The sequence below is a fragment of the Ursus arctos genome, chromosome Y (assembly GCF_023065955.2).
Source record: "Ursus arctos isolate Adak ecotype North America chromosome Y, UrsArc2.0, whole genome shotgun sequence".
NCBI classification, from domain to species: Eukaryota; Metazoa; Chordata; class Mammalia; order Carnivora; family Ursidae; genus Ursus; species Ursus arctos.
Genome location: NC_079874.1, coordinates 14,763,115 through 14,907,293, shown reverse-complemented (window position 1 = coordinate 14,907,293; position 144,179 = coordinate 14,763,115).

The following is a 144,179-nucleotide window of genomic DNA, read 5'->3' as shown; positions in this document are numbered from 1 at the left end:
CACACTCACAACACAGCACTCTCACTGGGTCTCCAGCAGAGCCATCAACACTTGGAACTGCCCTAACATATTCACAAATGTGGTCCCGACACACACATACAGAAAAAACACACACAAACACCCATCGAATTTTTCTTATAGGCATACAGACTGGTTTCCTGCAAACACACACACAGACACGCACACACACTGTCACACTCACAACACACACTCACACTGGATATCCTGCAAACTCATGAAGACTTGGAACTGCCCTCACACACTCACAAATGTGGATCTGAAACACAATACGCAAGAACACACAAATACACCCATCGACTTTTTCATACAGGCATACACAATGGTTACCCGAAAACACACACACACACACACACACACTGTCACACTCGCAACACAGCACTCACACTGGTCCTCGGCAGAGCCATCAACACTTGGAACTGCCCTAACATACTCCCAAACGTTTTCCCGACACACACATACACAAGAAACGCACACAAACACCCATCGACTTTTTCTTACAGGCATACACAACGGTTTCCCTTGAACACACACACACACAGTCACACTTACAACACACCACTCACAATGGGTATCCAGCAGAACCATCAACACTTGGAACTGCCTTAAAATATTGACAAATGTGGTCGCGACACACACATACACATGAAACTCACACAAACATCCATCGACTTATTCTTACAGGCATACACAATGTTTTCCCGCCAACACAAACACACACAGAAACACACACTGCCACACTCACAACACAGCATTCACTCTGGCGCTTGGAACTGCCACAAAATACTCTCATACGTGGTCCCGACACACACATACACAAGAAACACACACAAACACCCATCGACTTTTTCTTAGAAGCATACACTGTGGGGTTCCCCCAAACACACACACACACACAGACACACACACACTGTCACACTCACAACACAGCACTCTCACTGGGTCTCCAGCAGAGCCATCAACACTTGGAACTGCCCTAACATATTCACAAATGTGGTCCCGACACACACATACAGAAGAAACACACACAAACACCCATCGAATTTTTCTTATAGGCATACAGACTGGTTTCCTGCAAACACACACACAGACACGCACACACACTGTCACACTCACAACACACACTCACACTGGATATCCAGCAAACTCATGAACACTTGGAACTGCCCTCACACACTCACAAATGTGGATCTGAAACACAATACGCAAGAACACACAAATACACCCATCGACTTTTTCATACAGGCATACACAATGGTAACCCGAAAACACACACACACACACACACACACACTGTCACACTCGCAACACAGCACTCACACTGGGCCTCGGCAGAGCCATCAACACTTGGAACTGCCCTAACATACTCACAAACGTTTTCCTGACACACGCATACACAAGAAACACACACAAACACCCATGGAATTTTTCTTACAGGCGTACACAGGGGGTTCGGAAACACACACAGACACACACACACTATCACACTCACAACACAGCACTCACACTGGGTCTCCAACACAGCCGTCAACACTTGGAACTGCTTTAACATAATCACAAACATGGTCCTGACACACACATATACAAATAACACACACAAACACCCACCGACTTTTTCTTGCAGGCATACACAATGGTTTCCTGCAAACACACACACACACACACACACACAAAAGGCACACTCACGACAGAGCACTCACATTGGATCTCCAGCAGAGCCATGAACACTTGGAATTACCTTAACATATTCACAAACGTGGTCCCGAAACACACATGCAGAAGAAACACACAAAAACACCCTACGACTTTTTCTTACAGACATACACAATGGTATCCAGCAAAACACACACACACACACAGACACTATCACACGCACAACACAGCACTCACACTGGGTCCCCGGCATAGCCATCAACAGTTGGAACTGCCCTAACATACTCACAAACGTGGTCCCGACACACACATACACAAGAAACACACACAAACTCCCATTGACTTTTACTTACAGTCATGCACAATGGTTTCCGCAAACACACACACACACACACTATCACACTCACAACACAGCATTCACACTGGCACTTGAATCTGCCCTAACATACAAACAAACGTGGTCCCGACACACACATACAGAAGAAACACACACAAACACCCATCAACATTTTGTTACAGGGAGACAGAGTGGGGTTTCCCCAAACACACACACACACACACACACACTGTCACACTAACAGCACAGTACGCACACTGGACCTCGGCAGAGCCATCAACACTTGGAACTGCCCTAACATACTCACAAACGTTTCACCGACACACACATACACAAGAATCACACACAAACACCCATCGACTTTTTCTTACAGGCATACACAACGGTTTCCCGTGAACACACACACACACAGTCACACTTACAACACAGCACTCACAATGGGTATCCAGCAGAACCATCAACACTTGGAACTGCCTTAAAATATTGACAAATGTGGTCGCGACACACACATACACATGAAACTCACACAAACATCCATCGACTTATTCTTACAGGCATACACAATGTTTTCCCGCCAACACAAACACACACAGAAACACACACTGCCACACTCACAACACAGCATTCACACTGGCGCTTGGAACTGCCACAACATACTCACATACGTGGTCTCGACACACACATACACAAGAAACACACACAAACACCCATCGACTTTTTCTTAGAAGCATACACTGTGGGGTTCCCCCAAACACACACACACACACACACAGACACACACACACTATCACACTCACAACACAGCACTCTCACTGGGTCTCCAGCAGAGTCATCAACACTTGGAACTGCCCTAACATATTCACAAATGTGGTCCCGACACACACATACAGAAAAAACACACACAAACACCCATCGAATTTTTCTTATAGGCATACAGACTGGTTTCCTGCAAACACACACACAGACACGCACACACACTGTCACACTCACAACACACACTCACACTGGATATCCTGCAAACTCATGAAGACTTGGAACTGCCCTCACACACTCACAAATGTGGATCTGAAACACAATACGCAAGAACACACAAATACACCCATCGACTTTTTCATACAGGCATACACAATGGTTACCCAAAAACACACACACACACACACACACACACACACTGTCACACTCGCAACACAGCACTCACACTGGTCCTCGGCAGAGCCATCAACACTTGGAACTGCCCTAACATACTCCCAAACGTTTTCCCGACACACACATACACAAGAAACGCACACAAACACCCATCGACTTTTTCTTACAGGCATACACAACGGTTTCCCTTGAACACACACACACACAGTCACACTTACAACACACCACTCACAATGGGTATCCAGCAGAACCATCAACACTTGGAACTGCCTTAAAATATTGACAAATGTGGTCGCGACACACACATACACATGAAACTCACACAAACATCCATCGACTTATTCTTACAGGCATACACAATGTTTTCCCGCCAACACAAACACACACAGAAACACACACTGCCACACTCACAACACAGCATTCACTCTGGCGCTTGGAACTGCCACAAAATACTCTCATACGTGGTCCCGACACACACATACACAAGAAACACACACAAACACCCATCGACTTTTTCTTAGAAGCATACACTCTGGGGTTCCCCCAAACACACACACACACACAGACACACACACACTGTCACACTCACAACACAGCACTCTCACTGGGTCTCCAGCAGAGCCATCAACACTTGGAACTGCCCTAACATATTCACAAATGTGGTCCCGACACACACATACAGAAGAAACACACACAAACACCCATCGAATTTTTCTTATAGGCATACAGACTGGTTTCCTGCAAACACACACACAGACACGCACACACACTGTCACACTCACAACACACACTCACACTGGATATCCAGCAAACTCATGAACACTTGGAACTGCCCTCACACACTCACAAATGTGGATCTGAAACACAATACGCAAGAACACACAAATACACCCATCAACTTTTTCATACAGGCATACACAATGGTAACCCGAAAACACACACACACACACACACACACACACACACTGTCACACTCGCAACACAGCACTCACACTGGGCCTCGGCAGAGCCATCAACACTTGGAACTGCCCTAACATACTCACAAACGTTTTCCTGACACACGCATACACAAGAAACACACACAAACACCCATGGAATTTTTCTTACAGGCGTACACAGGGGGTTCGGAAACACACACAGACACACACACACTATCACACTCACAACACAGCACTCACACTGGGTCTCCAACACAGCCGTCACCACTTGGAACTGCTTTAACATAATCACAAACATGGTCCTGACACACACATATACAAATAACACACACAAACACCCATCGACTTTTTCTTGCAGGCATACACAATGGTTTCCTGCAAACACACACACACACACACACACACACACAAAAGGCACACTCACGACAGAGCACTCACATTGGATCTCCAGCAGAGCCATGAACACTTGGAATTACCTTAACATATTCACAAACGTGGTCCCGAAACACACATGCAGAAGAAACACACAAAAACACCCTACGACTTTTTCTTACAGACATACACAATGGTATCCAGCAAAACACACACACACACACACAGACACTATCACACGCACAACACAGCACTCACACTGGGTCCCCGGCATAGCCATCAACAGTTGGAACTGCCCTAACATACTCACAAACGTGGTCCCGACACACACATACACAAGAAACACACACAAACTCCCATTGACTTTTACTTACAGTCATGCACAATGGTTTCCGCAAACACACACACTATCACACTCACAACACAGCATTCACACTGGCACTTGAATCTGCCCTAACATACAAACAAACGTGGTCCCGACACACACATACAGAAGAAACACACACAAACACCCATCAACATTTTGTTACAGGGAGACAGAGTGGGGTTTCCCCAAACACACACACACACACACACACACTGTCACACTAACAGCACAGTACGCACACTGGACCTCGGCAGAGCCATCAACACTTGGAACTGCCCTAACATACTCACAAACGTTTCACCGACACACACATACACAAGAATCACACACAAACACCCATCGACTTTTTCTTACAGGCATACACAACGGTTTCCCGTGAACACACACACACACAGTCACACTTACAACACAGCACTCACAATGGGTATCCAGCAGAACCATCAACACTTGGAACTGCCTTAAAATATTGACAAATGTGGTCGCGACACACACATACACATGAAACTCACACAAACATCCATCGACTTATTCTTACAGGCATACACAATGTTTTCCCGCCAACACAAACACACACAGAAACACACACTGCCACACTCACAACACAGCATTCACACTGGCACTTGGAACTGCCACAACATACTCACATACGTGGTCTCGACACACACATACACAAGAAACACACACAAACACCCATCGACTTTTTCTTAGAAGCATACACTGTGGGGTTCCCCCAAACACACACACACACACAGACACACACACACTATCACACTCACAACACAGCACTCTCACTGGGTCTCCAGCAGAGCCATCAACACTTGGAACTGCCCTAACATATTCACAAATGTGGTCCCGACACACACATACAGAAAAAACACACACAAACACCCATCGAATTTTTCTTATAGGCATACAGACTGGTTTCCTGCAAACACACACACAGACACGCACACACACTGTCACACTCACAACACACACTCACACTGGATATCCTGCAAACTCATGAAGACTTGGAACTGCCCTCACACACTCACAAATGTGGATCTGAAACACAATACGCAAGAACACACAAATACACCCATCGACTTTTTCATACAGGCATACACAATGGTTACCCGAAAACACACACACACACACACACACACTGTCACACTCGCAACACAGCACTCACACTGGTCCTCGGCAGAGCCATCAACACTTGGAACTGCCCTAACATACTCCCAAACGTTTTCCCGACACACACATACACAAGAAACGCACACAAACACCCATCGACTTTTTCTTACAGGCATACACAACGGTTTCCCTTGAACACACACACACACAGTCACACTTACAACACACCACTCACAATGGGTATCCAGCAGAACCATCAACACTTGGAACTGCCTTAAAATATTGACAAATGTGGTCGCGACACACACATACACATGAAACTCACACAAACATCCATCGACTTATTCTTACAGGCATACACAATGTTTTCCCGCCAACACAAACACACAGAGAAACACACACTGCCACACTCACAACACAGCATTCACTCTGGCGCTTGGAACTGCCACAAAATACTCTCATACGTGGTCCCGACACACACATGCACAAGAAACACACACAAACACCCATCGACTTTTTCTTAGAAGCATACACTGTGGGGTTCCCCCAAACACACACACACACACAGACACACACACACTGTCACACTCACAACACAGCACTCTCACTGGGTCTCCAGCAGAGCCATCAACACTTGGAACTGCCCTAACATATTCACAAATGTGGTCCCGACACACACATACAGAAGAAACACACACAAACACCCATCGAATTTTTCTTATAGGCATAGAGACTGGTTTCCTGCAAACACACACACAGACACGCACACACACTGTCACACTCACAACACACACTCACACTGGATATCCAGCAAACTCATGAACACTTGGAACTGCCCTCACACACTCACAAATGTGGATCTGAAACACAATACGCAAGAACACACAAATACACCCATCGACTTTTTCATACAGGCATACACAATGGTAACCCGAAAACACACACACACACACACACACACACTGTCACACTCGCAACACAGCACTCACACTGGGCCTCGGCAGAGCCATCAACACTTGGAACTGCCCTAACATACTCACAAACGTTTTCCTGACACACGCATACACAAGAAACACACACAAACACCCATGGAATTTTTCTTACAGGCGTACACAGGGGGTTCGGAAACACACACAGACACACACACACTATCACACTCACAACACAGCACTCACACTGGGTCTCCAACACAGCCGTCAACACTTGGAACTGCTTTAACATAATCACAAACATGGTCCTCACACACACATATACAAATAACACACACAAACACCGATCGACTTTTTCTTGCAGGCATACACAATGGTTTCCTGCAAACACACACACACACACAAAAGGCACACTCACGACAGAGCACTCACATTGGATCTCCAGCAGAGCCATGAACACTTGGAATTACCTTAACATATTCACAAACGTGGTCCCGAAACACACATGCAGAAGAAACACACAAAAACACCCTACGACTTTTTCTTACAGACATACACAATGGTATACAGCAAAACACACACACACACACACAGACACTATCACACGCACAACACAGCACTCACACTGGGTCCCCGGCATAGCCATCAACAGTTGGAACTGCCCTAACATACTCACAAACGTGGTCCCGACACACACATACACAAGAAACACACACAAACTCCCATTGACTTTTACTTACAGTCATGCACAATGGTTTCCGCAAACACACACACACACACACTATCACACTCACAACACAGCATTCACACTGGCACTTGAATCTGCCCTATCATACAAACAAACGTGGTCCCGACACACACATACAGAAGAAACACACACAAACACCCATCAACATTTTGTTACAGGGAGACAGAGTGGGGTTGTCCCAAACACACACACACACACACACACACTGTCACACTAACAGCACAGTACGCACACTGGACCTCGGCAGAGCCATCAACACTTGGAACTGCCCTAACATACTCACAAACGTTTCACCGACACACACATACACAAGAATCACACACAAACACCCATCGACTTTTTCTTACAGGCATACACAACGGTTTCCCTTGAACACACACACACACAGTCACACTTACAACACAGCACTCACAATGGGTATCCAGCAGAAACATCAACACTTGGAACTGCCTTAAAATATTGACAAATGTGGTCGCGACACACACATACACATGAAACTCACACAAACATCCATCGACTTATTCTTACAGGCATACACAATGTTTTCCCGCCAACACAAACACACACAGAAACACACACTGCCACACTCACAACACAGCATTCACACTGGCACTTGGAACTGCCACAACATACTCACATACGTGGTCTCGACACACACATACACAAGAAACACACACAAACACCCATCGACTTTTTCTTAGAAGCATACACTGTGGGGTTCCCCCAAACACACACACACACACAGACACACACACACTATCACACTCACAACACAGCACTCTCACTGGGTCTCCAGCAGAGCCATCAACACTTGGAACTGCCCTAACATATTCACAAATGTGGTCCCGACACACACATACAGAAAAAACACACACAAACACCCATCGAATTTTTCTTATAGGCATACAGACTGGTTTCCTGCAAACACACACACAGACACGCACACACACTGTCACACTCACAACACACACTCACACTGGATATCCTGCAAACTCATGAAGACTTCGAACTGCCCTCACACACTCACAAATGTGGATCTGAAACACAATACGCAAGAACACACAAATACACCCATCGACTTTTTCATACAGGCATACACAATGGTTACCCGAAAATACACACACACACACACACACTGTCACACTCGCAACACAGCACTCACACTGGTCCTCGGCAGAGCCATCAACACTTGGAACTGCCCTAACATACTCCCAAACGTTTTCCCGACACACACATACACAAGAAACGCACACAAACACCCATCGACTTTTTCTTACAGGCATACACAACGGTTTCCCTTGAACACACACACACACAGTCACACTTACAACACACCACTCACAATGGGTATCCAGCAGAACCATCAACACTTGGAACTGCCTTAAAATATTGACAAATGTGGTCGCGACACACACATACACATGAAACTCACACAAACATCCATCGACTTATTCTTACAGGCATACACAATGTTTTCCCGCCAACACAAACACACACAGAAACACACACTGCCACACTCACAACACAGCATTCACACTGGCGCTTGGAACTGCCACAACATACTCACATACGTGGTCTCGACACACACATACACAAGAAACACACACAAACACCCATCGACTTTTTCTTAGAAGCATACACTGTGGGGTTCCCCCAAACACACACACACACACAGACACACACACACTATCACACTCACAACACAGCACTCTCACTGGGTCTCCAGCAGAGCCATCAACACTTGGAACTGCCCTAACATATTCACAAATGTGGTCCCGACACACACATACAGAAAAAACACACACAAACACCCATCGAATTTTTCTTATAGGCATACAGACTGGTTTCCTGCAAACACACACACAGACACGCACACACACTGTCACACTCACAACACACACTCACACTGGATATCCTGCAAACTCATGAAGACTTGGAACTGCCCTCACACACTCACAAATGTGGATCTGAAACACAATACGCAAGAACACACAAATACACCCATCGACTTTTTCATACAGGCATACACAATGGTTACCCGAAAACACACACACACACACACACACTGTCACACTCGCAACACAGCACTCACACTGGTCCTCGGCAGAGCCATCAACACTTGGAACTGCCCTAACATACTCCCAAACGTTTTCCCGACACACACATACACAAGAAACGCACACAAACACCCATCGACTTTTTCTTACAGGCATACACAACGGTTTCCCTTGAACACACACACACACAGTCACACTTACAACACACCACTCACAATGGGTATCCAGCAGAACCATCAACACTTGGAACTGCCTTAAAATATTGACAAATGTGGTCGCGACACACACATACACATGAAACTCACACAAACATCCATCGACTTATTCTTACAGGCATACACAATGTTTTCCCGCCAACACAAACACACACAGAAACACACACTGCCACACTCACAACACAGCATTCACTCTGGCGCTTGGAACTGCCACAAAATACTCTCATACGTGGTCCCGACACACACATACACAAGAAACACACACAAACACCCATCGACTTTTTCTTAGAAGCATACACTCTGGGGTTCCCCCAAACACACACACACACACAGACACACACACACTGTCACACTCACAACACAGCACTCTCACTGGGTCTCCAGCAGAGCCATCAACACTTGGAACTGCCCTAACATATTCACAAATGTGGTCCCGACACACACATACAGAAGAAACACACACAAACACCCATCGAATTTTTCTTATAGGCATACAGACTGGTTTCCTGCAAACACACACACAGACACGCACACACACTGTCACACTCACAACACACACTCACACTGGATATCCAGCAAACTCATGAACACTTGGAACTGCCCTCACACACTCACAAATGTGGATCTGAAACACAATACGCAAGAACACACAAATACACCCATCGACTTTTTCATACAGGCATACACAATGGTAACCCGAAAACACACACACACACACACACACTGTCACACTCGCAACACAGCACTCACACTGGGCCTCGGCAGCGCCATCAACACTTGGAACTGCCCTAACATACTCACAAACGTTTTCCTGACACACGCATACACAAGAAACACACACAAACACCCATGGAATTTTTCTTACAGGCGTACACAGGGGGTTCGGAAACACACACAGACACACACACACTATCACACTCACAACACAGCACTCACACTGGGTCTCCAACACAGCCGTCACCACTTGGAACTGCTTTAACATAATCACAAACATGGTCCTGACACACACATATACAAATAACACACACAAACACCCATCGACTTTTTCTTGCAGGCATACACAATGGTTTCCTGCAAACACACACACACACACACACACACACACAAAAGGCACACTCACGACAGAGCACTCACATTGGATCTCCAGCAGAGCCATGAACACTTGGAATTACCTTAACATATTCACAAACGTGGTCCCGAAACACACATGCAGAAGAAACACACAAAAACACCCTACGACTTTTTCTTACAGACATACACAATGGTATCCAGCAAAACACACACACACACACACAGACACTATCACACGCACAACACAGCACTCACACTGGGTCCCCGGCATAGCCATCAACAGTTGGAACTGCCCTAACATACTCACAAACGTGGTCCCGACACACACATACACAAGAAACACACACAAACTCCCATTGACTTTTACTTACAGTCATGCACAATGGTTTCCGCAAACACACACACACACACACTATCACACTCACAACACAGCATTCACACTGGCACTTGAATCTGCCCTAGCATACAAACAAACGTGGTCCCGACACACACATACAGAAGAAACACACACAAACACCCATCAACATTTTGTTACAGGGAGACAGAGTGGGGTTTCCCCAAACACACACACACACACACACACACTGTCACACTAACAGCACAGTACGCACACTGGACCTCGGCAGAGCCATCAACACTTGGAACTGCCCTAACATACTCACAAACGTTTCACCGACACACACATACACAAGAATCACACACAAACACCCATCGACTTTTTCTTACAGGCATACACAACGGTTTCCCGTGAACACACACACACAGTCACACTTACAACACAGCACTCACAATGGGTATCCAGCAGAACCATCAACACTTGGAACTGCCTTAAAATATTGACAAATGTGGTCGCGACACACACATACACATGAAACTCACACAAACATCCATCGACTTATTCTTACAGGCATACACAATGTTTTCCCGCCAACACAAACACACACAGAAACACACACTGCCACACTCACAACACAGCATTCACACTGGCACTTGGAACTGCCACAACATACTCACATACGTGGTCTCGACACACACATACACAAGAAACACACACAAACACCCATCGACTTTTTCTTAGAAGCATACACTGTGGGGTTCCCCCAAACACACACACACACACACAGACACACACACACTATCACACTCACAACACAGCACTCTCACTGGGTCTCCAGCAGAGCCATCAACACTTGGAACTGCCCTAACATATTCACAAATGTGGTCCCGACACACACATACAGAAAAAACACACACAAACACCCATCGAATTTTTCTTATAGGCATACAGACTGGTTTCCTGCAAACACACACACAGACACGCACACACACTGTCACACTCACAACACACACTCACACTGGATATCCTGCAAACTCATGAAGACTTGGAACTGCCCTCACACACTCACAAATGTGGATCTGAAACACAATACGCAAGAACACACAAATACACCCATCGACTTTTTCATACAGGCATACACAATGGTTACCCGAAAACACACACACACACACACACACACTGTCACACTCGCAACACAGCACTCACACTGGTCCTCGGCAGAGCCATCAACACTTGGAACTGCCCTAACATACTCCCAAACGTTTTCCCGACACACACATACACAAGAAACGCACACAAACACCCATCGACTTTTTCTTACAGGCATACACAACGGTTTCCCTTGAACACACACACACACAGTCACACTTACAACACACCACTCACAATGGGTATCCAGCAGAACCATCAACACTTGGAACTGCCTTAAAATATTGACAAATGTGGTCGCGACACACACATACACATGAAACTCACACAAACATCCATCGACTTATTCTTACAGGCATACACAATGTTTTCCCGCCAACACAAACACACACAGAAACACACACTGCCACACTCACAACACAGCATTCACTCTGGCGCTTGGAACTGCCACAAAATACTCTCATACGTGGTCCCGACACACACATACACAAGAAACACACACAAACACCCATCGACTTTTTCTTAGAAGCATACACTGTGGGGTTCCCCCAAACACACACACACACACAGACACACACACACTGTCACACTCACAACACAGCACTCTCACTGGGTCTCCAGCAGAGCCATCAACACTTGGAACTGCCCTAACATATTCACAAATGTGGTCCCGACACACACATACAGAAGAAACACACACAAACACCCATCGAATTTTTCTTATAGGCATACAGACTGGTTTCCTGCAAACACACACACAGACACGCACACACACTGTCACACTCACAACACACACTCACACTGGATATCCAGCAAACTCATGAACACTTGGAACTGCCCTCACACACTCACAAATGTGGATCTGAAACACAATACGCAAGAACACACAAATACACCCATCGACTTTTTCATACAGGCATACACAATGGTAACCCGAAAACACACACACACACACACACACACTGTCACACTCGCAACACAGCACTCACACTGGGCCTCGGCAGCGCCATCAACACTTGGAACTGCCCTAACATACTCACAAACGTTTTCCTGACACACGCATACACAAGAAACACACACAAACACCCATGGAATTTTTCTTACAGGCGTACACAGGGGGTTCGGAAACACACACAGACACACACACACTATCACACTCACAACACAGCACTCACACTGGGTCTCCAACACAGCCGTCACCACTTGGAACTGCTTTAACATAATCACAAACATGGTCCTGACACACACATATACAAATAACACACACAAACACCCATCGACTTTTTCTTGCAGGCATACACAATGGTTTCCTGCAAACACACACACACACACACACAAAAGGCACACTCACGACAGAGCACTCACATTGGATCTCCAGCAGAGCCATGAACACTTGGAATTACCTTAACATATTCACAAACGTGGTCCCGAAACACACATGCAGAAGAAACACACAAAAACACCCTACGACTTTTTCTTACAGACATACACAATGGTATCCAGCAAAACACACACACACACACACAGACACTATCACACGCACAACACAGCACTCACACTGGGTCCCCGGCATAGCCATCAACAGTTGGAACTGCCCTAACATACTCACAAACGTGGTCCCGACACACACATACACAAGAAACACACACAAACTCCCATTGACTTTTACTTACAGTCATGCACAATGGTTTCCGCAAACACACACACACACACACTATCACACTCACAACACAGCATTCACACTGGCACTTGAATCTGCCCTAGCATACAAACAAACGTGGTCCCGACACACACATACAGAAGAAACACACACAAACACCCATCAACATTTTGTTACAGGGAGACAGAGTGGGGTTTCCCCAAACACACACACACACACACACACACTGTCACACTAACAGCACAGTACGCACACTGGACCTCGGCAGAGCCATCAACACTTGGAACTGCCCTAACATACTCACAAACGTTTCACCGACACACACATACACAAGAATCACACACAAACACCCATCGACTTTTTCTTACAGGCATACACAACGGTTTCCCGTGAACACACACACACAGTCACACTTACAACACAGCACTCACAATGGGTATCCAGCAGAACCATCAACACTTGGAACTGCCTTAAAATATTGACAAATGTGGTCGCGACACACACATACACATGAAACTCACACAAACATCCATCGACTTATTCTTACAGGCATACACAATGTTTTCCCGCCAACACAAACACACACAGAAACACACACTGCCACACTCACAACACAGCATTCACTCTGGCGCTTGGAACTGCCACAAAATACTCTCATACGTGGTCCCGACACACACATACACAAGAAACACACACAAACACCCATCGACTTTTTCTTAGAAGCATACACTGTGGGGTTCCCCCAAACACACACACACACACAGACACACACACACTGTCACACTCACAACACAGCACTCTCACTGGGTCTCCAGCAGAGCCATCAACACTTGGAACTGCCCTAACATATTCACAAATGTGGTCCCGACACACACATACAGAAGAAACACACACAAACACCCATCGAATTTTTCTTATAGGCATACAGACTGGTTTCCTGCAAACACACACACAGACACGCACACACACTGTCACACTCACAACACACACTCACACTGGATATCCAGCAAACTCATGAACACTTGGAACTGCCCTCACACACTCACAAATGTGGATCTGAAACACAATACGCAAGAACACACAAATACACCCATCGACTTTTTCATACAGGCATACACAATGGTAACCCGAAAACACACACACACACACACACACACTGTCACACTCGCAACACAGCACTCACACTGGGCCTCGGCAGCGCCATCAACACTTGGAACTGCCCTAACATACTCACAAACGTTTTCCTGACACACGCATACACAAGAAACACACACAAACACCCATGGAATTTTTCTTACAGGCGTACACGGGGGTTCGGAAACACACACAGACACACACACACTATCACACTCACAACACAGCACTCACACTGGGTCTCCAACACAGCCGTCACCACTTGGAACTGCTTTAACATAATCACAAACATGGTCCTGACACACACATATACAAATAACACACACAAACACCCATCGACTTTTTCTTGCAGGCATACACAATGGTTTCCTGCAAACACACACACACACACACACAAAAGGCACACTCACGACAGAGCACTCACATTGGATCTCCAGCAGAGCCATGAACACTTGGAATTACCTTAACATATTCACAAACGTGGTCCCGAAACACACATGCAGAAGAAACACACAAAAACACCCTACGACTTTTTCTTACAGACATACACAATGGTATCCAGCAAAACACACACACACACACACAGACACTATCACACGCACAACACAGCACTCACACTGGGTCCCCGGCATAGCCATCAACAGTTGGAACTGCCCTAACATACTCACAAACGTGGTCCCGACACACACATACACAAGAAACACACACAAACTCCCATTGACTTTTACTTACAGTCATGCACAATGGTTTCCGCAAACACACACACACACACACTATCACACTCACAACACAGCATTCACACTGGCACTTGAATCTGCCCTAGCATACAAACAAACGTGGTCCCGACACACACATACAGAAGAAACACACACAAACACCCATCAACATTTTGTTACAGGGAGACAGAGTGGGGTTTCCCCAAACACACACACACACACACACACTGTCACACTAACAGCACAGTACGCACACTGGACCTCGGCAGAGCCATCAACACTTGGAACTGCCCTAACATACTCACAAACGTTTCACCGACACACACATACACAAGAATCACACACAAACACCCATCGACTTTTTCTTACAGGCATACACAACGGTTTCCCGTGAACACACACACACAGTCACACTTACAACACAGCACTCACAATGGGTATCCAGCAGAACCATCAACACTTGGAACTGCCTTAAAATATTGACAAATGTGGTCGCGACACACACATACACATGAAACTCACACAAACATCCATCGACTTATTCTTACAGGCATACACAATGTTTTCCCGCCAACACAAACACACACAGAAACACACACTGCCACACTCACAACACAGCATTCACACTGGCGCTTGGAACTGCCACAACATACTCACATACGTGGTCTCGACACACACATACACAAGAAACACACACAAACACCCATCGACTTTTTCTTAGAAGCATACACTGTGGGGTTCCCCCAAACACACACACACACACAGACACACACACACTATCACACTCACAACACAGCACTCTCACTGGGTCTCCAGCAGAGCCATCAACACTTGGAACTGCCCTAACATATTCACAAATGTGGTCCCGACACACACATACAGAAAAAACACACACAAACACCCATCGAATTTTTCTTATAGGCATACAGACTGGTTTCCTGCAAACACACACACAGACACGCACACACACTGTCACACTCACAACACACACTCACACTGGATATCCAGCAAACTCATGAAGACTTGGAACTGCCCTCACACACTCACAAATGTGGATCTGAAACACAATACGCAAGAACACACAAATACACCCATCGACTTTTTCATACAGGCATACACAATGGTTACCCGAAAACACACACACACACACACACACACTGTCACACTCGCAACACAGCACTCACACTGGTCCTCGGCAGAGCCATCAACACTTGGAACTGCCCTAACATACTCCCAAACGTTTTCCCGACACACACATACACAAGAAACGCACACAAACACCCATCGACTTTTTCTTACAGGCATACACAACGGTTTCCCTTGAACACACACACACACAGTCACACTTACAACACACCACTCACAATGGGTATCCAGCAGAACCATCAACACTTGGAACTGCCTTAAAATATTGACAAATGTGGTCGCGACACACACATACACATGAAACTCACACAAACATCCATCGACTTATTCTTACAGGCATACACAATGTTTTCCCGCCAACACAAACACACACAGAAACACACACTGCCACACTCACAACACAGCATTCACTCTGGCGCTTGGAACTGCCACAAAATACTCTCATACGTGGTCCCGACACACACATACACAAGAAACACACACAAACACCCATCGACTTTTTCTTAGAAGCATACACTGTGGGGTTCCCCCAAACACACACACACACACAGACACACACACACTGTCACACTCACAACACAGCACTCTCACTGGGTCTCCAGCAGAGCCATCAACACTTGGAACTGCCCTAACATATTCACAAATGTGGTCCCGACACACACATACAGAAGAAACACACACAAACACCCATCGAATTTTTCTTATAGGCATACAGACTGGTTTCCTGCAAACACACACACAGACACGCACACACACTGTCACACTCACAACACACACTCACACTGGATATCCTGCAAACTCATGAAGACTTGGAACTGCCCTCACACACTCACAAATGTGGATCTGAAACACAATACGCAAGAACACACAAATACACCCATCGACTTTTTCATACAGGCATACACAATGGTTACCCGAAAACACACACACACACACACACACACACTGTCACACTCGCAACACAGCACTCACACTGGGCCTCGGCAGAGCCATCAACACTTGGAACTGCCCTAACATACTCACAAACGTTTTCCTGACACACGCATACACAAGAAACACACACAAACACCCATGGAATTTTTCTTACAGGCGTACACAGGGGGTTCGGAAACACACACAGACACACACACACTATCACACTCACAACACAGCACTCACACTGGGTCTCCAACACAGCCGTCAACACTTGGAACTGCTTTAACATAATCACAAACATGGTCCTGACACACACATATACAAATAACACACACAAACACCCATCGACTTTTTCTTGCAGGCATACACAATGGTTTCCTGCAAACACACACACACACACACACACACACAAAAGGCACACTCACGACAGAGCACTCACATTGGATCTCCAGCAGAGCCATGAACACTTGGAATTACCTTAACATATTCACAAACGTGGTCCCGAAACACACATGCAGAAGAAACACACAAAAACACCCTACGACTTTTTCTTACAGACATACACAATGGTATCCAGCAAAACACACACACACACACACAGACACTATCACACGCACAACACAGCACTCACACTGGGTCCCCGGCATAGCCATCAACAGTTGGAACTGCCCTAACATACTCACAAACGTGGTCCCGACACACACGTACACAAGAAACACACACAAACTCCCATTGACTTTTACTTACAGTCATGCACAATGGTTTCCGCAAACACACACACACACACACTATCACACTCACAACACAGCATTCACACTGGCACTTGAATCTGCCCTAACATACAAACAAACGTGGTCCCGACACACACATACAGAAGAAACACACACAAACACCCATCAACATTTTGTTACAGGGAGACAGAGTGGGGTTTCCCCAAACACACACACACACACACACACACACTGTCACACTAACAGCACAGTACGCACACTGGACCTCGGCAGAGCCATCAACACTTGGAACTGCCCTAACATACTCACAAACGTTTCACCGACACACACATACACAAGAATCACACACAAACACCCATCGACTTTTTCTTACAGGCATACACAACGGTTTCCCGTGAACACACACACACACAGTCACACTTACAACACAGCACTCACAATGGGTATCCAGCAGAACCATCAACACTTGGAACTGCCTTAAAATATTGACAAATGTGGTCGCGACACACACATACACATGAAACTCACACAAACATCCATCGACTTATTCTTACAGGCATACACAATGTTTTCCCGCCAACACAAACACACACAGAAACACACACTGCCACACTCACAACACAGCATTCACACTGGCGCTTGGAACTGCCACAACATACTCACATACGTGGTCCCGACACACACATACACAAGAAACACACACAAACACCCATCGACTTTTTCTTAGAAGCATACACTGTGGGGTTCCCCCAAACACACACACACACAGACACACACACACTGTCACACTCACAACACAGCACTCTCACTGGGTCTCCAGCAGAGCCATCAACACTTGGAACTGCCCTAACATATTCACAAATGTGGTCCCGACACACACATACAGAAAAAACACACACAAACACCCATCGAATTTTTCTTATAGGCATACAGACTGGTTTCCTGCAAACACACACACAGACACCCACACACACTGTCACACTCACAACACACACTCACACTGGATATCCAGCAAACTCATGAAGACTTGGAACTGCCCTCACACACTCACAAATGTGGATCTGAAACACAATACGCAAGAACACACAAATACACCCATCGACTTTTTCATACAGGCATACACAATGGTTACCCGAAAACACACACACACACACACACACACTGTCACACTCGCAACACAGCACTCACACTGGGCCTCGGCAGAGCCATCAACACTTGGAACTGCCCTAACATACTCCCAAACGTTTTCCCGACACACACATACACAAGAAACGCACACAAACACCCATCGACTTTTTCTTACAGGCATACACAACGGTTTCCCTTGAACACACACACACACAGTCACACTTACAACACACCACTCACAATGGGTATCCAGCAGAACCATCAACACTTGGAACTGCCTTAAAATATTGACAAATGTGGTCGCGACACACACATACACATGAAACTCACACAAACATCCATCGACTTATTCTTACAGGCATACACAATGTTTTCCCGCCAACACAAACACACACAGAAACACACACTGCCACACTCACAACACAGCATTCACTCTGGCGCTTGGAACTGCCACAAAATACTCTCATACGTGGTCCCGACACACACATACACAAGAAACACACACAAACACCCATCGACTTTTTCTTAGAAGCATACACTCTGGGGTTCCCCCAAACACACACACACACACAGACACACACACACTGTCACACTCACAACACAGCACTCTCACTGGGTCTCCAGCAGAGCCATCAACACTTGGAACTGCCCTAACATATTCACAAATGTGGTCCCGACACACACATACAGAAGAAACACACACAAACACCCATCGAATTTTTCTTATAGGCATACAGACTGGTTTCCTGCAAACACACACACAGACACGCACACACACTGTCACACTCACAACACACACTCACACTGGATATCCTGCAAACTCATGAACACTTGGAACTGCCCTCACACACTCACAAATGTGGATCTGAAACACAATACGCAAGAACACACAAATACACCCTTCGACTTTTTCATACAGGCATACACAATGGTTACCCGAAAACACACACACACACACACACACACACTGTCACACTCGCAACACAGCACTCACACTGGGCCTCGGCAGAGCCATCAACACTTGGAACTGCCCTAACATACTCACAAACGTTTTCCTGACACACGCATACACAAGAAACACACACAAACACCCATGGAATTTTTCTTACAGGCGTACACAGGGGGTTCGGAAACACACACAGACACACACACACTATCACACTCACAACACAGCACTCACACTGGGTCTCCAACACAGCCGTCAACACTTGGAACTGCTTTAACATAATCACAAACATGGTCCTGACACACACATATACAAATAACACACACAAACACCCATCGACTTTTTCTTGCAGGCATACACAATGGTTTCCTGCAAACACACACACACACACACACACACACACAAAAGGCACACTCACGACAGAGCACTCACATTGGATCTCCAGCAGAGCCATGAACACTTGGAATTACCTTAACATATTCACAAACGTGGTCCCGAAACACACATGCAGAAGAAACACACAAAAACACCCTACGACTTTTTCTTACAGACATACACAATGGTATCCAGCAAAACACACACACACACACACAGACACTATCACACGCACAACACAGCACTCACACTGGGTCCCCGGCATAGCCATCAACAGTTGGAACTGCCCTAACATACTCACAAACGTGGTCCCGACACACACGTACACAAGAAACACACACAAACTCCCATTGACTTTTACTTACAGTCATGCACAATGGTTTCCGCAAACACACACACACACACACTATCACACTCACAACACAGCATTCACACTGGCACTTGAATCTGCCCTAACATACAAACAAACGTGGTCCCGACACACACATACAGAAGAAACACACACAAACACCCATCAACATTTTGTTACAGGGAGACAGAGTGGGGTTTCCCCAAACACACACACACACACACACACACACTGTCACACTAACAGCACAGTACGCACACTGGACCTCGGCAGAGCCATCAACACTTGGAACTGCCCTAACATACTCACAAACGTTTCACCGACACACACATACACAAGAATCACACACAAACACCCATCGACTTTTTCTTACAGGCATACACAACGGTTTCCCGTGAACACACACACACACAGTCACACTTACAACACAGCACTCACAATGGGTATCCAGCAGAACCATCAACACTTGGAACTGCCTTAAAATATTGACAAATGTGGTCGCGACACACACATACACATGAAACTCACACAAACATCCATCGACTTATTCTTACAGGCATACACAATGTTTTCCCGCCAACACAAACACACACAGAAACACACACTGCCACACTCACAACACAGCATTCACACTGGCGCTTGGAACTGCCACAACATACTCACATACGTGGTCCCGACACACACATACACAAGAAACACACACAAACACCCATCGACTTTTTCTTAGAAGCATACACTGTGGGGTTCCCCCAAACACACACACACACACAGACACACACACACTGTCACACTCACAACACAGCACTCTCACTGGGTCTCCAGCAGAGCCATCAACACTTGGAACTGCCCTAACATATTCACAAATGTGGTCCCGACACACACATACAGAAAAAACACACACAAACACCCATCGAATTTTTCTTATAGGCATACAGACTGGTTTCCTGCAAACACACACACAGACACCCACACACACTGTCACACTCACAACACACACTCACACTGGATATCCAGCAAACTCATGAAGACTTGGAACTGCCCTCACACACTCACAAATGTGGATCTGAAACACAATACGCAAGAACACACAAATACACCCATCGACTTTTTCATACAGGCATACACAATGGTTACCCGAAAACACACACACACACACACACACACTGTCACACTCGCAACACAGCACTCACACTGGGCCTCGGCAGAGCCATCAACACTTGGAACTGCCCTAACATACTCCCAAACGTTTTCCCGACACACACATACACAAGAAACGCACACAAACACCCATCGACTTTTTCTTACAGGCATACACAACGGTTTCCCTTGAACACACACACACACAGTCACACTTACAACACACCACTCACAATGGGTATCCAGCAGAACCATCAACACTTGGAACTGCCTTAAAATATTGACAAATGTGGTCGCGACACACACATACACATGAAACTCACACAAACATCCATCGACTTATTCTTACAGGCATACACAATGTTTTCCCGCCAACACAAACACACACAGAAACACACACTGCCACACTCACAACACAGCATTCACTCTGGCGCTTGGAACTGCCACAAAATACTCTCATACGTGGTCCCGACACACACATACACAAGAAACACACACAAACACCCATCGACTTTTTCTTAGAAGCATACACTCTGGGGTTCCCCCAAACACACACACACACACAGACACACACACACTGTCACACTCACAACACAGCACTCTCACTGGGTCTCCAGCAGAGCCATCAACACTTGGAACTGCCCTAACATATTCACAAATGTGGTCCCGACACACACATACAGAAGAAACACACACAAACACCCATCGAATTTTTCTTATAGGCATACAGACTGGTTTCCTGCAAACACACACACAGACACGCACACACACACTGTCACACTCACAACACACACTCACACTGGATATCCAGCAAACTCATGAACACTTGGAACTGCCCTCACACACTCACAAATGTGGATCTGAAACACAATACGCAAGAACACACAAATACACCCATCGACTTTTTCATACAGGCATACACAATGGTAACCCGAAAACACACACACACACACACACACACACACTGTCACACTCGCAACACAGCACTCACACTGGGCCTCGGCAGAGCCATCAACACTTGGAACTGCCCTAACATACTCACAAACGTTTTCCTGACCCACGCATACACAAGAAACACACACAAACACCCATGGAATTTTTCTTACAGGCGTACACAGGGGGTTCGGAAACACACACGGACACACACACACTATCACACTCACAACACAGCACTCACACTGGGTCTCCAACACAGCCGTCAACACTTGGAACTGCTTTAACATAATCACAAACATGGTCCTGACACACACATATACAAATAACACACACAAACACCCATCGACTTTTTCTTGCAGGCATACACAATGGTTTCCTGCAAACACACACACACACACACACACACACACAAAAGGCACACTCACGACAGAGCACTCACATTGGATCTCCAGCAGAGCCATGAACACTTGGAATTACCTTAACATATTCACAAACGTGGTCCCGAAACACACATGCAGAAGAAACACACAAAAACACCCTACGACTTTTTCTTACAGACATACACAATGGTATCCAGCAAAACACACACACACACACACAGACACTATCACACGCACAACACAGCACTCACACTGGGTCCCCGGCATAGCCATCAACAGTTGGAACTGCCCTAACATACTCACAAACGTGGTCCCGACACACACATACACAAGAAAAACACACAAACTCCCATTGACTTTTACTTACAGTCATGCACAATGGTTTCCGCAAACACACACACACACACACACTATCACACTCACAACACAGCATTCACACTGGCACTTGAATCTGCCCTAACATACAAACAAACGTGGTCCCGACACACACATACAGAAGAAACACACACAAACACCCATCAACATTTTGTTACAGGGAGACAGAGTGGGGTTTCCCCAAACACACACACACACACACACACACACACAGTCACACTAACAGCACAGTACGCACACTGGACCTCGGCAGAGCCATCAACACTTGGAACTGCCCTAACATACTCACTAACGTTTCACCGACACACACATACACAAGAATCACATACAAACACCCATCGACTTTTTCTTACAGGCATACACAACGGTTTCCCGTGAACACACACACACACAGTCACACTTACAACACAGCACTCACAATGGGTATCCAGCAGAACCATCAACACTTGGAACTGCCTTAAAATATTGACAAATGTGGTCGCGACACACACATACACATGAAACTCACACAAACATCCATCGACTTATTCTTACAGGCATACACAATGTTTTCCCGCCAACACAAACACACACAGAAACACACACTGCCACACTCACAACACAGCATTCACACTGGCACTTGGAACTGCCACAACATACTCACATACGTGGTCTCGACACACACATACACAAGAAACACACACAAACACCCATCGACTTTTTCTTAGAAGCATACACTGTGGGGTTCCCCCAAACACACACACACACACAGACACACACACACTATCACACTCACAACACAGCACTCTCACTGGGTCTCCAGCAGAGCCATCAACACTTGGAACTGCCCTAACATATTCACAAATGTGGTCCCGACACACACATACAGAAAAAACACACACAAACACCCATCGAATTTTTCTTATAGGCATACAGACTGGTTTCCTGCAAACACACACACAGACACGCACACACACTGTCACACTCACAACACACACTCACACTGGATATCCTGCAAACTCATGAAGACTTGGAACTGCCCTCACACACTCACAAATGTGGATCTGAAACACAATACGCAAGAACACACAAATACACCCATCGACTTTTTCATACAGGCATACACAATGGTTACCCGAAAACACACACACACACACACACACTGTCACACTCGCAACACAGCACTCACACTGGTCCTCGGCAGAGCCATCAACACTTGGAACTGCCCTAACATACTCCCAAACGTTTTCCCGACACACACATACACAAGAAATGCACACAAACACCCATCGACTTTTTCTTACAGGCATACACAACGGTTTCCCTTGAACACACACACACACAGTCACACTTACAACACACCACTCACAATGGGTATCCAGCAGAACCATCAACACTTGGAACTGCCTTAAAATATTGACAAATGTGGTCGCGACATACACATACACATGAAACTCACACAAACATCCATCGACTTATTCTTACAGGCATACACAATGTTTTCCCGCCAACACAAACACACACAGAAACACACACTGCCACACTCACAACACAGCATTCACTCTGGCGCTTGGAACTGCCACAAAATACTCTCATACGTGGTCCCGACACACACATACACAAGAAACACACACAAACACCCATCGACTTTTTCTTAGAAGCATACACTGTGGGGTTCCCCCAAACACACACACACACACAGACACACACACACTGTCACACTCACAACACAGCACTCTCACTGGGTCTCCAGCAGAGCCATCAACACTTGGAACTGCCCTAACATATTCACAAATGTGGTCCCGACACACACATACAGAAGAAACACACACAAACACCCATCGAATTTTTCTTATAGGCATACAGACTGGTTTCCTGCAAACACACACACAGACACGCACACACACTGTCACACTCACAACACACACTCACACTGGATATCCAGCAAACTCATGAACACTTGGAACTGCCCTCACACCCTCACAAATGTGGATCTGAAACACAATACGCAAGAACACACAAATACACCCATCGACTTTTTCATACAGGCATACACAATGGTAACCCGAAAACACACACACACACACACACACACACACACTGTCACACTCGCAACACAGCACTCACACTGGGCCTCGGCAGAGCCATCAACACTTGGAACTGCCCTAACATACTCACAAACGTTTTCCTGACACACGCATACACAAGAAACACACACAAACACCCATGGAATTTTTCTTACAGGCGTACACAGGGGGTTCGGTAACACACACAGACACACACACACTATCACACTCACAACACAGCACTCACACTGGGTCTCCAACACAGCCGTCAACACTTGGAACTGCTTTAACATAATCACAAACATGGTCCTGACACACACATATACAAATAACACACACAAACACCCATCGACTTTTTCTTGCAGGCATACACAATGGTTTCCTGCAAACACACACACACACACACACACACACAAAAGGCACACTCACGACAGAGCACTCACATTGGATCTCCAGCAGAGCCATGAACACTTGGAATTACCTTAACATATTCACAAACGTGGTCCCGAAACACACATGCAGAAGAAACACACAAAAACACCCTACGACTTTTTCTTACAGACATACACAATGGTATCCAGCAAAACACACACACACACACACAGACACTATCACACGCACAACACAGCACTCACACTGGGTCCCCGGCATAGCCATCAACAGTTGGAACTGCCCTAACATACTCACAAACGTGGTCCCGACACACACATACACAAGAAACACACACAAACTCCCATTGACTTTTACTTACAGTCATGCACAATGGTTTCCGCAAACACACACACACACACACACTATCACACTCACAACACAGCATTCACACTGGCACTTGAATCTGCCCTAACATACAAACAAACGTGGTCCCGACACACACATACAGAAGAAACACACACAAACACCCATCAACATTTTGTTACAGGGAGACAGAGTGGGGTTTCCCCAAACACACACACACACACACACACACTGTCACACTAACAGCACAGTACGCACACTGGACCTCGGCAGAGCCATCAACACTTGGAACTGCCCTAACATACTCACAAACGTTTCACCGACACACACATACACAAGAATCACACACAAACACCCATCGACTTTTTCTTACAGGCATACACAACGGTTTCCCGTGAACACACACACACACAGTCACACTTACAACACAGCACTCACAATGGGTATCCAGCAGAACCATCAACACTTGGAACTGCCTTAAAATATTGACAAATGTGGTCGCGACACACACATACACATGAAACTCACACAAACATCCATCGACTTATTCTTACAGGCATACACAATGTTTTCCCGCCAACACAAACACACACAGAAACACACACTGCCACACTCACAACACAGCATTCACACTGGCACTTGGAACTGCCACAACATACTCACATACGTGGTCTCGACACACACATACACAAGAAACACACACAAACACCCATCGACTTTTTCTTAGAAGCATACACTGTGGGGTTCCCCCAAACACACACACACACACAGACACACACACACTATCACACTCACAACACAGCACTCTCACTGGGTCTCCAGCAGAGCCATCAACACTTGGAACTGCCCTAACATATTCACAAATGTGGTCCCGACACACACATACAGAAAAAACACACACAAACACCCATCGAATTTTTCTTATACGCATACAGACTGGTTTCCTGCAAACACACACACAGACACGCACACACACTGTCACACTCACAACACACACTCACACTGGATATCCTGCAAACTCATGAAGACTTGGAACTGCCCTCACACACTCACAAATGTGGATCTGAAACACAATACGCAAGAACACACAAATACACCCATCGACTTTTTCATACAGGCATACACAATGGTTACCCGAAAACACACACACACACACACACACACTGTCACACTCGCAACACAGCACTCACACTGGTCCTCGGCAGAGCCATCAACACTTGGAACTGCCCTAACATACTCCCAAACGTTTTCCCGACACACACATACACAAGAAACGCACACAAACACCCATCGACTTTTTCTTACAGACATACACAAAGGTTTCCCTTGAACACACACACACACAGTCACACTTACAACACACCACTCACAATGGGTATCCAGCAGAACCATCAACACTTGGAACTGCCTTAAAATATTGACAAATGTGGTCGCGACACACACATACACATGAAACTCACACAAACATCCATCGACTTATTCTTACAGGCATACACAATGTTTTCCCGCCAACACAAACACACACAGAAACACACACTGCCACACTCACAACACAGCATTCACTCTGGCGCTTGGAACTGCCACAAAATACTCTCATACGTGGTCCCGACACACACATACACAAGAAACACACACAAACACCCATCGACTTTTTCTTAGAAGCATACACTGTGGGGTTCCCCCAAACACACACACACACACAGACACACACACACTGTCACACTCACAACACAGCACTCTCACTGGGTCTCCAGCAGAGCCATCAACACTTGGAACTGCCCTAACATATTCACAAATGTGGTCCCGACACACACATACAGAAGAAACACACACAAACACCCATCGAATTTTTCTTATAGGCATACAGACTGGTTTCCTGCAAACACACACACAGACACGCACACACACTGTCACACTCACAACACACACTCACACTGGATATCCAGCAAACTCATGAACACTTGGAACTGCCCTCACACACTCACAAATGTGGATCTGAAACACAATACGCAAGAACACACAAATACACCCATCGACTTTTTCATACAGGCATACACAATGGTAACCCGAAAACACACACACACACACACACACACACACTGTCACACTCGCAACACAGCACTCACACTGGGCCTCGGCAGAGCCATCAACACTTGGAACTGCCCTAACATACTCACAAACGTTTTCCTGACACACGCATACACAAGAAACACACACAAACACCCATGGAATTTTTCTTACAGGCGTACACAGGGGGTTCGGAAACACACACAGACACACACACTATCACACTCACAACACAGCACTCACACTGGGTCTCCAACACAGCCGTCAACACTTGGAACTGCTTTAACATAATCACAAACATGGTCCTGACACACACATATACAAAAAACACACACAAACACCCATCGACTTTTTCTTGCAGGCATACACAATGGTTTCCTGCAAACACACACACACACACACACACACACAAAAGGCACACTCACGACAGAGCACTCACATTGGATCTCCAGCAGAGCCATGAACACTTGGAATTACCTTAACATATTCACAAACGTGGTCCCGAAACACACATGCAGAAGAAACACACAAAAACACCCTACGACTTTTTCTTACAGACATACACAATGGTATCCAGCAAAACACACACACACACACACAGACACTATCACATGCACAACACAGCACTCACACTGGGTCCCCGGCATAGCCATCAACAGTTGGAACTGCCCTAACATACTCACAAACGTGGTCCCGACACACACATACACAAGAAACACACACAAACTCCCATTGACTTTTACTTACAGTCATGCACAATGGTTTCCGCAAACACACACACACACACACTATCACACTCACAACACAGCATTCACACTGGCACTTGAATCTGCCCTAACATACAAACAAACGTGGTCCCGACACACACATACAGAAGAAACACACACAAACACCCATCAACATTTTGTTACAGGGAGACAGAGTGGGGTTTCCCCAAACACACACACACACACACACACACTGTCACACTAACAGCACAGTACGCACACTGGACCTCGGCAGAGCCATCAACACTTGGAACTGCCCTAACATACTCACAAACGTTTCACCGACACACACATACACAAGAATCACACACAAACACCCATCGACTTTTTCTTACAGGCATACACAACGGTTTCCCGTGAACACACACACACAGTCACACTTACAACACAGCACTCACAATGGGTATCCAGCAGAACCATCAACACTTGGAACTGCCTTAAAATATTGACAAATGTGGTCGCGACACACACATACACATGAAACTCACACAAACATCCATCGACTTATTCTTACAGGCATACACAATGTTTTCCCGCCAACACAAACACACACAGAAACACACACTGCCACACTCACAACACAGCATTCACACTGGCACTTGGAACTGCCACAACATACTCACATACGTGGTCCCGACACACACATACACAAGAAACACACACAAACACCCATCGACTTTTTCTTAGAAGCATACACTGTGGGGTTCCCCCAAACACACACACACACACAGACACACACACACTATCACACTCACAACACAGCACTCTCACTGGGTCTCCAGCAGAGCCATCAACACTTGGAACTGCCCTAACATATTCACAAATGTGGTCCCGACACACACATACAGAAAAAACACACACAAACACCCATCGAATTTTTCTTATAGGCATACAGACTGGTTTCCTGCAAACACACACACAGACACGCACACACACTGTCACACTCACAACACACACTCACACTGGATATCCAGCAAACTCATGAACACTTGGAACTGCCCTCACACACTCACAAATGTGGATCTGAAACACAATACGCAAGAACACACAAATACACCCATCGACTTTTTCATACAGGCATACACAATGGTTACCCGAAAACACACACACACACACACACACTGTCACACTCGCAACACAGCACTCACACTGGGCCTCGGCAGAGCCATCAACACTTGGAACTGCCCTAACATACTCCCAAACGTTTTCCCGACACACACATACACAAGAAACGCACACAAACACCCATCGACTTTTTCTTACAGGCATACACAACGGTTTCCCTTGAACACACACACACACAGTCACACTTACAACACACCACTCACAATGGGTATCCAGCAGAACCATCAACACTTGGAACTGCCTTAAAATATTGACAAATGTGGTCGCGACACACACATACACATGAAACTCACACAAACATCCATCGACTTATTCTTACAGGCATACACAATGTTTTCCCGCCAACACAAACACACACAGAAACACACACTGCCACACTCACAACACAGCATTCACTCTGGTGCTTGGAACTGCCACAAAATACTCTCATACGTGGTCCCGACACACACATACACAAGAAACACACACAAACACCCATCGACTTTTTCTTAGAAGCATACACTGTGGGGTTCCCCCAAACACACACACACACACAGACACACACACACTGTCACACTCACAACACAGCACTCTCACTGGGTCTCCAGCAGAGCCATCAACACTTGGAACTGCCCTAACATATTCACACATGTGGTCCCGACACACACATACAGAAGAAACACACACAAACACCCATCGAATTTTTCTTATAGGCATACAGACTGGTTTCCTGCAAACACACACACAGACACGCACACACACTGTCACACTCACAACACACACTCACACTGGATATCCAGCAAACTCATGAACACTTGGAACTGCCCTCACACACTCACAAATGTGGATCTGAAACACAATACGCAAGAACACACAAATACACCCATCGACTTTTTCATACAGGCATACACAATGGTAACCCGAAAACACACACACACACACACACACACTGTCACACTCGCAACACAGCACTCACACTGGGCCTCGGCAGAGCCATCAACACTTGGAACTGCCCTAACATACTCACAAACGTTTTCCTGACACACGCATACACAAGAAACACACACAAACACCCATGGAATTTTTCTTACAGGCGTACACAGGGGGTTCGGAAACACACACGGACACACACACACTATCACACTCACAACACAGCACTCACACTGGGTCTCCAACACAGCCGTCAACACTTGGAACTGCTTTAACATAATCACAAACATGGTCCTGACACACACATATACAAATAACACACACAAACACCCATCGACTTTTTCTTGCAGGCATACACAATGGTTTCCTGCAAACACACACACACACACACACACACACAAAAGGCACACTCACGACAGAGCACTCACATTGGATCTCCAGCAGAGCCATGAACACTTGGAATTACCTTAACATATTCACAAACGTGGTCCCGAAACACACATGCAGAAGAAACACACAAAAACACCCTACGACTTTTTCTTACAGACATACACAATGGTATCCAGCAAAACACACACACACACACACAGACACTATCACACGCACAACACAGCACTCACACTGGGTCCCCGGCATAGCCATCAACAGTTGGAACTGCCCTAACATACTCACAAACGTGGTCCCGACACACACATACACAAGAAACACACACAAACTCCCATTGACTTTTACTTACAGTCATGCACAATGGTTTCCGCAAACACACACACTATCACACTCACAACACAGCATTCACACTGGCACTTGAATCTGCCCTAACATACAAACAAACGTGGTCCCGACACACACATACAGAAGAAACACACACAAACACCCATCAACATTTTGTTACAGGGAGACAGAGTGGGGTTTCCCCAAACACACACACACACACACACACACACACTGTCACACTAACAGCACAGTACGCACACTGGACCTCGGCAGAGCCATCAACACTTGGAACTGCCCTAACATACTCACAAACGTTTCACCGACACACACATACACAAGAATCACACACAAACACCCATCGACTTTTTCTTACAGGCATACACAACGGTTTCCCGTGAACACACACACACACAGTCACACTTACAACACAGCACTCACAATGGGTATCCAGCAGAACCATCAACACTTGGAACTGCCTTAAAATATTGACAAATGTGGTCGCGACACACACATACACATGAAACTCACACAAACATCCATCGACTTATTCTTACAGGCATACACAATGTTTTCCCGCCAACACAAACACACACAGAAACACACACTGCCACACTCACAACACAGCATTCACACTGGCACTTGGAACTGCCACAACATACTCACATACGTGGTCTCGACACACACATACACAAGAAACACACACAAACACCCATCGACTTTTTCTTAGAAGCATACACTGTGGGGTTCCCCCAAACACACACACACACACACAGACACACACACACTATCACACTCACAACACAGCACTCTCACTGGGTCTCCAGCAGAGCCATCAACACTTGGAACTGCCCTAACATATTCACAAATGTGGTCCCGACACACACATACAGAAGAAACACACACAAACACCCATCGAATTTTTCTTATAGGCATACAGACTGGTTTCCTGCAAACACACACACAGACACGCACACACACTGTCACACTCACAACACACACTCACACTGGATATCCTGCAAACTCATGAAGACTTGGAACTGCCCTCACACACTCACAAATGTGGATCTGAAACACAATACGCAAGAACACACAAATACACCCATCGACTTTTTCATACAGGCATACACAATGGTTACCCGAAAACACACACACACACACACACACTGTCACACTCGCAACACAGCACTCACACTGGTCCTCGGCAGAGCCATCAACACTTGGAACTGCCCTAACATACTCCCAAATGTTTTCCCGACACACACATACACAAGAAACGCACACAAACACCCATCGACTTTTTCTTACAGGCATACACAACGGTTTCCCTTGAACACACACACACACAGTCACACTTACAACACACCACTCACAATGGGTATCCAGCAGAACCATCAACACTTGGAACTGCCTTAAAATATTGACAAATGTGGTCGCGACACACACATACACATGAAACTCACACAAACATCCATCGACTTATTCTTACAGGCATACACAATGTTTTCCCGCCAACACAAACACACACAGAAACACACACTGCCACACTCACAACACAGCATTCACTCTGGCGCTTGGAACTGCCACAAAATACTCTCATACGTGGTCCCGACACACACATACACAAGAAACACACACAAACACCCATCGACTTTTTCTTAGAAGCATACACTGTGGGGTTCCCCCAAACACACACACACACACAGACACACACACACTGTCACACTCACAACACAGCACTCTCACTGGGTCTCCAGCAGAGCCATCAACACTTGGAACTGCCCTAACATATTCACAAATGTGGTCCCGACACACACATACAGAAGAAACACACACAAACACCCATCGAATTTTTCTTATAGGCATACAGACTGGTTTCCTGCAAACACACACACAGACACGCACACACACTGTCACACTCACAACACACACTCACACTGGATATCCAGCAAACTCATGAACACTTGGAACTGCCCTCACACACTCACAAATGTGGATCTGAAACACAATACGCAAGAACACACAAATACACCCATCGACTTTTTCATACAGGCATACACAATGGTAACCCGAAAACACACACACACACACACACACACACACTGTCACACTCGCAACACAGCACTCACACTGGGCCTCGGCAGAGCCATCAACACTTGGAACTGCCCTAACATACTCACAAACGTTTTCCTGACACACGCATACACAAGAAACACACACAAACACCCATGGAATTTTTCTTACAGGCGTACACAGGGGGTTCGGAAACACACACAGACACACACACACTATCACACTCACAACACAGCACTCACACTGGGTCTCCAACACAGCCGTCAACACTTGGAACTGCTTTAACATAATCACAAACATGGTCCTGACACACACATATACAAATAACACACACAAACACCCATCGACTTTTTCTTGCAGGCATACACAATGGTTTCCTGCAAACACACACACACACACACACACACACACAAAAGGCACACTCACGACAGAGCACTCACATTGGATCTCCAGCAGAGCCATGAACACTTGGAATTACCTTAACATATTCACAAACGTGGTCCCGAAACACACATGCAGAAGAAACACACAAAAACACCCTACGACTTTTTCTTACAGACATACACAATGGTATCCAGCAAAACACACACACACACACACAGACACTATCACACGCACAACACAGCACTCACACTGGGTCCCCGGCATAGCCATCAACAGTTGGAACTGCCCTAACATACTCACAAACGTGGTCCCGACACACACATACACAAGAAACACACACAAACTCCCATTGACTTTTACTTACAGTCATGCACAATGGTTTCCGCAAACACACACACACACACACTATCACACTCACAACACAGCATTCACACTGGCACTTGAATCTGCCCTAACATACAAACAAACGTGGTCCCGACACACACATACAGAAGAAACACACACAAACACCCATCAACATTTTGTTACACGGAGACAGAGTGGGGTTTCCCCAAACACACACACACACACACACACACACTGTCACACTAACAGCACAGTACGCACACTGGACCTCGGCAGAGCCATCAACACTTGGAACTGCCCTAACATACTCACAAACGTTTCACCGACACACACATACACAAGAATCACACACAAACACCCATCGACTTTTTCTTACAGGCATACACAACGGTTTCCCGTGAACACACACACACACAGTCACACTTACAACACACCACTCACAATGGGTATCCAGCAGAACCATCAACACTTGGAACTGCCTTAAAATATTGACAAATGTGGTCGCGACACACACATACACATGAAACTCACACAAACATCCATCGACTTATTCTTACAGGCATACACAATGTTTTCCCGCCAACACAAACACACACAGAAACACACACTGCCACACTCACAACACAGCATTCACACTGGCACTTGGAACTGCCACAACATACTCACATACGTGGTCTCGACACACACATACACAAGAAACACACACAAACACCCATCGACTTTTTCTTAGAAGCATACACTGTGGGGTTCCCCCAAACACACACACACACAGAGACACACACACACTATCACACTCACAACACAGCACTCTCACTGGGTCTCCAGCAGAGCCATCAACACTTGGAACTGCCCTAACATATTCACAAATGTGGTCCCGACACACACATACAGAAGAAACACACACAAACACCCATCGAATTTTTCTTATACGCATACAGACTGATTTCCTGCAAACACACACACAGACACGCACACACACTGTCACACTCACAACACACACTCACACTGGATATCCAGCAAACTCATGAACACTTGGAACTGCCCTCACACACTCACAAATGTGGATCTGAAACACAATACGCTAGAACACACAAATACACCCATCGACTTTTTCATACAGGCATACACAATGGTAACCCGAAAACACACACACACACACACACACACACACTGTCACACTCGCAACACAGCACTCACACTGGGCCTCGGCAGAGCCATCAACACTTGGAACTGCCCTAACATGCTCACAAACGTTTTCCTGACACACGCATACACAAGAAACACACACAAACACCCATGGAATTTTTCTTACAGGCGTACACAGGGGGTTCGGAAACACACACAGACACACACACACTATCACACTCACAACACAGCACTCACACTGGGTCTCCAACATAGCCGTCAACACTTGGAACTGCTTTAACATAATCACAAACATGGTCCTGACACACACATATACAAATAACACACACAAACACCCATCGACTTTTTCTTGCAGGCATACACAATGGTTTCCTGCAAACACACACACACACACACACACACACAAAAGGCACACTCACGACAGAGCACTCACATTGGATCTCCAGCAGAGCCATGAACACTTGGAATTACCTTAACATATTCACAAACGTGGTCCCGAAACACACATGCAGAAGAAACACACAAAAACACCCTACGACTTTTTCTTACAGACATACACAATGGTATCCAGCAAAACACACACACACACACACAGACACTATCACACGCACAACACAGCACTCACACTGGGTCCCCGGCATAGCCATCAACAGTTGGAACTGCCCTAACATACTCACAAACGTGGTCCCGACACACACATACACAAGAAACACACACAAACTCCCATTGACTTTTACTTACAGTCATGCACAATGGTTTCCGCAAACACACACACACACACACTATCACACTCACAACACAGCATTCACACTGGCACTTGAATCTGCCCTAACATACAAACAAACGTGGTCCCGACACACACATACAGAAGAAACACACACAAACACCCATCAACATTTTGTTACAGGGAGACAGAGTGGGGTTTCCCCAAACACACACACACACACACACACACACACTGTCACACTAACAGCACAGTACGCACACTGGACCTCGGCAGAGCCATCAACACTTGGAACTGCCCTAACATACTCACAAACGTTTCACCGACACACACATACACAAGAATCACACACAAACACCCATCGACTTTTTCTTACAGGCATACACAACGGTTTCCCGTGAACACACACACACACAGTCACACTTACAACACAGCACTCACAATGGGTATCCAGCAGAACCATCAACACTTGGAACTGCCCTAAAATATTGACAAATGTGGTCGCGACACACACATACACATGAAACTCACACAAACATCCATCGACTTATTCTTACAGGCATACACAATGTTTTCCCGCCAACACAAACACACACAGAAACACACACTGCCACACTCACAACACAGCATTCACACTGGCACTTGGAACTGCCACAACATACTCACATACGTGGTCCCGACACACACATACACAAGAAACACACACAAACACCCATCGACTTTTTCTTAGAAGCATACACTGTGGGGTTCCCCCAAACACACACACACACACAGACACACACACACTATCACACTCACAACACAGCACTCTCACTGGGTCTCCAGCAGAGCCATCAACACTTGGAACTGCCCTAACATATTCACAAATGTGGTCCCGACACACACATACAGAAGAAACACACACAAACACCCATGGAATTTTTCTTATAGGCATACAGACTGGTTTCCTGCAAACACACACACAGACACGCACACACACTGTCACACTCACAACACACACTCACACTGGATATCCAGCAAACTCATGAACACTTGGAACTGCCCTCACACACTCACAAATGTGGATCTGAAACACAATACGCAAGAACACACAAATACACCCATCGACTTTTTCATACAGGCATACACAATGGTTACCCGAAAACACACACACACACACACACACTGTCACACTCGCAACACAGCACTCACACTGGTCCTCGGCAGAGCCATCAACACTTGGAACTGCCCTAACATACTCCCAAACGTTTTCCCGACACACACATACACAAGAAACGCACACAAACACCCATCGACTTTTTCTTACAGGCATACACAACGGTTTCCCTTGAACACACACACACACAGTCACACTTACAACACACCACTCACAATGGGTATCCAGCAGAACCATCAACACTTGGAACTGCCTTAAAATATTGACAAATGTGGTCGCGACACACACATACACATGAAACTCACACAAACATCCATCGACTTATTCTTACAGGCATACACAATGTTTTCCCGCCAACACAAACACACACAGAAACACACACTGCCACACTCACAACACAGCATTCACTCTGGCGCTTGGAACTGCCACAAAATACTCTCATACGTGGTCCCGACACACACATACACAAGAAACACACACAAACACCCATCGACTTTTTCTTAGAAGCATACACTGTGGGGTTCCCCCAAACACACACACACACACAGACACACACACACTGTCACACTCACAACACAGCACTCTCACTGGGTCTCCAGCAGAGCCATCAACACTTGGAACTGCCCTAACATATTCACAAATGTGGTCCCGACACACACATACAGAAGAAACACACACAAACACCCATCGAATTTTTCTTATAGGCATACAGACTGGTTTCCTGCAAACACACACACAGACACGCACACACACTGTCACACTCACAACACACACTCACACTGGATATCCAGCAAACTCATGAACACTTGGAACTGCCCTCACACACTCACAAATGTGGATCTGAAACACAATACGCAAGAACACACAAATACACCCATCGACTTTTTCATACAGGCATACACAATGGTAACCCGAAAACACACACACACACACACACACACACACACTGTCACACTCGCAACACAGCACTCACACTGGGCCTCGGCAGAGCCATCAACACTTGGAACTGCCCTAACATACTCACAAACGTTTTCCTGACACACGCATACACAAGAAACACACACAAACACCCATGGAATTTTTCTTACAGGCGTACACAGGGGGTTCGGAAACACACACAGACACACACACACTATCACACTCACAACACAGCACTCACACTGGGTCTCCAACATAGCCGTCAACACTTGGAACTGCTTTAACATAATCACAAACATGGTCCTGACACACACATATACAAATAACACACACAAACACCCATCGACTTTTTCTTGCAGGCATACACAATGGTTTCCTGCAAACACACACACACACACACACACACACAAAAGGCACACTCACGACAGAGCACTCACATTGGATCTCCAGCAGAGCCATGAACACTTGGAATTACCTTAACATATTCACAAACGTGGTCCCGAAACACACATGCAGAAGAAACACACAAAAACACCCTACGACTTTTTCTTACAGACATACACAATGGTATCCAGCAAAACACACACACACACACACAGACACTATCACACGCACAACACAGCACTCACACTGGGTCCCCGGCATAGCCATCAACAGTTGGAACTGCCCTAACATACTCACAAACGTGGTCCCGACACACACATACACAAGAAACACACACAAACTCCCATTGACTTTTACTTACAGTCATGCACAATGGTTTCCGCAAACACACACACACACACACTATCACACTCACAACACAGCATTCACACTGGCACTTGAATCTGCCCTAACATACAAACAAACGTGGTCCCGACACACACATACAGAAGAAACACACACAAACACCCATCAACATTTTGTTACAGGGAGACAGAGTGGGGTTTCCCCAAACACACACACACACACACACACACACACTGTCACACTAACAGCACAGTACGCACACTGGACCTCGGCAGAGCCATCAACACTTGGAACTGCCCTAACATACTCACAAACGTTTCACCGACACACACATACACAAGAATCACACACAAACACCCATCGACTTTTTCTTACAGGCATACACAACGGTTTCCCGTGAACACACACACACACAGTCACACTTACAACACAGCACTCACAATGGGTATCCAGCAGAACCATCAACACTTGGAACTGCCTTAAAATATTGACAAATGTGGTCGCGACACACACATACACATGAAACTCACACAAACATCCATCGACTTATTCTTACAGGCATACACAATGTTTTCCCGCCAACACAAACACACACAGAAACACACACTGCCACACTCACAACACAGCATTCACACTGGCACTTGGAACTGCCACAACATACTCACATACGTGGTCTCGACACACACATACACAAGAAACACACACAAACACCCATCGACTTTTTCTTAGAAGCATACACTGTGGGGTTCCCCCAAACACACACACACACACAGAGACACACACACACTATCACACTCACAACACAGCACTCTCACTGGGTCTCCAGCAGAGCCATCAACACTTGGAACTGCCCTAACATATTCACAAATGTGGTCCCGACACACACATACAGAAGAAACACACACAAACACCCATCGAATTTTTCTTATACGCATACAGACTGATTTCCTGCAAACACACACACAGACACGCACACACACTGTCACACTCACAACACACACTAACACTGGATATCCAGCAAACTCATGAACACTTGGAACTGCCCTCACACACTCACAAATGTGGATCTGAAACACAATACGCTAGAACACACAAATACACCCATCGACTTTTTCATACAGGCATACACAATGGTAACCCGAAAACACACACACACACACACACACACTGTCACACTCGCAACACAGCACTCACACTGGGCCTCGGCAGAGCCATCAACACTTGGAACTGCCCTAACATACTCACAAACGTTTTCCTGACACACGCATACACAAGAAACACACACAAACACCCATGGAATTTTTCTTACAGGCGTACACAGGGGGTTCGGAAACACACACGGACACACACACACTATCACACTCACAACACAGCACTCACACTGGGTCTCCAACACAGCCGTCAACACTTGGAACTGCTTTAACATAATCACAAACATGGTCCTGACACACACATATACAAATAACACACACAAACACCCATCGACTTTTTCTTGCAGGCATACACAATGGTTTCCTGCAAACACACACACACACACACACACACACACAAAAGGCACACTCACGACAGAGCACTCACATTGGATCTCCAGCAGAGCCATGAACACTTGGAATTACCTTAACATATTCACAAACGTGGTCCCGAAACACACATGCAGAAGAAACACACAAAAACACCCTACGACTTTTTCTTACAGACATACACAATGGTATCCAGCAAAACACACACACACACACACAGACACTATCACACGCACAACACAGCACTCACACTGGGTCCCCGGCATAGCCATCAACAGTTGGAACTGCCCTAACATACTCACAAACGTGGTCCCGACACACACATACACAAGAAACACACACAAACTCCCATTGACTTTTACTTACAGTCATGCACAATGGTTTCCGCAAACACACACACACACACACTATCACACTCACAACACAGCATTCACACTGGCACTTGAATCTGCCCTAACATACAAACAAACGTGGTCCCGACACACACATACAGAAGAAACACACACAAACACCCATCAACATTTTGTTACAGGGAGACAGAGTGGGGTTTCCCCAAACACACACACACACACACACACACACTGTCACACTAACAGCACAGTACGCACACTGGACCTCGGCAGAGCCATCAACACTTGGAACTGCCCTAACATACTCACAAACGTTTCACCGACACACACATACACAAGAATCACACACAAACACCCATCGACTTTTTCTTACAGGCATACACAACGGTTTCCCGTGAACACACACACACACAGTCACACTTACAACACAGCACTCACAATGGGTATCCAGCAGAACCATCAACACTTGGAACTGCCTTAAAATATTGACAAATGTGGTCGCGACACACACATACACATGAAACTCACACAAACATCCATCGACTTATTCTTACAGGCATACACAATGTTTTCCCGCCAACACAAACACACACAGAAACACACACTGCCACACTCACAACACAGCATTCACACTGGCACTTGGAACTGCCACAACATACTCACATACGTGGTCCCGACACACACATACACAAGAAACACACACAAACACCCATCGACTTTTTCTTAGAAGCATACACTGTGGGGTTCCCCCAAACACACACACACACACAGACACACACACACTATCACACTCACAACACAGCACTCTCACTGGGTCTCCAGCAGAGCCATCAACACTTGGAACTGCCCTAACATATTCACAAATGTGGTCCCGACACACACATACAGAAGAAACACACACAAACACCCATCGAATTTTTCTTATAGGCATACAGACTGGTTTCCTGCAAACACACACACAGACACGCACACACACTGTCACACTCACAACACACACTCACACTGGATATCCAGCAAACTCATGAACACTTGGAACTGCCCTCACACACTCACAAATGTGGATCTGAAACACAATACGCAAGAACACACAAATACACCCATCGACTTTTTCATACAGGCATACACAATGGTAACCCGAAAACACACACACACACACACACACACACACTGTCACACTCGCAACACAGCACTCACACTGGGCCTCGGCAGAGCCATCAACACTTGGAACTGCCCTAACATACTCACAAACGTTTTCCTGACACACGCATACACAAGAAACACACACAAACACCCATGGAATTTTTCTTACAGGCGTACACAGGGGGTTCGGAAACACACACAGACACACACACACACTATCACACTCACAACACAGCACTCACACTGGGTCTCCAACACAGCCGTCCACACTTGGAACTGCTTTAACATAATCACAAACATGGTCCTGACACACACATATACAAATAACACACACAAACACCCATCGACTTTTTCTTGCAGGCATACACAATGGTTTCCTGCAAACACACACACACACACACACACACAAAAGGCACACTCACGACAGAGCACTCACATTGGATCTCCAGCAGAGCCATGAACACTTGGAATTACCTTAACATATTCACAAACGTGGTCCCGAAACACACATGCAGAAGAAACACACAAAAACACCCTACGACTTTTTCTTACAGACATACACAATGGTATCCAGCAAAACACACACACACACACACAGACACTATCACACGCACAACACAGCACTCACACTGGGTCCCCGGCATAGCCATCAACAGTTGGAACTGCCCTAACATACTCACAAACGTGGTCCCGACACACACATACACAAGAAACACACACAAACTCCCATTGACTTTTACTTACAGTCATGCACAATGGTTTCCGCAAACACACACACACACACACTATCACACTCACAACACAGCATTCACACTGGCACTTGAATCTGCCCTAGCATACAAACAAACGTGGTCCCGACACACACATACAGAAGAAACACACACAAACACCCATCAACATTTTGTTACAGGGAGACAGAGTGGGGTTTCCCCAAACACACACACACACACACACACAGTGTCACACTAACAGCACAGTACGCACACTGGACCTCGGCAGAGCCATCAACACTTGGAACTGCCCTAACATACTCACAAACGTTTCACCGACACACACATACACAAGAATCACACACAAACACCCATCGACTTTTTCTTACAGGCATACACAACGGTTTCCCGTGAACACACACACACACAGTCACACTTACAACACAGCACTCACAATGGGTATCCAGCAGAACCATCAACACTTGGAACTGCCTTAAAATATTGACAAATGTGGTCGCGACACACACATACACATGAAACTCACACAAACATCCATCGACTTATTCTTACAGGCATACACAATGTTTTCCCGCCAACACAAACACACACAGAAACACACACTGCCACACTCACAACACAGCATTCACACTGGCACTTGGAACTGCCACAACATACTCACATACGTGGTCTCGACACACACATACACAAGAAACACACACAAACACCCATCGACTTTTTCTTAGAAGCATACACTGTGGGGTTCCCCCACACACACACACACACACAGACACACACACACTATCACACTCACAACACAGCACTCTCACTGGGTCTCCAGCAGAGCCATCAACACTTGGAACTGCCCTAACATATTCACAAATGTGGTCCCGACACACACATACAGAAAAAACACACACAAACACCCATCGAATTTTTCTTATAGGCATACAGACTGGTTTCCTGCAAACACACACACAGACACGCACACACACTGTCACACTCACAACACACACTAACACTGGATATCCTGCAAACTCATGAAGACTTGGAACTGCCCTCACACACTCACAAATGTGGATCTGAAACACAATACGCAAGAACACACAAATACACCCATCGACTTTTTCATACAGGCATACACAATGGTTACCCGAAAACACACACACACACACACACACACACTGTCACACTCGCAACACAGCACTCACACTGGTCCTCGGCAGAGCCATCAACACTTGGAACTGCCCTAACATACTCCCAAACGTTTTCCCGACACACACATACACAAGAAACGCACACAAACACCCATCGACTTTTTCTTACAGGCATACACAACGGTTTCCCTTGAACACACACACACACAGTCACACTTACAACACACCACTCACAATGGGTATCCAGCAGAACCATCAACACTTGGAACTGCCTTAAAATATTGACAAATGTGGTCGCGACACACACATACACATGAAACTCACACAAACATCCATCGACTTATTCTTACAGGCATACACAATGTTTTCCCGCCAACACAAACACACACAGAAACACACACTGCCACACTCACAACACAGCATTCACTCTGGCGCTTGGAACTGCCACAACATACTCACATACGTGGTCTCGACACACACATACACAAGAAACACACACAAACACCCATCGACTTTTTCTTAGAAGCATACACTGTGGGGTACCCCCAAACACACACACACACACACAGACACACACACACTGTCACACTCACAACACAGCACTCTCACTGGGTCTCCAGCAGAGCCATCAACACTTGGAACTGCCCTAACATATTCACAAATGTGGTCCCGACACACACATACAGAAGAAACACACACAAACACCCATCGAATTTTTCTTATAGGCATACAGACTGGTTTCCTGCAAACACACACACACAGACACGCACACACACTGTCACACTCACAACACACACTCACACTGGATATCCAGCAAACTCATGAACACTTGGAACTGCCCTCACACACTCACAAATGTGGATCTGAAACACAATACGCAAGAACACACAAATACACCCATCGACTTTTTCATACAGGCATACACAATGGTAACCCGAAAACACACACACACACACACACACACACACTGTCACACTCGCAACACAGCACTCACACTGGGCCTCGGCAGAGCCATCAACACTTGGAACTGCCCTAACATACTCACAAACGTTTTCCTGACACACGCATACACAAGAAACACACACAAACACCCATGGAATTTTTCTTACAGGCGTACACAGGGGGTTCGGAAACACACACAGACACACACACACTATCACACTCACAACACAGCACTCACACTGGGTCTCCAACACAGCCGTCAACACTTGGAACTGCTTTAACATAATCACAAACATGGTCCTGACACACACATATACAAATAACACACACAAACACCCATCGACTTTTTCTTGCAGGCATACACAATGGTTTCCTGCAAACACACACACACACACACACACACAAAAGGCACACTCACGACAGAGCACTCACATTGGATCTCCAGCAGAGCCATGAACACTTGGAATTACCTTAACATATTCACAAACGTGGTCCCGAAACACACATGCAGAAGAAACACACAAAAACACCCTACGACTTTTTCTTACAGACATACACAATGGTATCCAGCAAAACACACACACACACACACAGACACTATCACACGCACAACACAGCACTCACACTGGGTCCCCGGCATAGCCATCAACAGTTGGAACTGCCCTAACATACTCACAAACGTGGTCCCGACACACACATACACAAGAAACACACACAAACTCCCATTGACTTTTACTTACAGTCATGCACAATGGTTTCCGCAAACACACACACACACACACTATCACACTCACAACACAGCATTCACACTGGCACTTGAATCTGCCCTAACATACAAACAAACGTGGTCCCGACACACACATACACAAGAAACACACACAAACACCCATCAACATTTTGTTACAGGGAGACAGAGTGGGGTTTCCCCAAACACACACACACACACACACACACTGTCACACTAACAGCACAGTACGCACACTGGACCTCGGCAGAGCCATCAACACTTGGAACTGCCCTAACATACTCACAAACGTTTCACCGACACACACATACACAAGAATCACACACAAACACCCATCGACTTTTTCTTACAGGCATACACAACGGTTTCCCGTGAACACACACACACACAGTCACACTTACAACACAGCACTCACAATGGGTATCCAGCAGAACCATCAACACTTGGAACTGCCTTAAAATATTGACAAATGTGGTCGCGACACACACATACACATGAAACTCACACAAACATCCATCGACTTATTCTTACAGGCATACACAATGTTTTCCCGCCAACACAAACACACACAGAAACACACACTGCCACACTCACAACACAGCATTCACTCTGGCGCTTGGAACTGCCACAACATACTCACATACGTGGTCTCGACACACACATACACAAGAAACACACACAAACACCCATCGACTTTTTCTTAGAAGCATACACTGTGGGGTACCCCCAAACACACACACACACACACAGACACACACACACTGTCACACTCACAACACAGCACTCTCACTGGGTCTCCAGCAGAGCCATCAACACTTGGAACTGCCCTAACATATTCACAAATGTGGTCCCGACACACACATACAGAAGAAACACACACAAACACCCATCGAATTTTTCTTATAGGCATACAGACTGGTTTCCTGCAAACACACACACACAGACACGCACACACACTGTCACACTCACAACACACACTCACACTGGATATCCAGCAAACTCATGAACACTTGGAACTGCCCTCACACACTCACAAATGTGGATCTGAAACACAATACGCAAGAACACACAAATACACCCATCGACTTTTTCATACAGGCATACACAATGGTAACCCGAAAACACACACACACACACACACACACACACTGTCACACTCGCAACACAGCACTCACACTGGGCCTCGGCAGAGCCATCAACACTTGGAACTGCCACAACATACTCACATACGTGGTCTCGACACACACATACACAAGAAACACACACAAACACCCATCGACTTTTTCTTAGAAGCATACACTGTGGGGTTCCCCCAAACACACACACACACACAGACACACACACACTGTCACACTCACAACACAGCACTCTCACTGGATATCCTGCAAACTCATGAAGACTTGGAACTGCCCTCACACACTCACAAATGTGGATCTGAAACACAATACGCAAGAACACACAAATACACCCATCGACTTTTTCATACAGGCATACACAATGGTTACCCGAAAACACACACACACACACACACACACACACACTGTCACACTCGCAACACAGCACTCACACTGGTCCTCGGCAGAGCCATCAACACTTGGAACTGCCCTAACATACTCCCAAACGTTTTCCCGACACACACATACACAAGAAACGCACACAAACACCCATCGACTTTTTCTTACAGGCATACACAACGGTTTCCCTTGAACACACACACACACAGTCACACTTACAACACACCACTCACAATGGGTATCCAGCAGAACCATCAACACTTGGAACTGCCTTAAAATATTGACAAATGTGGTCGCGACACACACATACACATGAAACTCACACAAACATCCATCGACTTATTCTTACAGGCATACACAATGTTTTCCCGCCAACACAAACACACACAGAAACACACACTGCCACACTCACAACACAGCATTCACTCTGGCGCTTGGAACTGCCACAAAATACTCTCATACGTGGTCCCGACACACACATACACAAGAAACACACACAAACACCCATCGACTTTTTCTTAGAAGCATACACTGTGGGGTTCCCCCAAACACACACACACACACAGACACACACACACTGTCACACTCACAACACAGCACTCTCACTGGGTCTCCAGCAGAGCCATCAACACTTGGAACTGCCCTAACATATTCACAAATGTGGTCCCGACACACACATACAGAAGAAACACACACAAACACCCATCGAATTTTTCTTATAGGCATACAGACTGGTTTCCTGCAAACACACACACACAGACACGCACACACACTGTCACACTCACAACACACACTCACACTGGATATCCAGCAAACTCATGAACACTTGGAACTGCCCTCACACACTCACAAATGTGGATCTGAAACACAATACGCAAGAACACACAAATACACCCATCGACTTTTTCATACAGGCATACACAATGGTAACCCGAAAACACACACACACACACACACACACACTGTCACACTCGCAACACAGCACTCACACTGGGCCTCGGCAGAGCCATCAACACTTGGAACTGCCCTAACATACTCACAACGTTTTCCTGACACACGCATACACAAGAAACACACACAAACACCCATGGAATTTTTCTTACAGGCGTACACAGGGGGTTCGGAAACACACACAGACACACACACACTATCACACTCACAACACAGCACTCACACTGGGTCTCCAACACAGCCGTCAACACTTGGAACTGCTTTAACATAATCACAAACATGGTCCTGACACACACATATACAAATAACACACACAAACACCCATCGACTTTTTCTTCCAGGCATACACAATGGTTTCCTGCAAACACACACACACACACACACACACACAAAAGGCACACTCACGACAGAGCACTCACATTGGATCTCCAGCAGAGCCATGAACACTTGGAATTACCTTAACATATTCACAAACGTGGTCCCGAAACACACATGCAGAAGAAACACACAAAAACACCCTACGACTTTTTCTTACAGACATACACAATGGTATCCAGCAAAACACACACACACACACACAGACACTATCACACGCACAACACAGCACTCACACTGGGTCCCCGGCATAGCCATCAACAGTTGGAACTGCCCTAACATACTCACAAACGTGGTCCCGACACACACATACACAAGAAACACACACAAACTCCCATTGACTTTTACTTACAGTCATGCACAATGGTTTCCGCAAACACACACACACACACACTATCACACTCACAACACAGCATTCACACTGGCACTTGAATCTGCCCTAACATACAAACAAACGTAGTCCCGACACACACATACAGAAGAAACACACACAAACACCCATCAACATTTTGTTACAGGGAGACAGAGTGGGGTTTCCCCAAACACACACACACACACACACACACTGTCACACTAACAGCACAGTACGCACACTGGACCTCGGCAGAGCCATCAACACTTGGAACTGCCCTAACATACTCACAAACGTTTCACCGACACACACATACACAAGAATCACACACAAACACCCATCGACTTTTTCTTACAGGCATACACAACGGTTTCCCGTGAACACACACACACAGTCACACTTACAACACAGCACTCACAATGGGTATCCAGCAGAACCATCAACACTTGGAACTGCCTTAAAATATTGACAAATGTGGTCGCGACACACACATACACATGAAACTCACACAAACATCCATCGACTTATTCTTACAGGCATACACAATGTTTTCCCGCCAACACAAACACACACAGAAACACACACTGCCACACTCACAACACAGCATTCACACTGGCACTTGGAACTGCCACAACATACTCACATACGTGGTCCCGACACACACATACACAAGAAACACACACAAACACCCATCGACTTTTTCTTACAAGCATACACTGTGGGGTTCCCCCAAACACACACACACACAGAGACACACACACACTATCACACTCACAACACAGCACTCTCACTGGGTCTCCAGCAGAGCCATCAACACTTGGAACTGCCCTAACATATTCACAAATGTGGTCCCGACACACACATACAGAAAAAACACACACAAACACCCATCGAATTTTTCTTATAGGCATACAGACTGGTTTCCTGCAAACACACACACAGACACGCACACACACTGTCACACTCACAACACACACTCACACTGGATATCCTGCAAACTCATGAAGACTTGGAACTGCCCTCACACACTCACAAATGTGGATCTGAAACACAATACGCAAGAACACACAAATACACCCATCGACTTTTTCATACAGGCATACACAATGGTTACCCGAAAACACACACACACACACACACACACACACACTGTCACACTCGCAACACAGCACTCACACTGGTCCTCGGCAGATCCATCAACACTTGGAACTGCCCTAACATACTCCCAAACGTTTTCCCGACACACACATACACAAGAAACGCACACAAACACCCATCGACTTTTTCTTACAGGCATACACAACGGTTTCCCTTGAACACACACACACACAGTCACACTTACAACACACCACTCACAATGGGTATCCAGCAGAACCATCAACACTTGGAACTGCCTTAAAATATTGACAAATGTGGTCGCGACACACACATACACATGAAACTCACACAAACATCCATCGACTTATTCTTACAGGCATACACAATGTTTTCCCGCCAACACAAACACACACAGAAACACACACTGCCACACTCACAACACAGCATTCACTCTGGCGCTTGGAACTGCCACAAAATACTCTCATACGTGGTCCCGACACACACATACACAAGAAACACACACAAACACCCATCGACTTTTTCTTAGAAGCATACACTGTGGGGTTCCCCCAAACACACACACACACACACAGACACACACACACTGTCACACTCACAACACAGCACTCTCACTGGGTCTCCAGCAGAGCCATCAACACTTGGAACTGCCCTAACATATTCACAAATGTGGTCCCGACACACACATACAGAAGAAACACACACAAACACCCATCGAATTTTTCTTATAGGCATACAGACTGGTTTCCTGCAAACACACACACACAGACACGCACACACACTGTCACACTCACAACACACACTCACACTGGATATCCAGCAAACTCATGAACACTTGGAACTGCCCTCACACACTCACAAATGTGGATCTGAAACACAATACGCAAGAACACACAAATACACCCATCGACTTTTTCATACAGGCATACACAATGGTAACCCGAAAACACACACACACACACACACACACTGTCACACTCGCAACACAGCACTCACACTGGGCCTCGGCAGAGCCATCAACACTTGGAACTGCCCTAACATACTCACAAACGTTTTCCTGACACACGCATACACAAGAAACACACACAAACACCCATGGAATTTTTCTTACAGGCGTACACAGGGGGTTCGGAAACACACACAGACACACACACACTATCACACTCACAACACAGCACTCACACTGGGTCTCCAACACAGCCGTCAACACTTGGAACTGCTTTAACATAATCACAAACATGGTCCTGACACACACATATACAAATAACACACACAAACACCCATCGACTTTTTCTTGCAGGCATACACAATGGTTTCCTGCAAACACACACACTCACACACACACACACAAAAGGCACACTCACGACAGAGCACTCACATTGGATCTCCAGCAGAGCCATGAACACTTGGAATTACCTTAACATATTCACAAACGTGGTCCCGAAACACACATGCAGAAGAAACACACAAAAACACCCTACGACTTTTTCTTACAGACATACACAATGGTATCCAGCAAAACACACACACACACACACAGACACTATCACACGCACAACACAGCACTCACACTGGGTCCCCGGCATAGCCATCAACAGTTGGAACTGCCCTAACATACTCACAAACGTGGTCCCGACACACACATACACAAGAAACACACACAAACTCCCATTGACTTTTACTTACAGTCATGCACAATGGTTTCCGCAAACACACACACACACACACTATCACACTCACAACACAGCATTCACACTGGCACTTGAATCTGCCCTAACATACAAACAAACGTGGTCCCGACACACACATACAGAAGAAACACACACAAACACCCATCAACATTTTGTTACAGGGAGACAGAGTGGGGTTTCCCCAAACACACACACACACACACACACACACTGTCACACTAACAGCACAGTACGCACACTGGACCTCGGCAGAGCCATCAACACTTGGAACTGCCCTAACATACTCACAAACGTTTCACCGACACACACATACACAAGAATCACACACAAACACCCATCGACTTTTTCTTACAGGCATACACAACGGTTTCCCGTGAACACACACACACACAGTCACACTTACAACACAGCACTCACAATGGGTATCCAGCAGAACCATCAACACTTGGAACTGCCTTAAAATATTGACAAATGTGGTCGCGACACACACATACACATGAAATTCACACAAACATCCATCGACTTATTCTTACAGGCATACACAATGTTTTCCCGCCAACACAAACACACACAGAAACACACACTGCCACACTCACAACACAGCATTCACACTGGCACTTGGAACTGCCACAACATACTCACATACGTGGTCTCGACACACACATACACAAGAAACACACACAAACACCCATCGACTTTTTCTTAGAAGCATACACTGTGCGGTTCCCCCAAACACACACACACACACACAGACACACACACACTATCACACTCACAACACAGCACTCTCACTGGGTCTCCAGCAGAGCCATCAACACTTGGAACTGCCCTAACATATTCACAAATGTGGTCCCGACACACACATACAGAAAAAACACACACAAACACCCATCGAATTTTTCTTATAGGCATACAGACTGGTTTCCTGCAAACACACACACAGACACGCACACACACTGTCACACTCACAACACACACTCACACTGGATATCCAGCAAACTCATGAAGACTTGGAACTGCCCTCACACACTCACAAATGTGGATCTGAAACACAATACGCAAGAACACACAAATACACCCATCGACTTTTTCATACAGGCATACACAATGGTTACCCGAAAACGCACACACACACACACACACTGTCACACTCGCAACACAGCACTCACACTGGTCCTCGGCAGAGCCATCAACACTTGGAACTGCCCTAACATACTCCCAAACGTTTTCCCGACACACACATACACAAGAAACGCACACAAACACCCATCGACTTTTTCTTACAGGCATACACAACGGTTTCCCTTGAACACACACACACACAGTCACACTTACAACACACCACTCACAATGGGTATCCAGCAGAACCATCAACACTTGGAACTGCCTTAAAATATTGACAAATGTGGTCGCGACACACACATACACATGAAACTCACACAAACATCCATCGACTTATTCTTACAGGCATACACAATGTTTTCCCGCCAACACAAACACACACAGAAACACACACTGCCACACTCACAACACAGCATTCACTCTGGCGCTTGGAACTGCCACAAAATACTCTCATACGTGGTCCCGACACACACATACACAAGAAACACACACAAACACCCATCGACTTTTTCTTAGAAGCATACACTGTGGGGTTCCCCCAAACACACACACACACACACACACAGACACACACACACTGTCACACTCACAACACAGCACTCTCACTGGGTCTCCAGCAGAGCCATCAACACTTGGAACTGCCCTAACATATTCACAAATGTGGTCCCGACACACACATACAGAAGAAACACACACAAACACCCATCGAATTTTTCTTATAGGCATACAGACTGGTTTCCTGCAAACACACACACAGACACGCACACACACTGTCACACTCACAACACACACTCACACTGGATATCCAGCAAACTCATGAACACTTGGAACTGCCCTCACACACTCACAAATGTGGATCTGAAACACAATACGCAAGAACACACAAATACACCCATCGACTTTTTCATACAGGCATACACAATGGTTACCCGAAAACACACACACACACACACACACACTGTCACACTCGCAACACAGCACTCACACTGGTCCTCGGCAGAGCCATCAACACTTGGAACTGCCCTAACATACTCCCAAACGTTTTCCCGACACACACATACACAAGAAACGCACACAAACACCCATCGACTTTTTCTTACAGGCATACACAACGGTTTCCCTTGAACACACACACACACAGTCACACTTACAACACACCACTCACAATGGGTATCCAGCAGAACCATCAACACTTGGAACTGCCTTAAAATATTGACAAATGTGGTCGCGACACACACATACACATGAAACTCACACAAACATCCATCGACTTATTCTTACAGGCATACACAATGTTTTCCCGCCAACACAAACACACACAGAAACACACACTGCCACACTCACAACACAGCATTCACTCTGGCGCTTGGAACTGCCACAAAATACTCTCATACGTGGTCCCGACACACACATACACAAGAAACACACACAAACACCCATCGACTTTTTCTTAGAAGCATACACTGTGGGGTTCCCCCAAACACACACACACACACACAGACACACACACACTGTCACACTCACAACACAGCACTCTCACTGGGTCTCCAGCAGAGCCATCAACACTTGGAACTGCCCTAACATATTCACAAATGTGGTCCCGACACACACATACAGAAGAAACACACACAAACACCCATCGAATTTTTCTTATAGGCATACAGACTGGTTTCCTGCAAACACACACACAGACACGCACACACACTGTCACACTCACAACACACACTCACACTGGATATCCAGCAAACTCATGAACACTTGGAACTGCCCTCACACACTCACAAATGTGGATCTGAAACACAATACGCAAGAACACACAAATACACCCATCGACTTTTTCATACAGGCATACACAATGGTAACCCGAAAACACACACACACACACACACACACACTGTCACACTCGCAACACAGCACTCACACTGGGCCTCGGCAGAGCCATCAACACTTGGAACTGCCCTAACATACTCACAAACGTTTTCCTGACACACGCATACACAAGAAACACACACAAACACCCATGGAATTTTTCTTACAGGCGTACACAGGGGGTTCGGAAACACACACAGACACACACACACACTATCACACTCACAACACAGCACTCACACTGGGTCTCCAACACAGCCGTCCACACTTGGAACTGCTTTAACATAATCACAAACATGGTCCTGACACACACATATACAAATAACACACACAAACACCCATCGACTTTTTCTTGCAGGCATACACAATGGTTTCCTGCAAACACACACACACACACACACACACAAAAGGCACACTCACGACAGAGCACTCACATTGGATCTCCAGCAGAGCAATGAACACTTGGAATTACCTTAACATATTCACAAACGTGGTCCCGAAACACACATGCAGAAGAAACACACAAAAACACCCTACGACTTTTTCTTACAGACATACACAATGGTATCCAGCAAAACACACACACACACACACAGACACTATCACACGCACAACACAGCACTCACACTGGGTCCCCGGCATAGCCATCAACAGTTGGAACTGCCCTAACATACTCACAAACGTGGTCCCGACACACACATACACAAGAAACACACACAAACTCCCATTGACTTTTACTTACAGTCATGCACAATGGTTTCCGCAAACACACACACACACACACACTATCACACTCACAACACAGCATTCACACTGGCACTTGAATCTGCCCTAACATACAAACAAACGTGGTCCCGACACACACATACAGAAGAAACACACACAAACACCCATCAACATTTTGTTACAGGGAGACAGAGTGGGGTTTCCCCAAACACACACACACACACGCACACACACACACACTGTCACACTAACAGCACAGTACGCACACTGGACCTCGGCAGAGCCATCAACACTTGGAACTGCCCTAACATACTCACAAACGTTTCACCGACACACACATACACAAGAATCACACACAAACACCCATCGACTTTTCCTTAGAGGCATACACAACGGTTTCCCGTGAACACACACACACACAGTCACACTTACAACACAGCACTCACAATGGGTATCCAGCAGAACCATCAACACTTGGAACTGCCTTAAAATATTGACAAATGTGGTCGCGACACACACATACACATGAAACTCACACAAACATCCATCGACTTATTCTTACAGGCATACACAATGTTTTCCCGCCAACACAAACACACACAGAAACACACACTGCCACACTCACAACACAGCATTCACACTGGCACTTGGAACTGCCACAACATACTCACATACGTGGTCTCGACACACACATACACAAGAAACACACACAAACACCCATCGACTTTTTCTTAGAAGCATACACTGTGGGGTTCCCCCAAACACACACACACACACAGACACACACACACTGTCACACTCACAACACAGCACTCTCACTGGGTCTCCAGCAGAGCCATCAACACTTGGAACTGCCCTAACATATTCACAAATGTGGTCCCGACACACACATACAGAAAAAACACACACAAACACCCATCGAATTTTTCTTATAGGCATACAGACTGGTTTCCTGCAAACACACACACAGACACGCACACACACTGTCACACTCACAACACACACTCACACTGGATATCCTGCAAACTCATGAAGACTTGGAACTGCCCTCACACACTCACAAATGTGGATCTGAAACACAATACGCAAGAACACACAAATACACCCATCGACTTTTTCATACAGGCATACACAATGGTTACCCGAAAACACACACACACACTAACACACTGTCACACTCGCAACACAACACTCACACTGGTCCTCGGCAGAGCCATCAACACTTGGAACTGCCCTAACATACTCCCAAACGTTTTCCCGACACACACATACACAAGAATCACACACAAACACCCATCGACTTTTTCTTACAGGCATACACAACGGTTTCCCTTGAACACACACACACACAGTCACACTTACAACACACCACTCACAATGGGTATCCAGCAGAACCATCAACACTTGGAACTGCCTTAAAATATTGACAAATGTGGTCGCGACACACACATACACATGAAACTCACACAAACATCCATCGACTTATTCTTACAGGCATACACAATGTTTTCCCGCCAACACAAACACACACAGAAACACACACTGCCACACTCACAACACAGCATTCACTCTGGCGCTTGGAACTGCCACAAAATACTCTCATACGTGGTCCCGACACACACATACACAAGAAACACACACAAACACCCATCGACTTTTTCTTAGAAGCATACACTGTGGGGTTCCCCCAAACACACACACACACACACAGACACACACACACTGTCACACTCACAACACAGCACTCTCACTGGGTCTCCAGCAGAGCCATCAACACTTGGAACTGCCCTAACATATTCACAAATGTGGTCCCGACACACACATACAGAAGAAACACACACAAACACCCATCGAATTTTTCTTATAGGCATACAGACTGGTTTCCTGCAAACACACACACACAGACACGCACACACACTGTCACACTCACAACACACACTCACACTGGATATCCAGCAAACTCATGAACACTTGGAACTGCCCTCACACACTCACAAATGTGGATCTGAAACACAATACGCAAGAACACACAAATACACCCATCGACTTTTTCATACAGGCATACACAATGGTAACCCGAAAACACACACACACACACACACACACACACACTGTCACACTCGCAACACAGCACTCACACTGGGCCTCGGCAGAGCCATCAACACTTGGAACTGCCCTAACATACTCACAAACGTTTTCCCGACACACACATACACAAGAAACACACACAAACACCCATGGAATTTTTCTTACAGGCGTACACAGGGGGTTCGGAAACACACACAGACACACACACACTATCACACTCACAACACAGCACTCACACTGGGTCTCCAACACAGCCGTCAACACTTGGAACTGCTTTAACATAATCACAAACATGGTCCTGACACACACATATACAAATAACACACACAAACACCCATCGACTTTTTCTTGCAGGCATACACAATGGTTTCCTGCAAACACACACACACACACACACACACACACAAAAGGCACACTCACGACAGAGCACTCACATTGGATCTCCAGCAGAGCCATGAACACTTGGAATTACCTTAACATATTCACAAACGTGGTCCCGAAACACACATGCAGAAGAAACACACAAAAACACCCTACGACTTTTTCTTACAGACATACACAATGGTATCCAGCAAAACACACACACACACACACAGACACTATCACACGCACAACACAGCACTCACACTGGGTCCCCGGCATAGCCATCAACAGTTGGAACTGCCCTAACATACTCACAAACGTGGTCCCGACACACACATACACAAGAAACACACACAAACTCCCATTGACTTTTACTTACAGTCATGCACAATGGTTTCCGCAAACACACACACACACACACTATCACACTCACAACACAGCATTCACACTGGCACTTGAATCTGCCCTAACATACAAACAAACGTGGTCCCGACACACACATACAGAAGAAACACACACAAACACCCATCAACATTTTGTTACAGGGAGACAGAGTGGGGTTTCCCCAAACACACACACACACACGCACACACACACACACTGTCACACTAACAGCACAGTACGCACACTGGACCTCGGCAGAGCCATCAACACTTGGAACTGCCCTAACATACTCACAAACGTTTCACCGACACACACATACACAAGAATCACACACAAACACCCATCGACTTTTTCTTACAGGCATACACAACGGTTTCCCGTGAACACACACACACACACAGTCACACTTACAACACAGCACTCACAATGGGTATCCAGCAGAACCATCAACACTTGGAACTGCCTTAAAATATTGACAAATGTGGTCGCGACACACACATACACATGAAACTCACACAAACATCCATCGACTTATTCTTACAGGCATACACAATGTTTTCCCGCCAACACAAACACACACAGAAACACACACTGCCACACTCACAACACAGCATTCACACTGGCGCTTGGAACTGCCACAACATACTCACATACGTGGTCTCGACACACACATACACAAGAAACACACACAAACACCCATCGACTTTTTCTTAGAAGCATACACTGTGGGGTTCCCCCAAACACACACACACACAGAGACACACACACACTATCACACTCACAACACAGCACTCTCACTGGGTCTCCAGCAGAGACATCAACACTTGGAACTGCCCTAACATATTCACAAATGTGGTCCCGACACACACATACAGAAAAAACACACACAAACACCCATGGAATTTTTCTTATAGGCATACAGACTGGTTTCCTGCAAACACACACACAGACACGCACACACACTGTCACACTCACAACACACACTCACACTGGATATCCTGCAAACTCATGAAGACTTGGAACTGCCCTCACACACTCACAAATGTGGATCTGAAACACAATACGCAAGAACACACAAATACACCCATCGACTTTTTCATACAGGCATACACAATGGTTACCCGAAAACACACACACACACACACACACACTGTCACACTCGCAACACAGCACTCACACTGGTCCTCGGCAGAGCCATCAACACTTGGAACTGCCCTAACATACTCCCAAACGTTTTCCCGACACACACATACACAAGAAACACACACAAACACCCATCGACTTTTTCTTACAGGCATACACAACGGTTTCCCTTGAACACACACACACACAGTCACACTTACAACACACCACTCACAATGGGTATCCAGCAGAACCATCAACACTTGGAACTGCCTTAAAATATTGACAAATGTGGTCGCGACACACACATACACATGAAACTCACACAAACATCCATCGACTTATTCTTACAGGCATACACAATGTTTTCCCGCCAACACAAACACACACAGAAACACACACTGCCACACTCACAACACAGCATTCACACTGGCACTTGGAACTGCCACAACATACTCACATACGTGGTCCCGACACACACATACACAAGAAACACACACAAACACCCATCGACTTTTTCTTAGAAGCATACACTGTCGGGTTCCCCCAAACACACACACACACAGAGACACACACACACTATCACACTCACAACACAGCACTCTCACTGGGTCTCCAGCAGAGCCATCAACACTTGGAACTGCCCTAACATATTCACAAATGTGGTCCCGACACACACATACAGAAGAAACACACACAAACACCCATGGAATTTTTCTTATAGGCATACAGACTGGTTTCCTGCAAACACACACACAGACACGCACACACACTGTCACACTCACAACACACACTCACACTGGATATCCAGCAAACTCATGAACACTTGGAACTGCCCTCACACACTCACAAATGTGGATCTGAAACACAATACGCAAGAACACACAAATACACCCATCGACTTTTTCATACAGGCATACACAATGGTAACCCGAAAACACACACACACACACACACACACACTGTCACACTCGCAACACAGCACTCACACTGGGCCTCGGCAGAGCCATCAACACTTGGAACTGCCCTAACATACTCACAAACGTTTTCCTGACACACGCATACACAAGAAACACACACAAACACCCATGGAATTTTTCTTACAGGCGTACACAGGGGGTTCGGAAACACACACAGACACACACACACTATCACACTCACAACACAGCACTCACACTGGGTCTCCAACACAGCCGTCCACACTTGGAACTGCTTTAACATAATCACAAACATGGTCCTGACACACACATATACAAATAACACACACAAACACCCATCGACTTTTTCTTGCAGGCATACACAATGGTTTCCTGCAAACACACACACACACACACACACACAAAAGGCACACTCACGACAGAGCACTCACATTGGATCTCCAGCAGAGCCATGAACACTTGGAATTACCTTAACATATTCACAAACGTGGTCCCGAAACACACATGCAGAAGAAACACACAAAAACACCCTACGACTTTTTCTTACAGACATACACAATGGTATCCAGCAAAACACACACACACACACACAGACACTATCACACGCACAACACAGCACTCACACTGGGTCCCCGGCATAGCCATCAACAGTTGGAACTGCCCTAACATACTCACAAACGTGGTCCCGACACACACATACACAAGAAACACACACAAACTCCCATTGACTTTTACTTACAGTCATGCACAATGGTTTCCGCAAACACACACACACACACACTATCACACTCACAACACAGCATTCACACTGGCACTTGAATCTGCCCTAACATACAAACAAACGTGGTCCCGACACACACATACAGAAGAAACACACACAAACACCCATCAACATTTTGTTACAGGGAGACAGAGTGGGGTTTCCCCAAACACACACACACACACGCACACACACACACACTGTCACACTAACAGCACAGTACGCACACTGGACCTCGGCAGAGCCATCAACACTTGGAACTGCCCTAACATACTCACAAACGTTTCACCGACACACACATACACAAGAATCACACACAAACACCCATCGACTTTTCCTTAGAGGCATACACAACGGTTTCCCGTGAACACACACACACACAGTCACACTTACAACACAGCACTCACAATGGGTATCCAGCAGAACCATCAACACTTGGAACTGCCTTAAAATATTGACAAATGTTGTCGCGACACACACATACACATGAAACTCACACAAACATCCATCGACTTATTCTTACAGGCATACACAATGTTTTCCCGCCAACACAAACACACACAGAAACACACACTGCCACACTCACAACACAGCATTCACACTGGCACTTGGAACTGCCACAACATACTCACATACGTGGTCTCGACACACACATACACAAGAAACACACACAAACACCCATCGACTTTTTCTTAGAAGCATACACTGTGGGGTTCCCCCAAACACACACACACACACAGACACACACACACTGTCACACTCACAACACAGCACTCTCACTGGGTCTCCAGCAGAGCCATCAACACTTGGAACTGCCCTAACATATTCACAAATGTGGTCCCGACACACACATACAGAAAAAACACACACAAACACCCATCGAATTTTTCTTATAGGCATACAGACTGGTTTCCTGCAAACACACACACAGACACGCACACACACTGTCACACTCACAACACACACTCACACTGGATATCCTGCAAACTCATGAAGACTTGGAACTGCCCTCACACACTCACAAATGTGGATCTGAAACACAATACGCAAGAACACACAAATACACCCATCGACTTTTTCATACAGGCATACACAATGGTTACCCGAAAACACACACACACACTAACACACTGTCACACTCGCAACACAACACTCACACTGGTCCTCGGCAGAGCCATCAACACTTGGAACTGCCCTAACATACTCCCAAACGTTTTCCCGACACACACATACACAAGAAACGCACACAAACACCCATCGACTTTTTCTTACAGGCATACACAACGGTTTCCCTTGAACACACACACACAAGTCACACTTACAACACACCACTCACAATGGGTATCCAGCAGAACCATCAACACTTGGAACTGCCTTAAAATATTGACAAATGTGGTCGCGACACACACATACACATGAAACTCACACAAACATCCATCGACTTATTCTTACAGGCATACACAATGTTTTCCCGCCAACACAAACACACACAGAAACACACACTGCCACACTCACAACACAGCATTCACTCTGGCGCTTGGAACTGCCACAAAATACTCTCATACGTGGTCCCGACACACACATACACAAGAAACACACACAAACACCCATCGACTTTTTCTTAGAAGCATACACTGTGGGGTTCCCCCAAACACACACACACACACACAGACACACACACACTGTCACACTCACAACACAGCACTCTCACTGGGTCTCCAGCAGAGCCATCAACACTTGGAACTGCCCTAACATATTCACAAATGTGGTCCCGACACACACATACAGAAGAAACACACACAAACACCCATCGAATTTTTCTTATAGGCATACAGACTGGTTTCCTGCAAACACACACACACAGACACGCACACACACTGTCACACTCACAACACACACTCACACTGGATATCCAGCAAACTCATGAACACTTGGAACTGCCCTCACACACTCACAAATGTGGATCTGAAACACAATACGCAAGAACACACAAATACACCCATCGACTTTTTCATACAGGCATACACAATGGTAACCCGAAAACACACACACACACACACACACACACACTGTCACACTCGCAACACAGCACTCACACTGGGCCTCGGCAGAGCCATCAACACTTGGAACTGCCCTAACATACTCACAAACGTTTTCCCGACACACACATACACAAGAAACACACACAAACACCCATGGAATTTTTCTTACAGGCGTACACAGGGGGTTCGGAAACACACACAGACACACACACACTATCACACTCACAACACAGCACTCACACTGGGTCTCCAACACAGCCGTCAACACTTGGAACTGCTTTAACATAATCACAAACATGGTCCTGACACACACATATACAAATAACACACACAAACACCCATCGACTTTTTCTTGCAGGCATACACAATGGTTTCCTGCAAACACACACACACACACACACACACACACACAAAAGGCACACTCACGACAGAGCACTCACATTGGATCTCCAGCAGAGCCATGAACACTTGGAATTACCTTAACATATTCACAAACGTGGTCCCGAAACACACATGCAGAAGAAACACACAAAAACACCCTACGACTTTTTCTTACAGACATACACAATGGTATCCAGCAAAACACACACACACACACACAGACACTATCACACGCACAACACAGCACTCACACTGGGTCCCCGGCATAGCCATCAACAGTTGGAACTGCCCTAACATACTCACAAACGTGGTCCCGACACACACATACACAAGAAACACACACAAACTCCCATTGACTTTTACTTACAGTCATGCACAATGGTTTCCGCAAACACACACACACACACACTATCACACTCACAACACAGCATTCACACTGGCACTTGAATCTGCCCTAGCATACAAACAAACGTGGTCCCGACACACACATACAGAAGAAACACACACAAACACCCATCAACATTTTGTTACAGGGAGACAGAGTGGGGTTTCCCCAAACACACACACACACACGCACACACACACACACTGTCACACTAACAGCACAGTACGCACACTGGACCTCGGCAGAGCCATCAACACTTGGAACTGCCCTAACATACTCACAAACGTTTCACCGACACACACATACACAAGAATCACACACAAACACCCATCGACTTTTTCTTACAGGCATACACAACGGTTTCCCGTGAACACACACACACACACAGTCACACTTACAACACAGCACTCACAATGGGTATCCAGCAGAACCATCAACACTTGGAACTGCCTTAAAATATTGACAAATGTGGTCGCGACACACACATACACATGAAACTCACACAAACATCCATCGACTTATTCTTACAGGCATACACAATGTTTTCCCGCCAACACAAACACACACAGAAACACACACTGCCACACTCACAACACAGCATTCACACTGGCGCTTGGAACTGCCACAACATACTCACATACGTGGTCTCGACACACACATACACAAGAAACACACACAAACACCCATCGACTTTTTCTTAGAAGCATACACTGTGGGGTTCCCCCAAACACACACACACACAGAGACACACACACACTATCACACTCACAACACAGCACTCTCACTGGGTCTCCAGCAGAGACATCAACACTTGGAACTGCCCTAACATATTCACAAATGTGGTCCCGACACACACATACAGAAAAAACACACACAAACACCCATGGAATTTTTCTTATAGGCATACAGACTGGTTTCCTGCAAACACACACACAGACACGCACACACACTGTCACACTCACAACACACACTCACACTGGATATCCTGCAAACTCATGAAGACTTGGAACTGCCCTCACACACTCACAAATGTGGATCTGAAACACAATACGCAAGAACACACAAATACACCCATCGACTTTTTCATACAGGCATACACAATGGTTACCCGAAAACACACACACACACACACACACTGTCACACTCGCAACACAGCACTCACACTGGTCCTCGGCAGAGCCATCAACACTTGGAACTGCCCTAACATACTCCCAAACGTTTTCCCGACACACACATACACAAGAAACGCACACAAACACCCATCGACTTTTTCTTACAGGCATACACAACGGTTTCCCTTGAACACACACACACACAGTCACACTTACAACACACCACTCACAATGGGTATCCAGCAGAACCATCAACACTTGGAACTGCCTTAAAATATTGACAAATGTGGTCGCGACACACACATACACATGAAACTCACACAAACATCCATCGACTTATTCTTACAGGCATACACAATGTTTTCCCGCCAACACAAACACACACAGAAACACACACTGCCACACTCACAACACAGCATTCACTCTGGCGCTTGGAACTGCCACAAAATACTCTCATACGTGGTCCCGACACACACATACACTAGAAACACACACAAACACCCATCGACTTTTTCTTAGAAGCATACACTGTGGGGTTCCCCCAAACACACACACACACACAGACACACACACACTATCACACTCACAACACAGCACTCTCACTGGGTCTCCAGCAGAGCCATCAACACTTGGAACTGCCCTAACATATTCACAAATGTGGTCCCGACACACACATACAGAAAAAACACACACAAACACCCATCGAATTTTTCTTATAGGCATACAGACTGGTTTCCTGCAAACACACACACAGACACGCACACACACTGTCACACTCACAACACACACTCACACTGGATATCCTGTAAACTCATGAAGACTTGGAACTGCCCTCACACACTCACAAATGTGGATCTGAAACACAATACGCAAGAACACACAAATACACCCATCGACTTTTTCATACAGGCATACACAATGGTTACCCGAAAACACACACACACACACACACACACACTGTCACACTCGCAACACAGCACTCACACTGGTCCTCGGCAGAGCCATCAACACTTGGAACTGCCCTAACATACTCCCAAACGTTTTCCCGACACACACATACACAAGAAACGCACACAAACACCCATCGACTTTTTCTTACAGGCATACACAACGGTTTCCCTTGAACACACACACACACAGTCACACTTACAACACACCACTCACAATGGGTATCCAGCAGAACCATCAACACTTGGAACTGCCTTAAAATATTGACAAATGTGGTCGCGACACACACATACACATGAAACTCACACAAACATCCATCGACTTATTCTTACAGGCATACACAATGTTTTCCCGCCAACACAAACACACACAGAAACACACACTGCCACACTCACAACACAGCATTCACTCTGGCGCTTGGAACTGCCACAAAATACTCTCATACGTGGTCCCGACACACACATACACTAGAAACACACACAAACACCCATCGACTTTTTCTTAGAAGCATACACTGTGGGGTTCCCCCAAACACACACACACACACAGACACACACACACTATCACACTCACAACACAGCACTCTCACTGGGTCTCCAGCAGAGCCATCAACACTTGGAACTGCCCTAACATATTCACAAATGTGGTCCCGACACACACATACAGAAGAAACACACACAAACACCCATCGAATTTTTCTTATAGGCATACAGACTGGTTTCCTGCAAACACACACACAGACACGCACACACACTGTCACACTCACAACACACACTCACACTGGATATCCAGCAAACTCATGAAGACTTGGAACTGCCCTCACACACTCACAAATGTGGATCTGAAACACAATACGCAAGAACACACAAATACACCCATCGACTTTTTCATACAGGCATACACAATGGTAACCCGAAAACACACACACACACACACACACACACTGTCACACTCGCAACACAGCACTCACACTGGGCCTCGGCAGAGCCATCAACACTTGGAACTGCCCTAACATACTCACAAACGTTTTCCTGACACACGCATACACAAGAAACACACACAAACACCCATGGAATTTGTCTTACAGGCGTACACAGGGGGTTCGGAAACACACACAGACACACACACACTATCACACTCACAACACAGCACTCACACTGGGTCTCCAACACAGCCGTCAACACTTGGAACTGCTTTAACATAATCACAAACATGGTCCTGACACACACATATACAAATAACACACACAAACACCCATCGACTTTTTCTTGCAGGCATACACAATGGTTTCCTGCAAACACACACACACACACACACACAAAAGGCACACTCACGACAGAGCACTCACATTGGATCTCCAGCAGAGCCATGAACACTTGGAATTACCTTAACATATTCACAAACGTGGTCCCGAAACACACATGCAGAAGAAACACACAAAAACACCCTACGACTTTTTCTTACAGACATACACAATGGTATCCAGCAAAACACACACACACACACACAGACACTATCACACGCACAACACAGCACTCACACTGGGTCCCCGGCATAGCCATCAACAGTTGGAACTGCCCTAACATACTCACAAACGTGGTCCCGACACACACATACACAAGAAACACACACAAACTCCCATTGACTTTTACTTACAGTCATGCACAATGGTTTCCGCAAACACACACACACACACACACTATCACACTCACAACACAGCATTCACACTGGCACTTGAATCTGCCCTAACATACAAACAAACGTGGTCCCGACACACACATACAGAAGAAACACACACAAACACCCATCAACATTTTGTTACAGGGAGACAGAGTGGGGTTTCCCCAAACACACACACACACACACACACACTGTCACACTAACAGCACAGTACGCACACTGGACCTCGGCAGAGCCATCAACACTTGGAACTGCCCTAACATACTCACAAACGTTTCACCGACACACACATACACAAGAATCACACACAAACACCCATCGACTTTTTCTTACAGGCATACACAACGGTTTCCCGTGAACACACACACACACAGTCACACTTACAACACAGCACTCACAATGGGTATCCAGCAGAACCATCAACACTTGGAACTGCCTTAAAATATTGACAAATGTGGTCGCGACACACACATACACATGAAACTCACACAAACATCCATCGACTTATTCTTACAGGCATACACAATGTTTTCCCGCCAACACAAACACACACAGAAACACACACTGCCACACTCACAACACAGCATTCACACTGGCGCTTGGAACTGCCACAACATACTCACATACGTGGTCTCGACACACACATACACAAGAAACACACACAAACACCCATCGACTTTTTCTTAGAAGCATACACTGTGGGGTTCCCCCAAACACACACACACACACACAGACACACACACACTATCACACTCACAACACAGCACTCTCACTGGGTCTCCAGCAGAGCCATCAACATTGGAACTGCCCTAACAAATTCACAAATGTGGTCCCGACACACACATACAGAAAAAACACACACAAACACCCATCGAATTTTTCTTATAGGCATAGAGACTGGTTTCCTGCAAACACACACACAGACACGCACACACACTGTCACACTCACAACACACACTCACACTGGATATCCTGCAAACTCATGAAGACTTGGAACTGCCCTCACACACTCACAAATGTGGATCTGAAACACAATACGCAAGAACACACAAATACACCCATCGACTTTTTCATACAGGCATACACAATGGTTACCCGAAAACACACACACACACACACACACTGTCACACTCGCAACACAGCACTCACACTGGTCCTCGGCAGAGCCATCAACACTTGGAACTGCCCTAACATACTCCCAAACATTTTCCCGACACACACATACACAAGAAACGCACACAAACACCCATCGACTTTTTCTTACAGGCATACACAACGGTTTCCCTTGAACACACACACACACAGTCACACATACAGCACACCACTCACAATGGGTATCCAGCAGAACCATCAACACTTGGAACTGCCTTAAAATATTGACAAATGTGGTCGCGACACACACATACACATGAAACTCACACAAACATCCATCGACTTATTCTTACAGGCATACACAATGTTTTCCCGCCAACACAAACACACACAGAAACACACACTGCCACACTCACAACACAGCATTCACTCTGGCGCTTGGAACTGCCACAAAATACTCTCATACGTGGTCCCGACACACACATACACAAGAAACACACACAAACACCCATCGACTTTTTCTTAGAAGCATACACTGTGGGGTTCCCCCAAACACACACACACACACAGACACACACACACTGTCACACTCACAACACAGCACTCTCACTGGGTCTCCAGCAGAGCCATCAACACTTGGAACTGCCCTAACATATTCACAAATGTGGTCCCGACACACACATACAGAAGAAACACACACAAACACCCATCGAATTTTTCTTATAGGCATACAGACTGGTTTCCTGCAAACACACACACAGACACGCACACACACTGTCACACTCACAACACACACTCACACTGGATATCCAGCAAACTCATGAACACTTGGAACTGCCCTCACACACTCACAAATGTGGATCTGAAACACAATACGCAAGAACACACAAATACACCCATCGACTTTTTCATACAGGCATACACAATGGTAACCCGAAAACACACACACACACACACACACACACACTGTCACACTCGCAACACAGCACTCACACTGGGCCTCGGCAGAGCCATCAACACTTGGAACTGCCCTAACATACTCACAAACGTTTTCCTGACACACGCATACACAAGAAACACACACAAACACCCATGGAATTTTTCTTACAGGCGTACACAGGGGGTTCGGAAACACACACAGACACACACACACTATCACACTCACAACACAGCACTCACACTGGGTCTCCAACACAGCCGTCAACACTTGGAACTGCTTTAACATAATCACAAACATGGTCCTGACACACACATATACAAATAACACACACAAACACCCATCGACTTTTTCTTGCAGGCATACACAATGGTTTCCTGCAAACACACACACACACACACACACACACACAAAAGGCACACTCACGACAGAGCACTCACATTGGATCTCCAGCAGAGCCATGAACACTTGGAATTACCTTAACATATTCACAAACGTGGTCCCGAAACACACATGCAGAAGAAACACACAAAAACACCCTACGACTTTTTCTTACAGACATACACAATGGTATCCAGCAAAACACACACACACACACACAGACACTATCACACGCACAACACAGCACTCACACTGGGTCCCCGGCATAGCCATCAACAGTTGGAACTGCCCTAACATACTCACAAACGTGGTCCCGACACACACATACACAAGAAACACACACAAACTCCCATTGACTTTTACTTACAGTCATGCACAATGGTTTCCGCAAACACACACACACACACACTATCACACTCACAACACAGCATTCACACTGGCACTTGAATCTGCCCTAACATACAAACAAACGTGGTCCCGACACACACATACACAAGAAACACACACAAACACCCATCAACATTTTGTTACAGGGAGACAGAGTGGGGTTTCCCCAAACACACACACACACACACACACACACACACTGTCACACTAACAGCACAGTACGCACACTGGACCTCGGCAGAGCCATCAACACTTGGAACTGCCCTAACATACTCACAAACGTTTCACCGACACACACATACACAAGAATCACACACAAACACCCATCGACTTTTTCTTACAGGCATACACAACGGTTTCCCGTGAACACACACACACACAGTCACACTTACAACACAGCACTCACAATGGGTATCCAGCAGAACAATCAACACTTGGAACTGCCTTAAAATATTGACAAATGTGGTCGCGACACACACATACACATGAAACTCACACAAACATCCATCGACTTATTCTTACAGGCATACACAATGTTTTCCCGCCAACACAAACACACACAGAAACACACACTGCCACACTCACAACACAGCATTCACACTGGCACTTGGAACTGCCACAACATACTCACATATGTGGTCTCGACACACACATACACAAGAAACACACACAAACACCCATCGACTTTTTCTTAGAAGCATACACTGTGGGGTTCCCCCAAACACACACACACACACAGACACACACACACTATCACACTCACAACACAGCACTCTCACTGGTTCTCCAGCAGAGCCATCAACACTTGGAACTGCCCTAACATATTCACAAATGTGGTCCCGACACACACATACAGAAAAAACACACACAAACACCCATCGAATTTTTCTTATAGGCATACAGACTGGTTTCCTGCAAACACACACACAGACACGCACACACACTGTCACACTCACAACACACACTCACACTGGATATCCTGCAAACTCATGAAGACTTGGAACTGCCCTCACACACTCACAAATGTGGATCTGAAACACAATACGCAAGAACACACAAATACACCCATCGACTTTTTCATACAGGCATACACAATGGTAACCCGAAAACACACACACACACACACACACTGTCACACTCGCAACACAGCACTCACACTGGTCCTCGGCAGAGCCATCAACACTTGGAACTGCCCTAACATACTCCCAAACATTTTCCCGACACACACATACACAAGAAACGCACACAAACACCCATCGACTTTTTCTTACAGGCATACACAACGGTTTCCCTTGAACACACACACACACATTCACACTTACAACACACCACTCACAATGGGTATCCAGCAGAACCATCAACACTTGGAACTGCCTTAAAATATTGACAAATGTGGTCGCGACACACACATACACATGAAACTCACACAAACATCCATCGACTTATTCTTACAGGCATACACAATGTTTTCCCGCCAACACAAACACACACAGAAACACACACTGCCACACTCACAACACAGCATTCACTCTGGCGCTTGGAACTGCCACAAAATACTCTCATACGTGGTCCCGACACACACATACACAAGAAACACACACAAACACCCATCGACTTTTTCTTAGAAGCATACACTGTGGGGTTCCCCCAAACACACACACACACACAGACACACACACACTGTCACACTCACAACACAGCACTCTCACTGGGTCTCCAGCAGAGCCATCAACACTTGGAACTGCCCTAACATATTCACAAATGTGGTCCCGACACACACATACAGAAGAAACACACACAAACACCCATCGAATTTTTCTTATAGGCATACAGACTGGTTTCCTGCAAACACACACACAGACACGCACACACACTGTCACACTCACAACACACACTCACACTGGATATCCAGCAAACTCATGAACACTTGGAACTGCCCTCACACACTCACAAATGTGGATCTGAAACACAATACGCAAGAACACACAAATACACCCATCGACTTTTTCATACAGGCATACACAATGGTAACCCGAAAACACACACACACACACACACACACACACTGTCACACTCGCAACACAGCACTCACACTGGGCCTCGGCAGAGCCATCAACACTTGGAACTGCCCTAACATACTCACAAACGTTTTCCTGACACACGCATACACAAGAAACACACACAAACACCCATGGAATTTTTCTTACAGGCGTACACAGGGGGTTCGGAAACACACACAGACACACACACACTATCACACTCACAACACAGCACTCACACTGGGTCTCCAACACAGCCGTCAACACTTGGAACTGCTTTAACATAATCACAAACATGGTCCTGACACACACATATACAAATAACACACACAAACACCCATCGACTTTTTCTTGCAGGCATACACAATGGTTTCCTGCAAACACACACACACACACACACACACACACACAAAAGGCACACTCACGACAGAGCACTCACATTGGATCTCCAGCAGAGCCATGAACACTTGGAATTACCTTAACATATTCACAAACGTGGTCCCGAAACACACATGCAGAAGAAACACACAAAAACACCCTACGACTTTTTCTTACAGACATACACAATGGTATCCAGCAAAACACACACACACACACACAGACACTATCACACGCACAACACAGCACTCACACTGGGTCCCCGGCATAGCCATCAACAGTTGGAACTGCCCTAACATACTCACAAACGTGGTCCCGACACACACATACACAAGAAACACACACAAACTCCCATTGACTTTTACTTACAGTCATGCACAATGGTTTCCGCAAACACACACACTATCACACTCACAACACAGCATTCACACTGGCACTTGAATCTGCCCTAACATACAAACAAACGTGGTCCCGACACACACATACAGAAGAAACACACACAAACACCCATCAACATTTTGTTACAGGGAGACAGAGTGGGGTTTCCCCAAACACACACACACACAGACACACACTGTCACACTAACAGCACAGTACGCACACTGGACCTCGGCAGAGCCATCAACACTTGGAACTGCCCTAACATACTCACAAACGTTTCACCGACACACACATACACAAGAATCACACACAAACACCCATCGACTTTTTCTTACAGGCATACACAACGGTTTCCCGTGAACACACACACACACAGTCACACTTACAACACACCACTCACAATGGGTATCCGGCAGAACCATCAACACTTGGAACTGCCTTAAAATATTGACAAATGTGGTCGCGACACACACATACACATGAAACTCACACAAACATCCATCGACTTATTCTTACAGGCATACACAATGTTTTCCCGCCAACACAAACACACACAGAAACACACACTGCCACACTCACAACACAGCATTCACACTGGCGCTTGGAACTGCCACAACATACTCACATACGTGGTCTCGACACACACATACACAAGAAACACACACAAACACCCATCGACTTTTTCTTAGAAGCATACACTGTGGGGTTCCCCCAAACACACACACACACACAGACACACACACACTATCACACTCACAACACAGCACTCTCACTGGGTCTCCAGCAGAGCCATCAACACTTGGAACTGCCCTAACATATTCACAAATGTGGTCCCGACACACACATACAGAAGAAACACACACAAACACCCATCGAATTTTTCTTATAGGCATACAGACTGGTTTCCTGCAAACACACACACAGACACGCACACACACTGTCACACTCACAACACACACTCACACTGGATATCCAGCAAACTCATGAACACTTGGAACTGCCCTCACACACTCACAAATGTGGATCTGAAACACAATACGCAAGAACACACAAATACACCCATCGACTTTTTCATACAGGCATACACAATGGTTACCCGAAAACACACACACACACACACACACACTGTCACACTCGCAACACAGCACTCACACTGGTCCTCGGCAGAGCCATCAACACTTGGAACTGCCCTAACATACTCCCAAACGTTTTCCCGACACACACATACACAAGAAACGCACACAAACACCCATCGACTTTTTCTTACAGGCATACACAACGGTTTCCCTTGAACACACACACACACAGTCACACTTACAACACACCACTCACAATGGGTATCCAGCAGAACCATCAACACTTGGAACTGCCTTAAAATATTGACAAATGTGGTCGCGACACACACATACACATGAAACTCACACAAACATCCATCGACTTATTCTTACAGGCATACACAATGTTTTCCCGCCAACACAAACACACACAGAAACACACACTGCCACACTCACAACACAGCATTCACTCTGGCGCTTGGAACTGCCACAAAATACTCTCATACGTGGTCCCGACACACACATACACAAGAAACACACACAAACACCCATCGACTTTTTCTTAGAAGCATACACTGTGGGGTTCCCCCAAACACACACACACACACAGACACACACACACTGTCACACTCACAACACAGCACTCTCACTGGGTCTCCAGCAGAGCCATCAACACTTGGAACTGCCCTAACATATTCACAAATGTGGTCCCGACACACACATACAGAAGAAACACACACAAACACCCATCGAATTTTTCTTATAGGCATACAGACTGGTTTCCTGCAAACACACACACAGACACGCACACACACTGTCACACTCACAACACACACTCACACTGGATATCCAGCAAACTCATGAACACTTGGAACTGCCCTCACACACTCACAAATGTGGATCTGAAACACAATACGCAAGAACACACAAATACACCCATCGACTTTTTCATACAGGCATACACAATGGTAACCCGAAAACACACACACACACACACACACACTGTCACACTCGCAAAACAGCACTCACACTGGGCCTCGGCAGAGCCATCAACACTTGGAACTGCCCTAACATACTCACAAACGTTTTCCTGACACACGCATACACAAGAAACACACACAAACACCCATGGAATTTTTCTTACAGGCGTACACAGGGGGTTCGGAAACACACACAGACACACACACACTATCACACTCACAACACAGCACTCACACTGGGTCTCCAACACAGCCGTCAACACTTGGAACTGCTTTAACATAATCACAAACATGGTCCTGACACACGCATATACAAATAACACACACAAACACCCATCGACTTTTTCTTGCAGGCATACACAATGGTTTCCTGCAAACACACACACACACACACACACACAAAAGGCACACTCACGACAGAGCACTCACATTGGATCTCCAGCAGAGCCATGAACACTTGGAATTACCTTAACATATTCACAAACGTGGTCCCGAAACACACATGCAGAAGAAACACACAAAAACACCCTACGACTTTTTCTTACAGACATACACAATGGTATCCAGCAAAACACACACACACACACACAGACACTATCACACGCACAACACAGCACTCACACTGGGTCCCCGGCATAGCCATCAACAGTTGGAACTGCCCTAACATACTCACAAACGTGGTCCCGACACACACATACACAAGAAACACACACAAACTCCCATTGACTTTTACTTACAGTCATGCACAATGGTTTCCGCAAACACACACACACACACACTATCACACTCACAACACAGCATTCACACTGCACTTGAATCTGCCCTATCATACAAACAAACGTGGTCCCGACACACTCATACAGAAGAAACACACACAAACACCCATCAACATTTTGTTACAGGGAGACAGAGTGGGGTTTCCCCAAACACACACACACACACACACACACACTGTCACACTAACAGCACAGTACGCACACTGGACCTCGGCAGAGCCATCAACACTTGGAACTGCCCTAACATACTCACAAACGTTTCACCGACACACACATACACAAGAATCACACACAAACACCCATCGACTTTTTCTTACAGGCATACACAACGGTTTCCCGTGAACACACACACACACAGTCACACTTACAACACAGCACTCACAATGGGTATCCAGCAGAACCATCAACACTTGGAACTGCCTTAAAATATTGACAAATGTGGTCGCGACACACACATACACATGAAACTCACACAAACATCCATCGACTTATTCTTACAGGCATACACAATGTTTTCCCGCCAACAGAAACACACACAGAAACACACACTGCCACACTCACAACACAGCATTCACACTGGCGCTTGGAACTGCCACAACATACTCACATACGTGGTCTCGACACACACATACACAAGAAACACACACAAACACCCATCGACTTTTTCTTAGAAGCATACACTGTGGGGTTCCCCCAAACACACACACACACACAGACCCACACACACTATCACACTCACAACACAGCACTCTCACTGGGTCTCCAGCAGAGCCATCAACACTTGGAACTGCCCTAACATATTCACAAATGTGGTCCCGACACACACATACAGAAAAAACACACACAAACACCCATCGAATTTTTCTTATAGGCATACAGACTGGTTTCCTGCAAACACACACACAGACACGCACACACACTGTCACACTCACAACACACACTCACACTGGATATCCTGCAAACTCATGAACACTTGGAACTGCCCTCACACACTCACAAATGTGGATCTGAAACACAATACGCAAGAACACACAAATACACCCATCGACTTTTTCATACAGGCATACACAATGGTTACCCGAAAACACACACACACACAAACACACACTGTCACACTCGCAACACAGCACTCACACTGGTCCTCGGCAGAGCCATCAACACTTGGAACTGCCCTAACATACTCCCAAACGTTTTCCCGACACACACATACACAAGAAACGCACACAAACACCCATCGACTTTTTCTTACAGGCATACACAACGGTTTCCCTTGAACACACACACACAGTCACACTTACAACACACCACTCACAATGGGTATCCAGCAGAACCATCAACACTTGGAACTGCCTTAAAATATTGACAAATGTGGTCGCGACACACACATACACATGAAACTCACACAAACATCCATCGACTTATTCTTACAGGCATACACAATGTTTTCCCGCCAACACAAACACACAGAGAAACACACACTGCCACACTCACAACACAGCATTCACTCTGGCGCTTGGAACTGCCACAAAATACTCTCATACGTGGTCCCGACACACACATACACAAGAAACACACACAAACACCCATCGACTTTTTCTTAGAAGCATACACTGTGGGGTTCCCCCAAACACACACACACACACAGACACACACACACTGTCACACTCACAACACAGCACTCTCACTGGGTCTCCAGCAGAGCCATCAACACTTGGAACTGCCCTAACATATTCACAAATGTGGTCCCGACACACACATACAGAAGAAACACACACAAACACCCATCGAATTTTTCTTATAGGCATAGAGACTGGTTTCCTGCAAACACACACACACAGACACGCACACACACTGTCACACTCACAACACACACTCACACTGGATATCCAGCAAACTCATGAACACTTGGAACTGCCCTCACACACTCACAAATGTGGATCTGAAACACAATACGCAAGAACACACAAATACACCCATCGACTTTTTCATACAGGCATACACAATGGTTACCCGAAAACACACACACACACACACACACTGTCACACTCGCAACACAGCACTCACACTGGGCCTCGGCAGAGCCATCAACACTTGGAACTGCCCTAACATACTCACAAACGTTTTCCTGACACACGCATACACAAGAAACACACACAAACACCCATGGAATTTTTCTTACAGGCGTACACAGGGGGTTCGGAAACACACACAGACACACACACACTATCACACTCACAACACAGCACTCACACTGGGTCTCCAACACAGCCGTCAACACTTGGAACTGCTTTAACATAATCACAAACATGGTCCTGACACACGCATATACAAATAACACACACAAACACCCATCGACTTTTTCTTGCAGGCATACACAATGGTTTCCTGCAAACACACACACACACACACACACACAAAAGGCACACTCACGACAGAGCACTCACATTGGATCTCCAGCAGAGCCATGAACACTTGGAATTACCTTAACATATTCACAAACGTGGTCCCGAAACACACATGCAGAAGAAACACACAAAAACACCCTACGACTTTTTCTTACAGACATACACAATGGTATCCAGCAAAACACACACACACACACACAGACACTATCACACGCACAACACAGCACTCACACTGGGTCCCCGGCATAGCCATCAACAGTTGGAACTGCCCTAACATACTCACAAACGTGGTCCCGACACACACATACACAAGAAACACACACAAACTCCCATTGACTTTTACTTACAGTCATGCACAATGGTTTCCGCAAACACACACACACACACTATCACACTCACAACATAGCATTCACACTGGCACTTGAATCTGCCCTAACATACAAACAAACGTGGTCCCGACACACACATACAGAAGAAACACACACAAACACCCATCAACATTTTGTTACAGGGAGACAGAGTGGGGATTCCCCAAACACACACACACACACACACACACACACTGTCACACTAACAGCACAGTACGCACACTGGACCTCGGCAGAGCCATCAACACTTGGAACTGCCCTAACATACTCACAAACGTTTCACCGACACACACATACACAAGAATCACACACAAACACCCATCGACTTTTTCTTACAGGCATACACAACGGTTTCCCGTGAACACACACACACACAGTCACACTTACAACACAGCACTCACAATGGGTATCCAGCAGAACCATCAACACTTGGAACTGCCTTAAAATATTGACAAATGTGGTCGCGACACACACATACACATGAAACTCACACAAACATCCATCGACTTATTCTTACAGGCATACACAATGTTTTCCCGCCAACACAAACACACACAGAAACACACACTGCCACACTCACAACACAGCATTCACACTGGCGCTTGGAACTGCCACAACATACTCACATACGTGGTCCCGACACACACATACACAAGAAACACACACAAACACCCATCGACTTTTTCTTAGAAGCATACACTGTGGGGTTCCCCCAAACACACACACACACACAGACACACACACACTATCACACTCACAACACAGCACTCTCACTGGGTCTCCAGCAGAGCCATCAACACTTGGAACTGCCCTAACATATTCACAAATGTGGTCCCGACACACACATACAGAAAAAACACACACAAACACCCATCGAATTTTTCTTATAGGCATACAGACTGGTTTCCTGCAAACACACACACAGACACGCACACACACTGTCACACTCACAACACACACTCACACTGGATATCCTGCAAACTCATGAAGACTTGGAACTGCCCTCACACACTCACAAATGTGGATCTGAAACACAATACGCAAGAACACACAAATACACCCATCGACTTTTTCATACAGGCATACACAATGGTTACCCGAAAACACACACACACACACACACACTGTCACACTCGCAACACAGCACTCACACTGGGCCTCGGCAGAGCCATCAACACTTGGAACTGCCCTAACATACTCCCAAACGTTTTCCCGACACACACATACACAAGAAACGCACACAAACACCCATCGACTTTTTCTTACAGGCATACACAACGGTTTCCCTTGAACACACACACACACAGTCACACTTACAACACACCACTCACAATGGGTATCCAGCAGAACCATCAACACTTGGAACTGCCTTAAAATATTGACAAATGTGGTCGCGACACACACATACACATGAAACTCACACAAACATCCATCGACTTATTCTTACAGGCATACACAATGTTTTCCCGCCAACACAAACACACACAGAAACACACACTGCCACACTCACAACACAGCATTCACTCTGGCGCTTGGAACTGCCACAAAATACTCTCATACGTGGTCCCGACACACACATACACAAGAAACACACACAAACACCCATCGACTTTTTCTTAGAAGCATACACTGTGGGGTTCCCCCAAACACACACACACACACAGACACACACACACTGTCACACTCACAACACAGCACTCTCACTGGGTCTCCAGCAGAGCCATCAACACTTGGAACTGCCCTAACATATTCACAAATGTGGTCCCGACACACACATACAGAAGAAACACACACAAACACCCATCGAATTTTTCTTATAGGCATACAGACTGGTTTCCTGCAAACACACACACAGACACGCACACACACTGTCACACTCACAACACACACTCACACTGGATATCCTGCAAACTCATGAACACTTGGAACTGCCCTCACACACTCACAAATGTGGATCTGAAACACAATACGCAAGAACACACAAATACACCCATCGACTTTTTCATACAGGCATACACAATGGTTACCCGAAAACACACACACACACACACACACTGTCACACTCGCAACACAGCACTCACACTGGGCCTCGGCAGAGCCATCAACACTTGGAACTGCCCTAACATACTCACAAACGTTTTCCTGACACACGCATACACAAGAAACACACACAAACACCCATGGAATTTTTCTTACAGGCATACACAGGGGGTTCGGAAACACACACAGACACACACACACTATCACACTCACAACACAGCACTCACACTGGGTCTCCAACACAGCCGTCAACACTTGGAACTGCTTTAACATAATCACAAACATGGTCCTGACACACACATATACAAATAACACACACAAACACCCATCGACTTTTTCTTGCAGGCATACACAATGGTTTCCTGCAAACACACACACACACACACACACACACACACAAAAGGCACACTCACGACAGAGCACTCACATTGGATCTCCAGCAGAGCCATGAACACTTGGAATTACCTTAACATATTCACAAACGTGGTCCCGAAACACACATGCAGAAGAAACACACAAAAACACCCTACGACTTTTTCTTACAGACATACACAATGGTATCCAGCAAAACACACACACACACACAGACACTATCACACGCACAACACAGCACTCACACTGGGTCCCCGGCATAGCCATCAACAGTTGGAACTGCCCTAACATACTCACAAACGTGGTCCCGACACACACGTACACAAGAAACACACACAAACTCCCATTGACTTTTACTTACAGTCATGCACAATGGTTTCCGCAAACACACACACACACACACTATCACACTCACAACACAGCATTCACACTGGCACTTGAATCTGCCCTAACATACAAACAAACGTGGTCCCGACACACACATACAGAAGAAACACACACAAACACCCATCAACATTTTGTTACAGGGAGACAGAGTGGGGTTTCCCCAAACACACACACACACACACACACTGTCACACTAACAGCACAGTACGCACACTGGACCTCGGCAGAGCCATCAACACTTGGAACTGCCCTAACATACTCACAAACGTTTCACCGACACACACATACACAAGAATCACACACAAACACCCATCGACTTTTTCTTACAGGCATACACAACGGTTTCCCGTGAACACACACACACACAGTCACACTTACAACACAGCACTCACAATGGGTATCCAGCAGAACCATCAACACTTGGAACTGCCTTAAAATATTGACAAATGTGGTCGCGACACACACATACACATGAAACTCACACAAACATCCATCGACTTATTCTTACAGGCATACACAATGCTTTCCCGCCAACACAAACACACACAGAAACACACACTGCCACACTCACAACACAGCATTCACACTGGCGCTTGGAACTGCCACAACATACTCACATACGTGGTCCCGACACACACATACACAAGAAACACACACAAACACCCATCGACTTTTTCTTAGAAGCATACACTGTGGGGTTCCCCCAAACACACACACACACACAGACACACACACACTATCACACTCACAACACAGCACTCTCACTGGGTCTCCAGCAGAGCCATCAACACTTGGAACTGCCCTAACATATTCACAAATGTGGTCCCGACACACACATACAGAAAAAACACACACAAACACCCATCGAATTTTTCTTATAGGCATACAGACTGATTTCCTGCAAACACACACACAGACACGCACACACAGTGTCACACTCACAACACACACTCACACTGGATATCCAGCAAACTCATGAAGACTTGGAACTGCCCTCACACACTCACAAATGTGGATCTGAAACACAATACGCAAGAACACACAAATACACCCATCGACTTTTTCATACAGGCATACACAATGGTTACCCGAAAACACACACACACACACACACACTGTCACACTCGCAACACAGCACTCACACTGGTCCTCGGCAGAGCCATCAACACTTGGAACTGCCCTAACATACTCCCAAACGTTTTCCCGACACACACATACACAAGAAACGCACACAAACACCCATCGACTTTTTCTTACAGGCATACACAACGGTTTCCCTTGAACACACACACACAGTCACACTTACAACACACCACTCACAATGGGTATCCAGCAGAACCATCAACACTTGGAACTGCCTTAAAATATTGACAAATGTGGTCGCGACACACACATACACATGAAACTCACACAAACATCCATCGACTTATTCTTACAGGCATACACAATGTTTTCCCGCCAACACAAACACACACAGAAACACACACTGCCACACTCACAACACAGCATTCACTCTGGCGCTTGGAACTGCCACAAAATACTCTCATACGTGGTCCCGACACACACATACACAAGAAACACACACAAACACCCATCGACTTTTTCTTAGAAGCATACACTGTGGGGTTCCCCCAAACACACACACACACACAGACACACACACACTGTCACACTCACAACACAGCACTCTCACTGGGTCTCCAGCAGAGCCATCAACACTTGGAACTGCCCTAACATATTCACAAATGTGGTCCCGACACACACATACAGAAGAAACACACACAAACACCCATCAAATTTTTCTTATAGGCATACAGACTGGTTTCCTGCAAACACACACACAGACACGCACACACACTGTCACACTCACAACACACACTCACACTGGATATCCAGCAAACTCATGAACACTTGGAACTGCCCTCACACACTCACAAATGTGGATCTGAAACACAATACGCAAGAACACACAAATACACCCATCGACTTTTTCATACAGGCATACAAAATGGTAACCCGAAAACACACACACACACACACACACACTGTCACACTCGCAACACAGCACTCACACTGGGCCTCGGCAGAGCCATCAACACTTGGAACTGCCCTAACATACTCACAAACGTTTTCCTGACACACGCATACACAAGAAACACACACAAACACCCATGGAATTTTTCTTACAGGCGTACACAGGGGGTTCGGAAACACACACAGACACACACACACTATCACACTCACAACACAGCACTCACACTGGGTCTCCAACACAGCCGTCAACACTTGGAACTGCTTTAACATAATCACAAACATGGTCCTGACACACACATATACAAATAACACACACAAACACCCATCGACTTTTTCTTGCAGGCATACACAATGGTTTCCTGCAAACACACACACACACACACACACACACACACACACAAAAGGCACACTCACGACAGAGCACTCACATTGGATCTCCAGCAGAGCCATGAACACTTGGAATTACCTTAACATATTCACAAACGTGGTCCCGAAACACACATGCAGAAGAAACACACAAAAACACCCTACGACTTTTTCTTACAGACATACACAATGGTATCCAGCAAAACACACACACACACACACAGACACTATCACACGCACAACACAGCACTCACACTGGGTCCCCGGCATAGCCATCAACAGTTGGAACTGCCCTAACATACTCACAAACGTGGTCCCGACACACACATACACAAGAAACACACACAAACTCCCATTGACTTTTCCTTACAGTCATGCACAATGGTTTCCGCAAACACACACACACACACACTATCACACTCACAACACAGCATTCACACTGGCACTTGAATCTGCCCTAACATACAAACAAACGTGGTCCCGACACACACATACAGAAGAAACACACACAAACACCCATCAACATTTTGTTACAGGGAGACAGAGTGGGGTTTCCCCAAACACACACACACACACACACACACACACTGTCACACTAACAGCACAGTACGCACACTGGACCTCGGCAGAGCCATCAACACTTGGAACTGCCCTAACATACTCACAAACGTTTCACCGACACACACATACACAAGAATCACACACAAACACCCATCGACTTTTCCTTACAGGCATACACCACGGTTTCCCGTGAACACACACACACACACAGTCACACTTACAACACAGCACTCACAATGGGTATCCAGCAGAACCATCAACACTTGGAACTGCCTTAAAATATTGACAAATGTGGTCGCGACACACACATACACATGAAACTCACACAAACATCCATCGACTTATTCTTACAGGCATACACAATGTTTTCCCGCCAACACAAACACACACAGAAACACACACTGCCACACTCACAACACAGCATTCACACTGGCGCTTGGAACTGCCACAACATACTCACATACGTGGTCCCGACACACACATACACAAGAAACACACACAAACACCCATCGACTTTTTCTTAGAAGCATACACTGTGGGGTTCCCCCAAACACACACACACAGACACACACACACTATCACACTCACAACACAGCACTCTCACTGGGTCTCCAGCAGAGCCATCAACACTTGGAACTGCCCTAACATATTCACAAATGTGGTCCCGACACACACATACAGAAAAAACACACACAAACACCCATCGAATTTTTCTTATAGGCATACAGACTGGTTTCCTGCAAACACACACACAGACACGCACACACACTGTCACACTCACAACACACACTCACACTGGATATCCTGCAAACTCATGAAGACTTGGAACTGCCCTCACACACTCACAAATGTGGATCTGAAACACAATACGCAAGAACACACAAATACACCCATCGACTTTTTCATACAGGCATACACAATGGTTACCCGAAAACACACACACACACACACACACTGTCACACTCGCAACACAGCACTCACACTGGGCCTCGGCAGAGCCATCAACACTTGGAACTGCCCTAACATACTCCCAAACGTTTTCCCGACACACACATACACAAGAAACGCACACAAACACCCATCGACTTTTTCTTACAGGCATACACAACGGTTTCCCTTGAACACACACACACACAGTCACACTTACAACACACCACTCACAATGGGTATCCAGCAGAACCATCAACACTTGGAACTGCCTTAAAATATTGACAAATGTGGTCGCGACACACACATACACATGAAACTCACACAAACATCCATCGACTTATTCTTACAGGCATACACAATATTTTCCCGCCAACACAAACACACACAGAAACACACACTGCCACACTCACAACACAGCATTCACTCTGGCGCTTGGAACTGCCACAAAATACTCTCATACGTGGTCCCGACACACACATACACAAGAAACACACACAAACACCCATCGACTTTTTCTTAGAAGCATACACTGTGGGGTTCCCCCAAACACACACACACACACAGACACACACACACTGTCACACTCACAACACAGCACTCTCACTGGGTCTCCAGCAGAGCCATCAACACTTGGAACTGCCCTAACATATTCACAAATGTGGTCCCGACACACACATACAGAAGAAACACACACAAACACCCATCGAATTTTTCTTATAGGCATACAGACTGGTTTCCTGCAAACACACACACAGACACGCACACACACTGTCACACTCACAACACACACTCACACTGGATATCCTGCAAACTCATGAACACTTGGAACTGCCCTCACACACTCACAAATGTGGATCTGAAACACAATACGCAAGAACACACAAATACACCCATCGACTTTTTCATACAGGCATACACAATGGTTACCCGAAAACACACACACACACACACACACACACACTGTCACACTCGCAACACAGCACTCACACTGGGCCTCGGCAGAGCCATCAACACTTGGAACTGCCCTAACATACTCACAAACGTTTTCCTGACACACGCATACACAAGAAACACACACAAACACCCATGGAATTTTTCTTACAGGCGTACACAGGGGGTTCGGAAACACACACAGACACACACACACTATCACACTCACAACACAGCACTCACACTGGGTCTCCAACACAGCCGTCAACACTTGGAACTGCTTTAACATAATCACAAACATGGTCCTGACACACACATATACAAATAACACACACAAACACCCATCGACTTTTTCTTGCAGGCATACACAATGGTTTCCTGCAAACACACACACACACACACACACACAAAAGGCACACTCACGACAGAGCACTCACATTGGATCTCCAGCAGAGCCATGAACACTTGGAATTACCTTAACATATTCACAAACGTGGTCCCGAAACACACATGCAGAAGAAACACACAAAAACACCCTACGACTTTTTCTTACAGACATACACAATGGTATCCAGCAAAACACACACACACACACACAGACACTATCACACGCACAACACAGCACTCACACTGGGTCCCCGGCATAGCCATCAACAGTTGGAACTGCCCTAACATACTCACAAACGTGGTCCCGACACACACGTACACAAGAAACACACACAAACTCCCATTGACTTTTACTTACAGTCATGCACAATGGTTTCCGCAAACACACACACACACACACTATCACACTCACAACACAGCATTCACACTGGCACTTGAATCTGCCCTAACATACAAACAAACGTGGTCCCGACACACACATACAGAAGAAACACACACAAACACCCATCAACATTTTGTTACAGGGAGACAGAGTGGGGTTTCCCCAAACACACACACACACACACACACACACTGTCACACTAACAGCACAGTACGCACACTGGACCTCGGCAGAGCCATCAACACTTGGAACTGCCCTAACATACTCACAAACGTTTCACCGACACACACATACACAAGAATCACACACAAACACCCATCGACTTTTCCTTACAGGCATACACCACGGTTTCCCGTGAACACACACACACACACAGTCACACTTACAACACAGCACTCACAATGGGTATCCAGCAGAACCATCAACACTTGGAACTGCCTTAAAATATTGACAAATGTGGTCGCGACACACACATACACATGAAACTCACACAAACATCCATCGACTTATTCTTACAGGCATACACAATGTTTTCCCGCCAACACAAACACACACAGAAACACACACTGCCACACTCACAACACAGCATTCACACTGGCGCTTGGAACTGCCACAACATACTCACATACGTGGTCCCGACACACACATACACAAGAAACACACACAAACACCCATCGACTTTTTCTTAGAAGCATACACTGTGGGGTTCCCCCAAACACACACACACAGACACACACACACTATCACACTCACAACACAGCACTCTCACTGGGTCTCCAGCAGAGCCATCAACACTTGGAACTGCCCTAACATATTCACAAATGTGGTCCCGACACACACATACAGAAAAAACACACACAAACACCCATCGAATTTTTCTTATAGGCATACAGACTGGTTTCCTGCAAACACACACACAGACACGCACACACACTGTCACACTCACAACACACACTCACACTGGATATCCTGCAAACTCATGAAGACTTGGAACTGCCCTCACACACTCACAAATGTGGATCTGAAACACAATACGCAAGAACACACAAATACACCCATCGACTTTTTCATACAGGCATACACAATGGTTACCCGAAAACACACACACACACACACACACTGTCACACTCGCAACACAGCACTCACACTGGGCCTCGGCAGAGCCATCAACACTTGGAACTGCCCTAACATACTCCCAAACGTTTTCCCGACACACACATACACAAGAAACGCACACAAACACCCATCGACTTTTTCTTACAGGCATACACAACGGTTTCCCTTGAACACACACACACACAGTCACACTTACAACACACCACTCACAATGGGTATCCAGCAGAACCATCAACACTTGGAACTGCCTTAAAATATTGACAAATGTGGTCGCGACACACACATACACATGAAACTCACACAAACATCCATCGACTTATTCTTACAGGCATACACAATATTTTCCCGCCAACACAAACACACACAGAAACACACACTGCCACACTCACAACACAGCATTCACTCTGGCGCTTGGAACTGCCACAAAATACTCTCATACGTGGTCCCGACACACACATACACAAGAAACACACACAAACACCCATCGACTTTTTCTTAGAAGCATACACTGTGGGGTTCCCCCAAACACACACACACACACAGACACACACACACTGTCACACTCACAACACAGCACTCTCACTGGGTCTCCAGCAGAGCCATCAACACTTGGAACTGCCCTAACATATTCACAAATGTGGTCCCGACACACACATACAGAAGAAACACACACAAACACCCATCGAATTTTTCTTATAGGCATACAGACTGGTTTCCTGCAAACACACACACAGACACGCACACACACTGTCACACTCACAACACACACTCACACTGGATATCCTGCAAACTCATGAACACTTGGAACTGCCCTCACACACTCACAAATGTGGATCTGAAACACAATACGCAAGAACACACAAATACACCCATCGACTTTTTCATACAGGCATACACAATGGTTACCCGAAAACACACACACACACACACACACACACACTGTCACACTCGCAACACAGCACTCACACTGGGCCTCGGCAGAGCCATCAACACTTGGAACTGCCCTAACATACTCACAAACGTTTTCCTGACACACGCATACACAAGAAACACACACAAACACCCATGGAATTTTTCTTACAGGCGTACACAGGGGGTTCGGAAACACACACAGACACACACACACTATCACACTCACAACACAGCACTCACACTGGGTCTCCAACACAGCCGTCAACACTTGGAACTGCTTTAACATAATCACAAACATGGTCCTGACACACACATATACAAATAACACACACAAACACCCATCGACTTTTTCTTGCAGGCATACACAATGGTTTCCTGCAAACACACACACACACACACACACACAAAAGGCACACTCACGACAGAGCACTCACATTGGATCTCCAGCAGAGCCATGAACACTTGGAATTACCTTAACATATTCACAAACGTGGTCCCGAAACACACATGCAGAAGAAACACACAAAAACACCCTACGACTTTTTCTTACAGACATACACAATGGTATCCAGCAAAACACACACACACACACACAGACACTATCACACGCACAACACAGCACTCACACTGGGTCCCCGGCATAGCCATCAACAGTTGGAACTGCCCTAACATACTCACAAACGTGGTCCCGACACACACGTACACAAGAAACACACACAAACTCCCATTGACTTTTACTTACAGTCATGCACAATGGTTTCCGCAAACACACACACACACACACTATCACACTCACAACACAGCATTCACACTGGCACTTGAATCTGCCCTAACATACAAACAAACGTGGTCCCGACACACACATACAGAAGAAACACACACAAACACCCATCAACATTTTGTTACAGGGAGACAGAGTGGGGTTTCCCCAAACACACACACACACACACACACTGTCACACTAACAGCACAGTACGCACACTGGACCTCGGCAGAGCCATCAACACTTGGAACTGCCCTAACATACTCACAAACGTTTCACCGACACACACATACACAAGAATCACACACAAACACCCATCGACTTTTTCTTATAGGCATACAGACTGGTTTCCTGCAAACACACACACAGACACGCACACACACTGTCACACTCACAACACACACTCACACTGGATATCCTGCAAACTCATGAACACTTGGAACTGCCCTCACACACTCACAAATGTGGATCTGAAACACAATACGCAAGAACACACAAATACACCCATCGACTTTTTCATACAGGCATACACAATGGTTACCCGAAAACACACACACACACACACACACACACACACTGTCACACTCGCAACACAGCACTCACACTGGGCCTCGGCAGAGCCATCAACACTTGGAACTGCCCTAACATACTCACAAACGTTTTCCTGACACACGCATACACAAGAAACACACACAAACACCCATGGAATTTTTCTTACAGGCGTACACAGGGGGTTCGGAAACACACACAGACACACACACACTATCACACTCACAACACAGCACTCACACTGGGTCTCCAACACAGCCGTCAACACTTGGAACTGCTTTAACATAATCACAAACATGGTCCTCACACACACATATACAAATAACACACACAAACACCCATCGACTTTTTCTTGCAGGCATACACAATGGTTTCCTGCAAACACACACACACACACACACACACACACACAAAAGGCACACTCACGACAGAGCACTCACATTGGATCTCCAGCAGAGCCATGAACACTTGGAATTACCTTAACATATTCACAAACGTGGTCCCGAAACACACATGCAGAAGAAACACACAAAAACACCCTAAGACTTTTTCTTACAGACATACACAATGGTATCCAGCAAAACACACACACACACACACAGACACTATCACACGCACAACACAGCACTCACACTGGGTCCCCGGCATAGCCATCAACAGTTGGAACTGCCCTAACATACTCACAAACGTGGTCCCGACACACACATACACAAGAAACACACACAAACTCCCATTGACTTTTACTTACAGTCATGCACAATGGTTTCCGCAAACACACACACACACACACACTATCACACTCACAACACAGCATTCACACTGGCACTTGAATCTGCCCTAACATACAAACAAACGTGGTCCCGACACACACATACAGAAGAAACACACACAAACACCCATCAACATTTTGTTACAGGGAGACAGAGTGGGGTTTCCCCAAACACACACACACACACACACACACACACACTGTCACACTAACAGCACAGTACGCACACTGGACCTCGGCAGAGCCATCAACACTTGGAACTGCCCTAACATACTCACAAACGTTTCACCGACACACACATACACAAGAATCACACACAAACACCCATCGACTTTTTCTTACAGGCATACACAACGGTTTCCCGTGAACACACACACACACAGTCACACTTACAACACAGCACTCACAATGGGTATCCAGCAGAACCATCAACACTTGGAACTGCCTTAAAATATTGACAAATGTGGTCGCGACACACACATACACATGAAACTCACACAAACATCCATCGACTTATTCTTACAGGCATACACAATGTTTTCCCGCCAACACAAACACACACAGAAACACACACTGCCACACTCACAACACAGCATTCACACTGGCACTTGGAACTGCCACAACATACTCACATACGTGGTCTCGACACACACATACACAAGAAACACACACAAACACCCATCGACTTTTTCTTAGAAGCATACACTGTGGGGTTCCCCCAAACACACACACACACACAGACACACACACACTATCACACTCACAACACAGCACTCTCACTGGGTCTCCAGCAGAGCCATCAACACTTGGAACTGCCCTAACATATTCACAAATGTGGTCCCGACACACACATACAGAAAAAACACACACAAACACCCATCGAATTTTTCTTATAGGCATACAGACTGGTTTCCTGCAAACACACACACAGACACGCACACACACTGTCACACTCACAACACACACTCACACTGGATATCCTGCAAACTCATGAAGACTTGGAACTGCCCTCACACACTCACAAATGTGGATCTGAAACACAATACGCAAGAACACACAAATACACCCATCGACTTTTTCATACAGGCATACACAATGGTTACCCGAAAACACACACACACACACACACACACTGTCACACTCGCAACACAGCACTCACACTGGTCCTCGGCAGAGCCATCAACACTTGGAACTGCCCTAACATACTCCCAAACGTTTTCCCGACACACACATACACAAGAAACGCACACAAACACCCATCGACTTTTTCTTACAGGCATACACAACGGTTTCCCTTGAACACACACACACACAGTCACACTTACAACACACCACTCACAATGGGTATCCAGCAGAACCATCAACACTTGGAACTGCCTTAAAATATTGACAAATGTGGTCGCGACACACACATACACATGAAACTCACACAAACATCCATCGACTTATTCTTACAGGCATACACAATGTTTTCCCGCCAACACAAACACACACAGAAACACACACTGCCACACTCACAACACAGCATTCACTCTGGCGCTTGGAACTGCCACAAAATACTCTCATACGTGGTCCCGACACACACATACACAAGAAACACACACAAACACCCATCGACTTTTTCTTAGAAGCATACACTGTGGGGTTCCCCCAAACACACACACACACACAGACACACACACACTGTCACACTCACAACACAGCACTCTCACTGGGTCTCCAGCAGAGCCATCAACACTTGGAACTGCCCTAACATATTCACAAATGTGGTCCCGACACACACATACAGAAGAAACACACACAAACACCCATCGAATTTTTCTTATAGGCATACAGACTGGTTTCCTGCAAACACACACACAGACACGCACACACACTGTCACACTCACAACACACACTCACACTGGATATCCAGCAAACTCATGAACACTTGGAACTGCCCTCACACACTCACAAATGTGGATCTGAAACACAATACGCAAGAACACACAAATACACCCATCGACTTTTTCATACAGGCATACACAATGGTAACCCGAAAACACACACACACACACACACACACACACACTGTCACACTCTCAACACAGCACTCACACTGGGCCTCGGCAGAGCCATCAACACTTGGAACTGCCCTAACATACTCACAAACGTTTTCCTGACACACGCATACACAAGAAACACACACAAACACCCATGGAATTTTTCTTACAGGCGTACACAGGGGGTTCGGAAACACACACGGACACACACACACTATCACACTCACAACACAGCACTCACACTGGGTCTCCAACACAGCCGTCAACACTTGGAACTGCTTTAACATAATCACAAACATGGTCCTGACACACACATATACAAATAACACACACAAACACCCATCGACTTTTTCTTGCAGGCATACACAATGGTTTCCTGCAAACACACACACACACACACACACACACACACACAAAAGGCACACTCACGACAGAGCACTCACATTGGATCTCCAGCAGAGCCATGAACACTTGGAATTACCTTAACATATTCACAAACGTGGTCCCGAAACACACATGCAGAAGAAACACACAAAAACACCCTACGACTTTTTCTTACAGACATACACAATGGTATCCAGCAAAACACACACACACACACACAGACACTATCACACGCACAACACAGCACTCACACTGGGTCCCCGGCATAGCCATCAACAGTTGGAACTGCCCTAACATACTCACAAACGTGGTCCCGACACACACATACACAAGAAACACACACAAACTCCCATTGACTTTTACTTACAGTCATGCACAATGGTTTCCGCAAACACACACACACACACACTATCACACTCACAACACAGCATTCACACTGGCACTTGAATCTGCCCTAACATACAAAGAAACGTGGTCCCGACACACACATACAGAAGAAACACACACAAACACCCATCAACATTTTGTTACAGGGAGACAGAGTGGGGTTTCCCCAAACACACACACACACACACACACACACACTGTCACACTAACAGCACAGTACGCACACTGGACCTCGGCAGAGCCATCAACACTTGGAACTGCCCTAACATACTCACAAACGTTTCACCGACACACACATACACAAGAATCACACACAAACACCCATCGACTTTTTCTTACAGGCATACACAACGGTTTCCCGTGAACACACACACACACAGTCACACTTACAACACAGCACTCACAATGGGTATCCAGCAGAACCATCAACACTTGGAACTGCCTTAAAATATTGACAAATGTGGTCGCGACACACACATACACATGAAACTCACACAAACATCCATCGACTTATTCTTACAGGCATACACAATGTTTTCCCGCCAACACAAACACACACAGAAACACACACTGCCACACTCACAACACAGCATTCACACTGGCACTTGGAACTGCCACAACATACTCACATACGTGGTCCCGACACACACATACACAAGAAACACACACAAACACCCATCGACTTTTTCTTAGAAACATACACTGTGGGGTTCCCCCAAACACACACACACACACAGACACACACACACTATCACACTCACAACACAGCACTCTCACTGGGTCTCCAGCAGAGCCATCAACACTTGGAACTGCCCTAACATATTCACAAATGTGGTCCCGACACACACATACAGAAAAAACACACACAAACACCCATCGAATTTTTCTTATAGGCATACAGACTGGTTTCCTGCAAACACACACACAGACACGCACACACACTGTCACACTCACAACACACACTCACACTGGATATCCAGCAAACTCATGAACACTTGGAACTGCCCTCACACACTCACAAATGTGGATCTGAAACACAATACGCAAGAACACACAAATACACCCATCGACTTTTTCATACAGGCATACACAATGGTTACCCGAAAACACACACACACACACACACACTGTCACACTCGCAACACAGCACTCACACTGGTCCTCGGCAGAGCCATCAACACTTGGAACTGCCCTAACATACTCCCAAACGTTTTCCCGACACACACATACACAAGAAACGCACACAAACACCCATCGACTTTTTCTTACAGGCATACACAACGGTTTCCCTTGAACACACACACACACAGTCACACTTACAACACACCACTCACAATGGGTATCCAGCAGAACCATCAACACTTGGAACTGCCTTAAAATATTGACAAATGTGGTCGCGACACACACATACACATGAAACTCACACAAACATCCATCGACTTATTCTTACAGGCATACACAATGTTTTCCCGCCAACACAAACACACACAGAAACACACACTGCCACACTCACAACACAGCATTCACTCTGGAGCTTGGAACTGCCACAAAATACTCTCATACGTGGTCCCGACACACACATACACAAGAAACACACACAAACACCCATCGACTTTTTCTTAGAAGCATACACTGTGGGGTTCCCCCAAACACACACACACACACAGACACACACACACTGTCACACTCACAACACAGCACTCTCACTGGGTCTCCAGCAGAGCCATCAACACTTGGAACTTCCCTAACATATTCACAAATGTGGTCCCGACACACACATACAGAAGAAACACACACAAACACCCATCGAATTTTTCTTATAGGCATACAGACTGGTTTCCTGCAAACACACACACAGACACGCACACACACTGTCACACTCACAACACACACTCACACTGGATATCCAGCAAACTCATGAACACTTGGAACTGCCCTCACACACTCACAAATGTGGATCTGAAACACAATACGCAAGAACACACAAATACACCCATCGACTTTTTCATACAGGCATACACAATGGTAACCCGAAAACACACACACACACACACACACACACTGTCACACTCGCAACACAGCACTCACACTGGGCCTCGGCAGAGCCATCAACACTTGGAACTGCCCTAACATACTCACAAACGTTTTCCTGACACACGCATACACAAGAAACACACACAAACACCCATGGAATTTTTCTTACAGGCGTACACAGGGGGTTCGGAAACACACACGGACACACACACACTATCACACTCACAACACAGCACTCACACTGGGTCTCCAACACAGCCGTCAACACTTGGAACTGCTTTAACATAATCACAAACATGGTCCTGACACACACATATACAAATAACACACACAAACACCCATCGACTTTTTCTTGCAGGCATACACAATGGTTTCCTGCAAACACACACACACACACACACACACACAAAAGGCACACTCACGACAGAGCACTCACATTGGATCTCCAGCAGAGCCATGAACACTTGGAATTACCTTAACATATTCACAAACGTGGTCCCGAAACACACATGCAGAAGAAACACACAAAAACACCCTACGACTTTTTCTTACAGACATACACAATGGTATCCAGCAAAACACACACACACACACACAGACACTATCACACGCACAACACAGCACTCACACTGGGTCCCCGGCATAGCCATCAACAGTTGGAACTGCCCTAACATACTCACAAACGTGGTCCCGACACACACATACACAAGAAACACACACAAACTCCCATTGACTTTTACTTACAGTCATGCACAATGGTTTCCGCAAACACACACACACACACACTATCACACTCACAACACAGCATTCACACTGGCACTTGAATCTGCCCTAACATACAAACAAACGTGGTCCCGACACACACATACAGAAGAAACACACACAAACACCCATCAACATTTTGTTACAGGCAGACAGAGTGGGGTTTCCCCAAACACACACACACACACACACACACACTGTCACACTAACAGCACAGTACGCACACTGGACCTCGGCAGAGCCATCAACACTTGGAACTGCCCTAACATACTCACAAACGTTTCACCGACACACACATACACAAGAATCACACACAAACACCCATCGACTTTTTCTTACAGGCATACACAACGGTTTCCCGTGAACACACACACACACAGTCACACTTACAACACAGCACTCACAATGGGTATCCAGCAGAACCATCAACACTTGGAACTGCCTTAAAATATTGACAAATGTGGTCGCGACACACACATACACATGAAACTCACACAAACATCCATCGACTTATTCTTACAGGCATACACAATGTTTTCCCGCCAACACAAACACACACAGAAACACACACTGCCACACTCACAACACAGCATTCACACTGGCGCTTGGAACTGCCACAACATACTCACATACGTGGTCCCGACACACACATACACAAGAAACACACACAAACACCCATCGACTTTTTCTTAGAAGCATACACTGTGGGGTTCCCCCAAACACACACACACACACACACAGACACACACACACTATCACACTCACAACACAGCACTCTCACTGGGTCTCCAGCAGAGTCATCAACACTTGGAACTGCCCTAACATATTCACAAATGTGGTCCCGACACACACATACAGAAAAAACACACACAAACACCCATCGAATTTTTCTTATAGGCATACAGACTGGTTTCCTGCAAACACACACACAGACACGCACACACACTGTCACACTCACAACACACACTCACACTGGATATCCTGCAAACTCATGAAGACTTGGAACTGCCCTCACACACTCACAAATGTGGATCTGAAACACAATACGCAAGAACACACAAATACACCCATCGACTTTTTCATACAGGCATACACAATGGTTACCCGAAAACACACACACACACACACACACACACACACTGTCACACTCGCAACACAGCACTCACACTGGTCCTCGGCAGAGCCATCAACACTTGGAACTGCCCTAACATACTCCCAAACGTTTTCCCGACACACACATACACAAGAAACGCACACAAACACCCATCGACTTTTTCTTACAGGCATACACAACGGTTTCCCTTGAACACACACACACACAGTCACACTTACAACACACCACTCACAATGGGTATCCAGCAGAACCATCAACACTTGGAACTGCCTTAAAATATTGACAAATGTGGCCGCGACACACACATACACATGAAACTCACACAAACATCCATCGACTTATTCTTACAGGCATACACAATGTTTTCCCGCCAACACAAACACACACAGAAACACACACTGCCACACTCACAACACAGCATTCACTCTGGCGCTTGGAACTGCCACAAAATACTCTCATACGTGGTCCCGACACACACATACACAAGAAACACACACAAACACCCATCGACTTTTTCTTAGAAGCATACACTGTGGGGTTCCCCCAAACACACACACACACACAGACACACACACACTGTCACACTCACAACACAGCACTCTCACTGGGTCTCCAGCAGAGCCATCAACACTTGGAACTGCCCTAACATATTCACAAATGTGGTCCCGACACACACATACAGAAGAAACACACACAAACACCCATCGAATTTTTCTTATAGGCATACAGACTGGTTTCCTGCAAACACACACACAGACACGCACACACACACTGTCACACTCACAACACACACTCACACTGGATATCCAGCAAACTCATGAACACTTGGAACTGCCCTCACACACTCACAAATGTGGATCTGAAACACAATACGCAAGAACACACAAATACACCCATCGACTTTTTCATACAGGCATACACAATGGTAACCCGAAAACACACACACACACACACACACACACTGTCACACTCGCAACACAGCACTCACACTGGGCCTCGGCAGAGCCATCAACACTTGGAACTGCCCTAACATACTCACAAACGTTTTCCTGACACACGCATACACAAGAAACACACACAAACACCCATGGAATTTTTCTTACAGGCGTACACAGGGGGTTCGGAAACACACACAGACACACACACACTATCACACTCACAACACAGCACTCACACTGGGTCTCCAACACAGCCATCAACACTTGGAACTGCTTTAACATAATCACAAACATGGTCCTGACACACACATATACAAATAACACACACAAACACCCATCGACTTTTTCTTGCAGGCATACACAATGGTTTCCTGCAAACACACACACACACACACACACACACAAAAGGCACACTCACGACAGAGCACTCACATTGGATCTCCAGCAGAGCCATGAACACTTGGAATTACCTTAACATATTCACAAACGTGGTCCCGAAACACACATGCAGAAGAAACACACAAAAACACCCTATGACTTTTTCTTACAGACATACACAATGGTATCCAGCAAAACACACACACACACACACAGACACTATCACACGCACAACACAGCACTCACACTGGGTCCCCGGCATAGCCATCAACAGTTGGAACTGCCCTAACATACTCACAAACGTGGTCCCGACACACACATACACAAGAAACACACACAAACTCCCATTGACTTTTACTTACAGTCATGCACAATGGTTTCCGCAAACACACACACTATCACACTCACAACACAGCATTCACACTGGCACTTGAATCTGCCCTAACATACAAACAAACGTGGTCCCGACACACACATACAGAAGAAACACACACAAACACCCATCAACATTTTGTTACAGGGAGACAGAGTGGGGTTTCCCCAAACACACACACACACACACACACACACTGTCACACTAACAGCACAGTACGCACACTGGACCTCGGCAGAGCCATCAACACTTGGAACTGCCCTAACATACTCACAAACGTTTCACCGACACACACATACACAAGAATCACACACAAACACCCATCGACTTTTTCTTACAGGCATACACAACGGTTTCCCGTGAACACACACACACACAGTCACACTTACAACACAGCACTCACAATGGGTATCCAGCAGAACCATCAACACTTGGAACTGCCTTAAAATATTGACAAATGTGGTCGCGACACACACATACACATGAGACTCACACAAACATCCATCGACTTATTCTTACAGGCATACACAATGTTTTCCCGCCAACACAAACACACACAGAAACACACACTGCCACACTCACAACACAGCATTCACACTGGCACTTGGAACTGCCACAACATACTCACATACGTGGTCTCGACACACACATACACAAGAAACACACACAAACACCCATCGACTTTTTCTTAGAAGCATACACTGTGGGGTTCCCCCAAACACACACACACACACACAGACACACACACACTATCACACTCACAACACAGCACTCTCACTGGGTCTCCAGCAGAGCCATCAACACTTGGAACTGCCCTAACATATTCACAAATGTGGTCCCGACACACACATACAGAAAAAACACACACAAACACCCATCGAATTTTTCTTATAGGCATACAGACTGGTTTCCTGCAAACACACACACAGACACGCACACACACTGTCACACTCACAACACACACTCACACTGGATATCCTGCAAACTCATGAAGACTTGGAACTGCCCTCACACACTCACAAATGTGGATCTGAAACACAATACGCAAGAACACACAAATACACCCATCGACTTTTTCATACAGGCATACACAATGGTTACCCGAAAACACACACACACACACACACTGTCACACTCGCAACACAGCACTCACACTGGTCCTTGGCAGAGCCATCAACACTTGGAACTGCCCTAACATACTCCCAAATGTTTTCCCGACACACACATACACAAGAAACGCACACAAACACCCATCGACTTTTTCTTACAGGCATACACAACGGTTTCCCTTGAACACACACACACACAGTCACACTTACAACACACCACTCACAATGGGTATCCAGCAGAACCATCAACACTTGGAACTGCCTTAAAATATTGACAAATGTGGTCGCGACACACACATACACATGAAACTCACACAAACATCCATCGACTTATTCTTACAGGCATACACAATGTTTTCCCGCCAACACAAACACACACAGAAACACACACTGCCACACTCACAACACAGCATTCACTCTGGCGCTTGGAACTGCCACAAAATACTCTCATACGTGGTCCCGACACACACATACACAAGAAACACACACAAATACCCATCGACTTTTTCTTAGAAGCATACACTGTGGGGTTCCCCCAAACACACACACACACACAGACACACACACACTGTCACACTCACAACACAGCACTCTCACTGGGTCTCCAGCAGAGCCATCAACACTTGGAACTGCCCTAACATATTCACAAATGTGGTCCCGACACACACATACAGAAGAAACACACACAAACACCCATCGAATTTTTCTTATAGGCATAGAGACTGGTTTCCTGCAAACACACACACAGACACGCACACACACTGTCACACTCACAACACACACTCACACTGGATATCCAGCAAACTCATGAACACTTGGAACTGCCCTCACACACTCACAAATGTGGATCTGAAACACAATACGCAAGAACACACAAATACACCCATCGACTTTTTCATACAGGCATACACAATGGTAACCCGAAAACACACACACACACACACACACACACACTGTCACACTCGCAACACAGCACTCACACTGGGCCTCGGCAGAGCCATCAACACTTGGAACTGCCCTAACATACTCACAAACGTTTTCCTGACACACGCATACACAAGAAACACACACAAACACCCATGGAATTTTTCTTACAGGCGTACACAGGGGGTTCGGAAACACACACAGACACACACACACTATCACACTCACAACACAGCACTCACACTGGGTCTCCAACACAGCCGTCAACACTTGGAACTGCTTTAACATAATCACAAACATGGTCCTGACACACACATATACAAATAACACACACAAACACCCATCGACTTTTTCTTGCAGGCATACACAATGGTTTCCTGCAAACACACACACACACACACACACACACAAAAGGCACACTCACGACAGAGCACTCACATTGGATCTCCAGCAGAGCCATGAACACTTGGAATTACCTTAACATATTCACAAACGTGGTCCCGAAACACACATGCAGAAGAAACACACAAAAACACCCTACGACTTTTTCTTACAGACATACACAATGGTATCCAGCAAAACACACACACACACACACAGACACTATCACACGCACAACACAGCACTCACACTGGGTCCCCGGCATAGCCATCAACAGTTGGAACTGCCCTAACATACTCACAAACGTGGTCCCGACACACACATACACAAGAAACACACACAAACTCCCATTGACTTTTACTTACAGTCATGCACAATGGTTTCCGCAAACACACACACACACACACTATCACACTCACAACACAGCATTCACACTGGCACTTGAATCTGCCCTAACATACAAACAAACGTGGTCCCGACACACACATACAGAAGAAACACACACAAACACCCATCAAAATTTTGTTACAGGGAGACAGAGTGGGGTTTCCCCAAACACACACACACACACACACACACACACTGTCACACTAACAGCACAGTACGCACACTGGACCTCGGCAGAGCCATCAACACTTGGAACTGCCCTAACATACTCACAAACGTTTCACCGACACACACATACACAAGAATCACACACAAACACCCATCGACTTTTTCTTACAGGCATACACAACGGTTTCCCGTGAACACACACACACAGTCACACTTACAACACACCACTCACAATGGGTATCCAGCAGAACCATCAACACTTGGAACTGCCTTAAAATATTGACAAATGTGGTCGCGACACACACATACACATGAAACTCACACAAACATCCATCGACTTATTCTTACAGGCATACACAATGTTTTCCCGCCAACACAAACACACACAGAAACACACACTGCCACACTCACAACACAGCATTCACACTGGCACTTGGAACTGCCACAACATACTCACATACGTGGTCTCGACACACACATACACAAGAAACACACACAAACACCCATCGACTTTTTCTTAGAAGCATACACTGTGGGGTTCCCCCAAACACACACACACACAGAGACACACACACACTATCACACTCACAACACAGCACTCTCACTGGGTCTCCAGCAGAGCCATCAACACTTGGAACTGCCCTAACATATTCACAAATGTGGTCCCGACACACACATACAGAAGAAACACACACAAACACCCATCGAATTTTTCTTATACGCATACAGACTGATTTCCTGCAAACACACACACAGACACGCACACACACTGTCACACTCACAACACACACTCACACTGGATATCCAGCAAACTCATGAACACTTGGAACTGCCCTCACACACTCACAAATGTGGATCTGAAACACAATACGCTAGAACACACAAATACACCCATCGACTTTTTCATACAGGCATACACAATGGTAACCCGAAAACACACACACACACACACACACACACACTGTCACACTCGCAACACAGCACTCACACTGGGCCTCGGCAGAGCCATCAACACTTGGAACTGCCCTAACATACTCACAAACGTTTTCCTGACACACGCATACACAAGAAACACACACAAACACCCATGGAATTTTTCTTACAGGCGTACACAGGGGGTTCGGAAACACACACAGACACACACACACTATCACACTCACAACACAGCACTCACACTGGGTCTCCAACACAGCCGTCAACACTTGGAACTGCTTTAACATAATCACAAACATGGTCCTGACACACACATATACAAATAACACACACAAACACCCATCGACTTTTTCTTGCAGGCATACACAATGGTTTCCTGCAAACACACACACACACACACACACACACAAAAGGCACACTCACGACAGAGCACTCACATTGGATCTCCAGCAGAGCCATGAACACTTGGAATTACCTTAACATATTCACAAACGTGGTCCCGAAACACACATGCAGAAGAAACACACAAAAACACCCTACGACTTTTTCTTACAGACATACACAATGGTATCCAGCAAAACACACACACACACACACAGACACTATCACACGCACAACACAGCACTCACACTGGGTCCCCGGCATAGCCATCAACAGTTGGAACTGCCCTAACATACTCACAAACGTGGTCCCGACACACACGTACACAAGAAACACACACAAACTCCCATTGACTTTTACTTACAGTCATGCACAATGGTTTCCGCAAACACACACACTATCACACTCACAACACAGCATTCACACTGGCACTTGAATCTGCCCTAACATACAAACAAACGTGGTCCCGACACACACATACAGAAGAAACACACACAAACACCCATCAACATTTTGTTACAGGGAGACAGAGTGGGGTTTCCCCAAACACACACACACACACACACACACTGTCACACTAACAGCACAGTACGCACACTGGACCTCGGCAGAGCCATCAACACTTGGAACTGCCCTAACATACTCACAAACGTTTCACCGACACACACATACACAAGAATCACACACAAACACCCATCGACTTTTTCTTACAGGCATACACAACGGTTTCCCGTGAACACACACACACACAGTCACACTTACAACACACCACTCACAATGGGTATCCAGCAGAACCATCAACACTTGGAACTGCCTTAAAATATTGACAAATGTGGTCGCGACACACACATACACATGAAACTCACACAAACATCCATCGACTTATTCTTACAGGCATACACAATGTTTTCCCGCCAACACAAACACACACAGAAACACACACTGCCACACTCACAACACAGCATTCACACTGGCACTTGGAACTGCCACAACATACTCACATACGTGGTCTCGACACACACATACACAAGAAACACACACAAACACCCATCGACTTTTTCTTAGAAGCATACACTGTGGGGTTCCCCCAAACACACACACACACACAGACACACACACACTATCACACTCACAACACAGCACTCTCACTGGGTCTCCAGCAGAGCCATCAACACTTGGAACTGCCCTAACATATTCACAAATGTGGTCCCGACACACACATACAGAAGAAACACACACAAACACCCATCGAATTTTTCTTATAGGCATACAGACTGGTTTCCTGCAAACACACACACAGACACGCACACACACTGTCACACTCACAACACACACTCACACTGGATATCCAGCAAACTCATGAACACTTGGAACTGCCCTCACACACTCACAAATGTGGATCTGAAACACAATACGCAAGAACACACAAATACACCCATCGACTTTTTCATACAGGCATACACAATGGTTACCCGAAAACACACACACACACACACACACACTGTCACACTCGCAACACAGCACTCACACTGGTCCTCGGCAGAGCCATCAACACTTGGAACTGCCCTAACATACTCCCAAACGTTTTCCCGACACACACATACACAAGAAACGCACACAAACACCCATCGACTTTTTCTTACAGGCATACACAACGGTTTCCCTTGAACACACACACACACAGTCACACTTACAACACACCACTCACAATGGGTATCCAGCAGAACCATCAACACTTGGAACTGCCTTAAAATATTGACAAATGTGGTCGCGACACACACATACACATGAAACTCACACAAACATCCATCGACTTATTCTTACAGGCATACACAATGTTTTCCCGCCAACACAAACACACACAGAAACACACACTGCCACACTCACAACACAGCATTCACTCTGGCGCTTGGAACTGCCACAAAATACTCTCATACGTGGTCCCGACACACACATACACAAGAAACACACACAAACACCCATCGACTTTTTCTTAGAAGCATACACTGTGGGGTTCCCCCAAACACACACACACACACAGACACACACACACTGTCACACTCACAACACAGCACTCTCACTGGGTCTCCAGCAGAGCCATCAACACTTGGAACTGCCCTAACATATTCACAAATGTGGTCCCGACACACACATACAGAAGAAACACACACAAACACCCATCGAATTTTTCTTATAGGCATACAGACTGGTTTCCTGCAAACACACACACAGACACGCACACACACTGTCACACTCACAACACACACTCACACTGGATATCCAGCAAACTCATGAACACTTGGAACTGCCCTCACACACTCACAAATGTGGATCTGAAACACAATACGCAAGAACACACAAATACACCCATCGACTTTTTCATACAGGCATACACAATGGTAACCCGAAAACACACACACACACACACACACACTGTCACACTCGCAAAACAGCACTCACACTGGGCCTCGGCAGAGCCATCAACACTTGGAACTGCCCTAACATACTCACAAACGTTTTCCTGACACACGCATACACAAGAAACACACACAAACACCCATGGAATTTTTCTTACAGGCGTACACAGGGGGTTCGGAAACACACACAGACACACACACACTATCACACTCACAACACAGCACTCACACTGGGTCTCCAACACAGCCGTCAACACTTGGAACTGCTTTAACATAATCACAAACATGGTCCTGACACACGCATATACAAATAACACACACAAACACCCATCGACTTTTTCTTGCAGGCATACACAATGGTTTCCTGCAAACACACACACACACACACACACACAAAAGGCACACTCACGACAGAGCACTCACATTGGATCTCCAGCAGAGCCATGAACACTTGGAATTACCTTAACATATTCACAAACGTGGTCCCGAAACACACATGCAGAAGAAACACACAAAAACACCCTACGACTTTTTCTTACAGACATACACAATGGTATCCAGCAAAACACACACACACACACACAGACACTATCACACGCACAACACAGCACTCACACTGGGTCCCCGGCATAGCCATCAACAGTTGGAACTGCCCTAACATACTCACAAACGTGGTCCCGACACACACATACACAAGAAACACACACAAACTCCCATTGACTTTTACTTACAGTCATGCACAATGGTTTCCGCAAACACACACACACACACACTATCACACTCACAACACAGCATTCACACTGCACTTGAATCTGCCCTATCATACAAACAAACGTGGTCCCGACACACTCATACAGAAGAAACACACACAAACACCCATCAACATTTTGTTACAGGGAGACAGAGTGGGGTTTCCCCAAACACACACACACACACACACACACACTGTCACACTAACAGCACAGTACGCACACTGGACCTCGGCAGAGCCATCAACACTTGGAACTGCCCTAACATACTCACAAACGTTTCACCGACACACACATACACAAGAATCACACACAAACACCCATCGACTTTTTCTTACAGGCATACACAACGGTTTCCCGTGAACACACACACACACAGTCACACTTACAACACAGCACTCACAATGGGTATCCAGCAGAACCATCAACACTTGGAACTGCCTTAAAATATTGACAAATGTGGTCGCGACACACACATACACATGAAACTCACACAAACATCCATCGACTTATTCTTACAGGCATACACAATGTTTTCCCGCCAACAGAAACACACACAGAAACACACACTGCCACACTCACAACACAGCATTCACACTGGCGCTTGGAACTGCCACAACATACTCACATACGTGGTCTCGACACACACATACACAAGAAACACACACAAACACCCATCGACTTTTTCTTAGAAGCATACACTGTGGGGTTCCCCCAAACACACACACACACACAGACCCACACACACTATCACACTCACAACACAGCACTCTCACTGGGTCTCCAGCAGAGCCATCAACACTTGGAACTGCCCTAACATATTCACAAATGTGGTCCCGACACACACATACAGAAAAAACACACACAAACACCCATCGAATTTTTCTTATAGGCATACAGACTGGTTTCCTGCAAACACACACACAGACACGCACACACACTGTCACACTCACAACACACACTCACACTGGATATCCTGCAAACTCATGAACACTTGGAACTGCCCTCACACACTCACAAATGTGGATCTGAAACACAATACGCAAGAACACACAAATACACCCATCGACTTTTTCATACAGGCATACACAATGGTTACCCGAAAACACACACACACACAAACACACACTGTCACACTCGCAACACAGCACTCACACTGGTCCTCGGCAGAGCCATCAACACTTGGAACTGCCCTAACATACTCCCAAACGTTTTCCCGACACACACATACACAAGAAACGCACACAAACACCCATCGACTTTTTCTTACAGGCATACACAACGGTTTCCCTTGAACACACACACACAGTCACACTTACAACACACCACTCACAATGGGTATCCAGCAGAACCATCAACACTTGGAACTGCCTTAAAATATTGACAAATGTGGTCGCGACACACACATACACATGAAACTCACACAAACATCCATCGACTTATTCTTACAGGCATACACAATGTTTTCCCGCCAACACAAACACACAGAGAAACACACACTGCCACACTCACAACACAGCATTCACTCTGGCGCTTGGAACTGCCACAAAATACTCTCATACGTGGTCCCGACACACACATACACAAGAAACACACACAAACACCCATCGACTTTTTCTTAGAAGCATACACTGTGGGGTTCCCCCAAACACACACACACACACAGACACACACACACTGTCACACTCACAACACAGCACTCTCACTGGGTCTCCAGCAGAGCCATCAACACTTGGAACTGCCCTAACATATTCACAAATGTGGTCCCGACACACACATACAGAAGAAACACACACAAACACCCATCGAATTTTTCTTATAGGCATAGAGACTGGTTTCCTGCAAACACACACACACAGACACGCACACACACTGTCACACTCACAACACACACTCACACTGGATATCCAGCAAACTCATGAACACTTGGAACTGCCCTCACACACTCACAAATGTGGATCTGAAACACAATACGCAAGAACACACAAATACACCCATCGACTTTTTCATACAGGCATACACAATGGTAACCTGAAAACACACACACACACACACACTGTCACACTCGCAACACAGCACTCACACTGGGCCTCGGCAGAGCCATCAACACTTGGAACTGCCCTAACATACTCACAAACGTTTTCCTGACACACGCATACACAAGAAACACACACAAACACCCATGGAATTTTTCTTACAGGCGTACACAGGGGGTTCGGAAACACACACAGACACACACACACTATCACACTCACAACACAGCACTCACACTGGGTCTCCAACACAGCCGTCAACACTTGGAACTGCTTTAACATAATCACAAACATGGTCCTGACACACGCATATACAAATAACACACACAAACACCCATCGACTTTTTCTTGCAGGCATACACAATGGTTTCCTGCAAACACACACACACACACACACACACAAAAGGCACACTCACGACAGAGCACTCACATTGGATCTCCAGCAGAGCCATGAACACTTGGAATTACCTTAACATATTCACAAACGTGGTCCCGAAACACACATGCAGAAGAAACACACAAAAACACCCTACGACTTTTTCTTACAGACATACACAATGGTATCCAGCAAAACACACACACACACACACAGACACTATCACACGCACAACACAGCACTCACACTGGGTCCCCGGCATAGCCATCAACAGTTGGAACTGCCCTAACATACTCACAAACGTGGTCCCGACACACACATACACAAGAAACACACACAAACTCCCATTGACTTTTACTTACAGTCATGCACAATGGTTTCCGCAAACACACACACACACACACTATCACACTCACAACACAGCATTCACACTGCACTTGAATCTGCCCTATCATACAAACAAACGTGGTCCCGACACACTCATACAGAAGAAACACACACAAACACCCATCAACATTTTGTTACAGGGAGACAGAGTGGGGTTTCCCCAAACACACACACACACACACACACACACTGTCACACTAACAGCACAGTACGCACACTGGACCTCGGCAGAGCCATCAACACTTGGAACTGCCCTAACATACTCACAAACGTTTCACCGACACACACATACACAAGAATCACACACAAACACCCATCGACTTTTTCTTACAGGCATACACAACGGTTTCCCTTGAACACACACACACACAGTCACACTTACAACACACCACTCACAATGGGTATCCAGCAGAACCATCAACACTTGGAACTGCCTTAAAATATTGACAAATGTGGTCGCGACACACACATACACATGAAACTCACACAAACATCCATCGACTTATTCTTACAGGCATACACAATGTTTTCCCGCCAACAGAAACACACACAGAAACACACACTGCCACACTCACAAAACAGCATTCACACTGGCGCTTGGAACTGCCACAACATACTCACATACGTGGTCTCGACACACACATACACAAGAAACACACACAAACACCCATCGACTTTTTCTTAGAAGCATACACTGTGGGGTTCCCCCAAACACACACACACACACAGACCCACACACACTATAACACTCACAACACAGCACTCTCACTGGGTCTCCAGCAGAGCCATCAACACTTGGAACTGCCCTAACATATTCACAAATGTGGTCCCGACACACACATACAGAAAAAACACACACAAACACCCATCGAATTTTTCTTATAGGCATACAGACTGGTTTCCTGCAAACACACACACAGACACGCACACACACTGTCACACTCACAACACACACTCACACTGGATATCCTGCAAACTCATGAACACTTGGAACTGCCCTCACACACTCACAAATGTGGATCTGAAACACAATACGCAAGAACACACAAATACACCCATCGACTTTTTCATACAGGCATACACAATGGTTACCCGAAAACACACACACACACAAACACACACTGTCACACTCGCAACACAGCACTCACACTGGTCCTCGGCAGAGCCATCAACACTTGGAACTGCCCTAACATACTCCCAAACGTTTTCCCGACACACACATACACAAGAAACGCACACAAACACCCATCGACTTTTTCTTACAGGCATACACAACGGTTTCCCTTGAACACACACACACACAGTCACACTTACAACACACCACTCACAATGGGTATCCAGCAGAACCATCAACACTTGGAACTGCCTTAAAATATTGACAAATGTGGTCGCGACACACACATACACATGAAACTCACACAAACATCCATCGACTTATTCTTACAGGCATACACAATGTTTTCCCGCCAACACAAACACACAGAGAAACACACACTGCCACACTCACAACACAGCATTCACTCTGGCGCTTGGAACTGCCACAAAATACTCTCATACGTGGTCCCGACACACACATACACAAGAAACACACACAAACACCCATCGACTTTTTCTTAGAAGCATACACTGTGGGGTTCCCCCAAACACACACACACACACAGACACACACACACTGTCACACTCACAACACAGCACTCTCACTGGGTCTCCAGCAGAGCCATCAACACTTGGAACTGCCCTAACATATTCACAAATGTGGTCCCGACACACACATACAGAAGAAACACACACAAACACCCATCGAATTTTTCTTATAGGCATAGAGACTGGTTTCCTGCAAACACACACACACAGACACGCACACACACTGTCACACTCACAACACACACTCACACTGGATATCCAGCAAACTCATGAACACTTGGAACTGCCCTCACACACTCACAAATGTGGATCTGAAACACAATACGCAAGAACACACAAATACACCCATCGACTTTTTCATACAGGCATACACAATGGTAACCCGAAAAAACACACACACACACACACACTGTCACACTCGCAACACAGCACTCACACTGGGCCTCGGCAGAGCCATCAACACTTGGAACTGCCCTAACATACTCACAAACGTTTTCCTGACACACGCATACACAAGAAACACACACAAACACCCATGGAATTTTTCTTACAGGCGTACACAGGGGGTTCGGAAACACACACAGACACACACACACTATCACACTCACAACACAGCACTCACACTGGGTCTCCAACACAGCCGTCAACACTTGGAACTGCTTTAACATAATCACAAACATGGTCCTGACACACGCATATACAAATAACACACACAAACACCCAACGACTTTTTCTTGCAGGCATACACAATGGTTTCCTGCAAACACACACACACACACACACACACACAAAAGGCACACTCACGACAGAGCACTCACATTGGATCTCCAGCAGAGCCATGAACACTTGGAATTACCTTAACATATTCACAAACGTGGTCCCGAAACACACATGCAGAAGAAACACACAAAAACACCCTACGACTTTTTCTTACAGACATACACAATGGTATCCAGCAAAACACACACACACACACACACAGACACTATCACACGCACAACACAGCACTCACACTGGGTCCCCGGCATAGCCATCAACAGTTGGAACTGCCCTAACATACTCACAAACGTGGTCCCGACACACACATACACAAGAAACACACACAAACTCCCATTGACTTTTACTTACAGTCATGCACAATGGTTTCCGCAAACACACACACACACACACTATCACACTCACAACACAGCATTCACACTGCACTTGAATCTGCCCTATCATACAAACAAACGTGGTCCCGACACACTCATACAGAAGAAACACACACAAACACCCATCAACATTTTGTTACAGGGAGACAGAGTGGGGTTTCCCCAAACACACACACACACACACACACACACACTGTCACACTAACAGCACAGTACGCACACTGGACCTCGGCAGAGCCATCAACACTTGGAACTGCCCTAACATACTCACAAACGTTTCACCGACACACACATACACAAGAATCACACACAAACACCCATCGACTTTTTCTTACAGGCATACACAACGGTTTCCCTTGAACACACACACACACAGTCACACTTACATCACACCACTCACAATGGGTATCCAGCAGAACCATCAACACTTGGAACTGCCTTAAAATATTGACAAATGTGGTCGCGACACACACATACACATGAAACTCACACAAACATCCATCGACTTATTCTTACAGGCATACACAATGTTTTCCCGCCAACAGAAACACACACAGAAACACACACTGCCACACTCACAACACAGCATTCACACTGGCGCTTGGAACTGCCACAACATACTCACATACGTGGTCTCGACACACACATACACAAGAAACACACACAAACACCCATCGACTTTTTCTTAGAAGCATACACTGTGGGGTTCCCCCAAACACACACACACACACAGACCCACACACACTATAACACTCACAACACAGCACTCTCACTGGGTCTCCAGCAGAGCCATCAACACTTGGAACTGCCCTAACATATTCACAAATGTGGTCCCGACACACACATACAGAAAAAACACACACAAACACCCATCGAATTTTTCTTATAGGCATACAGACTGGTTTCCTGCAAACACACACACAGACACGCACACACACTGTCACACTCACAACACACACTCACACTGGATATCCTGCAAACTCATGAACACTTGGAACTGCCCTCACACACTCACAAATGTGGATCTGAAACACAATACGCAAGAACACACAAATACACCCATCGACTTTTTCATACAGGCATACACAATGGTTACCCGAAAACACACACACACACAAACACACACTGTCACACTCGCAACACAGCACTCACACTGGTCCTCGGCAGAGCCATCAACACTTGGAACTGCCCTAACATACTCCCAAACGTTTTCCCGACACACACATACACAAGAAACGCACACAAACACCCATCGACTTTTTCTTACAGGCATACACAACGGTTTCCCTTGAACACACACACACACAGTCACACTTACAACACACCACTCACAATGGGTATCCAGCAGAACCATCAACACTTGGAACTGCCTTAAAATATTGACAAATGTGGTCGCGACACACACATACACATGAAACTCACACAAACATCCATCGACTTATTCTTACAGGCATACACAATGTTTTCCCGCCAACACAAACACACAGAGAAACACACACTGCCACACTCACAACACAGCATTCACTCTGGCGCTTGGAACTGCCACAAAATACTCTCATACGTGGTCCCGACACACACATACACAAGAAACACACACAAACACCCATCGACTTTTTCTTAGAAGCATACACTGTGGGGTTCCCCCAAACACACACACACACACAGACACACACACACTGTCACACTCACAACACAGCACTCTCACTGGGTCTCCAGCAGAGCCATCAACACTTGGAACTGCCCTAACATATTCACAAATGTGGTCCCGACACACACATACAGAAGAAACACACACAAACACCCATCGAATTTTTCTTATAGGCATAGAGACTGGTTTCCTGCAAACACACACACACAGACACGCACACACACTGTCACACTCACAACACACACTCACACTGGATATCCAGCAAACTCATGAACACTTGGAACTGCCCTCACACACTCACAAATGTGGATCTGAAACACAATACGCAAGAACACACAAATACACCCATCGACTTTTTCATACAGGCATACACAATGGTAACCCGAAAACACACACACACACACACACTGTCACACTCGCAACACAGCACTCACACTGGGCCTCGGCAGAGCCATCAACACTTGGAACTGCCCTAACATACTCACAAACGTTTTCCTGACACACGCATACACAAGAAACACACACAAACACCCATGGAATTTTTCTTACAGGCGTACACAGGGGGTTCGGAAACACACACAGACACACACACACTATCACACTCACAACACAGCACTCACACTGGGTCTCCAACACAGCCGTCAACACTTGGAACTGCTTTAACATAATCACAAACATGGTCCTGACACACGCATATACAAATAACACACACAAACACCCAACGACTTTTTCTTGCAGGCATACACAATGGTTTCCTGCAAACACACACACACACACACACACACACAAAAGGCACACTCACGACAGAGCACTCACATTGGATCTCCAGCAGAGCCATGAACACTTGGAATTACCTTAACATATTCACAAACGTGGTCCCGAAACACACATGCAGAAGAAACACACAAAAACACCCTACGACTTTTTCTTACAGACATACACAATGGTATCCAGCAAAACACACACACACACACACACAGACACTATCACACGCACAACACAGCACTCACACTGGGTCCCCGGCATAGCCATCAACAGTTGGAACTGCCCTAACATACTCACAAACGTGGTCCCGACACACACATACACAAGAAACACACACAAACTCCCATTGACTTTTACTTACAGTCATGCACAATGGTTTCCGCAAACACACACACACACACTATCACACTCACAACACAGCATTCACACTGGCACTTGAATCTGCCCTAACATACAAACAAACGTGGTCCCGACACACACATACAGAAGAAACACACACAAACACCCATCAACATTTTGTTACAGGGAGACAGAGTGGGGTTTCCCCAAACACACACACACACACACACACACTGTCACACTAACAGCACAGTACGCACACTGGACCTCGGCAGAGCCATCAACACTTGGAACTGCCCTAACATACTCACAAACGTTTCACCGACACACACATACACAAGAATCACACACAAACACCCATCGACTTTTTCTTACAGGCATACACAACGGTTTCCCGTGAACACACACACACACAGTCACACTTACAACACAGCACTCACAATGGGTATCCAGCAGAACCATCAACACTTGGAACTGCCTTAAAATATTGACAAATGTGGTCGCGACACACACATACACATGAAACTCACACAAACATCCATCGACTTATTCTTACAGGCATACACAATGTTTTCCCGCCAACACAAACACACACAGAAACACACACTGCCACACTCACAACACAGCATTCACACTGGCACTTGGAACTGCCACAACATACTCACATACGTGGTCTCGACACACACATACACAAGAAACACACACAAACACCCATCGACTTTTTCTTAGAAGCATACACTGTGGGGTTCCCCCAAACACACACACACACACAGACACACACACACTATCACACTCACAACACAGCACTCTCACTGGGTCTCCAGCAGAGCCATCAACACTTGGAACTGCCCTAACATATTCACAAATGTGGTCCCGACACACACATACAGAAAAAACACACACAAACACCCACCGAATTTTTCTTATAGGCATACAGACTGGTTTCCTGCAAACACACACACAGACACGCACACACACTGTCACACTCACAACACACACTCACACTGGATATCCTGCAAACTCATGAAGACTTGGAACTGCCCTCACACACTCACAAATGTGGATCTGAAACACAATACGCAAGAACACACAAATACACCCATCGACTTTTTCATACAGGCATACACAATGGTTACCCGAAAACACACACACACACACACACACTGTCACACTCGCAACACAGCACTCACACTGGTCCTCGGCAGAGCCATCAACACTTGGAACTGCCCTAACATACTCCCAAACGTTTTCCCGACACACACATACACAAGAAACGCACACAAACACCCATCGACTTTTTCTTACAGGCATACACAACGGTTTCCCTTGAACACACACACACACAGTCACACTTACAACACACCACTCACAATGGGTATCCAGCAGAACCATCAACACTTGGAACTGCCTTAAAATATTGACAAATGTGGTCGCGACACACACATACACATGAAACTCACAAAAACATCCATCGACTTATTCTTACAGGCATACACAATGTTTTCCCGCCAACACAAACACACACAGAAACACACACTGCCACACTCACAACACAGCATTCACTCTGGCGCTTGGAACTGCCACAAAATACTCTCATACGTGGTCCCGACACACACATACACAAGAAACACACACAAACACCCATCGACTTTTTCTTAGAAGCATACACTGTGGGGTTCCCCCAAACACACACACACACACAGACACACACACACTGTCACACTCACAACACAGCACTCTCACTGGGTCTCCAGCAGAGCCATCAACACTTGGAACTGCCCTAACATATTCACAAATGTGGTCCCGACACACACATACAGAAGAAACACACACAAACACCCATCGAATTTTTCTTATAGGCATACAGACTGGTTTCCTGCAAACACACACACAGACACGCACACACACTGTCACACTCACAACACACACTCACACTGGATATCGAGCAAACTCATGAACACTTGGAACTGCCCTCACACACTCACAAATGTGGATCTGAAACACAATACGCAAGAACACACAAATACACCCATCGACTTTTTCATACAGGCATACACAATGGTAACCCGAAAACACACACACACTGTCACACTCGCAACACAGCACTCACACTGGGCCTCGGCAGAGCCATCAACACTTGGAACTGCCCTAACATACTCACAAACGTTTTCCTGACACACGCATACACAAGAAACACACACAAACACCCATGGAATTTTTCTTACAGGCGTACACAGGGGGTTCGGAAACACACACAGACACACACACACTATCACACTCACTACACAGCACTCACACTGGGTCTCCAACACAGCCGTCAACACTTGGAACTGCTTTAACATAATCACAAACATGGTCCTGACACACGCATATACAAATAACACACACAAACACCCATCGACTTTTTCTTGCAGGCATACACAATGGTTTCCTGCAAACACACACACACACACACACACACACACACACAAAAGGCACACTCACGACAGAGCACTCACATTGGATCTCCAGCAGAGCCATGAACACTTGGAATTACCTTAACATATTCACAAACGTGGTCCCGAAACACACATGCAGAAGAAACACACAAAAACACCCTACGACTTTTTCTTACAGACATACACAATGGTATCCAGCAAAACACACACACACACACACAGACACTATCACACGCACAACACAGCACTCACACTGGGTCCCCGGCATAGCCATCAACAGTTGGAACTGCCCTAACATACTCACAAACGTGGTCCCGACACACACATACACAAGAAACACACACAAACTCCCATTGACTTTTACTTACAGTCATGCACAATGGTTTCCGCAAACACACACACACACACACTATCACACTCACAACACAGCATTCACACTGGCACTTGAATCTGCCCTAACATACAAACAAACGTGGTCCTGACACACACATACAGAAGAAACACACACAAACACCCATCAACATTTTGTTACAGGGAGACAGAGTGGGGTTTCCCCAAACACACACACACACACACACACTGTCACACTAACAGCACAGTACGCACACTGGACCTCGGCAGAGCCATCAACACTTGGAACTGCCCTAACATACTCACAAACGTTTCACCGACACACACATACACAAGAATCACACACAAACACCCATCGACATTTTCTTACAGGCATACACAACGGTTTCCCGTGAACACACACACACACAGTCACACTTACAACACAGCACTCACAATGGGTATCCAGCAGAACCATCAACACTTGGAACTGCCTTAAAATATTGACAAATGTGGTCGCGACACACACATACACATGAAACTCACACAAACATCCATCGACTTATTCTTACAGGCATACACAATGTTTTCCCGCCAACACAAACACACACAGAAACACACACTGCCACACTCACAACACAGCATTCACACTGGCGCTTGGAACTGCCACAACATACTCACATACGTGGTCTCGACACACACATACACAAGAAACACACACAAACACCCATCGACTTTTTCTTAGAAGCATACACTGTGGGGTTCCCCCAAACACACACACACACACAGACACACACACACTATCACACTCACAACACAGCACTCTCACTGGGTCTCCAGCAGAGCCATCAACACTTGGAACTGCCCTAACATATTCACAAATGTGGTCCCGACACACACATACAGAAAAAACACACACAAACACCCATCGAATTTTTCTTATAGGCATACAGACTGGTTTCCTGCAAACACACACACAGACACGCACACACACTGTCACACTCACAACACACACTCACACTGGATATCCTGCAAACTCATGAAGACTTGGAACTGCCCTCACACACTCACAAATGTGGATCTGAAACACAATACGCAAGAACACACAAATACACCCATCGACTTTTTCATACAGGCATACACAATGGTTACCCGAAAACACACACACACACACACACACACACACACTGTCACACTCGCAACACAGCACTCACACTGGTCCTCGGCAGAGCCATCAACACTTGGAACTGCCCTAACATACTCCCAAACGTTTTCCCGACACACACATACACAAGAAACGCACACAAACACCCATCGACTTTTTCTTACAGGCATACACAACGGTTTCCCTTGAACACACACACACACAGTCACACTTACAACACAGCACTCACAATGGGTATCCAGCAGAACCATCAACACTTGGAACTGCCTTAAAATATTGACAAATGTGGTCGCGACACACACATACACATGAAACTCACACAAACATCCATCGACTTATTCTTACAGGCATACACAATGTTTTCCCGCCAACACAAACACACACAGAAACACACACTGCCACACTCACAACACAGCATTCACTCTGGCGCTTGGAACTGCCACAAAATACTCTCATACGTGGTCCCGACACACACATACACAAGAAACACACACAAACACCCATCGACTTTTTCTTAGAAGCATACACTGTGGGGTTCCCCCAAACACACACACACACACAGACACACACACACTGTCACACTCACAACACAGCACTCTCACTGGGTCTCCAGCAGAGCCATCAACACTTGGAACTGCCCTAACATATTCACAAATGTGGTCCCGACACACACATACAGAAGAAACACACACAAACACCCATCGAATTTTTCTTATAGGCATACAGACTGGTTTCCTGCAAACACACACACAGACACGCACACACACTGTCACACTCACAACACACACTCACACTGGATATCCAGCAAACTCATGAACACTTGGAACTGCCCTCACACACTCACAAATGTGGATCTGAAACACAATACGCAAGAACACACAAATACACCCATCGACTTTTTCATACAGGCATACACAATGGTAACCCGAAAACACACACACACACACACACACACTGTCACACTCGCAACACAGCACTCACACTGGGCCTCGGCAGAGCCATCAACACTTGGAACTGCCCTAACATACTCACAAACGTTTTCCTGACACACGCATACACAAGAAACACACACAAACACCCATGGAATTTTTCTTACAGGCGTACACAGGGGGTTCGGAAACACACACAGACACACACACACTATCACACTCACAACACAGCACTCACACTGGGTCTCCAACACAGCCGTCAACACTTGGAACTGCTTTAACATAATCACAAACATGGTCCTGACACACACATATACAAATAACACACACAAACACCCATCGACTTTTTCTTGCAGGCATACACAATGGTTTCCTGCAAACACACACACACACACACACACACACACACAAAAGGCACACTCACGACAGAGCACTCACATTGGATCTCCAGCAGAGCCATGAACACTTGGAATTACCTTAACATATTCACAAACGTGGTCCCGAAACACACATGCAGAAGAAACACACAAAAACACCCTACGACTTTTTCTTACAGACATACACAATGGTATCCAGCAAAACACACACACACACACACAGACACTATCACACGCACAACACAGCACTCACACTGGGTCCCCGGCATAGCCATCAACAGTTGGAACTGCCCTAACATACTCACAAACGTGGTCCCGACACACACATACACAAGAAACACACACAAACTCCCATTGACTTTTACTTACAGTCATGCACAATGGTTTCCGCAAACACACACACACACACTATCACACTCACAACACAGCATTCACACTGGCACTTGAATCTGCCCTAACATACAAACAAACGTGGTCCCGACACACACATACAGAAGAAACACACACAAACACCCATCAACATTTTGTTACAGGGAGACAGAGTGGGGTTTCCCCAAACACACACACACACACACACACACACACTGTCACACTAACAGCACAGTACGCACACTGGACCTCGGCAGAGCCATCAACACTTGGAACTGCCCTAACATACTCACAAACGTTTCACCGACACACACATACACAAGAATCACACACAAACACCCATCGACTTTTTCTTACAGGCATACACAACGGTTTCCCGTGAACACACACACACACAGTCACACTTACAACACAGCACTCACAATGGGTATCCAGCAGAACCATCAACACTTGGAACTGCCTTAAAATATTGACAAATGTGGTCGCGACACACACATACACATGAAACTCACACAAACATCCATCGACTTATTCTTACAGGCATACACAATGTTTTCCCGCCAACACAAACACACACAGAAACACACACTGCCACACTCACAACACAGCATTCACTCTGGCGCTTGGAACTGCCACAACATACTCACATACGTGGTCTCGACACACACATACACAAGAAACACACACAAACACCCATCGACTTTTTCTTAGAAGCATACACTGTGGGGTTCCCCCAAACACACACACACACACAGACACACACACACTATCACACTCACAACACAGCACTCTCACTGGGTCTCCAGCAGAGCCATCAACACTTGGAACTGCCCTAACATATTCACAAATGTGGTCCCGACACACACATACAGAAAAAACACACACAAACACCCACCGAATTTTTCTTATAGGCATACAGACTGGTTTCCTGCAAACACACACACAGACACGCACACACACTGTCACACTCACAACACACACTCACACTGGATATCCTGCAAACTCATGAAGACTTGGAACTGCCCTCACACACTCACAAATGTGGATCTGAAACACAATACGCAAGAACACACAAATACACCCATCGACTTTTTCATACAGGCATACACAATGATTACCCGAAAACAACACACACACACACACACACTGTCACACTCGCAACACAGCACTCACACTGGTCCTCGGCAGAGCCATCAACACTTGGAACTGCCCTAACATACTCCCAAACGTTTTCCCGACACACACATACACAAGAAACGCACACAAACACCCATCGACTTTTTCTTACAGGCATACACAACGGTTTCCCTTGAACACACACACACACAGTCACACTTACAACACAGCACTCACAATGGGTATCCAGCAGAACCATCAACACTTGGAACTGCCTTAAAATATTGACAAATGTGGTCGCGACACACACATACACATGAAACTCACACAAACATCCATCGACTTATTCTTACAGGCATACACAATGTTTTCCCGCCAACACAAACACACACAGAAACACACACTGCCACACTCACAACACAGCATTCACTCTGGCGCTTGGAACTGCCACAAAATACTCTCATACGTGGTCCCGACACACACATACACAAGAAACACACACAAACACCCATCGACTTTTTCTTAGAAGCATACACTGTGGGGTTCCCCCAAACACACACACACACACAGACACACACACACTGTCACACTCACAACACAGCACTCTCACTGGGTCTCCAGCAGAGCCATCAACACTTGGAACTGCCCTAACATATTCACAAATGTGGTCCCGACACACACATACAGAAGAAACACACAGAAACACCCATCGAATTTTTCTTATAGGCATACAGACTGGTTTCCTGCAAACACACACACAGACACGCACACACACTGTCACACTCACAACACACACTCACACTGGATATCCAGCAAACTCATGAACACTTGGAACTGCCCTCACACACTCACAAATGTGGATCTGAAACACAATACGCAAGAACACACAAATACACCCATCGACTTTTTCATACAGGCATACACAATGGTAACCCGAAAACACACACACACACACACACACACTGTCACACTCGCAACACAGCACTCACACTGGGCCTCGGCAGAGCCATCAACACTTGGAACTGCCCTAACATACTCACAAACGTTTTCCTGACACACGCATACACAAGAAACACACACAAACACCCATGGAATTTTTCTTACAGGCGTACACAGGGGGTTCGGAAACACACACAGACACACACACACTATCACACTCACAACACAGCACTCACACTGGGTCTCCAACACAGCCGTCAACACTTGGAACTGCTTTAACATAATCACAAACATGGTCCTGACACACGCATATACAAATAACACACACAAACACCCATCGACTTTTTCTTGCAGGCATACACAATGGTTTCCTGCAAACACACACACACACACACACACACACACACACAAAAGGCACACTCACGACAGAGCACTCACATTGGATCTCCAGCAGAGCCATGAACACTTGGAATTACCTTAACATATTCACAAACGTGGTCCCGAAACACACATGCAGAAGAAACACACAAAAACACCCTACGACTTTTTCTTACAGACATACACAATGGTATCCAGCAAAACACACACACACACACACAGACACTATCACACGCACAACACAGCACTCACACTGGGTCCCCGGCATAGCCATCAACAGTTGGAACTGCCCTAACATACTCACAAACGTGGTCCCGACACACACATACACAAGAAACACACACAAACTCCCATTGACTTTTACTTACAGTCATGCACAATGGTTTCCGCAAACACACACACACACACACTATCACACTCACAACACAGCATTCACACTGGCACTTGAATCTGCCCTAACATACAAACAAACGTGGTCCTGACACACACATACAGAAGAAACACACACAAACACCCATCAACATTTTGTTACAGGGAGACAGAGTGGGGTTTCCCCAAACACACACACACACACACACACTGTCACACTAACAGCACAGTACGCACACTGGACCTCGGCAGAGCCATCAACACTTGGAACTGCCCTAACATACTCACAAACGTTTCACCGACACACACATACACAAGAATCACACACAAACACCCATCGACATTTTCTTACAGGCATACACAACGGTTTCCCGTGAACACACACACACACAGTCACACTTACAACACAGCACTCACAATGGGTATCCAGCAGAACCATCAACACTTGGAACTGCCTTAAAATATTGACAAATGTGGTCGCGACACACACATACACATGAAACTCACACAAACATCCATCGACTTATTCTTACAGGCATACACAATGTTTTCCCGCCAACACAAACACACACAGAAACACACACTGCCACACTCACAACACAGCATTCACACTGGCGCTTGGAACTGCCACAACATACTCACATACGTGGTCTCGACACACACATACACAAGAAACACACACAAACACCCATCGACTTTTTCTTAGAAGCATACACTGTGGGGTTCCCCCAAACACACACACACACACAGACACACACACACTATCACACTCACAACACAGCACTCTCACTGGGTCTCCAGCAGAGCCATCAACACTTGGAACTGCCCTAACATATTCACAAATGTGGTCCCGACACACACATACAGAAAAAACACACACAAACACCCATCGAATTTTTCTTATAGGCATACAGACTGGTTTCCTGCAAACACACACACAGACACGCACACACACTGTCACACTCACAACACACACTCACACTGGATATCCTGCAAACTCATGAAGACTTGGAACTGCCCTCACACACTCACAAATGTGGATCTGAAACACAATACGCAAGAACACACAAATACACCCATCGACTTTTTCATACAGGCATACACAATGGTTACCCGAAAACACACACACACACACACACACACACACACTGTCACACTCGCAACACAGCACTCACACTGGTCCTCGGCAGAGCCATCAACACTTGGAACTGCCCTAACATACTCCCAAACGTTTTCCCGACACACACATACACAAGAAACGCACACAAACACCCATCGACTTTTTCTTACAGGCATACACAACGGTTTCCCTTGAACACACACACACACAGTCACACTTACAACACAGCACTCACAATGGGTATCCAGCAGAACCATCAACACTTGGAACTGCCTTAAAATATTGACAAATGTGGTCGCGACACACACATACACATGAAACTCACACAAACATCCATCGACTTATTCTTACAGGCATACACAATGTTTTCCCGCCAACACAAACACACACAGAAACACACACTGCCACACTCACAACACAGCATTCACTCTGGCGCTTGGAACTGCCACAAAATACTCTCATACGTGGTCCCGACACACACATACACAAGAAACACACACAAACACCCATCGACTTTTTCTTAGAAGCATACACTGTGGGGTTCCCCCAAACACACACACACACACAGACACACACACACTGTCACACTCACAACACAGCACTCTCACTGGGTCTCCAGCAGAGCCATCAACACTTGGAACTGCCCTAACATATTCACAAATGTGGTCCCGACACACACATACAGAAGAAACACACACAAACACCCATCGAATTTTTCTTATAGGCATACAGACTGGTTTCCTGCAAACACACACACAGACACGCACACACACTGTCACACTCACAACACACACTCACACTGGATATCCAGCAAACTCATGAACACTTGGAACTGCCCTCACACACTCACAAATGTGGATCTGAAACACAATACGCAAGAACACACAAATACACCCATCGACTTTTTCATACAGGCATACACAATGGTAACCCGAAAACACACACACACACACACACACACTGTCACACTCGCAACACAGCACTCACACTGGGCCTCGGCAGAGCCATCAACACTTGGAACTGCCCTAACATACTCACAAACGTTTTCCTGACACACGCATACACAAGAAACACACACAAACACCCATGGAATTTTTCTTACAGGCGTACACAGGGGGTTCGGAAACACACACAGACACACACACACTATCACACTCACAACACAGCACTCACACTGGGTCTCCAACACAGCCGTCAACACTTGGAACTGCTTTAACATAATCACAAACATGGTCCTGACACACACATATACAAATAACACACACAAACACCCATCGACTTTTTCTTGCAGGCATACACAATGGTTTCCTGCAAACACACACACACACACACACACACACACACAAAAGGCACACTCACGACAGAGCACTCACATTGGATCTCCAGCAGAGCCATGAACACTTGGAATTACCTTAACATATTCACAAACGTGGTCCCGAAACACACATGCAGAAGAAACACACAAAAACACCCTACGACTTTTTCTTACAGACATACACAATGGTATCCAGCAAAACACACACACACACACACAGACACTATCACACGCACAACACAGCACTCACACTGGGTCCCCGGCATAGCCATCAACAGTTGGAACTGCCCTAACATACTCACAAACGTGGTCCCGACACACACATACACAAGAAACACACACAAACTCCCATTGACTTTTACTTACAGTCATGCACAATGGTTTCCGCAAACACACACACACACACTATCACACTCACAACACAGCATTCACACTGGCACTTGAATCTGCCCTAACATACAAACAAACGTGGTCCCGACACACACATACAGAAGAAACACACACAAACACCCATCAACATTTTGTTACAGGGAGACAGAGTGGGGTTTCCCCAAACACACACACACACACACACACACACACTGTCACACTAACAGCACAGTACGCACACTGGACCTCGGCAGAGCCATCAACACTTGGAACTGCCCTAACATACTCACAAACGTTTCACCGACACACACATACACAAGAATCACACACAAACACCCATCGACTTTTTCTTACAGGCATACACAACGGTTTCCCGTGAACACACACACACACAGTCACACTTACAACACAGCACTCACAATGGGTATCCAGCAGAACCATCAACACTTGGAACTGCCTTAAAATATTGACAAATGTGGTCGCGACACACACATACACATGAAACTCACACAAACATCCATCGACTTATTCTTACAGGCATACACAATGTTTTCCCGCCAACACAAACACACACAGAAACACACACTGCCACACTCACAACACAGCATTCACTCTGGCGCTTGGAACTGCCACAACATACTCACATACGTGGTCTCGACACACACATACACAAGAAACACACACAAACACCCATCGACTTTTTCTTAGAAGCATACACTGTGGGGTTCCCCCAAACACACACACACACACAGACACACACACACTATCACACTCACAACACAGCACTCTCACTGGGTCTCCAGCAGAGCCATCAACACTTGGAACTGCCCTAACATATTCACAAATGTGGTCCCGACACACACATACAGAAAAAACACACACAAACACCCACCGAATTTTTCTTATAGGCATACAGACTGGTTTCCTGCAAACACACACACAGACACGCACACACACTGTCACACTCACAACACACACTCACACTGGATATCCTGCAAACTCATGAAGACTTGGAACTGCCCTCACACACTCACAAATGTGGATCTGAAACACAATACGCAAGAACACACAAATACACCCATCGACTTTTTCATACAGGCATACACAATGATTACCCGAAAACAACACACACACACACACACACTGTCACACTCGCAACACAGCACTCACACTGGTCCTCGGCAGAGCCATCAACACTTGGAACTGCCCTAACATACTCCCAAACGTTTTCCCGACACACACATACACAAGAAACGCACACAAACACCCATCGACTTTTTCTTACAGGCATACACAACGGTTTCCCTTGAACACACACACACACAGTCACACTTACAACACAGCACTCACAATGGGTATCCAGCAGAACCATCAACACTTGGAACTGCCTTAAAATATTGACAAATGTGGTCGCGACACACACATACACATGAAACTCACACAAACATCCATCGACTTATTCTTACAGGCATACACAATGTTTTCCCGCCAACACAAACACACACAGAAACACACACTGCCACACTCACAACACAGCATTCACTCTGGCGCTTGGAACTGCCACAAAATACTCTCATACGTGGTCCCGACACACACATACACAAGAAACACACACAAACACCCATCGACTTTTTCTTAGAAGCATACACTGTGGGGTTCCCCCAAACACACACACACACACAGACACACACACACTGTCACACTCACAACACAGCACTCTCACTGGGTCTCCAGCAGAGCCATCAACACTTGGAACTGCCCTAACATATTCACAAATGTGGTCCCGACACACACATACAGAAGAAACACACAGAAACACCCATCGAATTTTTCTTATAGGCATACAGACTGGTTTCCTGCAAACACACACACAGACACGCACACACACTGTCACACTCACAACACACACTCACACTGGATATCCAGCAAACTCATGAACACTTGGAACTGCCCTCACACACTCACAAATGTGGATCTGAAACACAATACGCAAGAACACACAAATACACCCATCGACTTTTTCATACAGGCATACACAATGGTAACCCGAAAACACACACACACACACACACACACTGTCACACTCGCAACACAGCACTCACACTGGGCCTCGGCAGAGCCATCAACACTTGGAACTGCCCTAACATACTCACAAACGTTTTCCTGACACACGCATACACAAGAAACACACACAAACACCCATGGAATTTTTCTTACAGGCGTACACAGGGGGTTCGGAAACACACACAGACACACACACACTATCACACTCACAACACAGCACTCACACTGGGTCTCCAACACAGCCGTCAACACTTGGAACTGCTTTAACATAATCACAAACATGGTCCTGACACACGCATATACAAATAACACACACAAACACCCATCGACTTTTTCTTGCAGGCATACACAATGGTTTCCTGCAAACACACACACACACACACACACACACACACACAAAAGGCACACTCACGACAGAGCACTCACATTGGATCTCCAGCAGAGCCATGAACACTTGGAATTACCTTAACATATTCACAAACGTGGTCCCGAAACACACATGCAGAAGAAACACACAAAAACACCCTACGACTTTTTCTTACAGACATACACAATGGTATCCAGCAAAACACACACACACACACACAGACACTATCACACGCACAACACAGCACTCACACTGGGTCCCCGGCATAGCCATCAACAGTTGGAACTGCCCTAACATACTCACAAACGTGGTCCCGACACACACATACACAAGAAACACACACAAACTCCCATTGACTTTTACTTACAGTCATGCACAATGGTTTCCGCAAACACACACACACACACACTATCACACTCACAACACAGCATTCACACTGGCACTTGAATCTGCCCTAACATACAAACAAACGTGGTCCTGACACACACATACAGAAGAAACACACACAAACACCCATCAACATTTTGTTACAGGGAGACAGAGTGGGGTTTCCCCAAACACACACACACACACACACACTGTCACACTAACAGCACAGTACGCACACTGGACCTCGGCAGAGCCATCAACACTTGGAACTGCCCTAACATACTCACAAACGTTTCACCGACACACACATACACAAGAATCACACACAAACACCCATCGACATTTTCTTACAGGCATACACAACGGTTTCCCGTGAACACACACACACACAGTCACACTTACAACACAGCACTCACAATGGGTATCCAGCAGAACCATCAACACTTGGAACTGCCTTAAAATATTGACAAATGTGGTCGCGACACACACATACACATGAAACTCACACAAACATCCATCGACTTATTCTTACAGGCATACACAATGTTTTCCCGCCAACACAAACACACACAGAAACACACACTGCCACACTCACAACACAGCATTCACACTGGCGCTTGGAACTGCCACAACATACTCACATAGGTGGTCTCGACACACACATACACAAGAAACACACACAAACACCCATCGACTTTTTCTTAGAAGCATACACTGTGGGGTTCCCCCAAACACACACACACACACAGACACACACACACTATCACACTCACAACACAGCACTCTCACTGGGTCTCCAGCAGAGCCATCAACACTTGGAACTGCCCTAACATATTCACAAATGTGGTCCCGACACACACATACAGAAAAAACACACACAAACACCCACCGAATTTTTCTTATAGGCATACAGACTGGTTTCCTGCAAACACACACACAGACACGCACACACACTGTCACACTCACAACACACACTCACACTGGATATCCTGCAAACTCATGAAGACTTGGAACTGCCCTCACACACTCACAAATGTGGATCTGAAACACAATACGCAAGAACACACAAATACACCCATCGACTTTTTCATACAGGCATACACAATGGTTACCCGAAAACACACACACACACACACACACTGTCACACTCGCAACACAGCACTCACACTGGTCCTCGGCAGAGCCATCAACACTTGGAACTGCCCTAACATACTCCCAAACGTTTTCCCGACACACACATACACAAGAAACGCACACAAACACCCATCGACTTTTTCTTACAGGCATACACAACGGTTTCCCTTGAACACACACACACACAGTCACACTTACAACACAGCACTCACAATGGGTATCCAGCAGAACCATCAACACTTGGAACTGCCTTAAAATATTGACAAATGTGGTCGCGACACACACATACACATGAAACTCACACAAACATCCATCGACTTATTCTTACAGGCATACACAATGTTTTCCCGCCAACACAAACACACACAGAAACACACACTGCCACACTCACAACACAGCATTCACTCTGGCGCTTGGAACTGCCACAAAATACTCTCATACGTGGTCCCGACACACACATACACAAGAAACACACACAAACACCCATCGACTTTTTCTTAGAAGCATACACTGTGGGGTTCCCCCAAACACACACACACACACAGACACACACACACTGTCACACTCACAACACAGCACTCTCACTGGGTCTCCAGCAGAGCCATCAACACTTGGAACTGCCCTAACATATTCACAAATGTGGTCCCGACACACACATACAGAAGAAACACACACAAACACCCATCGAATTTTTCTTATAGGCATACAGACTGGTTTCCTGCAAACACACACACAGACACGCACACACACTGTCACACTCACAACACACACTCACACTGGATATCCAGCAAACTCATGAACACTTGGAACTGCCCTCACACACTCACAAATGTGGATCTGAAACACAATACGCAAGAACACACAAATACACCCATCGACTTTTTCATACAGGCATACACAATGGTAACCCGAAAACACACACACACACACACACACACTGTCACACTCGCAACACAGCACTCACACTGGGCCTCGGCAGAGCCATCAACACTTGGAACTGCCCTAACATACTCACAAACGTTTTCCTGACACACGCATACACAAGAAACACACACAAACACCCATGGAATTTTTCTTACAGGCGTACACAGGGGGTTCGGAAACACACACAGACACACACACACTATCACACTCACAACACAGCACTCACACTGGGTCTCCAACACAGCCGTCAACACTTGGAACTGCTTTAACATAATCACAAACATGGTCCTGACACACACATATACAAATAACACACACAAACACCCATCGACTTTTTCTTGCAGGCATACACAATGGTTTCCTGCAAACACACACACACACACACACACACACACAAAAGGCACACTCACGACAGAGCACTCACATTGGATCTCCAGCAGAGCCATGAACACTTGGAATTACCTTAACATATTCACAAACGTGGTCCCGAAACACACATGCAGAAGAAACACACAAAAACACCCTACTTTTTCTTACAGACATACACAATGGTATCCAGCAAAACACACACACACACACACACAGACACTATCACACGCACAACACAGCACTCACACTGGGTCCCCGGCATAGCCATCAACAGTTGGAACTGCCCTAACATACTCACAAACGTGGTCCCGACACACACATACACAAGAAACACACACAAACTCCCATTGACTTTTACTTACAGTCATGCACAATGGTTTCCGCAAACACACACACACACACACTATCACACTCACAACACAGCATTCACACTGGCACTTGAATCTGCCCTAACATACAAACAAACGTGGTCCCGACACACACATACAGAAGAAACACACACAAACACCCATCAACATTTTGTTACAGGGAGACAGAGTGGGGTTTCCCCAAACACACACACACACACACACACACACACTGTCACACTAACAGCACAGTACGCACACTGGACCTCGGCAGAGCCATCAACACTTGGAACTGCCCTAACATACTCACAAACGTTTCACCGACACACACATACACAAGAATCACACACAAACACCCATCGACTTTTTCTTACAGGCATACACAACGGTTTCCCGTGAACACACACACACACAGTCACACTTACAACACAGCACTCACAATGGGTATCCAGCAGAACCATCAACACTTGGAACTGCCTTAAAATATTGACAAATGTGGTCGCGACACACACATACACATGAAACTCACACAAACATCCATCGACTTATTCTTACAGGCATACACAATGTTTTCCCGCCAACACAAACACACACAGAAACACACACTGCCACACTCACAACACAGCATTCACACTGGCGCTTGGAACTGCCACAACATACTCACATACGTGGTCTCGACACACACATACACAAGAAACACACACAAACACCCATCGACTTTTTCTTAGAAGCATACACTGTGGGGTTCCCCCAAACACACACACACACACACAGACACACACACACTATCACACTCACAACACAGCACTCTCACTGGGTCTCCAGCAGAGCCATCAACACTTGGAACTGCCCTAACATATTCACAAATGTGGTCCCGACACACACATACAGAAAAAACACACACAAACACCCACCGAATTTTTCTTATAGGCATACAGACTGGTTTCCTGCAAACACACACACAGACACGCACACACACTGTCACACTCACAACACACACTCACACTGGATATCCTGCAAACTCATGAAGACTTGGAACTGCCCTCACACACTCACAAATGTGGATCTGAAACACAATACGCAAGAACACACAAATACACCCATCGACTTTTTCATACAGGCATACACAATGGTTACCCGAAAACAACACACACACACACACACACACTGTCACACTCGCAACACAGCACTCACACTGGTCCTCGGCAGAGCCATCAACACTTGGAACTGCCCTAACATACTCCCAAACGTTTTCCCGACACACACATACACAAGAAACGCACACAAACACCCATCGACTTTTTCTTACAGGCATACACAACGGTTTCCCTTGAACACACACACACACACAGTCACACTTACAACACACCACTCACAATGGGTATCCAGCAGAACCATCAACACTTGGAACTGCCTTAAAATATTGACAAATGTGGTCGCGACACACACATACACATGAAACTCACACAAACATCCATCGACTTATTCTTACAGGCATACACAATGTTTTCCCGCCAACACAAACACACACAGAAACACACACTGCCACACTCACAACACAGCATTCACTCTGGCGCTTGGAACTGCCACAAAATACTCTCATACGTGGTCCCGACACACACATACACAAGAAACACACACAAACACCCATCGACTTTTTCTTAGAAGCATACACTGTGGGGTTCCCCCAAACACACACACACACACACAGACACACACACACTGTCACACTCACAACACAGCACTCTCACTGGGTCTCCAGCAGAGCCATCAACACTTGGAACTGCCCTAACATATTCACAAATGTGGTCCCGACACACACATACAGAAGAAACACACACAAACACCCATCGAATTTTTCTTATAGGCATACAGACTGGTTTCCTGCAAACACACACACAGACACGCACACACACTGTCACACTCACAACACACACTCACACTGGATATCCAGCAAACTCATGAACACTTGGAACTGCCCTCACACACTCACAAATGTGGATCTGAAACACAATACGCAAGAACACACAAATACACCCATCGACTTTTTCATACAGGCATACACAATGGTAACCCGAAAACACACACACACACACACACACTGTCACACTCGCAACACAGCACTCACACTGGGCCTCGGCAGAGCCATCAACACTTGGAACTGCCCTAACATACTCACAAACGTTTTCCTGACACACGCATACACAAGAAACACACACAAACACCCATGGAATTTTTCTTACAGGCGTACACAGGGGGTTCGGAAACACACACAGACACACACACACTATCACACTCACAACACAGCACTCACACTGGGTCTCCAACACAGCCGTCAACACTTGGAACTGCTTTAACATAATCACAAACATGGTCCTGACACACGCATATACAAATAACACACACAAACACCCATCGACTTTTTCTTGCAGGCATACACAATGGTTTCCTGCAAACACACACACACACACACACACACACACAAAAGGCACACTCACGACAGAGCACTCACATTGGATCTCCAGCAGAGCCATGAACACTTGGAATTACCTTAACATATTCACAAACGTGGTCCCGAAACACACATGCAGAAGAAACACACAAAAACACCCTACGACTTTTTCTTACAGACATACACAATGGTATCCAGCAAAACACACACACACACACACAGACACTATCACACGCACAACACAGCACTCACACTGGGTCCCCGGCATAGCCATCAACAGTTGGAACTGCCCTAACATACTCACAAACGTGGTCCCGACACACACATACACAAGAAACACACACAAACTCCCATTGACTTTTACTTACAGTCATGCACAATGGTTTCCGCAAACACACACACACACACACTATCACACTCACAACACAGCATTCACACTGGCACTTGAATCTGCCCTAACATACAAACAAACGTGGTCCCGACACACACATACAGAAGAAACACACACAAACACCCATCAACATTTTGTTACAGGGAGACAGAGTGGGGTTTCCCCAAACACACACACACACACACACACACACACTGTCACACTAACAGCACAGTACGCACACTGGACCTCGGCAGAGCCATCAACACTTGGAACTGCCCTAACATACTCACAAACGTTTCACCGACACACACATACACAAGAATCACACACAAACACCCATCGACTTTTTCTTACAGGCATACACAACGGTTTCCCGTGAACACACACACACACAGTCACACTTACAACACAGCACTCACAATGGGTATCCAGCAGAACCATCAACACTTGGAACTGCCTTAAAATATTGACAAATGTGGTCGCGACACACACATACACATGAAACTCACACAAACATCCATCGACTTATTCTTACAGGCATACACAATGTTTTCCCGCCAACACAAACACACACAGAAACACACACTGCCACACTCACAACACAGCATTCACTCTGGCGCTTGGAACTGCCACAACATACTCACATACGTGGTCTCGACACACACATACACAAGAAACACACACAAACACCCATCGACTTTTTCTTAGAAGCATACACTGTGGGGTTCCCCCAAACACACACACACACACAGACACACACACACTATCACACTCACAACACAGCACTCTCACTGGGTCTCCAGCAGAGCCATCAACACTTGGAACTGCCCTAACATATTCACAAATGTGGTCCCGACACACACATACAGAAAAAACACACACAAACACCCACCGAATTTTTCTTATAGGCATACAGACTGGTTTCCTGCAAACACACACACAGACACGCACACACACTGTCACACTCACAACACACACTCACACTGGATATCCTGCAAACTCATGAAGACTTGGAACTGCCCTCACACACTCACAAATGTGGATCTGAAACACAATACGCAAGAACACACAAATACACCCATCGACTTTTTCATACAGGCATACACAATGGTTACCCGAAAACAACACACACACACACACACACACTGTCACACTCGCAACACAGCACTCACACTGGTCCTCGGCAGAGCCATCAACACTTGGAACTGCCCTAACATACTCCCAAACGTTTTCCCGACACACACATACACAAGAAACGCACACAAACACCCATCGACTTTTTCTTACAGGCATACACAACGGTTTCCCTTGAACACACACACACACAGTCACACTTACAACACACCACTCACAATGGGTATCCAGCAGAACCATCAACACTTGGAACTGCCTTAAAATATTGACAAATGTGGTCGCGACACACACATACACATGAAACTCACACAAACATCCATCGACTTATTCTTACAGGCATACACAATGTTTTCCCGCCAACACAAACACACACAGAAACACACACTGCCACACTCACAACACAGCATTCACTCTGGCGCTTGGAACTGCCACAAAATACTCTCATACGTGGTCCCGACACACACATACACAAGAAACACACACAAACACCCATCGACTTTTTCTTAGAAGCATACACTGTGGGGTTCCCCCAAACACACACACACACACACAGACACACACACACTGTCACACTCACAACACAGCACTCTCACTGGGTCTCCAGCAGAGCCATCAACACTTGGAACTGCCCTAACATATTCACAAATGTGGTCCCGACACACACATACAGAAGAAACACACAGAAACACCCATCGAATTTTTCTTATAGGCATACAGACTGGTTTCCTGCAAACACACACACAGACACGCACACACACTGTCACACTCACAACACACACTCACACTGGATATCCAGCAAACTCATGAACACTTGGAACTGCCCTCACACACTCACAAATGTGGATCTGAAACACAATACGCAAGAACACACAAATACACCCATCGACTTTTTCATACAGGCATACACAATGGTAACCCGAAAACACACACACACACACACACACACACTGTCACACTCGCAACACAGCACTCACACTGGGCCTCGGCAGAGCCATCAACACTTGGAACTGCCCTAACATACTCACAAACGTTTTCCTGACACACGCATACACAAGAAACACACACAAACACCCATGGAATTTTTCTTACAGGCGTACACAGGGGGTTCGGAAACACACACAGACACACACACACTATCACACTCACAACACAGCACTCACACTGGGTCTCCAACACAGCCGTCAACACTTGGAACTGCTTTAACATAATCACAAACATGGTCCTGACACACGCATATACAAATAACACACACAAACACCCATCGACTTTTTCTTGCAGGCATACACAATGGTTTCCTGCAAACACACACACACACACACACACACACACAAAAGGCACACTCACGACAGAGCACTCACATTGGATCTCCAGCAGAGCCATGAACACTTGGAATTACCTTAACATATTCACAAACGTGGTCCCGAAACACACATGCAGAAGAAACACACAAAAACACCCTACGACTTTTTCTTACAGACATACACAATGGTATCCAGCAAAACACACACACACACACACAGACACTATCACACGCACAACACAGCACTCACACTGGGTCCCCGGCATAGCCATCAACAGTTGGAACTGCCCTAACATACTCACAAACGTGGTCCCGACACACACATACACAAGAAACACACACAAACTCCCATTGACTTTTACTTACAGTCATGCACAATGGTTTCCGCAAACACACACACACACACACTATCACACTCACAACACAGCATTCACACTGGCACTTGAATCTGCCCTAACATACAAACAAACGTGGTCCCGACACACACATACAGAAGAAACACACACAAACACCCATCAACATTTTGTTACAGGGAGACAGAGTGGGGTTTCCCCAAACACACACACACACACACACACACACACTGTCACACTAACAGCACAGTACGCACACTGGACCTCGGCAGAGCCATCAACACTTGGAACTGCCCTAACATACTCACAAACGTTTCACCGACACACACATACACAAGAATCACACACAAACACCCATCGACTTTTTCTTACAGGCATACACAACGGTTTCCCGTGAACACACACACACACAGTCACACTTACAACACAGCACTCACAATGGGTATCCAGCAGAACCATCAACACTTGGAACTGCCTTAAAATATTGACAAATGTGGTCGCGACACACACATACACATGAAACTCACACAAACATCCATCGACTTATTCTTACAGGCATACACAATGTTTTCCCGCCAACACAAACACACACAGAAACACACACTGCCACACTCACAACACAGCATTCACACTGGCGCTTGGAACTGCCACAACATACTCACATAGGTGGTCTCGACACACACATACACAAGAAACACACACAAACACCCATCGACTTTTTCTTAGAAGCATACACTGTGGGGTTCCCCCAAACACACACACACACACAGACACACACACACTATCACACTCACAACACAGCACTCTCACTGGGTCTCCAGCAGAGCCATCAACACTTGGAACTGCCCTAACATATTCACAAATGTGGTCCCGACACACACATACAGAAAAAACACACACAAACACCCACCGAATTTTTCTTATAGGCATACAGACTGGTTTCCTGCAAACACACACACAGACACGCACACACACTGTCACACTCACAACACACACTCACACTGGATATCCTGCAAACTCATGAAGACTTGGAACTGCCCTCACACACTCACAAATGTGGATCTGAAACACAATACGCAAGAACACACAAATACACCCATCGACTTTTTCATACAGGCATACACAATGGTTACCCGAAAACAACACACACACACACACACACACTGTCACACTCGCAACACAGCACTCACACTGGTCCTCGGCAGAGCCATCAACACTTGGAACTGCCCTAACATACTCCCAAACGTTTTCCCGACACACACATACACAAGAAACGCACACAAACACCCATCGACTTTTTCTTACAGGCATACACAACGGTTTCCCTTGAACACACACACACACAGTCACACTTACAACACACCACTCACAATGGGTATCCAGCAGAACCATCAACACTTGGAACTGCCTTAAAATATTGACAAATGTGGTCGCGACACACACATACACATGAAACTAACACAAACATCCATCGACTTATTCTTACAGGCATACACAATGTTTTCCCGCCAACACAAACACACACAGAAACACACACTGCCACACTCACAACACAGCATTCACTCTGGCGCTTGGAACTGCCACAAAATACTCTCATACGTGGTCCCGACACACACATACACAAGAAACACACACAAACACCCATCGACTTTTTCTTAGAAGCATACACTGTGGGGTTCCCCCAAACACACACACACACACACAGACACACACACACTGTCACACTCACAACACAGCACTCTCACTGGGTCTCCAGCAGAGCCATCAACACTTGGAACTGCCCTAACATATTCACAAATGTGGTCCCGACACACACATACAGAAGAAACACACAGAAACACCCATCGAATTTTTCTTATAGGCATACAGACTGGTTTCCTGCAAACACACACACAGACACGCACACACACTGTCACACTCACAACACACACTCACACTGGATATCCAGCAAACTCATGAACACTTGGAACTGCCCTCACACAGTCACAAATGTGGATCTGAAACACAATACGCAAGAACACACAAATACACCCATCGACTTTTTCATACAGGCATACACAATGGTAACCCGAAAACACACACACACACACACACACACTGTCACACTCGCAACACAGCACTCACACTGGGCCTCGGCAGAGCCATCAACACTTGGAACTGCCCTAACATACTCACAAACGTTTTCCTGACACACGCATACACAAGAAACACACACAAACACCCATGGAATTTTTCTTACAGGCGTACACAGGGGGTTCGGAAACACACACAGACACACACACACTATCACACTCACAACACAGCACTCACACTGGGTCTCCAACACAGCCGTCAACACTTGGAACTGCTTTAACATAATCACAAACATGGTCCTGACACACGCATATACAAATAACACACACAAACACCCATCGACTTTTTCTTGCAGGCATACACAATGGTTTCCTGCAAACACACACACACACACACACACACACACAAAAGGCACACTCACGACAGAGCACTCACATTGGATCTCCAGCAGAGCCATGAACACTTGGAATTACCTTAACATATTCACAAACGTGGTCCCGAAACACACATGCAGAAGAAACACACAAAAACACCCTACGACTTTTTCTTACAGACATACACAATGGTATCCAGCAAAACACACACACACACACACAGACACTATCACACGCACAACACAGCACTCACACTGGGTCCCCGGCATAGCCATCAACAGTTGGAACTGCCCTAACATACTCACAAACGTGGTCCCGACACACACATACACAAGAAACACACACAAACTCCCATTGACTTTTACTTACAGTCATGCACAATGGTTTCCGCAAACACACACACACACACACTATCACACTCACAACACAGCATTCACACTGGCACTTGAATCTGCCCTAACATACAAACAAACGTGGTCCCGACACACACATACAGAAGAAACACACACAAACACCCATCAACATTTTGTTACAGGGAGACAGAGTGGGGTTTCCCCAAACACACACACACACACACACACACACACTGTCACACTAACAGCACAGTACGCACACTGGACCTCGGCAGAGCCATCAACACTTGGAACTGCCCTAACATACTCACAAACGTTTCACCGACACACACATACACAAGAATCACACACAAACACCCATCGACTTTTTCTTACAGGCATACACAACGGTTTCCCGTGAACACACACACACACAGTCACACTTACAACACAGCACTCACAATGGGTATCCAGCAGAACCATCAACACTTGGAACTGCCTTAAAATATTGACAAATGTGGTCGCGACACACACATACACATGAAACTCACACAAACATCCATCGACTTATTCTTACAGGCATACACAATGTTTTCCCGCCAACACAAACACACACAGAAACACACACTGCCACACTCACAACACAGCATTCACACTGGCGCTTGGAACTGCCACAACATACTCACATAGGTGGTCTCGACACACACATACACAAGAAACACACACAAACACCCATCGACTTTTTCTTAGAAGCATACACTGTGGGGTTCCCCCAAACACACACACACACACAGACACACACACACTATCACACTCACAACACAGCACTCTCACTGGGTCTCCAGCAGAGCCATCAACACTTGGAACTGCCCTAACATATTCACAAATGTGGTCCCGACACACACATACAGAAAAAACACACACAAACACCCATCGAATTTTTCTTATAGGCATACAGACTGGTTTCCTGCAAACACACACACAGACACGCACACACACTGTCACACTCACAACACACACTCACACTGGATATCCTGCAAACTCATGAAGACTTGGAACTGCCCTCACACACTCACAAATGTGGATCTGAAACACAATACGCAAGAACACACAAATACACCCATCGACTTTTTCATACAGGCATACACAATGGTTACCCGAAAACACACACACACACACACACTGTCACACTCGCAACACAGCACTCACACTGGTCCTCGGCAGAGCCATCAACACTTGGAACTGCCCTAACATACTCCCAAACGTTTTCCCGACACACACATACACAAGAAACGCACACAAACACCCATCGACTTTTTCTTACAGGCATACACAACGGTTTCCCTTGAACACACACACACACAGTCACACTTACAACACACCACTCACAATGGGTATCCAGCAGAACCATCAACACTTGGAACTGCCTTAAAATATTGACAAATGTGGTCGCGACACACACATACACATGAAACTCACACAAACATCCATCGACTTATTCTTACAGGCATACACAATGTTTTCCCGCCAACACAAACACACACAGAAACACACACTGCCACACTCACAACACAGCATTCACTCTGGCGCTTGGAACTGCCACAAAATACTCTCATACGTGGTCCCGACACACACATACACAAGAAACACACACAAACACCCATCGACTTTTTCTTAGAAGCATACACTGTGGGGTTCCCCCAAACACACACAAACACACAGACACACACACACTGTCACACTCACAACACAGCACTCTCACTGGGTCTCCAGCAGAGCCATCAACACTTGGAACTGCCCTAACATATTCACAAATGTGGTCCCGACACACACATACAGAAGAAACACACACAAACACCCATCGAATTTTTCTTATAGGCATACAGACTGGTTTCCTGCAAACACACACACAGACACGCACACACACTGTCACACTCACAACACACACTCACACTGGATATCCAGCAAACTCATGAACACTTGGAACTGCCCTCACACACTCACAAATGTGGATCTGAAACACAATACGCAAGAACACACAAATACACCCATCGACTTTTTCATACAGGCATACACAATGGTAACCCGAAAACACACACACACACACACACACACACTGTCACACTCGCAACACAGCACTCACACTGGGCCTCGGCAGAGCCATCAACACTTGGAACTGCCCTAACATACTCACAAACGTTTTCCTGACACACGCATACACAAGAAACACACACAAACACCCATGGAATTTTTCTTACAGGCGTACACAGGGGGTTCGGAAACACACACAGACACACACACACTATCACACTCACAACACAGCACTCACACTGGGTCTCCAACACAGCCGTCAACACTTGGAACTGCTTTAACATAATCACAAACATGGTCCTGACACACGCATATACAAATAACACACACAAA